We start from the raw sequence: 139,742 nt of genomic DNA, 5'->3' as shown, positions 1-139,742 counted from the left end.
CCTAGATTGTGATGTCTCAGGGGGCGGTGGGCTGGGTGACGCAACCGAGGGTCCCCGGGCCTGGTTCAGAAGGGCCGCCCCCTCCCACTCCAGCGCGGCCCCTCCAGCCCTGTCCCGGGGATGACCCCCAGGGACGACCCCCTCCTCCACCCCCCTTCAAGGCAGGTCCCCTGCCCCCGCGCAATTAGGAGAGGCAGCCCCTGCGGAGGTGAGGGCTGAGCCATGCCCACGGGCGCTGAGGGCACCAGGGGAGAGGCCAGGGCCTGGGTAGGGGGCGAATGCGTGTGGAAATGGAGTTAGGGGGAGGCTCTCCTCTATCTCCAAATAGAGGCGGGGGCGCGGAGGAGCATGGCAAAAGGACCTCTTTCCTGGGTTTGGATATTGGGGACATTTCTGCGGGGATCCGGCCTGGACGTGGCCTTGGGTTCTAGAGAGGAGGGAGAAACAGTGGCCTCCTCGGGAGCTAGGGCACCCCCTGCAGACCGGGGCGCTGAGTCTCCAAGCAACTGTCTTGGGCACTACAGAAAACGAGTGCTGGCCTTTCCCCTAGTGTGTACGTGTTTCTTTTAACTCTTGAGAGTTCCAGGATCTTATCTTGTTTGGGGCTCGGAGCATGCCTCAGGGGGAGTCCTTGACTGGCTGCACAGACGGGAAAAGTGACTGTCTGGAGTCGTGGAATTTGTCCAGGGTGAGGAGTGAGCTGGGGGCCTGAGGCTCCAGCCTCCAGCTCAGCACTGTGACATCTCCCCGAGCTCAGGCACGCATGTACACACGCACACAATGGCTTGTAGACCGGGCATTTAAACATGGGCTATTTTACTGACAGACTGGCTACCCGGATGGATGGCCCCCTCCCTCACTAACAGCTGTAAGGGAGCCCGCCCTGGTGTGGGGACCTGGGCCCTTGAGGCAGGACTGGAAGGTGAGCGGGGCCTACCCTCAGGTAGATTACTGGGGAGAGAGAATGGACAGCCCACAAACAAGGAAACAAGGTAATTAGTGGCAAGTAAGTTCCAGAAAGGAGAAAATGAACTTGGGGTGAGCAACTGGGCTTGGAGCTGAGAGGAGGGATGAAGGGAGCCACCACTGAGACCGCCATCTGGGCAAGGGTCAGTGGAAACAGGACCTGGGTGGCTCCCTGTGCACTACCTCTCGTAGGTACCAGGGCCACAGCCAGGGACAGGCCGGCACTGCCGTGGGAGCTGACCCTCTGGTGCGAGGTTTGTCCGCAGGACGGACAGGAATATAAGGTCAGGATGCAGAGCTCTGTCTCAATTGCTTTTTCTTTCTCTTTGTTCTCCATTTGCCACATTACCCGCCTTGAGCACATCTTTTTACAATCAGACAGAAACCAATAAGTTCTTGTTTAACCTCTTGAGGCCCTTTCCAGGAGTCGCCTGCCTGCCCCAGCTGTCCTCATCTGCCGGTCTGGAAGCCCAATGGAGACCCCATGGGGCTTATGGGTGCCAGGGCACATGCTCCCAGGCTTGAGGTGGGGGCTGCCTTCTCCCCAACTTGATTTGAAAGCGAGTGGTCATTTCACACTCCAAGGAGCAGGGTACTTGTAGCTAGGCGTCACCTGGTTTTGCCCCATCTGCTAGTAATCTCTGGTTTTTACACTTTAATTTATTTTCCGTGATTGCCATGGGGTAGAGTTGGGCTGAAAATCATTTTCCTCCCAGAGCAAAGAGCCTAAGAGAATCAGGCTTCCCCTCCATCAAGAGGCAGGTCCGAGGGAACAGAAGGCTTTGAACAGTTCAGTGTGGCTATTGGCTGCAGGGATAGGCCATTTTTCACAATACAAAGGTGGCCATTCCTGTGAATGGATCCCTGCATCTATGGGGAGCATTGCTTAGGCAGTAACAACTCCCTGGCAGCGAGAAGCCATGATCACCACTGACTGAGCACCAACTGTGTACCAGATGTTACATCAGCAGCCTAAAGAACTTCTTTTCTTTGCATAAACCTATTCCTGTAGCAAAAAAAAGCCACACACACACAACAAAGTACAAAGAGAATTTTAGGTGGTTTTTAAAATGGAATAGGAGGCTGAGCCAGCGCTGAACATGAGGCTGGCCTCTAGAAGGTACTTGAATATTCGCTGCCGTAACGTGTCAGTTTCACCCCTCTTCTCTTCGGTGTCTCTGAGCTCTGGTCCTCCCTGATTGGTCTCTGTGCCACCTCCTTGCCCATCCATCCTGGTTTTACACTTTTTGATCTAGTGATGATGCCCATCTTATACAATTCCCATAATAGTCAGACAATCTCATAATAGCCATGGACCCTGCTATCCCGTTTCTACATTGCATTGTAATCACACTTACTTGATGGCCCTCGCCCCTCATAAACTGGGAACCACTTGAGAACAAGGTCTGTGTGTAATTAATTTCTCTATCCATGCACTTAGCACAGCGCCTGGCATAGAGAGAGGCCTCGATATTGAGGGAATGGATGAATGGATGCCTCTCATTATAGGCCTGAACTCAGAAAGCAGGGACCAAACAACAAACAGTTGACCCCCATGTCCTGGGCCCAACTAGCCTTCTGAGGAAGCAATCAAAAAAGTGTTTGCATATTGGCGCTGGGCAAAGCACACCTACCTGGGCACAGGCAGGTACCAGGCTGTGATGTGCCTCTTCCTTGGGCGAGTACAGCCTCCTGGGACCAGAGGAGCTGGGACAGAGGGGCGTGTGACTTCGAGGGGGGGTTAGGTTATTTGCTCTCTTGCATGAATGGACAGTACTATTTTTCTTTTGCACTTTTATTTTGGGGAAGAAAAAGTACTCTGTCTGAAGGCTTGGCTTCCGGGAGTTTCCAGAGCTGATCCTTTTGAAGTTGCCCAATTCCGCTAGAATCCTTGTCTTTGTTTAAAACTGAGTTCTGCCAAGGGAAAGGAAGAAAATCACAGAATTCCTGGTCTGAATCTTAGAGATCATCGAATGAACATCCCTCCTCATTTATGGACTTCTAAAACTTTCTTCCTGCCTCTGCTTGTGGGGCCTGTAGGCGGAGAAACTGGACCGAAGGTTTGCATTTTACATCCCAGGCCCCCTCTGAAAAGAATAGGAACAAGGGTGACCCCAGTGTACTGTACCAGCCACCTCCAGGAGATGTGTGATGGGCTTCCCACGGTGGGAGGCTCCTCTCTCTGGACACTGCGTGGCCCCTTTGTGTGCCAGGCCCTGTAGGATTTGCACAGCCCTTCCCAGCCAGCGCTCATCTGGTCTTCACAGCAGCCTCCTTAGGCCAACTGGGCAGGGATCATTTTTAGATGGGGCTTAAAGCTGCTTAGTCAACTGCCCAAGGTCACAGAGTAAGGCCAGACCAGACCTTGTCCTGTAGTCCTTACTGCCCACCCGCTTCAATCCCCAGTATGGCTGGACTTATGCTATAGACAAGAATAACTGGCCATTTTGGTATCAGCCATCGCTACCCATTGTCATATTTATATAACATTTTTAAAAAGTCTTAACTCCATTGAAATCATAGCTCCCATCAGCATATAAACACTGTTAGAAATTTCATATTAAATCTAGTTAAGAGGTTATCCTTTGAATAGACCAAGATCATCTCCTGGACAGGGGTCTGCATTATGATGTCACAAGGCTGCACTGTAGTGTAAAGACCCCCCACCCTGGCCTCTCATATTCACTTATCAGACATTGGTTGGATGTCCGCCCATGGCCTGGCCCTGTGCCCAAGAGTGGTCATGACCCAGAATCGGCCTTTGAGGAGGGGCCCTGGCTCAAGAGTTTGGACTTTGTTGTAAGGACAGAGAGGAGCCTTTGGAAGACTAAATGGGTCAGATTGTCCCTTTAGTTGTGGCTCAGAGAAGGGGTCAGAGGTGTAGGCAGAACTCGGGAAACCTTGCTGGTCTTGGTGACACGGGTGTGAGATGGCGGTGGCCTACACCAGAGCGGTGGTCATGGACATGGATTCTCCAGTGGTTGAGACTGGAATTGACAGTGCCTGGTGGCTGGCTAAGGAACTCTGCAGCTCCAGGCCCTATGCTTCTGCTTCCGGTACTTGTGCATGTCTCTTACACTCACTTCACTGCAAACCCCTCAAGAATGCCTCTCAAGCAGGGCTGCCCAATTCATCTTCGTATCACCAGAGCCCAGTACCATGCTGGATATATAGTAGGTGCTCAATAAATGTTAGTTACATGTATGAATAAACAAATGATATTTAAACATCACTAAGCAGTGACTCTAAGAACTCTTTGAGCCCTGGCTCCTCTGGAATCTGAGTCTCTTCCATGCCTTAGGAATGCCAGGTATCTGCTTTTTTTCCCCATTGATTGCTACCTATCTCCAGGAATACTGCAGGACATGATGCAAAGGCTGGTGGCAGAGAGAGAGGCTAAGAGACAGAAGGAATCCAGGTTCAAGTAAAAAGGTGGAGAACATGCAGTGTACTGGATGGTGGGCAGACACTGGAGGTTAGAGCTGTGTGACCTTAAGCAACTTCTTAACCTCTCTGGGCCTTTGTGCTTTCATCTGTAAAATGAGGCCCAGAATCCCTACCTGTCAAGATTGCTGAGATCAAAGATAGGAGAGAGAAGAAATACTTCAGTAAGACTCTTAGGTAATATGCAGACCATGCCCATGGCATGAAATGAACCACACACAGAAGAAAAACTACCCCCTGAACTTGCGAGGTTACCTGTAATGTAAAATATTAATGTCTTCTCTGGGATTTCATTACTTTTTTTGGTGTGTGGAGGTGTTGATAGGTAGTTTTAAAAAATCTTGCTCTCCTAAGTAGACAGCACTGGATGTCCCAATTTCCATAAATAAAACCCTTCATTTCTTCCAGGTTCGTGTCCCCGGAGTCAGCCCTGCTAATTTATTTATTTTTTGCTGGCATTGGAACACTCAGGAGTGTACATTTTACAGTAAAGCAAGTGATAAAAACTTTTTCCCCCGAAAGTGAGAGGGATTGGCTCTGTGAAGATGTTGGGGGAGACAGGATGCTGCAGAGGGAGAGAAAATACCCTATCTGAGGGGTTTTCAACAACATTGCAGGAATATATACATATTTAATTTAAAAACATTTTGGAATCAAAAGTAAACTTTGCTGATGATAATCCCAGGAAGTGTAATTTAAAAGCTACAGCTTGGTGCAAAATAATTATGATAATAATAATAATAATATCCCTGGGCCAGCCCCTCGAGCTGACACTGACACACAGGTAAGTCAGTTTCAACAGATGTATTGTGTCTCGTGTCTGCTGGGCAGTAACAGTACCGAGAACTCACTATTTGCTGAGGGTTGTGCCCAGTGCTTTGCATTACCTCACTTAACCCCACCAACAGCCCTTCCAAGGTTATCATCCTGCTCTTACTTCTGAGGAAACAGGACAAGAAGTTCAATAACATCCCCAAGGTCACAAGGGTCACAGGTGAGCAGAGAAGGGACTGGACCCCAGATACTGTGCAGAAACCGAGCCTGGTCTTTCCGCTCTGTGGCACAGCCTTTCACCTTTTGGAGCTGGCCCAGGTTACTAGGTGGAACAGGTCCTGTTGAAGACTCACTGGGAAAGAATCCAGCCAAATAACCACCAGGGGCAAGTTTTCCCTTCTAGGTCAGGAACAAAAACCTCTCTCCATTTCCCTCTGCATGGAGGTTTCTTAGGTTTGTGTGAAATGCTGGGAGGTATTTCCACTTCCGACCCTCAGCATCTCAGATGGCATCATATATCTTTGTGAAGAACTCTGGAAACATATGTATGTTTCCTGCTGTTTAAATGGATTTTAACATGTAGATTCCAAGTCAGCAACAGGTCCTGTCCATTTGGTCTGACCTCCAAATCCATCCTGAGTAGCCAGTGCCCAAAGATGGCCATCATCAACAACCCTTCCCTCCTGGCACACGCGTGCTGCTCCTCACATGAAAGGCAGAGTCTAATTCCCCTTCCTTTGAACCCAGGCTGGATCTAATGGCTTGCTTGACCAAGAGAATATAGTGGAAGCAATGTTATGAGGTTGGGTCATCAGAGGCCTTGCAGGTTCTGTCCTGGCCTCTTAGATGCTTGACCTGGGGAGAGCCAGGTGTCACTGAATCGGAACAGCCATGCTGTGAAGGAAGCCAAGCTAGTCATGGGATGGGAGTTGAAGGTGGAAAAGGGAGAGAGCGAGAGCCCAGCTTCTCCAGCCAGCCCAGCCCAGGCACCAGGCACGTGAGTTAAAAAAGCCATCTTGAACAAGAGCTCATCTTCCATCCAGCTGAACTTGAATGACTCCAACCCCAACTACCATCTGACTGTAACTGCATGAGAGACCCCAAGTGAGAACCTCCCAGCAGAGCCCAATCAATCCCAAAATTGTGGGAGAAACTGCACTGCTGTTCTAAGCCGCAAAGTTGCATTTCTAGACAACCAGAATGTCACCTCGTCTCCATTTCTGCTGGCATCCTGGTCCGAGCCACCACCATCTCCATCCTGCCTGCCTGTTTCCTTGCTCCCCCTGGCAGTCTCCAGCCTCACGCCCCATCCTGTTCCCCACAGAGCCCACAGAGTGAGCTTAAATGTCACCAGAGCCTGTCACTGCCTGGCTTGCCACTGCACTCTTCATGAAACCCAGCCTCCTTACAGATTGCATTCCACCCTAATGCACTGTCCCCCCACTTAGGACCCCGTTCCCTTCAGTTCCTCAAGAGCGCTGCTTTATATGCAAACCCCATAATCCAGCAATTCCATTGCTGGTCTGCCCTGGACAGAAACATGCATACCAATTCCTCAAATGATGTGTTCAAGTATTCATAGCGGCATTGTTCTTAATAGCCAAACAACCCAAATGTCCATCAAGCGCGGTACAGATAAATAATGGAACTCAGCAATGAGAATGAAAGGGCAACACGGTGCATGAACTTGGCCATGTGACTTGCAACCATAATGTGGAATAAAAGAAGCCAGACACAGGAGAGAGCGTACTGCAGGATGCTGCTGGTAAAAGCTTCAAAATCTAATCTATGCAGCTCCAAACTAAGAGTCTCAAAGACACTTCTCTCTATGGTGATAGAAATCAGGATAGTGGTCAGCCTTGGAAGGAGGTGTGGATGGGAAGAGACCCAAGGGGGTTCTCCTGGGTGCTGGTCACGATTTGTTTCTTAAATGGGCCTGGTTACACAAGTGTTTATTCACTATGTTATAGTTCACCAATTTGTGCATTAAATAAAGTGTTAAAACAAAAGTGCTTCTCTGCCTCCTGCCAAATGGCTTTTGCACCCATTCTTTGCTCCACCTGGAATTCTCCATCCTTTCTTAGTCTTTCCCTGGTAATTCCTACCAGTTGTTCAGATCTAACTCAGACCTTCCTTCATTAGGGAACCCTTTGTTGTATCAGTCAGTCTTGGCTGTGTAACAAACCACCCAAAAATGTAGTGACTTACAGCAACAGTCACTAGTTAGCTCATGAGTCTGTGGCTGCTGATTTGTGTGGGTCTTGAGCTGGTCTCACCTGGGATCATTCATGTATGTGCAGTTAGCTGGCACCTTGGCTGGCTGGATACTTGAGGATGGCTTTCTGTGTGTGCCAGTTGGCACACTGTTGGTGGGCACCTCAGTGCTATTCCAGGTGACCTCTCCAGCATCCTAGCTTGGGCTCATCACATCATGGTCTCAGGATTCCAGGGACCACAGAAGAGGGCAAGCCTCAGTGCACAAGTGCTTCTTAAACCTCTGCTGGTGTCACCTTTGCTAATGTTCATTGGCCAAAGCAAGTCACACGGCCAAGTTCAGGTCCAAGAGGTGAAGAAATGAACTCCACCTCTGGATGGGAGGAATCTATGGCCCTGTCTTCTACCACCTTGCCTGCCCCACCCACGCGGAGAAAAGCTTCCCTGTTACCCGTGCTCACAGCTCCCTGAACTTTCCCTCCGTGGCACGCAGCCTGCGGTAGGTAATAGGCTATTTGTGCAGTGAGCTGTCCCTTTTCTTCTGCTCCCACTTCCCTGTAACTCTGTACCGCAGGGGCTGGTGCATTCACCGAGCCCAGCACAGTGGCTGGGACTAATACTACTGCTAGGTATTCGGAGAAGAAAGTAGAAAGAAGAGAAAGGAAAAAAGAGAGGGAGGGAGGAGGGAGGGAGGGAGGGAGGGAGGGAAAAACCCTGGGAAATAGGAGGCCCTTCTTTGGCAGAGGACAGGCTGGGCTGCCTCTGGGGGCTGGGTGCCCCCTGTCCCCCCCACTCACTCTTCTCATTGCAGCCTCTGCATCTTGGCTCACCCTGTTCCTGGCCACCTGGCTGCCCCCACCTTCTCTCTTCTGCTTGCTCAGCTCTTGGCTCCTTCAATGGGTAGCTTGAGGTCCCCCCCCCCACCCCAATCAACCTTCGCCTCCATCCCTTCCTCTTAAATATTTACATGGCTCAAGCAATCCCCAGCATTCACTGGCCCCATTGTCGTGAACATATGTCCCCTCACAATCTGGAACACCGCACCAGCCCCGTGAGAAATCTAGGTTGGATGTATCGATATTTCTATTGAATGGATGGGAACACAGGGCTCAGGGAAGCTCTGTGTCCCTGATCACCCACCAGCAAGATGTGGTGCTGGGGTCAGTCTGGCTAAAGAGTCCCCAGACTGCGATGACGGCAGTGGAATCATGTGCCCCTAAAGGAGGGGCCTCCTCCTCTCTGTCCAGTGGAAGTGGGTGCTTTGTGGGGAGCGGGAGCTGAAGAGGCCCTGGAGCTGGGGGCTGCCCTCATGGAGTCTGGAGCTGGAGGACCTGGGGTTCTGACCTCTGGGCAGAGGAGGAGCTTGCCTTCTCCTGGCCAGCAAGGGGCTGTCCCAGAATAACTGGGCCCTGGGGCAGACCTGCAGGGGCCTGAGTGACGCTCCCGCGGGCAGTGAGGACCATGTCTTCCATGGGATGTCAGGGTGAGCCCAGTCTGCTTGTTCAGAGAACAGATGAGCCTGATCCTCAAGAGGGGAAGGGACTTCCAAGGTCACACAGCAACTTAGGACAGCCTGGGACCCCCGATGGAGGCAGTGTCCTTTCTGTCACACCCCTGTCCTTCCTGACTGCCTCCCCACCCCTCCCTTCCCACCTCTACACCCAGCTTCCTGGGGCTAGTGACCAGCTCAAGGGATGAGATCAATGATCATGATGGCCTGTTCCCCAGGACCAGGAGGGAGGGGACATAGCATGAGATCCAGCCCGTAATAAGCCTGTCGCATGTCTGTGCCTGTCTTTAGAAACTATTAGAAGTGTGTGGGTCGGTGTTTGAAGTAACACAATCGGGGATCATAGGGAGCCTCAAATATGGCTCTGCTAAGCCGCCATCAGAGGGTTTGGCGAACTAGCACAGGAGCTGCTGCAAATACGTTCTCACTGGTAACATGAGCCATGCATGTGAGATGTGGTCAGCAGCTGAGGCCTCGCGGGCCCTTCCCGTCTGCCTGAACCAAGTCCAAGCATCCTGTGAACGCAGGGGCCTCACACCTTCAGAGGGGTGCTCAGGCCACAGCCTCAACTGGGCCCGTGTCACCTACGGCCTTCAGACCCTGCCCCCACTCAGGGTCCTGCCCCCACTCAGGGTCCTGCCCCCACTCAGGTCCTGCCCCCACTCAGGGTCCTGCCCCCACTCAGGTCCTGCCCTCACTCAGGGTCCTGCCCCCACTCAGGTCCTGCCCTCACTCAGGGTCCTGCCCTCACTCAGGTCCTGCCCTCACTCAGGGTCCTGCCCTCACTCAGGGTCCTGCCCCCACTCAGGGCGCTGCCCTCACTCAGGGTCCTGCCCCCACTCAGGGTCCTGCCCCCACTCAGGGTCCTGCCCCCACTCAGGGCCCTGCCCTCACTCAGGGTCCTGCCCCCACTCAGGGTCCTGCCCCCACTCAGGGCCCTGCCCTCACTCAGGGTCCTGCCCCCACTCAGGGTCCTGCCCTCACTCAGGTCCTGCCCTCACTCAAGGTCCTGCCCCCACTCAGGGTCCTGCCCCCACTCAGGGCCCTGCCCTCACTTAGGGTCCTGCCCCCACTCAGGTCCTGCCCCCACTCAGGTCCTGCCCCCATTCAGGTCCTGCCCTCACTCAGTCTGAGAAAGGGCAACCTTTTCCAGCAAGGCCATGTGGCCAAACTTCGGTGACACCTTTCCTTTAAAATTGATGTTCCTCTTAAGCAGCAGTGATGGGGGGTCGTTTCTCAAAAGCCGCGGAGCCCAGCGCCGGGTCCCAGGTGAGGAGGCCGAGTTCCCACTAATTCTCCGCCGGATGCTCCGAGCCCGGCGTCGAGGAGGCCGCTTCCTGAGGCCGCTTCCTGAGGCCGCTGGACGGGCATCTGGAAGCCGGGAGTTGTCTGCGATGCCTATAATTTCCTTTTGATTTCACGTGTCCTCCCGCCCCCACAACCATTATTATGTAAGAAAAGCCCAAATTAAAGCTCCTTACCTTTCAGGAAGGGGGAGGGGGAGGCCGCGTGCCAGCATCTGGTAACTCGTTCATCCCCAAAACGACTCCAGGGGAATCCACGGAACACTCTCAGAGCAAAAGTAGAACCATCTGTAGGGCCCGGGAGGGGAGGCTCGTCGAGGAATTCCACGCGGCCCCCCGGGGGGTTGCGGTGTCCCTGGGGGACGCCCGTGAATTAGGACGCGCCCTTTGGAGGTGCAGCACGGCCCCGACCTGTGACGGCCACCGTGACTGGGCGCCACATAGACCTCAGCTGGAGCCAGCAGTGCCCAGGACGAGGGAGAGCCGTTTAGATTCTCTGAGGCTCAGTTCCCACCTGAAAAATGGGCCGGCTGTGAGCATTAATGAGCATGAACGCTGGTAGGACCCACCCCTTCCTCGTGAAAGCAAACACCTTCTGGAAGCAAATGAGCTGCCATCAACATCTAGTCCTTCCCTGGTTCCAACCGCATGGTGTGGATGTCATCAACATGAGGGTTGGTCTCCGTATCTTGTGCCTTCTGGTGGGCCTGGCACCAACAGCTGCTGTTTGCCCTGTGCCAGGCCCACACAGGTGCAGTGAATCAGCACCACCTCTGGTAGATGGATGTCACTGTCCCCATTTTACAGAAGGGGAAACTGAGCCTCCAGAAGGGGGCAGGGCAGGAGACACTTCATTTTTCCTGTCCAACATTGATTCCACTGCTCCTGATAACACTACCCTGACTTCATTGGGGAAATTGCAGTCTCCCCACGACGGGCTGGCTGGTGGGATTATCGATCAAGGTGCCCACATCCTCTGACCAAGGAGTGGGGCTGGAACCCAGCTTAGCCCACCAGAGGCTCTATCTCTCAATCCCTGGAGTTTCTATCTCAAGCAAAGGGTCAAAAGCACTAAAAATGGCTGAGGCTGATCTGCCCAGGAGGCAGGAGGGGCAGGAGTAATGTGCTAAGGGGACGGAGACTGACGCTCTCATTGGTTCCTGGTGACTGGACCACCCCCCACCCCCCCAGCCCCATCACACCCTCAGTAGCCTTATCCTGTCTGGTCCTTCACTTTCCTTGCAATTCTGAGACCCTCTTGGGCCTGCCCAACCTGGCTGGGAGTCTGCCCCCTAGAACCCCAGTGGGGCAGTGACCCAAACTGTCCCGTCCTCAGCTTGCACTGGACCAGATGAGGGCTGCGGCCCAGGCTTCGGAGTTAGACAGCTCAGGTTCACTTAACTCACTGTGTGACGCGGGACAATTACCTAAAACTGGGAGACTCAGTTTCCCAATCTGCAAAAAGTGGGACACCCTCTTACCCTCCGTAGACTGGGTGAGAATGAAACACAGTGTGTCCAAGACCCTGACGCCTAGTGAGTGTTTCCTTGGCATCCATTGAATTTCCCGTGCCCATCCCTTAGCAGGTCAATGGATTAAACCCCTTACCATTGCTGACCCATCGGCCTAAGCAGATCTGGGTCACAGGAGCCCGCTTCGAGGAACAATTCCCATCCTAGCCTGCGGCTCCACTGTTGATTGTCTACACCAGCGATTCTCAACCAGTGAGCCACAAGATTTTTAAAAACACGCTTTACCTGACTGTTCAGTCAGGGACACTGACCTCTTTTCCCTTAGACTTTCAAATAAAAACAATGACAACAGCCAACACAGCAATAGCCGTCTGGTGTGACTGAATCAAAATTATGCCCTTTTTTTTGGTCACATCTGCTAAAATATATTTTTTGGTGTGCTGCAGAATTTTAGTAATTAGTTGTGTTCCGTGAGATAAAAAGGTTGAAAAACCACTGGTCTCGGCAGTAGCTATTGCCAGGCGCTTTATTCCATGCCTACCTCTTCCTACAGAAGCTCAAAATTCTAGATACTCACGTTCCCAGACTCCTTTGCAGCTATCAGCAGCCACATGACCCCATTGGACCGATGACAGTAAAAATATCTCTTCCATCCCATTGGCCCCTGGGGGTGAGAGGCTGTGGGTAAAACCTCCTTTCTTCCTACCTGTGGGTGTCAGCCCATGAAGACACTACGTGCAGAGAGGAGGCCCTGTGGGGGGTGGGCTTGCTTCATGGATGTGTAAGCAGTGCAGTTGCTCTGAAGGGTCTTATGCTTGGGGCTTAATGTTCTGTGGTCACTGTCTTAAAATTCTATATAATTTTTTCTTTGAATTTGTGTTTTGTAAGTGAAGTCTGATGGGACAATGGAGTGTGTGCTGGAGACTTGTAGCCCGGGAGCCTCAGTTCACACGTGCTCCTGCCTTCCACTACCTCCCCCTCTCTGGGAAGGGTCTCAGCCACCTGCTCTCCAGCCACTGGTGCTCCAGTCCCCAGCCTGGTCACCGGATGGCAGTCCCGTGATTGGGGGGAGAGGAGCCCAGCAGCCAGCATGCTCAGTTGCAGGGTGGGGACCCTGGCCACCTGCGGGACCTTGTGAGGAAGCATGACATGAAATTAAAAAGCATTTTATATTTTAGTACCTTTTCTAGCACTTTATTCCTGTTTTTGAAACAAGGACTCTGCGTTTTCATCGCACTGGGCCCCAGCGGAGACAACAGGTTGGAGGTGGCAGAGACTAAGAATAGAAAGTAAACTGGGTTCTTGATTTGTTGAGTTGTTAAACCAACCCTGGAAGAAGAGTCCCTGCCAGTCTCCCTCACCTATTTGCTGAGACAATTGTTATCTTCATTGTTTAAACCACTGTCAATTAGGCATCTTTTTACTTGCAGCCAAAAGCACCCTACCAGCAGGCCATTTTATTGTTTCCTCTCGGGATGATGCAAGATGGAAGGAATGCCTGCTCCCTTACCATTCCCTCCCCTCGCCCCTGGTACCTGCTGGCATTCTGATATGTCGCTCTGAGGGTCACTCCCTGGCTGTGCATCTTCCTCAGAACCCCCTCCCCAAAGTTGCTGCCAGGACAAAAAGGCAGTGAGTGGGCATGAGACCCCAGTGGGGCCTCATAGCTTGGCTCCGGGTGCTTCGTCCTGTTGAGGTTCTATATGCTTTGTCCTCAGGCCCGAAGTGAGGCCTTCCTGTGTCACACTGTCTACAGCTGTGTCCCCAGGGCAGGACCCAGAGGGCTGACGTCCACCTCCTACCAAGGCCCAGCTGCACCCAATGGCAGACAGAGCCCCGAGTCCACTGTCATTTTCCTTGCTGGTGCCTAGAGTTCAATTTCTCTCCCCACATATTTTTCCAGGACCCCTGCCTCCTACTCCCCTTGCTCGCTTCTGGGCCAGTCATCCGTGTGGAAGCCCGAGCTGTGGTGGGTGGAGACCCTCCGAATTCTCCGCCCTCCCACCGTCCTGCAGGGGGGCGCTGTCAGAAATGCGCCTCGGCAGCCCTTGGAAGAAGCCAGGCCGCCCTTCATGGTAATGGCCGTAACTGCAGCCAATTTTCGGTAATTGGTGGCATTTGCCAGGGAATTCCTGCCTGTCGCAGCAGCTCCTTCGTGGTGCCTTTGATCTCCACCAGTCTCCCTGAGACACAAAATACCATTGTCATCTTCAATTACTTTCCAGGGCAGCGTGGCCTTGACCTTGCCACCAGACGTCCCAAGCCCACCCGAGGCAGCACCAGCCATGGGGGAAGGCAGGGCAGCAGGCAAGGGGACACCCCAGGCCCATTCCGGGAAGCGCAACTGATATTATGTACGAAGATGGGGTTCCAGCGCTGCGGGCTTGGGGGATCGTGCTAGCAAATAACACACAGTGCATGTTGCTGAGCACCTGTGTGTGCCGAGCACGCCTTTTCTCTAAAGCTCTCAGCATCTTCTCCACCCGGATGTATAATTATCCCCATTTCACAGATGAGGAAACTGAGGCTCAGAGGTAGTCGTACAACAGGGGAAAGGCATGGGGGTGGGTGGGGGTGGGAGGGCATGTGGTGGTGGTGTGGGGGTCCAGCCCAGGCTTGCCTGGTTTGGGGTCAGAGTCCTTCCTGTTGCCCAGCTCCTAGGATCTGTCTTCCCTGCCAGTCTCTGAGCTGCGTGAAGACAGAATTGGGTCTCATTCAAATCTGTGCCCTCCCACAGCTCCTAGTGCGAGCTGCGAACAGGGCAAGTGCTCAGCTGGGTGTCATCCAGCCCCAGGGACTAGCTCCTTGGTCTTCCTTTATCACACTCAATCCCCAGCCCCTACCTCGCCCCCAGGCTTCCAGATCTCAGTATTTGGGTACTCTGTCCTTGCCTAGGACATCCTGTCCATTTTACAAAAATAAAAAAATTTGAAAAATCTGTAACCAACTGTTTCTTCCCACCTCCCTGCCACCAGCATCTCTTGCCCAGATTATTGCAGTTGCTTATTGACTAGTCTCCTCTGGTCTGCCCTCAATTCCTGCTGCAGTTTAGGCTCAGCCCAGCAGCTGGATGCATCCTGTTAGCACTTAATTCAGATGCCATTGCTTTTCTGCTGCAACTGTCCAGTCATTGAGACAGTGCCTGGCATCTGGGAAAGGGACAGCCACAATCAGGGGGATGATAAAGGCTTATAGCATGGAAGCACAGGGCAGGGGCATAGGAAGGCTTCCAGGAGGAGGTGTCATCGGTGCTCAGCTTGCTGCTGTCAGGAGCTTGAGACTTGCAAACAGCAGTGCCTGTAGCCCTGCAGGCTGATCCCGCCCCTGACCAGGCTTCTGGGGGTACACACGTTCATGCCGCCAAACCTTGGCTACGCTCCCCCTGTGAGCCGGCTCTGGGCGGGTTCTCAGGACCCAGCTCAGTCCTTAACCTCCTCGCTCCCCAGCACCCCGAGGCATATATTGCAGCGGGGCAGACAGACAATGAACAACGATGCCAACGAGAAGGCCCCGGGAGCGGCGCAGGGTCACTGGTTAGGGTTACGGTGACAAGCACGCCAGCGCCTTCCTCCCCACTGGTGCAAGCTCAGCATGCAAGTGATTTCGAATATTCGCTCGGACTGAGGAAGGTCCACACTCGGCTCTCAGAGTCCAGATCAACAGCGATGCAGCTCCCCCCAGCAGCCACTCTTCCAGCTCTGGGGCCCCATCACGCTTGGACATGGTAGAAACTATTGTCTGCATCTGCGCTCTCCAGACCCAGGGAGGCAGAGCCCCTGGCTCGGGGTCACAGCCAGTTAAGGACAGAGCCAGGGTTTGAACCAAGCCTGTCTCCAAAGTGCCTGCTCTCAGCCTCTACACTGTGCCACAGCTGGGAGGCTTGCAGGGCCACCGAGATCACATTCAGATTTCCAATTTCAGGGCTGACTCAGGACCCACCGCCCCTCATTTTCCAGGCCGGTGAGCACTGACCTGAACTCCTTGTTCCCAGAGTGTGTCCTGACCCCCCCTCAATTCTGCTCCCCCTCCCCGCCGGGCTGAGGTGCGCTGGGCACACACCCAGAGACCTTTGTACTCAGTTGGGAAAGTTATTTAATGAGAAACTTCTGCATCTCCCTTTTCCTCTTGCCAGAGGCTTCTGTGTGCATAACTCCCCAAACTGCTGTGCAAGACGCCAAGGTGATTTTATTGTCTCCCTTCCTTCTGTGTTCATCCCCTCTAAATAGCTCTATGGCCACCTCCTCCTTTCCTTCTTACAATTATATATCTTTACAACTGTCTACGCCTGTATTTATAGTTCATGCGGGGTGCCATTCCCTGCCTTTATTTAGGCGTTTCAAGAGGAGGCTGGGATCCGAGGCTGCAAGTGAGAACTGTGTATTTATCCACCGAGGACCTCGGAAACAACTCACAGTGAGCAGGTCAGCTCCCATGGGATGCTTCCCAGAACCAAATTCCAGCCCCAGGAACATATATGCTGGGAAGCAAAGTGCTGACTCTAAGGCTTTAGGGGCTCGGAGCGGGCCCTGGGGCTCATCAGCTCTCTCGTGCTCTAGGCAGAGGCACTTACAATGTGCTGGAAACCACATAGGCTTCGGCATCAGCAGGACTGATCAGGGTTCAAATCCTGATCTGCCAATCGCCTTGGGCAAGTTTCCAGGTCTCTTTAGCCACCCTGGCTACCGTTTCCTTGGTAAATAGAGATGATGATGGTGTTTACCTGCCAAGGTGTGGGAGGACTGATGTCATAAAGCCCACAGAGGGCCAACCCAGAGCCGGTGAGTTGGCACTCACCCCCTCCATGGACCACGGCAGGTTTCTGGAAAGCTCAGCGTGTGGGTGGTGTTTGGCAAACCCACAGCACCGCACTGATGGGCTGCTGCCTGGGGCATGTTCTCTGCCGTGAGGGCCCAGGAAGGACTCGGAGGGATGAAATGGGAACGTGTGCTTTTATGGGCACACACTGACTCACACCCAATCCCATCGGGACGGAAGAGTTTCCTAAGGGCTGAAGCGACAGGATTTTGCAGATTCTTTACTTCAGATTTTTTTTTTCTTCCAATAGCTCTTATATGATTACACCTTAATTTATTTATCCATTTTATTGTCAACAGACATTTGGGGAGTTTCCAGGTTGGGGTTATTAATAATTCGGCTAATATTTTTGTTCCTGTTTTTTCCACACACGCGTGTAAGCATTTCTGTTAGGTATATATGTTAGGTGCATACCTAGGAGCATGTATGTGTGTGTTCATAGCATATATGTAAGTGGATTCCCTTCATAAACTGTCGAGGGCAGGGCACGGTCAGTGTCAGACTCGGCGCTCATAATCACGGTTACAGTGCTCCGCAGGGAATAGGTCCCTTGTACCTCCTGAATCACAGGAATGGTGACTCCAGTGAACAGCAAAGGAACAACCTCGTCACTCAAAGCACTGGCTGCAACGGCCTCACAACCCTGGGGTTTGGAGAGCCAGGGCACTTGGATGCTTTGCTATAAGGCCTGAGTGAGCCACACTCTACCACTCCCTGGTTTATACTTGCAGGTGAATAGAGCAGAAAAATCTAGATACTTTTTTTATGCAGTGAAGAACCTGAGATAAATTTTATTTTATCTATTTCTTTTTGTTGGTAAGGATTTTTTTAAATTATTTTTCAATTATAGTTGACATACAATACTATCTTAATTTCAGGTGCACAATATAGTAATTAGACATTTCTATAACTTACAAAGTGACCACCCCAATAAGTCTAGTACCCACCAGCACCATGTGTAGCTATTGCAGTATTCTTGGCTATAGTCCCTGGGCTGTATTTTAGCCACTGAAGGCTCATTGAAATGCTCAGCTGAGGTGGTAACTTTGGGCAAGATTCACTGAGGAGGATTTCACTTCTTTTTCTAGCACATTGATTGATTGATTGATTGATTGATTGATTGATTGATTTTTCAGTTCCCTGATGCTTACATTCACTCATTCACTCATCAGCTATTCACTCACCCATCCTTGCTGAGTACAGGCACTCTTGACTAGGGCTATGTGCAAGCACAAGACCTGGTTCAAAGTTGCATCTGTGCGCGCACATGTACAAGGACTTGACAGCAGGCGAGGGCTATGCCACAGCGGTGGGTGGTTAGTGCCAGGATGGAGGCAGAATAGATTAGGTGCTGCGGGGACCATCAGGGTAAGAGGGCGTCAGCTTCACCTGGAGAGGCTGGAGCAGCCTGCTGCTGGCCATGGGTCGATGGGGCTCAAAGGAACTGGTGAAGTCCCCAGACGGGGATGGGAAGGCATCCAGGGCCGATGAAACAGCGTGGACGAAGGCAGGGAGCCACAAGGCACTGGGAGAGTTTCAACCATAAACGCCGAGCAGATCTTCAAGAGCTGAGCCTGCGCAGTAACATAAGGTGCTTAGCAGCAGTGATAACAGCGTGGCTAGCGTGTGTTCGGGTTGCTGAATAGTGCCGTTTATTGCATGGTTGCTGTGTGCTGGGCCCTTTTAGATGAAGAGGACATTATATTCTGTAGTGTTTAGGTGGAACTATTTTACTCCCTGTTTTATGCTCAAGAATAGACACCCAACATTCTGGAGAGGATACCAGGCCAGCAGATGGAACTTGCAAAGTAGTTGGCTGACAGCTGATTTTGTGAGCTCTGCCTGCTCACCCAGCAGAACTCCAAGGAGAGGCCAGGGAACTGGAGGGTGTGGTCCCTGCATGCTGAGCCCCTCCCCACACCCCCATCCCCAACCCTTCCTCCAGTCATGGGAGGTGGGCAGTGCTTTTCTCTTATCTAAGGCTAGTTGGGAGAGGCTTCGAGGGGACCTGGAGGGAGACCTGAGGCAGTGCAACAGTCCTGGGGTGGAACTGGGTACTTAGACCTTGTGCTTGGGATGGAGGTACCAGGAGGAATTCAGGAGACGCAAAGGGTCAGAAATATACCCCAGAGTGGGGCTGGGGAGAAGAGATTGCAGAAAGGTGCCCGGTTTCTGCTTCTGAAAACAAGTAAGTTCATGTGTGCTTTGTCTTCATTCAAAGTTAAACAGGGGAGCAAAAGCCCAGAGAAACAGAGCAGGAGAAAACATCTGAAACATGAGCCCCTGGAAAGTGCAGCCTGGTGCCTTTGTCACCTGCATGATCTCAGGGAGCAGGGGCAGGAGCTGGGGGAGACGGCGCATAGTGTGAAAACCCTGGCCCAGAGCAGCTGCTCAGCACCCCCTTCTCATGATACAAGCTGCCTTCCAGCTCCTCCTCCGTCTGTGTCACCCTAGGAGACATACCTTAGCCTGTGGACACCCTCCTGATGTTTACATAGGTTTGGGGAGGAAACCAGAGGCTGGTCCCTAAAATCTCACCACCCTGGGCTGCTCTGGGCTCCTTTACAGCGAAGGGGCAACCCCTCCCCGCCATCTCGCCTGCTTGGCCTGGGTTCCAGGAAACGGCCTATAGAAACGACCTATGTAAAAGATAGCTCTTATTTGATTAACATTTTCCTGGCCCCACCCGGCTCCAGTGCTATTTACAAATGGCTGTCATGTGGCAAGAGAGCCCCAGCTAAGCCTCCAGCTTCTACAGCAATTTTCCACATCAGCCTCCCCAACTAGAATCACTGGTGGGGAGGCCACAGACCGGGCAGGTCTGAGCCCCAGCTGTGCTGACTAATGTGGACCCCAGGCAAGTCACACTTCCCTTTGAGAACAGTTTTCCCTTCTGTGAAATGGTCACATGCGATTCTTACCCTTCTAAGGCCCTTAGAAGGTGGTTGTGAAGATCAAATGGGATAAGAAGTGGGGTTTTACAGATGGTTAATTGATGCACAGGTAAAGACATGGGTATTACTCTAAACCTACAAATAGCGCCTCCTTTAATATTTTACAGGGGTCCTTGGGTCAGTGGGAATGGGTCATGCACCGTGTGTGGGTGTGGGATCAGAGCACAGTAGGGAGGTGTTCTTGGGACCCTCTTGGTTCGCTGTGCTGGTCCCCAGGGGCCAGGTAAGAGAAGGGGCCTGGGCCAACATAAGCCTCACTCAGGGCAGGTCTGACCGCAAGCTCTGCATCAATCCTCAAACACCCTGAGGGGGGCTGTTATTGTGAAATGCCTCATCCAGCAGAGCTGGGATTTAAAGCTGCTCACCTGAGGACAAGCTCCTCCCTCCATCTGCCCTCCACCCTTCCAGCATCAACTGCATCCCCACTCCCCAGTCACGGGCTGAACGACAGCACTACAGCAGGCGGACCGCGTGACCCTGGCACTCCAGAAGCACGTTGTTCCAGAGTCAGCATCCAAGGGTATTTTTTTTCTCAGATAGCTGACAGTTCTTTAAAAAATAATAATAATAAAATAAAATAATAAAATAAAATAAATAAAATAAAATAAAATAAAATAATCTCAACCACCTTTTAAGTCTTTTTGGTAAAAAATAAAAAATAAAAACAAAAGAACACTCTAAATCATATCACCCATGCCTCTAGTGCCTCAACAGAATACAGGCAACCCTCAAGTCTAGAATAAACTTGATCTCCAATGCAAAGGTACTGCGTAGGAATAACATCAGCCAAGTCTGATTTCTCCATGGAAAAAATGTCACAATAGACCACATCCCTCACCAAGAGTCCAAGGCCCACATTTTAATAAGAATAAACAAATGATCAGTGCTCTTCTTTCTTTCCTTAGATCTGTATTTCCATCTGTTAGTTCCCTTTAGCTTGAAGGATTTCTTATAATATTTCCATAGGGCGGATCTGCTGGCAGTAAATTTTCTCGGTGTCTGTTTATCTGAAAATGTCATTATTCCCCTGCATTTTTGGAGAAAACTGACTGGGTATAGAATTCTAGGTTGGCGGTTCTTTTCTTTCAGCAGTTTTAAAGATGTGATTCCGTTGTCTTCTGTCCTCCTGTTCCTATTGAGAAGGCAACTGTGGCTTCTATTATTGCTCCCCTGTAAATGTACCTTTTAACAATATCTGGATGTTTTTAAGAATTTTTTCTTTATTTTTGGTCATCAGACATTTGATGGTGACGTGGATTTCTTCATAGTTTTTCTGCTTGGGATTTGTTGATCTTTTTCGGCATGCACAGTTTGTTGGAAATTTTAAAAGAAAAGATGTGGCCATTCTCTCTTTCTGTATTTTTTCTGTCCACTTTTCTCTCTCCTCTTCTTATGAGATCCCAGTTGAACATATGTTAACCTGCTGGCTCTGTCCCTCTGATCCTTTGGCCTCTCTTCATTGTGGTTTTTTTTTTCAATTATTATTTTCTCAGTTGGGATAATTTCTGTTGTGTTTTCTTCCAGTTCACTGTCATTTCTTCTGCCATGTCCAATCTGATTTAAGCCAATCCAATACATTTTTACAGTTTATTGATGTATAAATTACGTATTTAAAGTGTAGACTTGGAAGAATTTTGACATATGTATGTAACCATAAAAAACACCACAATTAACATAATGGATTTACTCATGGCTCCCAGAAGCTTCTTTGTGCTACTTTGAAATCCATGCTCCACTCTCACCCTCCAGCCCCATCTGCTTTCTGTCACTATAGAGTAATCTGCGTATTCTAGAATTTTATATAATTGGAATTGTACAGGACATGCTTTTTGTTTCTTTCTAGCTCTTTTCTGACAGCAGAACTATTTCAGACTTCATCTATATTGTCTCAGGTGTCAATAATGCATTCCTATGTATTGCCAAGTACTATTCTGTTGCATAGATGTACCACCGTTTGTTTATCCATTCACCTACTGATGGACATCTGGGACATGTCGGGCTATTACAAACAAAACTGCTATGAGCATTCATGTATTGGTCTTTGTGTGGAAAATAGGCTTAGGTCTGTTCTGCATATAGTCTTAGGAATAAAATGGTTGGATCATATGTAGGTGTAGTTTTAGCTTGAAGCCACCAAACTGTTTCCCAGAATGGTTATACTATCTTATATTCCCACCAACAGTGCATGAGATTTCTAATTGCTCCACATCCTTGGCAATACCTGACATAGTCTTTTTATTTTTATTTATTTAGTTTTATTTTTTATAGGACTGGAGGGCACCCTCGCAAGCAAGAGTGGTTGGCAAGCGAAGGCTTGACTCGAAGGAACCACTGAGCTAAAGCCAGCCCAATAGTCTTTTTAAATGAATGAAGAGCACTGGAAATGACAGATATGTGGGTAAATATAAAATATGTTTTCTTTTTTTTTTTAAATACCTTTAAGAGATAATTAAATATTTAAAGTAAAAATACTAACACTATATTGTGAGATTTATAACATATATAGAAGTAAAAATCTATGACAAATTAACAAAAAGGCCAGGAGAGAGGAAATGGAAGTATCCTGTTATAAGGTTCTTATACAATATGGACTTGATATGAATCTCCAGATTGTTGTAGGGACAAGGGGGCAGATGCAGTGACAATGCCTTTTGCAGCCTTGCACATAGTAGGTGCTCAGCACAAATGACCTTCCCTCCTCTACATACCTTTTCCCTCCCTTCTGGGGAGCAGCGGTTGACTTCAGGTACTTCCTGATAATTAAATTAGGATACTTCTATTAATTCATACTAATACAATTTGCTTTTAATTTTTCTTCCATTGTGCATGTTTTACCAAATCGTAAAGGCATCAAATATTCTATTTAATATTGCAGACACTATCCTGAGCATTCAGTTTGTATTGCACAGCCAGGAGGCGTGTCTGAAAGCACAGCTCACAACAGAAACAGCAGGAGCTTGCTGAGGGGTTGGTAACATCCACCCGCTGACTCTCAGGAGACCAGGTAGACACACCATGGCCCGATGTTCCTTATGGGCAGCTTGGGGGCAGATGTGCGTAGACTCACTTGCCTTAGGTGAAAGGTGGCCTCCAGCAGACCAAGCATCTTCCAGCCGCCTTCTGCTAAACAGCTGTCCCAGCTTCTAACTTCTGAGGGATTCGCCCTCCCTTCTGTCTCCTTCACCACCCTGCCCCTGAAAACTTAATTTAAAATCAAGCAGGACTAGGGAGCTGTTGCTCCTGGAGTGATTTTAAGAATTGTTATGGATTCTGTTCAAAGTGTATGGTGTTCTTAAACTGACAGGATCAGGGGATTAAAATTCTCTACATTCTAGAATCCAGGCTTGCAAACCCTCTGAAGAGAAAAGCCTGGCTGGGTGCAGGAGAGTTCAAGTGTTATAACATCCTGCAGGTGTCTTCAAAGCCAGCACCCTGCCCATTCATTGTCCAATCACCCACTTACTCATTTGTCCATTCATTCATTCATGCACATTTATTCCTTTGATTACTCACTCATTAAACAAATATTTCTTGAGCACCTACTATGTGCCAGCTATGGAGCTAGGTACTGGGATTGCTAAGGGAAATGTGGTAACCCAGCTTTGCCTGCTCAGTACCCGCTCCCCATCCCTGTGGCGTCACTACTCTGATTTTGTGTAGGAGACAGTCCCACCCAATGCATACAGCGTGGGTGGAGCTGTCACCCAGGTGGGCCTGTCCTTCTGTGGCCCAAGCCCACCCATGGCTTACTCCCAGCCGTCCCCAGTACCTTGAACTGTGTCTGACTGACCCACAGGACAGTGGCCAGTGTTTCTTAGATGAGTAAACAGATGCACAAATGTTCCTAGTGAATGATTTTGGAAAGCACACAAGTGTTCCGGTTGGGTGAAAAACGAACATTTGGCTTCAGCCTGGAGCTCATTCCGCCGTGGCTTCCTGGATCATTGCAGTTCAGGTCTGTTGGACCATGTGGGGTTTCGCCTGAGCGGGCTGGGCCGCCCTCTGACGTCTGAGAGCTGTCAGCCCGGGATGATGGGTGCCTTTATCAAGGGCAGAGAGCTGCCGGGAAGGCTTCCTTTTGGGAAGTCCCCGTGGCCTAGGCCCTGGGAAAAATCCAGAGTAGCTGAGGCCTCGGCGGAGGCAGCCTGCATGCCCTGCGCACACCACCCGCCCCAGCCTCCCGGCCCCGACCTTGATCTAAGGGCCTTTGCCAGCCGCTGTGCTGGCCTCACACAATGCACAATGTGCGAGCTCGTGGCGCCACAAGCCTCCATTGAGCCAGAGGTGGGCCCGGGGGGCAGGGTGCTGGGGGAGGGCTGTGAGGACTCTTTGTTCAGGGGCTCACGCGGGGGCGGCTCCTTAGCTACCCACACAAATATGCAAAGCCTCCCTAACCCTGGCCGTGGAAAAAGAGCCACAACCAGAGTCGGTGCTACAAAGAAGATGTCTGGGGAGAGGGGTCAGACCTGGGCTAATCCTCTGCTGGGGGAGGGACCGTGCACTGTGACCTCATTGCATGCCTGCTGTTCGGCTAGCTTAGCCTCAAAGTCTCTGTTTTCAAGTGGGGACATTGAGGCTCAGAGTGCCAGCGCGTGTGGCCAAGGCCATGAGAGTGTGGCGATCCTGAGACGGACTGGAAAGCCCTGAGCCAACAGGAGTGAGAACGCTGGCGATGGAATTCATAGGAGGATACTTCTGTTTGTTTTGGCAACAAGATTGCATGTGTTTCTGATGGGAGCTCTGCCAGAGCCGGGCCAGGTAATGAAAGGAGTGTGGGCTTTGGGTTCCAACAGTCCCAGGCTCAAATCCCGGCTCTGTGTGGCCCTCGACAGGTGGTCTACCCTTTCTGTGCTTGGTTCCAATAGCACCCACCTCACAAGCTGCTTGTGAGGATTAAATAAGATCCTACACGCCCATCCCATGCACAGAGCCGGCCCCTGCCTCCCACCTTTTGTCATTGCTGTTGCCCAGGTCACATGGAACTCACACAGGGGTCCTCAGAACTGTGACATATGTGGGTCTCAGTGCATCTGGGTCAGCGTCTCCCTCTGGGCTTCAGTTTCCCCATCTGCAAAATGTTAGGAGACGGGAGAGTTGGCCTCAAACAGGCTTCTCACCCTCAGCACAGTTGACATTGGGGTCATATAGTTTTTCATGGTGGGGACTATCCTGGGCATTGGAGGCTGCTCAGCAGCAGCCCTGGCCTGGACTCACTAGATCAGGAGCACTCCCTGCCAGCTATGACAACCAAAAATGTGCCTGGACATTGTCACGTGTTCCTGGAGCAGGTGCTGCTATAGTCTTTGCCTGGCAGAGCCAGTGAGGGGAAAGCAGCATCTATTTGTGCTCAGTGCTCTGCTGAGGGCTGCAGGTGGCTTGACCCTCCTCACAGGACCTCACCTGCAGACTGGAAACACTCAGTAAGTGTTCACACAGGACACACATTCTGCAAGCACCTCCCAAGTGCCTTCTGCATGCCAGACCCATGTGAGTCCTGAGGTCCAAGCTGAGGTATCACCCCTTCCAGGAAGCCGTCCAGATTCTCCCAGGCTAGGTGAAGGAAATGACTTGCCCAAGGTCATGCTGCAACTTAGAACCAGGTCTCTTCCCACTGGGGCCTGGAGTCTGGGTGACTCCGTTTGGGGGTGCTGTTGATGGCATGTTAGCTGCACTAGGCAGTTGAGGAAACCCTGGGTCCCAGGGGAGAAGTGGCCCTGCTGGAATGGCAGGATCTAGGTCGTGTGGTGCAGTGGAAGGAGCTGGGACCTGGGATATAGAAAACCCAGCTCTGATGCTTATTGACTATGGGGCCTCTGAGCCTTGTCTTTCATATCTGTAAAATGGGGGTAATTACACCAAACCCAGAGGGCTCCTGGTGCATAGTAGGTGCTCCGTAAAAGCAGCTGTGATGACGATTGCTGCTATCATCCCTATGGACGCAGGAAGTAGTTGTTACACAGGGTTGCCAGGTGGCCTGCAAACACCAGCACCCTGAGCCTGCTGCAGGGCTAAGAGCTGGCCTCCAGCCTTGGGCAGGGCCTGGGGCAGGTGTTAGAACTCTGCAGTGTGCAGGTGACAGCGCCCCTCCCAGACAGTGTGAAGAACTGGGGTGGAGGCAGCCACCTGAGTGTCACTGCTCTCCCTGCAGGAGAGGCCCAAGTCTGGCCGGCACTTCCACTGGCTGGTTTGACAGATCCGGCTAAGGAGCTGCTCACAAAGATTGTCCCGAGCTGGCCCCTTTCCCAGGTGAATCCTTTTGTGTCGGCCAGAGGAGCCAGAGCCTGCCAAGCACTGCCTTGCTTGGTTCAACCCGGTTCATTCTTCCGTTTCTCTGTCTTAACTCCAGCATCCCTCCTGTCGGGGAGCAAAGGCAGAGAGAACTCAGCACAAATTAGCTGAGTCAGTATCAGAAACATGCCTACTGACTTTCTGGTCCAGGAGAGTAAAAGGGGGCTCCATGAGGCAGACAGAGCGATGACCCCACAGCCGCCACCCTCCTGGCAGAGTTGGGGCACTTGGAGGGGGGTCTGTGCACATGGACAGGCTTCTCAGCTGAGAAGCTCTTCAGTCGCAAAGAGGGGCAGTGCTCACCTCTCTCCAGGTCCCTTTCAGCCAGTATTTAAATCACCTGCCACGGAGCAGATGGGAGCCTGGGCGTCTGGCACACAGAGAAGCTTCTAGAAGGGCACATGTCCACCTGGGGAGAATATCCATTGGAAACAATGAACCCTTCTAGTCTGCTGGGCATTTCTGCAGAATCGAAGGCAGTCCTGGGCTCCTTGTCCACTGGCTGTGAGGTCAGGATAGCCAGTTGGGAAGCAGACTTGGCTCCTCTCGTGACGTTTAGTGAAACGAGCAGTGTGGTCCTCACCCTGAGAGCCGGACTTGATCTCCTGAGGATGGCTGCTCAGAGGTACTTAGATTGGTTACCGTGACCCAACAGGTGACTTGTGTGCAATCTTGGGTTCTCCAGGTGCAGGGGATGGTCTATCAGACATCAACTTCTGTCTGCAATCAAGCAGTGAGTTGCTCAGTTGGAGGGAGAGAAGACAGGGATCCAGGGGTCTCAGTGGACCTCATTCCAGGACTGAAGTACCTCCCACGGGGACCCTGTCACCTACATCTGATATCTCCCTTGCTAGGCTGACACTCTTAGGCCACCTTGTCTGTGTATAAATGAGGAGGGTCCTCTGACTGAGCCAGAGCACGGGGCAGGGGGTGCAGAGAGACCGGGTAGAAGCCCCTCCCAGCGCTGTGACCAGCTCAGGGTGCATCCTGACTTCCCCTTCCCTGAACCTGGGTGGGAGAATGTCTGCCCCGTGGGGTTGCTGTGAGGCTTCAAGGAGACGCAGGCATTCGCCGGGTGTTCCTCTCTGCCCTCTTCTTAATGACAGGCTGGTGGCCTCCAAGTCCTGTCACTGCTCTGCGCTTGGAGAGGATGGACCAGCCGGGTTCCAGAACCCATGCCCGCCCCCCTCTCCTCCACCAGAAAGGGAACACGGGCCAGGGGGGAGCTCGTGGAGGGAATCCCAGCTCTGCCCCTCGCCTGCCGCGCCACCTTTCCACGCTGGCCTTCTCAGCGTCCCTGGTGGCGTTCACGCCACCAAGGAGATAGTGTGTCCAGGTTCTGCCCCCAGTGGATGCTCCATAAACAGCCCTTTCTCTCCCTCCCTCCTAATTCCCTCTCCCTCTGTCTCCTGACCTCTGGTCCCTTAACTTAGCTTCAGTTTGCCTCACGTGACATAAATAATAAATAACCTTTCCCCTCAGTGCTTATCAGTCTTTAAGCAGATTATTTCAGGTGCTAATAATAATAAATATTACTTGCAAATTGGTCATCCTTTCTCCGAAAAGGCGGTTTTTGTTTTTTTTTAAACAGAACAAAACACTAAACTTAGAATTTTCCCCAGGGACTAAAAACCACATTCATTCAATCCAACACAGTATTTTCAAATGGGGCAGGGGTGTTTGCCCCCCAGGAGACATTCATGGTTGTCACCCCTGGAGGAGTGCTACCGGCATCTGGTGAACAGAGGCTGGGGAGGCTGCTAAACATCCTACAAAGCCCAGGACAGCCTTCGGGCAACAACAATGATGGCGCAGCAAGTGTCAACAGTGCCGGTGAGAAACGCTGGTCTCAGACCCAAGCCCCCAGCGCTTGCAGCACCTGTCTTCTGGGACCATCTGCGGGGGAAGGTTTATGTCTGCTGAGTCTGGGAAACAGGAGTTCTGAGCAGGACATGCCCTCAGCAAGCGGAGACCATTTTCAAAGGGCAAACAAGTCTTTGTATTAGACGTTCAGTCCTCTGGAGTCCAGAAGGCACAAATCAGTTTTTCCCATCACCCTCCAAACAGATGTCTGTGTCTGGGGTAAGCCCCAGATGAAGGAGCTGGCTTATGTTTCACGGTTAAGGGCAGGAAAATGGATGTCATTAAGCCCCAGAGAACCCCAATGGTCGGTGCTGCCCCTGGAAGGGGTGTCTGGACTCAGATGGTGGAGGAGCACAGACTCCAGCCTCCCAGCTGAACTCACTTCCTCACTGGGTGAAACAGCAGGAAATGCAAACGTGCTCTTTGCATGGGTTACTTTCTCTGCCAGGCCTGCAGATGAATTTGCAGGTGAAATGCATGGAGGCAAACCACCTTCCTCTCACTACAGGTGACCAGCCACCTGCTAGGAGAACTTTTGAGGACTATCATACTAACTAATATAATATAATAATATACTGTAATGTAATATTATAGTGTATTATATATTATATGATTAACATAATGTAATTAATATAAATATTGTTTCTCATTACCAAAGACCCCCTTCTATAACCTCAAATATTTGTGCCACTCTAAATTTGGACACTTGTGCACCCATAGGGTCACCAGATAAAATATGGGACACACTTATATCTGAATTTCAGATCAACAATGAATCATTTTTTTGTCTAACTACATCCCACGCAATATTTGGGAATATTTATACTAAAAACTTTCTTCTTGGTCTAAAATTCAAATGCCACTGGGCATGCTATATATTTACCAAATCTGGCAGCCCCGTGTACACGTGTCTGCACACATTTGCGCACGTGCTTGCGTACACACAGACACCCATGCACACAAATATGCTCATGCACACGAAGGGCTGGCATGTCCAGCCCGTGGATACAGGTACCTGTGTGGGCACATGTGACATTTCCTCCTCCCCTGTCGCTGAGCACAGTTGGGTCCCCAAGCGCCTCAGGGTTGTGTTGACAGCCGCAGGGCCTGGGTGCTTCCCGAGGCCGTTCCCCAGCCCTCCTGGGACCCGCCTTTGCTGGCCGTTGCTGCTCTCTCCTGGGGCTCCCGTGCATTTTGCAGCCCGGCCTGGCTGGGAGCAGGCCCAGGCCAGCGGCTCCCCCTCCAGCCCCAGCCTCCCTCGCCTGGGCCCCGGGCCTCCGCCTCCCCGACGGCGGCTCTGTCACTCGCTGGCCTGCTGGCCGGCTGGCTGGTGGCCTCTCTCCCGAGCAGGCCTCTTCCCTCCCGCCCCCCAGATGCTCGTATCCTGCTTTACGGGCCCCGGGCAGCGCAGAGGGGCCTGCAGGCTGGATGTTCTGAGGTTTTTATTGGCACCTCCGTCAAGATGAGGGCCGTGGGGGTCCTTCGGGCCTTCCGGAGCCGCTTTATTGGAGCGGGCCCTCCAGACGGCCCGGGCGGCGGGGTCCAGGGGAATCTGGTTTCTCCGCGGGCCCCGCGTTCCCTCCGTGTTTGGCTTGGCAGCGCCTCCCTGGCCTGTTTCGATCCGCACCTCGCATCAGGCGTCAGTGGCCTGCGGGTGGATGAGGTGATGGGGTAGCCGTTTCCCCACAGCCAAGGGGACACAAACAGAGCTTTGTGTCTGCGGGCAGCAGGTGGACGGGAAAGAGCTCAGGCCCCTCCGTCGCTCGGGGGAAATGCTCTGGAGCTTGAGGACATTAAAATGCAGATGAAAACCGCTCCACATGGGCTACACCTTGGGAACCCACCCTCGTTGGCTCAGGAGAAGATTGAATGACTGGGTCTCAATTACCGCCGACTCCTCTGGGATCTGGAATAGGAAAGAGGCAGGTGGGATTAATATTCTGCAAGGGGATTTAAACTTAAAAACCCCAGTGGGGGTTAAGTTCACTCTCAGCTGGAAGCAGCAGATGGCAGGAGTGCCCCTGGCGCCTGAGGCAGGAAAGGAAGTGGCAGCCCCAGAGGGTCCCTGCAGCGTGTGTGGCCCTTTCTCCATTGGGTTGGCCCCCAAACCACATGAACTTCCTTCCAACCTATTCTTTTTTTTAAAAAAATAAGTTTTTATCAAATTTTTTTATAGAAAGAGGAAGGGAAAAGGAGAGAGAGAAACATCAATGAGAGAAAGACATTGATCGGCTGCCTCCTATGTGGCCCACACTGGGGACTGAGTGTGCAACCCAGGCATGTGCTCAACCAGGAATCGAACCAGTGACCTCTTGGTGTATGGGACAACGCTCAACCAACTGAGCCACATGGGCCAGGGCCAATCTATTCTTAATAAAAGACTCAAGGTTAGTATTATGGACTGGATTACTCAAATTTATATGTTGGAACTCTGACCTCCCCTGGTACTTCAGAATATGGCTGCATTTGGAGTCAGGGTCTTACAGAGGTGACTAAGTTGAAATGAGGTCACTAGGGCGGGCTCTAAGTCGGAATGACTGGTGTCCTTATAAGTAGAGGAGATTAGGGCACACACAGGTACAGAAGGAAGACCGGGTGAGGAAACAGGAAGGAGGCGGCTGTCTACAAGCCAAGGAGAGAGGCCTCAGAAGGAGCCAGCCCTGCCTACACCCTGATTTTGGACTTCCAGCCTCCAGAGCTGTGAAGAAAAGAAATTTCTGCTGTTTAAGTGCCCTGGTCCGTGGAACTTTGTTATTAGCCCCAGCAGACTGATATAGTTAACAACAAGAAGGAAGCTACCAGGTAGAACTTTTATTTTATTTTTTATACATAATAGATTTGAAGGGTGGCCTCATGCTAGAGTGTGAGAGTGGACTCCTGTCCATTCGGTGCTCAGGTTGTTAATTTTCCCATAGTTTCACAGTTCATCCTAGCTCTCCTTTGCTTTCATCATTCATTCACTAGGGGTTTGGGTCCCCTGAGAAGTGGACCCCAAGACTTGGGTGTAATCGGCTTATTGGGGGGTGGTTTGGGAAGCAGGTAAGGGAATGGGGAAGGGAGAAATGCCAAAAAAAGGTGTTAATGAGCGAGTTATTGCTGTGGGTTATGGAAGCTCAATCCTGTTGGGGACCCTCTGAGAGACTATTTGGAGCACCCCTCAGAATTGTCCCACCAAGGGGCAGGAAGCTGGAGTATTTTTCTAGCCACCCCATTACTCATTATTGAGTGTTACTCCTGTGTGTTCACTCCAGCTGCCGGAGAGGGTGGCCAGGCCAGAAACACAGGAGATGGCCTATAGGGGCAGGAAAGGTCTTCCAGGGGTGGCCTGATGGTGAGGGCCAGCTTTGCCCGGGTTCCTCTGCAAATATGGGCCATCCTAGCACAGACCAGTCTGCCTTTGGAAAGTCTAGAGCTGCCCTGTCACATGTGGGGTGAGAGCAAGTGGGTGAATGTCCCCACATTGCTTCCTGCAGGCAGAGCTCTGTGGGGTATTATGTATGGATGCCTCTCAGGAGGCCCCGTGGAATTGGGCCCCAGCCTGTGGCAACAACCGCGGTAGGTCTCCCCTGAATCATCTCCTCCCTGCGCCTCACTCCTGCTTCCTGGATCACCTCCTGAATAAACTACCTTCACCCCAGCCTGTGTGGTAGGCTCTGCTCTGAGAATCCATTGAAAACCCCATCTCTGCCCTGTGCTGGGTGTGGCAGGTGTGTGGCCTGGTTCTGAGGGCACCCACTGTGCCATCTTTGTAGGAGAGGGGAAGAACCAGAGACCCCAGCTGTGGTCACGTGGTCATTTCAATCTGGCTATTTCAATCTGGCTATTTCAGTAATAAACCTGATTTTTAAAAAATCTCCATCTGTCTGGATCCTAGATCTGCTTCTCAATTGCTTTTGAACACAAAGAAAAAGAGAAGAGATGTGGCTAAATATCAGCCTCCCAAACTCCAATATTTGTACATATGTACATAGGACTCTCTTTTTTACTTTATTATTTTTCATCAGCTGTATTATATGTCCTTTCCATGCAATAAAGGCTACCATTGGATGAATTTTCACCCGAGTGACCTGAGACTATTTCCATCATCTCAGAAAGTTTCCTTCTGCCCGATCCCAGTCATGCACCCACACCACCCCCAGCCAGGCAACTTCCAATTGATTTCAGTCACTGCAGAATCGTTTTGTCTATACTGTGATTCCGTGTGCGTGGAAGCATGTAGAATGTTCTCTTCTGTGCCTGACTTCTTTCCCAAATGTTCCCTTTTTATGACCAAGTCATATTCTATTGCACAGTTATATTCAATTCTATCGACAAATTTTCATTTGTCCTGGGTAAGTACCTAGGAGTCGAATTGCTGAGACATATGGCAGGGTTATGTGTAACTTTGTAAGAAACTGTGAAACTACCTTGCAAAAGGGTTGCTCCCCCGTGTGCTGTGCATTCCCAGCAACCTGTGAGTTTCAGTTACACCCCATCACTCCCAGCACCTGGTCCTCTCGGTATTTTAGCTGTTCTGGTGGACACACTTTGTTATCTCACCTCTGTGGCACATTCGTGCCTCTTTTGTGAAGTGTCTATTCAAGTCTTTTGTCCATTTTTATTTAAGTTGGGTTGTTTGTTTTCTTATTGAACTGTAGGCATCCTCTGTGGATTCTGGATACCAGTCTCTTATCAGGTAGATGTACTGCAGATATTTTCTCCTAGTCTATGGCTTCCCTTATCAATTTCTTCATGTTTACAATTAAGAAAAAAAGTACAGAACTCCTTCTTCTGTTCTTTCTTTCCTTTTAAAAAATATATCTTTATTGATTTCAGAGAGAGGAAGGGAGAGGGGGAGAGAGAGAGAAACATTAATGATGAGAGAGTCATTGATCGGCTGCCTCCTGCACGACCCCGACTGGGGATCGAGCCCGAAACTCAGGCATGTGCCCTGACCGGGAATCGAACCATGACCTCCTGGTTCATAGGTCCACACTCAACCACTGTGCTATGCTGGCCGGGCTCTTCTGTTGTTTTCATGTAATATTTAAAAATATGGTGTCCAGCTGTCTGAGTTTTGTGACTCTGTTCCTCCCCCCGCTCTCGTCTGCCTTTCTTTCTCCCTCACTTGGTTTCGATATTACTCAGTTTTGATTCCCTTCCTAGCAGTTTCTTCTCAGTGTGGGGTCCAGCCCTGTGCTCTGATACACAGCTGGAAATGTGTAGACCCCTGACTTTAAATTCTTCCTAGAAATTTCAGAGTATTTCTGCAGGTGAGGTGCCTGCACATAACTGACAAGCAATAAATTGAAGGCAGCAGCTTTCCTGCGTGTGTGATGTTCCTCAAATGAGAAATGAGAAGACGATTGACCCAGAAGAGGGAGGCAGGTTCAACCCAGACACAGGGCTAGCCAGACTTGGACTTGAATTGAAATGGAGGTGACTAAGTGCATTGCTTCAGGTGACTGTCGGTTCTGGAGCCCAGGCATGCTTGACTTGAGTTGTTTAGCGCTTTCCATCAACATGGGGATGACAGTGCAGGGTGTCGCTCAAATGGTTGATGAACTTATTATGATTGTGGCTTAACTTGCCTGTCAGGCAAATATTGGGTGAGCATCTGCTCCAGGCAGGCCTTGGGCTAATGGCAGGGACCCAGGGACAGACAAGACAGACAGTGTCTGCTCAGGGGAATTCCAGTCCTCTCCTGTTGGTAAACTTGAAACTTCCTGCACATCCAGAAAATATTTCCAAGCCCCTAAAGTCAACATATTTGCTGTTGGGAACCATGACTCAGTGTGTTTAACCTCGTTGAAAGTAGAATCCTAACAAAAAAATATTTGCATTTCTCTCTTTTAAAATGCACATACACAAAAACAAACAAAACGAAACAAAATATGGCATTTGAGTCTCAGTTTCTGGTTTTCGTTCTCTCTTTTGGGGCCCAATCGGATTTAGTTTCTAAGGCGGTTTATCAGGTGGAGGCGGAGTCAGGATTTCACTTTGCGTGGACCGCTCCCCTTTGAAGCCCTTGTCTGGAGTGGACGCTATCTCCCGCTTTTGAGCAGATGTTTCTATGATCTCCAGACTGGCCATCACTGTGGCCCGACTCTGTCATGAAATGCGATAAGTGAGGCCAAGGGGTCCCTCTATTGTTCAGGGGAGGGCTAAAGCTTCACAAGAAAAGCGTTTATTATCTGAGAACTCGTTGGCAGGAATGACAGCCCTCCGGGAAAGACGAGAGGGTCATCGGAGTTCAATCTCTTGGTTTCCCTACAATTAGGGAAGCAGAAGACTCCAAAATAGGATTCGTTTATCAAATTGCGTCCTCTGGGCGGTTTGTGTCCGTGAAACTCACTCTCTGTCAGGCTCCAGGTTGCAGTCTCCTGAGCCAAGACAGCCCGTCTTTGAGCAGCAGGTGGAGGCGGAAGGGGAAACTCACATCTACTGACGGGGGGCTTCGAGTCCCGGCAGCAACCCCAGGACAGTCACGGTGAGGGGATGGAGGAGGCTCCCAGGGATTGTCCGGGGTAAAAGCAAGACTCAGGCCAGGTCTGTCTGAGGTCCGTGGCTCCTACCTAGAAAAGGCCTGGGCAGGGAGAGCAGAAGTGCCATCTTCAGTCTCAGCTGCCCCTGAAAGTGCTGGGGACAAGTGACAGTCTCCAGGGCCCAGCTGAGATCTGCTCTAATCCACTGAGTAAAAAGGTTTCCAGTGTGTTTATCCGGTTGCCATGGGTTTGCTTTCTGCGTCAGGCTCTGTCAGACTCGACAATTGGGTAACATTTTATTTTTAGGCGTGGGTCACCGGCTCCTTTCATTCTGCTCCCGGGGTTGCCCCCGCTCCAGAACTCCGGGGGGTTGGCCTGGATGCCCAGGAAATGAATGGCTCCAGCAGGAAGCAGGGTGGGCGGTGTTCTGAGCGGGACACTGTGTCCTGGAGCGAGCAGCGTGTTCCAGTGCGGCTCCGTTCGTGTCTTGGCGAGCATGGGGACTGCAGTTGATATTGGCCAAGCCCCGGGTGCAGCCATGCCCATGTGGCAAGGTTGGCACTATGGGAGGGTGGGTGGGTCGGGGGACCCACTGCAGGTGGTGGGAGGATGTCCACAGTGGCATGTGGCAAGGGTGACAGGGAGCAGGTGGCCACTCGAGCAAGAAGTCAGGGTCAGCAGAGAACCACGGGATGCCCAGAGGTGGGCAACAGACATTAAGTGGAGGCAGGAAGGAGCTCTCACGGGTCTAATCAAAGGCGGGATTCAGATGTGAGACCCTTGTGTTAGGGATGAGATACATGGCAGGGGGAACAAAGCTGGACCCCAGGCTTAGAGCAGAGTCCCACCACTCCCAGCACTGTTGGCATTTCGAGCTGGATCGTTATTTGTCGTGGGGGCTGGGATACCCATAATGCTCCCCCCGAGTTGTGACAACTAAAAATGTCTCCAGACATTGCCATATGTCCCCCGGGCAAGAGGGCAGAATTGTCCCTGGTTGAGGCTCAGAGGGGTCCGGAGCCTGAATCGGTGGGATTTAGGTGGCAGACTCAGGTGCTGCAGACTAAACCAAGATCCAGTTACTGGAACCACTGGCTGCTCCTCAGCCAGCCTTCGGTGGCAAACAACAGGACTCAATTCTGGCTGCCGTGCCCAAAAGGAAGGCATGGGAAGAGTACAGGAGAGGAAGGACAGCATTCCTCAAAAACAGCAAGAGGCTGGAAGATTTGGCTTAGAAGTGGGCAGGACCAAGGCAGCCTCAGTTTCCTGATCTGTGTAATGGGAATAGTAACAGTGCCTGCTTTATGGAGGTACTCTGGGATTCAGTGAGTTATACATACACCCGCCCCGTGGGAAACGCAGTGTAAGAACCAGCTATTATAACTGCCTGTTGTTTTGTTTCAGTGACTAGCCTATCTGTGACCTGGCTGCTGTCTTTCTTTCCATCTCCACATCTGTCCCCCTCCCCCTGGCCCCCACACTCGCGCCTCTCAAAGGCTAAGCAAGTTCACAGCTCCACCAGCTGGAGAAACTCGCACAGACTCTGTCGATGTTGTCTGTCGGGTGAGCCTGGCAAGGGCCGTAGCAGGTCCCCCGGGCTATTTCTCAAAGGAGGTGTGAAAAGTTAGAGAGCTTTCCTGAGAAGCTGGCCCCCGCCACCGACCATCTGATGGGCAAGGGGAGACCTCGGAGAGGAGCACAGGCTGGGCCCACGCCAGAGAAAGCGTCACGGGTGGGCACACGCAGCCCCCCTCCACCAGAGACCGTGCGTGCAGGGAGGCTGCCTCGTTTCTGCTCCGAACTTGGAAGAGGGGAACCTAGGCCAAGGGCTAGTGGCGGACAGAGCAGTTCAAGGTCTTCCCTGAAGCTCGCTGTTTGGGGAGCGACAAGGAGCCGGCAGTGTGAGGAAATCATGTCATGGCCACGTCTCACCTTAGACAGTGGGGCCTGTGCTCCAAAGAGATTTTTAATGTGGGGCCATTCGTGGCGTCCCAGGCTGTGGACAGGTCCCTGGCACTCCTTTCTGATCACCTGGAAACACCGCGGGGGCGGATGAAATAAAAGGCCTCTCGGAGGGGCAGATGAGAGTAGGCACCGAGTGACAGCCACCTCAGTGCCAGGGCCTGGGGCCTCAGGCCTGTACCTGGCTGTCGTGCTTATTTTAAACTTGCTTCCTGTTGAATCTGGACTCGAAATTGTTATGCAAAGAGTCGTCACCGTGGGCGATTAAATATTTATGCCCTTATTTAACAACAATTTCCATTTCAGGAACAAGGCTGACTTCATCAATCTCCTGACACTTCTCACCTCTGCCTGCAGCAGCCCGGCTTCAGGTGGGCCCAGAACAATACTCACTCATCACTGGTCGCCAGGGGTGGCCCCCAGAATGTCAGGCAGAGGTGGAGCCAGCCCTTGACCGCAGCTTATTTCATGCTCACGTGAGATTGGGTATTAGGTTACTATTGCTGTTGTAAAAACTAGCACCTGTTTGGTGGCTTAAAATAACACGGATTTATTATCTTACAGTTTTGGAGGTTAGAAGTCCAAAAATGGGGCTAAAATCAAGATATCAGAAGAGGTGTGTTCCTTCTGGAGGCTCTGGGGGAAAAGCCATTCCTGGTCTTTTCTAGCTTCTAGAGCCATGTGTGTCCCTTGGTTTGTGGCCCCCTTCCAGCAATGGGGATAAAGGGATGGGTGGATGAGGGAGGGAGGGAGGGAGGGAGGGAGGGAGGGAGGGAGGGAGGGAGGGAGGGAGGGAGGGAGGGAGGGAGGGAGGGAGGGAGGGATGATGTACTGATGGATGGAAGGATGGATGGATGGATGGATGGATGGATGGATGGATGGATGGATGGATGACGGATGGATAGATGAGTGGATGGGTGGATGGATGGATGAATAGGTTGGATGGGTGGGTGGATAGATGGATAAGTGAATGGATGGATGATGGATCAATGGATGGAAGGATGGGTAGGTGGGTGGATAGATTGATGGATGGATGGAAATCCAGAAATAATTCTGTCTCCTCTAGGTTCGCATCTCCGTGGCTGAGACTCCTGTGAAGCATCTCTCTTTCCTACCCCCATTCCCTAGAGCTGTTATTTTTTTCTGCCTCCAGCAGCATTGGGCTGCTCGGCTTCAAGGGGAAGAGCCTATTCTCTTTGCAAACCTCCTGCAGAACCAGCCTCCTCCAGTTATGAGAAAATAAGTATGTCGTTTAAGCACCAGTGATGCCATTAATTAACCTTAAACAAAGAGATTAGTTCTGCTTTTATTTGTTGGTACAGTGGAGAGCATGAAATATTTAACAGCGCTGAAATGCGGACCAGATGGAGAAGATGCCGCCTTTCAGGGCCTCTCCCTCTCTCCCACCTTCCACCAACGGCCAAAACCAGGTGGCCATCTAGGACAATTTATGGGCTGGAAGGCAGCCAAGGGACGGCTCGCCCAGAGGCCTCGGCTACCACCCGGACCTGATAACCCTTCTGGATCGAGTTACAACCCTCGTGAACACTGGACGTGCCACAGCAGATCTAGGCACGACGTTGGGTGGGTTCGGGCCCTCACTAGCGTCATGCTATTGTCTGTGTTTAGAGGGTGTTTTTCTACTAGTGCCGATTAGGTCATGGAATTTCCGCCTACAAAGCCCAGAAGCTTGAAAAATCACTAAGGAGTAAATTTTGATTTGATTATGTGCTGTGCAACCTTGGGCAAGTCTGTAAACTCTCTGAGCCAGCTGGAAGAGTCATTGTGAAACCTGAATGAGATAAGCGTTGGCAGGTACATAGTAGGTGTTCAAGCTGATCTCAGGCCAAGTGGGTAAGTGATCAGGTTTAGAATAATGGGTCCACTGAGAAAGCGATGGCATGCCCATGGTGTGTGGGTCTGCCTCTCACATAGAATTTTAGAAATTTTGAACCAAAAGGCATCCTGGGGACTATTTAGACCAAAGGATGCAAAGTGAAGGCCTGTGGGCCACATCCAGCCTACGCACACACACACACACGCATACACACACGGTTCACACAGGTATCCTCCACGATATTTTTTATGTTTAGAGGGGTCTCTCATTTGGGATATAGCCACCCAATAGTGTGTTTCCTGTCTGGGTTCTGGAAGCATGTGGGTTTAGGGGCCCACGCTGAGAGCATCCCTTTACTTTTATCGATAAAGAAACTAAAGCTAAAGGAATCCGAATACGCCCCTCCCACCGCATGCAGACATCAGCAGCAGATCTTGGAGCTCAGTGCTTCACCGCAGCCTCAGAGTCCTTAACACAGTGCTCCAGGCAGTCACTCAGGGAACCTCTCAGGCACCTCTGGGCTGACCGCTTTTGTTCAAGATTCCCCAGCTCTGCTCTGTTAACCTTGAGACCATGACTTTCTTCCCCACCTAATAGTCACGGGAATTAGACATAATATTACCTTTGCTGCCTGTTATAAGAACCAAATGAAAGAATGTGTGGAAGTGGGAATATTGCACCATTAAGTCTGTATGCGTTGCCCTTAAAATAAAGGGCTCCCTCCCTGACTTCCCCCAACTCCTGGATAAATTCGGGTTTTGATACCTGTTAAAATGCAGCTTGTGGGAGGTGTTCTGGCAACCCCGACTACACATTTTGCGTTTGGGCCCTGAGCCTCTGGTCAGGGACCGACAGGCCTGTCAGCAAAAACCTGATTGTAAGAAGACGTTTCTTTCATTAAGTGCAGCCTCTTTCTTTACAGCCCCTGCATTACTGACGCCCCCCCCCGACCCCCAAAGGCAAGGCTTGCTGCTCACTCAGATGCTGGCTCTGACTGCTCGGGCCCCGCCGCCTCCTGACTGGGCCCCCAGAATGCTCGCTAACCCACACAGCAGTGTTTTTCTTCTCAAGCCCAGCTTTTCAAAAAGAGAAAATAGTCCATTCTCTCTTCCTCGCCCAGAGTAATCCTCAAGTTATGCACAATATCCGGAACCGAGAAATGGCCCCAAATTTAATTTTCTGGTTTCTGAAGAGCTGACTTAATCAGTCTGAGAGTCAATGGGGGATCCCCCGGGGATGTGCTCAAAACTCTGCCGAGCTCCCAGTCTAATGACCCCATGCGACACGGTCAGGAAGGCTGGACAGAGAGCCACGCGTGTGTCCACGTGGGTCTGTGCGCCCGTGTGTGGCGTGTGTCTGTATCTGTATGTGTCTCTGCAGTGTCTGGGCATCTTTGCTGCCACGTTCTGGATGAGACCTCGGTCTCGCCCACCCAGGGTCTCCTGCACGATCCTTGGCATGGAGGCAGGCACACGAGGGGGAAGCCTGGCGTGGGGCACCGTCCTGCTGCTGGGGTGGACGTCGGTAGCGGTGGCGGTTTCCAGCTTGGGCAGCTCCTTGTAGGGGCGACTCTCGTTGTCCCTCGTGGGAAAGGCGGTGTCCTGGGGCTGGAGTTCCTCCTGGATCCTCAGACTGGAATCTACTCCCTCGGCCCTTCCAACCATTTCCTGAGCCACCTCGCAATAAAGTCTCCTCTCCTCGGACTAGGAGAGTGGGCTCTGCTGTCTGCAACTGAACCCTGGCTGGTTCTAGAATTTTCCCTCGACAAGCATCCCCAGGATACTTGTACGCCCGCAGAGTGTACCCCGAGCCCTAGCAGCAGTTGCAGGGCAGAACTCTGGGCCACGCTAAGTGTCCTGGAACTTGAGGCTCGGAGTCTAAACCGAGATGCTTCCTCTGGACCTGCAGATGGAGGCAGCGGGCACGGGAGCTGGATCACTAGCCCCCAGTTACTGCGTATTTACTATGTGCCCAGCACCATGCAAGCCCTGCACACACACTGCCCCATGTGTCCTCACCACCACGCCCTTGGAGGTAAGTGTCTTTCAGGAGGGTTGTCATTCCCAAGCTCCAATACCTTGGAGATGCAAGGTTGCTGGGAGCGAGACACAGAGGCCGACTCCATGCCTGCTCCTAGGACAGATTCATCCCCATTTTTAAGGGATCAAGTTAAGGGCAAAAGAGAACCCTTACTTTTTTCCAAGGCCATAAAAATCCCTCTTCAAAAAAGTAAAATTTTAATTGGGAGCATGTTAGAAAAGTGCAGAAATAGCACCATTCCCATATGCCCTTGACCCGGTCTCCTCTAATACTAACATCTACATGACCATGGGCCACTTGTCCAGACCGAGAGGAGAGTACAGAAGGGCACAGTGTTACTACCGGACTACAGACCTCCTGGGGGCGTCATTGGGTTTTCGCTGACGTCTTGGATGCGACCCAGGGTACCAAAGGCCTTCGGTTTTCCTTTTTTTAAATTTTACTTTTCCTTCTGTCATCCCATCTCCTCCTTCCAAGGCAAAAGAGGCCTCAATTATTTGCACATGCCTGGGACTGGAAACGTGTGCTCACCATGCAAGCAAGGACGTTGTGGAACAGTTTCCCTCGATGCCCATTGGTAGAGGAGCCTCCTGTTGGAAATGGGCAGCAGACGGCAGCCACAAGGACCAGCTAAAGGGAGCTGGGAGCAGGGAGCAGGGAGCTGGGAGCTGGGAGCAGGGCCACTCTGTGAGCAGTGCAGGGGAGACCCCAGCAAAGGGAGCCTGAGAAGGTCAGAGTGGCCCCTCTTGAAGCTTAATCGAGGGAAGCAGGGGGAGAAAGGCCACTGCAGGGGCGGTGGGAGCCTGGGCTGGCCAGACAGTGACAGAAGAGGCTGACAGGCCCAAGTAGCTGAACAAAGTTCGCACCAAGGGGTTTCCCCGAGAAATGATGAATCTCTCCAATTAAACATGTCACGGCTGGGCTTGGAAGCCGCAGATGAAAACAGAGGTAAGATAACTGCTTCCATAACACGCCCAGCTGCGAAAAAATCACAGCAGCATAAAAATAAGGCAGCGAGAGGGCCGGCGAGGGTTTGCACACTGTGTGTGTGTGTGTGTGTGTGTGTGTGTGTGTGTGTGTGATGTCACAACAGGTTGTGTTCCCAAAAGGTGTGAAATTAAAACCAGGGAGGCTGAATCTGGTTCTCCCCCCGAAACCAGGTCTTAACCCCGAAGGCCCTGAGCCGGGTGTGGTGCCTCTGCTGTGGAAAGAGCACGTGCGGGTGCTTGGCGTCTCTGCGTGATGTGCACACGCTCTCACACTCTGCAGGTGAACGCTTTTAAAAATCAGCTACAGAGGGCAACGCTGTGCCCAAGCCCAGTACACCTGAAGGGCAGAGAGCCCCAGAGGGCAGAGTTTTTTGTCTTCCTTCACAGAATTCGCTCTGTTCTTTGGACAACGCACGGAAGGCCAGGGGCCTCTGTGTCCCAGGCCGCGAGACTCACGGGGGTTACTTTGGGGGCGTTTGGCACTGCTCCAAGACTTTAGACTGGGGGTCCCCAGAAGCCTGGTGGACACTCTTCCAGTTGCAGATTCCTTGCTGCGAACCAAGGTTTTCTGGTTGTCCTTCTGTCCTCCGACAGCAGTAGCTATGTGAGCAGAGTGCAGATGATGTCATCATGTCACTTGTTGTGAAACAGGGCCCCGGTGGAAACAAAGTCCCCGCTTCCCCAGACAGCAGGCTTTCCGCCCTTTGCTCTCCATCTGCAGAGCTGCTCCACTAAGCCAGCAACTCGGAGCAACTGGACTTGGCCCGTGTTGACCTCCAGGGCCTGTGCCGAGGAATCGGATCCCGAATCGAGAATCCAGAGGGTTCAGGGTCTTCCTCACCTCGATGAAGGCAGAGCCTGAAACTTCCTGACTTTTACCTGCTGCTGAAGGATTACAGATACATTACCTCTCACCTGAGGGGCCCCTCTCCTCCCAAAGGTGAGGAGGGTTTCCTAAGATGACAGATTAGGAAACGGATTTCATGCATTGTTAAAATAATGGCAGGTTTTTTCAATTTGGGGGGGAAATCCTACTCGTAGAGGGTTCTGAATGGAAGTGTACACTTCGTGCCTCTGTTTCAGATCCTGGACATACATTGTCCTTTTCTTGGCCAGTGGGGACCTTTGTTAGGAACCTACTATCATGAGTGGTGGGCCCTGGTTCTGAGAAACCAGATCTCCAGGGCTAAGAATTGTTAGACAAACCATCCTGGTGGGCCTTTCATCCGAGGGGTGGGAGCCAAGGGCTGGAGGGGCCTCCTGTTATCTGCCCAGCACCTGGATCTGTTTGGGGCCATCTCCCTACTCAGAGTGTATTTGGAATTTTCAAAATCCACTTGGCCTGCCCCTCCTCTCTGAGACTGTGACCCAGGAGGCTGGGAGAGGCTGGCAATGTTGTTGAAGATGCTTCCCAGGTGATGCTGATGTTGATGTTGGGTCGAGGGACACCGTTGCCTTGAGTTCCACCTTCCCATAAACTGGGCAGTAGTTCTGCCTCGGAATTCAGCATTTAAAAATCAATCGGCCTTATTGTGCAAATCAAAGCAATCTCATTGAGCTTTTGTATTTTTATATGTTTAAGATGATAAAAAATACATTTGTCAAGGTGATTTAATTAAATTATCATTAATCAATAATAAATATCAATATATGCATTTAAAAAACCAGCCGGCCTTAGTCACATGTCATTTTTCTCCTCCTAACCTCTTGGGACAAAACCCTTTCTTTACTTCAGAAGAAGAATTTCCAAACCACACAATCTTTCATAGACCAAAATAGAGATTTTTATTTCCAAACACAAAGCAGAGACGTCTTTAAAAACATGAAGCAACAATGGAAACATGAAGCCGGACTTGAAAACACCGACTTCCAACTTGAACAGCAGGGAGGGGTGACAGCTCCACTGTGCCTTTAACATGCAGCTCGAAGGAGAAACTCGGGTCCCTCCCGAGCGGGGAGCGGGGCGGCGGGCGGCCGGCGCAGGGTGGACTCGATGTGAACCGAGATAGCACACGCGTCCCAGGACGGCCCTTTGGCTCTGACGCTGCTCGCCTTCCCAGAAAGCTTCATTTATTGCAAATGCACGTTTTACAACCACAAATGGTATGGTGGGCGTGGATATGGTCCTTGTGTATACCGTTTACATAACAGGACATTTTAAACAATGAAGTTAATTTGCTTTTGACACCAAAACCTACTTACCACACACACGCACACGCACACACACACGCACACACCCATGCCACTGCCTGGCTCATTGACCAGACCAGTCCAGCCACGTGGACAGCTGGTCTTGGGGCTTGAAGCAGAGGGGAAAGTGCTCACTCCTCCCCAGCTGGTCCTGGAAACTCGCTATTTTCCTGCTTTTAGCACCTCAAGTGCTCAGCAAATTGAACAAACATCACCGGTCTCTAAAACGCAAAGACGTACAGACAGACACAGGGCAAGAGAGCCACAGGCAAGTTTAGGACCCATCGAGCGAGCTGAGTCCTCACTTACAAGCAGGTTACATGAAACACAAGGAGACGGCATTGTCTCCAGACCAGCCGAGGAAGTTTCCAGAAGGCAGAGATCTCGGGGGTCAATCCCATACGAGGTATAAAATGCTGGAATCAGGGGGAACACCCTGAGGTTCCCAGAGACCATGCGGCTGGTGGCGTCTGTTGTCTGGAAGCCCAGGGCTGGAAACAAGGGCTGCCTGCCTGTGCTTCTAGATAGAGATGTGCGTATAGTGTACACACACACACACACTCACACACACACACACCCCTTCCTCTGTCCATTCTTCCCTGCCAATGAAACTTCTAGAACATGCATGGGCACTGCCCCTAGAGAGAAAGTGCCTCTTTTTCCCTCCAGTGGAAGGAATCAGAGCTGCTCCACAGGCGGCCCCGTCACAAAGCCGACACTCTCCTCCACCTGCCCTGCAAGAGGTGGCCCGTCTCTGTCACCCAGGGGCAGGCAAGCACCAGCCTCCATCCCCTGGCCCTTCACCCAGGTGTTGCCAGCCCCCGATGCCCATGGGAGTTGAAGAACTCACTGCAGAAACCTGGGCCCTGCCATCCTTGAGCTGAGGAAACGATGCCCCGTGCTCTGCTCTGGACTCCCAGAGGGAAGAGCAAAGTGCGGTGTTTGAGGGCCTCCCGCCAGCTGCCTGAGAGAAAGAGTTGCAGAGATGGAAGTGGGTCCCCTCATCCAGGACCCATTTTCTCTGTATCCAGGAGGGGAGCCGGGTGTCAGGAAACACACCTCTGGGGTTGGTCATGAAATTCGGCAAACCACAGCTGAAGTTTCTGCCCCGCGCTGGATGCTGGGGTTACAGGTACAGCGACCAGGCCCTGGGACCTCACAGGAGGACAGGGCTGCTCGGCTCCCAGCTGAGCACATGAAGTAACTGGCGCTGACTGTACACTGGTGGTGACACTTCCCAGAGCCCAGGGCCAGCCCTGAGGGCAGCTGACCTCAGGGATGCCTCCGGCCCCATCGACACCAAGCAGGACAGAGATACCCGCTCACCAAACTCATCCCAGAGGCTGCACCCTGGGAAATGTGGAGAACCTGGGGAACCCTCCTCCCAGCATGGGCTTGGGGGGCAGACAAACCTGGGTGCAAATCCCACTTCTGCAGGGGCGTCTTTATATCTTTGAGCCTCAGCTTTCTCATCTCCAATGGAGTAAACTAACACCCAACCCCGAGAGCTGTTGCGGGAATTCAACCCAATGTGGAGCGTGAACCTGTAGCACCCACGGAAGGCTTTGTTTCTGAGGTCGTCGCTCCCTCTGCCCCCTGAATCCCAGCGCCTGGCAGTCCCCTGGCCTTGTCTGCTGCCCACACCTCCCGTGTTTTCTTCATAGACACCCTTCGGTTCCCACACGTGTCTTTCTGCACTCAGGGAGCCAAGAAAACCGGACAGGGGAGTGGGCAGGGGCTAAGCAGGGTAACCAGCAGCTTCGGCAATGCTCACTTGTGCTTCTCTCCCCCCTCTCCTCTGCCCCCTACCCTCCTCTTTCTCTCCCTCCCTCTCTCCTCTCTCCCTCCCTCTCTCCCTCCCTCTCTCTCCCTTCTCTTTCTCTCTCTCTCTCTCTCTCTCTCTCTCTCTCTCTCTCTCTCTCTTTCTCTCTCTCTCTCACACACACACACAGCTGGGCTGAGCCGTGATGTTCACCTTTCTCCCCAAACCTCACACTCTGGGGACAGAGGAAAACCAAGCACACGCGGGTCCCGGGGCCCCTCTCTCACACCGCACGCCAAGGCTCTTCAGGGCTCTCGTTCAGGGAGCCAGAAAGTCATAAAAATCATGATCGTCTGCACGCACTGGAAGCAAAGAGAATACACTTGAAAAGCACGAGTAAATGGGCTGTGAGATCGTATTACAACTGCATTTATATAAAGTAATGAAAATATCAGTTCTCTTCTTAAAAAAACAGTTATGCAAACACACAGACTATGGCATCATTATTAACATTTAAAAAATACACAGACACTCCCACCTGCCAGCCCACATACTGCAGCTTGTCCCTCCCCACATGGGACACAGCCACATTCCTGCTCAACGCTTTTCCTTTCTCTCCCCCCCTCCTCTGCTCCCTCCCCTCCTCCTCTCCCCCCTCCTCTGCTTTCTCTGTTACAAAATCAGTTTGAAGTTACTGACTGGGAAGTTGGGAAACCTGCTATGCGCTGTCTTGAGCAGGGCGCCCCCTGGCGGGGTGCCCCTGCCACCTCCCTGTGTGCCCCTGGGCAAGTTCCTCTCCCTCTCTGGGACTCAGCCTTCTGGCCTGTGGAGTGGGAGAGTGGGAATGGAAACATTCGAAGGCCCCTGTCACAGCTCTGACTCAGGGTGGGACCCACATGACCCAGTGAGCACCTGGGCTCGGTTGCTTGGGCCTGGGATCTTGGGTCATGCAGCCCCTGGTTTTCCAGTAAGGTGGTCACCTGAGGGTGTGGCCTTGTGGCTGGTTTCTAAAACAGCTGGAGAAAACCGTGCTCTCTCCGCAACACCGTTTTCCCGCTGCGTGAATGTCCAGTTCCTTCTGGTTCCTGGGAGGCCAGGGTCCTGGCCGTGAGAGCTGTGCCCAGCCTGGCCTGCGCTAGAAGGGGAGGGGTCGGTGTATGCGAGGGCAGGGGGGAGGGGAATGGGTCCTCAGTTTCCCCTCTGCTTACAGGGCCTTCCTGCTTCTATAACACCTTATGGTTCCAAAGGCCTGAGGAACTGCTCTTGGTCTCTTTGTAACTGAGCAGACAAAATCGATTTGTAAAGAGGGGGCCCTAAGCATTTTTTAAAAGGAAAACTTAGTGTTGGTTTAATGAAAACACGATCCAGTTATACAGTGCTTAGGAATCACTCGAGTTCCCAGGGGAGGAAGGGCATGTTTCTGGCCTCGGGACCCAGCACAGAGTCCCCTGCCCGGATGGTACATGGAGCCCAGATGCCTAGCTCTGGCGGAGAGGGAGAGGGCCAGGTTTGGGGCACCTGGGGCCTGGCTCCCCTGTGGGAGCACGTGTGGGACATTCTTGGTCCAGAGGACCTGCCTCTGTCCAAAGTCCCTTCTGGGAGCAGGAGGGAGAGCCCTTCAGATGGGCCGAGTTCCAAGGCCGAGCTCTCGTCTCTGTCTTGGACACTCAATCCCTCTTCCCTAGTGTGACAGGGGCTCCCCTTCTGTCCCTTCAGCTTGAGTTGGAGAAGTTGACAAGCTCAGACCAAGAGTGGCTGGGAGGTAACACAGCCTCCCCGTGACTGTCACTGTCAGGCGGCTGCTGCACACGGAGCGTGCTCCCCTCGCTCCACGGAGATCTTAGCGGTGACGTCTCTCTCCTTGATTTTCTCCCTGAACAGAACACGGGGCGCCATCTAACCGTTTCCCGGAGACTCCGAGCGTGGTCACGGACACACGTCACGGTCCCTGCTGCCGGGGCTCCTGCACGCGGTGCCCCCGTTCTGCGGCGCCTCTTAGTCCTTCCTGGGTCTGCTCTCTGTAGGTCTCCCCTCTCCTTCATGTCACTCTATCACTTGTCACTTTTCACTGCTGTCACTGGGCCTGCCACTGGTCATCACCATTTCTGCTTCTAACCCATAGCACCGAACCTGCTGTCATTTTTAAAACTACACAAGCCGGTTTGTTCTCCTTGTGCCTAAAACAAGAGTCACTGGGCGGTGAGGGAGGGCCTGGGCTGTTCATCCGTGTGACGGCTCAGGGGCCTTCGCAGTAACATCTGGGTTGGGGTTGGCCTCTGGATAAGAGGTGGCCATCCAAGGGGCACGTTTGGGTTTCCAGGGCTGACAGCAGACCAAGGCCAAAATGCCTCAGCTTTCCCCCAACCACGAATAGATGCCATCTATGAGACTGTACACGCTGAGCATTTACACAGAGTATATAAAAATTCTGTACATCATTCCTGGCCACGCAGTATACATTCCGTATAAACAGACTGAGAGGACACTGTATAAAAAGGAGCTCTACGCTGGAAACGTGGATACGGTGTCTACACCGGGCGGCTCTGCCACCTGGCCGGCCCGTCTCCAGCGACCCCGGCACCCTCGGGGAGCTCGGGGCGATGGGAGGTTGGAGGAGAGTCACCGGGCGCCCCCGGGGGCTAGGTGGGCGGGGGGCCGCTGTAGCGGAGCACGAGCGTGAAGGAGCGGGCGAAGTTGTTGGCCAGCGTGCAGCTGCGGTCGTCTTCGCCCACGGGGAGCAGGAGCAGCAGCAGCAGGAGCAGCAGCAGCAGCAGCTGCAGGGGCAATGCCACGCAGCACACCCTGCGGAGGAGGGCGCGGGGCCCCTGGCGCCACCACCGGGGCTGCAGGGCAGAGAGAGGCGTGAGTGGGCGGGCGCCCAGCGGGGGTGGCGGGGAGGGCCCAGGGGCCGCGCGGCTCTGGGCTAACTGACCGCGCGGGTCTCAGTCTCCCCATCTGCAAAGTGGGCCTAATGCCAATTTTGCCAGAAACAAAGATCTCTAGTTTCCATTCTAGGCACGAAAGGAAGACCAAATATCTAAAGTTACGGGCTCTGCCTGATATTACGCAAGCCTTTGCCTGGTTCTGAGTCCTAGGTGAAGGACTTGAGAAGGTCACTCAACTTCTCTAAACTTCACATTTCTCATCTATGGAAAGGGGTAATGATGATGATACCTACCCAACAGGTACCCCAAGCGAGGTACCCCAAACTGCTGTCATTATTATGATGCATCATTAATACCATCATCATCTAAACCACAGTCACCACCACCATCACCGTCATCTTCATGTCATCGTCACCGCCGCCACCATGTCCAACATCACGTTCGTCACCATCGCTCTCTCTCCAGCTTCATCGCCAACACCGTCAATACCACGTGAAGATCAGTCTCACAAGTCCAAATGCCCCATGAACGTCTTTGCTTCAATGCCCATGAAAGTGGCCAAAGGACACACTCTAAATTCTAGAAGGACTGGCCGGGCTGTGCCTTCATGGGAGGGCCGAGAGCTGGCTGCTCAGAAAAGTGGAGGGCCCCCCCCCCCCCCCCGTCACAGTGCAGTGTGGTGCAGGCAGGGCCCAGCCCTCGAGCCTGGCTGACCACGTTGCCATGCAGACTCCGTCACACACTAGCTACGTGGCCTTGGCAAGTTAATAACGTCTGAGCATCTGTTTCCTTCTCTGCAAAACTGGGATAAAACAACTACCCCCAATCTGTGGGTTGTGGTGAGGACTCAAAGCCAAGTGTATTTATGCAGCAATTAAAAAGTAAATAGCTCTTATTAGTAGGACTGTTATTGTAGAATAAATCTGCTAGCTCCCTACAGGACCAAAGGTTCCCTCTCCGAGACACCAGAAGTTATAATCAAGTGATGATGATGATGATGACAGTGGTAGGAGTGATGGTGCTGGTGCTGGTGATGGTAGTGATCGTGATGGTAGTGATGATGGAGATGGTGAGAATCTTGATGATGGTGGTGCCAGGAAACAAAACTCTTCCCTGAAAATTTGAGCCACAGGCTGGAGCTCCCAGAGGTTGGCATCTAAATTTACACAGTGTGGTCCAAAGGGAAACAAGAGGAAACACACCCCACCAGCAGAGATTTTAATGTAACGAAACCTCAGGTGGCTAGTGTCCTGGGGTGGAGAGAAGCCAATCCACATCCTCACTGGAAAAACTCAATTGAAATAAGACACCCCAATCCGAGAGATGTGAAAATGCGAAAAATTAGGAGCCTTAAAACATATAAAATATGATGAAATAAATAAAATGCCACCCCCGGGCTGCTCTGCATCTGAATCTACATCCCAGGGTCACAGAACCAAACGCTCTCCACGCCTGCCGACTGGCACCCAGGCCCTGCCCTGCTCCACCCAGGCAAACAACATGCTGGCAAAGCTGCTCCCGGGCTAACGGTCTGTCCCAGGTGGGACGGCCCCCTCCCTGGGCCAGTGCGGGAACTGAGCTGGCTCACGGTCCAGCTGTAACCTGAAAAGCAATTACATTTCACATGTCTGAGCGCTGCAGGCAAACATATCTCGTGGCACTGATCTGGCAAGTGTGTGGGCAGCTGCGAATTTAATAAATCTTAATTACTCTGTTTATACAAACAAGCAGGCTGGAGCCCTTGACGCAGTCAGAGCCTGGCGCGTGGAGAGAAAAAAGCAAAAAGCAACTGCTCATAAATAACTAGCTTTGGGGCAGGTTTCCCCCTTCCCTTTGGGATAAAAATAATATATGAAATGTTTCTAAGTTGGCAAGATCACAACCTCTGAAGACGGTGTCTACGTTCTACCTGTCAGGCCTGTGTGTGTGTGTGTGTGTGTGTGCATGTGTGTGTACGTGCATGTGCACAACCCCCCCTGCACATGCATGCGCACACCCGGACCAGCAGAATGAACGCCAGAGCCAGGCTAAAGGGAGGATCCCCCAACAGAAGTGTCACTGATCCCTGTGTTTTCAGAAAGAGAAGCAGGGGCAGTGTCTGCGGAAGTCGCCAGGGCCTACCTTTACATGGCAATTAAGAACCTACTGTGTGCCGGTTGTTGCAAGAAACCTGCCCACCTCCTTTTATTCACTGTTAAACTGGGGCTAAGTGACTCACCAACAATCATACGCGCTAATGGTTGGTCCTGATTCCAATACAGAGCACAAAGCAGCAGTTCTCAAAAAGGCCAGCAGCCTGTGTGCCACCTGGCAACGAGCTAGAAGTGCCGACTCTTGGGCCACCCCAGACCTATGGAATCCAAAGCTCTGGGGGAGGGACAGAAACTGTGCACAAACGAGCTGTCACATAAATGAGCCCAAGGTGGCTTCTGTACAGCGGCCTCCAGGTGCTGACTTCTTCATAGTGGGCTCAGACCTGTTAGCTCAAAAGCCAGCTAGCACTAGACTCAAATCTTCACACACCCACTTTTTTAAACATAACCCAAAGCAGCAGATTTTTTGGCCATTTAGAGCCTGTCTGCTTTGCATACCCCGTGAAACTGTGCCTGACAGCTGCCAGCCATCTGATAAGAGAAACCTGCAGCTATAAAGGCCCCAAGTCGCTGCTGCCTTTCGAGGCTCCCTGCTCCAGGGCCTTGCCACTGTGCTGAGCAGCCCAGCTCGCTGCGTGCGCCCTCTCGCCATCCCCCGCCCCACCCGGCTAGGATGCGGTCTGCCAGGCAGGGCTTTGCCCTGTGTTCACTGATGGATCTCAAGTGCCAAAGCAGTGCTTGGGACAAAGTCAGCACTCAGCAAATATTTGTGAAATGAACAAATGAATGAATAAATAAATGAAGAGACAGCAGATAAATACAGGGCTGTGAACATTTCCAAGTTAACCCAATTACAGATTGCCAGGAACCTGAGCCTGCGCTGTAGGGCTGGTGTCAGCCAGCCAAGAGCCCCCTACTCAGAAATATTTAGTAAGCACTTACTATGTGCTAGATACCAGGGGGCCCAGACACAGCTCCCCCTGGACTCCAGCCTGGGAGCTGTATACATGAGGACTCCCAACCAGTGAGGGGCTCAGTGTGAGAGCCAGAGGCAGCCTAGACATCTGGCCCCGTGTCCCCCATGTCCCATCAGGAGCCACCAGGCTGGACTGTGTGGGCCACCTGGTCCTTCCCAAGCTCCTCCCTGTTTCACAAGGAGTCTCTTTGTTATTCTAAATTTGGGATGGGGGGACAAGGGCCTTGGGCTCTCTAAAGAACTTCTACAGAAAGCAGTTCACATGATCTTCAAAACTAGTTCATGAAGTAAATGAAGTCAGCATTAATAGTCCCATTTCACAGATGGGGAAAATGAACGCCAGAGGCAAAGCAACTTGTTCCAGGCCACAGAGCTAACTGGCAAGGGGCCCAGAGCACAGCCTTCGTTTCTCAACTGCCTGCCTAGTCCAGGGGACATCCTCTTTTCCAAAAATGCGAGACTTGCAACACCAGCAGGAGACCAAGGAGACATCTGGTGAGCAAAGCATCTGGAAACAGACTGCATGACAGAGACCTCGAGGAACCCAGAGCGCTCTGGAGCAGAGCAGGCTACAGGTTCATTTCTCATGGGCAACGCTTGGCAGGAAAACAAATGTGCTCCCTTGGAAAAGGGGGACACTGGGGACACAAATTTACACTGGGCTTTTCCAGAAGCCGGGAGAAAGCTGGGCCCCAGGGGTGCTTTCTCCAAGGCGTATGTGAAAGGCAAACACATGGGCTTTGGCGACAAGGCCAGAGAGCACTCAGGAGCCTTTGCTGAACAAGTCACTCCAACCTGGCTTCCCCCTGCTTAGAATGGAGGTGACAAGCTCTGGGGTGTGGCCAGGACTGTTCAATGACACACCCGAACCACGATTCAGCACAGCTCCCAGCACATAGTGGCTGGTCGGTAGGTAGCATCTGCAGGGGCAGGGAACCTTTTTTCTGCCGAGGGCCATTTGGATACTTATAACATCATTCACAGGCCATACAAAATTATCAACTTAAAAATTAGCTATGAAAAACGCTCCTAGATTTACTGAATTCCGAGTTCCACCTGCGGTTACTTTGCCAGGGCCAGGCCAAGTGATTTCTCAGGCCATATACTGCCCGAGGGCTGGATGCTCCCCACCCCTGCCCTGGAGTAATGATATTTATTACTCATTATAATCACCACCATTATTGTTATTGCCTTGACCTGTGAGCCCCACGGGCGTGGCCCTGAGCACGTCCCAGGGGGCATAAGTGGCAACACCTGCCTGGGAACCTAGAAGGCGCCCGCCCCTTCCTCCTCTGTCCCCCACTGAGGTGGCCGCACAGCCCAGCTCAGAATGGTCCAGGCTGACACCTGTTGTCACGGCATAATTATTCAGAGCATCCTTGTTGCCTCTTCACCTGGTCCTGGTTTCCGATGAAAAACGCTAGGGTCCCCTGCTACCGCGTGCCTGTCACAGCTCAGTCCACTCTGCACACGCCTGGGGCTTCCTGGGAGCGAGGGCCTGGGGCCCAGCCCAGAGCTGACCCAGCAGGAACGTTCCTCAGACCTCAAGGAACCTTCCAGAAATCCCAGGAGTCCCACCCCAGCGTCCCCGGCCCAGCGAGCCTCCAGACGCCCTGCCCTCGGCCCCGCGGAGCAGATGGCAGGCTCCATACCTTCTGGAATCCAGTCGGCTGCCCTGGAGAGCTCTGCGTCTGTTATTTTAGGGAAGGGGAGGAAAAGGGAAAAAAAAGTTAAGTGAGTGAAACTTAAATCCCAGCAGAGCCCGTAATGGAATATTCATTTTGTCAGGGGAGCGTTTCTTTAAAACTCTGGTCATCTGGACAGGCTGAGCCAGCAGGTGATTCGATTTAATGAGCTTTTTAACGCACTTCAGGCCCAGGTGGGACCCCGTCTGGGAAGGCGGGGCCCAGGCCCTGGCCAGCAGGCCACCGGCTGGGGCTGCGCTGACACCTAGTGGCCGGTTCGGTCATTGTGGGGCCGGAGCTCATTGTCTGGGGTCTGCAGGCCGCCAGGACCCTCTCAACCACCCCCCAGGCCTAACCTCCGAGCCTGTTTCCGCATCGCTTCTCGGGGAATAATAGCAGGACCTCCTTTATAGGGTTGCTACGAGGACATGGCACTTAATAAAGGCTCTTATTAGTTCAGCTGTTATTGTTCCCTGTAAGGAGACGGGCCCGCAGGGGAGGATGCTTGCTCAGTCCCAGGGCAGGGCAGTGCAGGAGCAGGGCAGGCCCCAGGGCGCCGGCTACCCCGCCTCCAGGAGCAGGGTGCGTTGTTGGTGTGGCTCTGCGCTCACTAGCTCTGGGACCCGGGGCCAGTTTAACTTCTCAGAGTCTCCGTCCCCCTCTGGGGACTGGAGATACAATGACTCGGGCAGAGGGCCCCTGTGAGGACTGAACGGAATGACAAGCACAGAGCTGCAGCTTAGGAGGCAGTGAAGCGCTGCTCAGACAGCAACTATGATGGTCACAGTCACTGCTGCTGTTGCTGGAGCCCCGGCCTCAGAGGGCGGCAGGATGGATGAATGGCACCTGGGACATGGGAGTCTCCCTCTCCCCCCTCTGAGTGGTCCCCTCAGCCTGGTCCTTGGGGACACAGGGTAGAGAGGATGTGGGCCCATTCAGGTTTCCCAGGCGAGCTTGGGCTCAGCCATAGTCCCATCCCCCGGGCCCGGGACCGCGAGTCCTTAGCACCTACCAGCAGCTGGCTGGAGTCCTTGAGCTTGGACTTGTACAGCATCCACCGGTAGCGCAGGTCCTCCAGCTCCTCCGGGGTCCCCCTTGCTGGCCCGAGACGAAGGAGGTTCTCAAAGAGATGCTGGCCTTCTGGTACCCGAGCCTCCAGTTCCTGTGGGGGAAGGACAATGTCAAGCGCACCTCCCAAATGACCCAGGCAGCCCCACCCGGCAGGTAAGGGGCAGCCAGTCAAATTCCACTTGAGAGGAGCGCACAGAAGCTGCTACGTGAGAATCCCATCCGTGCAAATTTAAGACAAGGCCGGGCGACTGCTCTCAGCAATGTCGCCGAATGGCTGCCTGCGGGACAGAGCGGCACCGCTGCCCTCCGCGGACGCGTCCAACTCTGACGTGCTAGAACCGAGTCCTCCGGAGGGCTTGGCATCAGAGGTGCCATCCTCAGAGCTTCCTATGCTGAACGTCTCCCGGTTGGCGTGTTTACGCCTGGCGGAGTCATGTTGGGGCTGGGATTTTTCTCCCGAAATACAGCAATGTGTCCCCCAAGGTGGCACCTTTTACCCTCAGGATTCCTGAGAAGTGGTGTGATGTGGGGCTTTGAGCAGGGCTCTGAATCCAAGATCCTGCGCTTACAGTCTGGCTTTGGATCCTGGCTCTGCCCCATCCTACCAGCTGTGTGATGACAGTAAGTTGCTTAGCTTCTCAGAGCCCCCTAGAATGTGAGCTCTACAAAGACAAGGAGGGCTCACCTGGGGAGCCGCGGGTTGACTCTGATCTGGCTGGAATTGGGGGGTGGTGGCAGGAAGGGAGAGGAGGGACTGAGCAGGCCCAAGGAGGTGGGCAGGAAGGACTTCCCGGTCATGGTCAGCCAGGTAATTGGACCAAACCTCTTACAGAAGCCAAAATATTAAAGACATCTAAAAGGCATTACAGATGCAGAACTAGGTAGTAAAAAGAAAAATAGAAATATAAGGTTTGACAACACCAACAAAAATAAAAGGCAGTAAAGAGTCAGCAAGAGAGCGAGGCACATCAGGATAAAACCAGAGCAAGGATGAAACCCAGGGAAGTGAGCCCAGCGTGCAGGCCAACAGGACACTGGCCAGTCTGGAGGACATCGTGGTGAAACAGCATGCCTTTGGCAGCCCCTCAGGGCTCTGCAGGCAAAGGTAAAAGTCTGGGCCCTGCAGAGGTGCAGACTCTGAAAACCATTCCCCTGCAGCTGAGCCTTCTCAGGCTCTATAATGAAGGTCGGCAGTGGTACCTACCTAGATTAGACGGGGGTAGTGAGAGGGGACAGAAACAAAAATATCCAGGAGGTGGAATCAAGGAGGGCTTGGTGGCTAATTCCACATGGGAGCAAAAGAGCAAGATCTGTGGTAGACACATTGCCCAGCGGAGCCCCGCCCACACTGCCCACCTTGAGAGTCACGAGTGAAATGAAGCTGCTGTTTGAAGCCACCAACTGCTGGGTGGCCTGTTACACAGCAACAGCTAAGCGATACAACAGTGGTGACTGGTGGTGCTATCTTCCAAGCTGGGGAACCCAGAAGCAGGCCGAATGAATGAATGAATGAATGAATGAATGAATGAATGAATGAATGAATGGTTCTTCTAAAATGTTTGAACCAGACAAATTTAAAAACCGTTATTTATACACAAGCAAGAACAGCTCACACGCGAGGTGTGTGCTCCCTGGTGGCAAACGCATCGATGGTGCAAACCCCACGGCAAGGGGCCTGTCCCTGGGAACGAACCTGCAGCTTCGTTTCTCTGGTCCTCGTGTCCTTGGCCGTGGCAGCTCTCATTGCGATGATTCTCACCAGCTTAGCGTTTTCCACCTGCAGCCACTGCTCGAAGCGCCTCCGGAGCTGGGGGAAGCCTTCCCCGCTGCCTTCTGCGTCCTGGAGCGGCTCTGCCTGCGGGAATGCACAGTGGGGCCAAAGCATCAGAGGGGAACACAGCCTCCGGGCCACGTGTCCCGGGGATCCCATGAGGCAGAGGCTGGGGGCGAGGGTGCCCAAAAAGCGATGAGGGAGGCCTGGCGGGACAAAGAACGTCTCTACTGGATGTGTGCCCCAGTGTTTAGGGGTCAGGGACACTCCTCACCGTCACCTGCCTGGCCTCCCTGGGGCGGCCCCATCCCCCCCGACCAGGATAGCTGTAATCGTGGCCGTCCTCTAGCCACGCTGTCCCCTCCAGCCCTGCAGCCCGAGTGGTCTGTCCAGCTTGCCGTCCATCCAGCTGAGCCCTCACGCATGCCCCTCAGTGGCTTCTCACGCGCCTCAATGTGGCCCGAGAGCCTCAGGTTCCGGCTCTGCCCGACTCTGCAGCTCGTCCCCCCCCCATTCTCTGAGCCCGAGCGCACAGCCACGTCTCGGCCCCTGCCGGGGGTCTTTGCACACCCCGTCTCCTCTGCATGGAACGCACCCCCTCCACTCCTCTCCCGGATGCCCACTCAGCCTGAGGGCTCCCCTCGCATTGCCTTTCTCCCGGGAGGGCTTCCCTACCCCAGAACTGGGTCATGGTCACTCTGCAGCAGGATCCCATAGCATGTGGCCCCTCTGCCATCCCGAACCGCGCTTTCTGGAACCTTTCATTGCCTGTGGTTCCCATGTCCTTGCCTCTCAAACTGTGCTCTGAGGCCCAGCAGGGAGCGGGCCTTGGAGAAACGCAGACTCATGCCCAGCCGGTGTGGCGCAGTGGTTGAGCGTTGACCCATGCGCCAAGAGGTCACCGGGTCCATTCCCAATCAGGGCACATGCCCGGGTTTCGGGCTTGATCCCCGGTAGGGGGTGTACAGGAGGTAGCCGATCAATGTTGATTCTCTCCCATTGATGTTACTATCTCTCTCCCTCTCCTCTCCCTCTAAAAATCAATAAAAACATTTTTTTTTTTAAAAAAGAAAAAAGAGATGCAGACTCGTGGGCCCCCCAGACCCACCGACCTAGAACCTGCACTTTAATGGGAGTGGGGTACATGTCACACTACGAGGGGCCCTGCGCCGGGTCCTGGCTCTGGCTCTGGCTGGGGAAGCGTCTGTCTCACCCACAGCTGTGCCCCAGCCCAGGCCCGGCTCCGAGCCGGGCGGCATCCGTAAGTGCCTCCTGGGTGGGAGCGGGAGGATGGATGGAGTGGCACGCGGGCTTTGAAGGAGTTTCTTTTCCATGTGCTTTCTCTTTAAAGGCGGTCAGGGGAGAGGATGGATGATACAGTGCAGTTAGCTTAGTTCCTTCCACAAAATACAACTTAGAGCACAAAAAAATGCCCATCTTCTCTGATTTCAGTTTGCCACCTGGAGCCAGCTGGAAGCGTTTAACCCTCACCCTCTCCCCTCTGCAGGGGGCGGTGTTTCTGAGGCTCGAGGGCCTGTCCGTCCAAGGGGTGCCCAGGACCTTCCCCAGGGGCCTGGGCCTGGGGTCCTCTGAGTCCCTCTGTCCAGTGGCACAGGGAATGCTCATGGCACAGCAGGGCCGGCCCACCAGAGACAGGATGAGGCCAAGTTCTGAGCTGAGCGTGTGGCCCCCGGTTCGGGGGTGGGTTGCTGGAGACTCTCACCCTCGATTTGGGATCTGGAAGCCCCACCAGACACTCACCTGACGGTGCCGCCTGGGGATGGGGTCCGTGGGGTTGATGAGGAACCCGCTCTTCGGGATGTTATTGGTGAAAATCATTTTCTTCCCTGAGTCTACTTCTGTCCCCTGCAGCTGCCGGTTCCTTATGAGGCTGGGACGACAAATTTGGCCGTCAGTGTGGGGAAGGATGTGACTGGAACTCACCAAGTCACGAGAGAAGTAACAGAATTGGGGCATCTTTCGGCAGGTATCCAGTGATGTAGGTGCTGCCCAATCCCCAGGGGGCTGGAGGCTAACTCCTGAGCGGGGACATCTCCCTGTTCCCACCACCCCTTCTAGAAGCCACCTGGGCCAGACGGGAGATGCCCACAGGCCCCTGGACCACATCCACCACACAGTAGAACCCCAGCCCTGCTCCATGGCACCACTGAGCCCTCCCCTGGATGGGAAGGGGCGATGTCCCCGACCAGGCTAGGGCCCGGAGGCCCCCTCACCTCAGCAGGCTTTCCTCCAGCAGCCGCAGGGCCCGCCACGACTCCGCCAGCGCCCCCAGCTCCTCCTGGACCACAGCGGCCCCGTCCAGGGAGGACTTCTCCATCACCAGACAGCCGTGCGCTTCGGTCAGGGACAGCTGGGCCTCCTTCTCGGGGAATTCAGCCAGCAGCCGCTGAAGGACACACACACGCACACGCACACACAGTGAGGTCCTTGGGGGGTTCTCTGCTCCCCAGTGTGGGAGCTTTGGCCTCTCGAGCCTGCTTTTGGGGATGCACCGTCTCTGCAGGGAAAGCCATCTTACCTGGACTTCAGCCTCTCGGGACTGGGCATCCCACGGGCCCGTGTCCCCCAGGTACGACTCCAGCTTCTGAGTGACCACAGCTATCCACTGTTGCAGCTCCAGCAGCTCGTGGCTGAAGGTGCAGTGTTCCCGCATGCTCCGCTGGCACCCATCCACGAGGTCCTGCGGCACAGCCCCAGGGGGCCCAGACACCCTGAGTGCTGGCCAAGGCTGAGACCCTGGGTCCCCCCCCTGCAGGGCTGCCAGACCTGCCTGGGCACTGGGGTGTGATGGCCCCCGGGGCTCCCAATCAGGCTCCCCCCAGCAGGAACGGGAGCGCTGCTCTGTGAGAGGTGCCTTCCCCGTTCCCTGGCAGGACAGGCTCTGGTGGGAGGGGCCTCTGAGCCTGTCTTGCTTTCATGCCTGAGTCTGGAGCAACCGGATCTCTCATCCACCACTGGTGTGGGTGTGAACTGGCACAGCCACTTGTGAAAACAGTAGGTGCCTATCACCTAACACTGAACACGGGCCGCCCTGTGACCCAACCCTTCCACCCTGGGTGTAAGCCCGACAATGCGAACACGTCTTCACCAAAAGACAGGTGTGTGGTGTTGCCTGTAACAGCCCCAAACTGGAAACCACCCGAGTGCCCATCGATAGCAGAAGCGAGAAATGCGTTGAGGTGCAGCCATCCAACAATATTTTACAGCAGTGAGAAGGAGCGCCCTTCACCACCATCTAAGCAGCGTCACGGATGAATCTACAGCCATCACGAGCGCTAGAAGCCATAACCTAAGAAACCATTCTGTCTGATTCAACTTGAGCAGCCATCAGGCAAACGCAGCCTACCCTGTTCCAAGTCCCAAGTCAGGGTTACCTCCAGCCATCAAGGGTGGTGGGCAGTGACTACAGGGGCAGGAGGAGCTTGGGGGGGCGGGGCTGGTATTATTCCATGTCGTCATCCAGGTGCTGGTAACATGGATATGTTCCATTTTTTTAAAATTATCAAGCTTCATACTTAGATGTTCACTTTTCTGTATATGCTTATACTTTGGTAAAAAGTTTTAGAAAAATAGTCTTGCTTTTATTGCCCTCCCTGGGTCAGTCATGGATCAGTTCTCGCCTTGCTCTTCTCTGTCTCCACGAGAGGTGGGCTCTGTATCCAACAGAGCAGACATTCTCTGTCCTCTTGGTCACCCAGCCTGGGACCCTCCCTGTCAGTCCACCACAGGCCAATCAGACCCCAGGGTCTGTCACCTCTTCTCATGCTCTGATCCCTGGCTCAGGTCCTCGTGACTCTCTGCTGGGTAACCACAGGCCCTGCCTTCCTGCATCCTACAGACACTGGCTGACGCCAGCGAGTGCCAGGCCCACCAGGAGCTGGGACAGAGAGGGTGACTGTGTGTACCTTCAACAAACCACTGACGAGGGCCTGAAAAATGATCTAAAACTCCACTTCCCTGCACTCTGCCTAACACCGTCCCCTCCTGAGCCCTGTGCACCCATGTCAGACCCAATGTCTTCAATGGCTCCATTGCTTAGTGGGGTACATGCCCCCCATGGGGCCAGGCAAATCACCTGGGCTGCAGGGGAAAGGCTGACTAGAATGTCTTAGACTTAAAAAGCACTGTTCAATTCCCGGTCAGGGCACATGCCCGGGTTGCGGGCTCAATCCCCAGCACAGGGTGTGCAGGAGGCAGCCGATCAATGACTCTCTCACCATCGATGTTTCTATCTCTCTCTCCCTCTCCCTTCCTCTCTCTGAAATCAATAAAAACATTTGAAAAACAAAAAAAAAAAGCACTGAGTACCAAAATGATAAAAGAGGGGCAATGGACTTCTGTAGGGAAGTATTTAAACAATAAAGAAGTCTGGCAGAATTGCAGCCCCGACTGGTGCTCGGTGAACGCTTGCTCGGAATATTCTAATGATCAGTCCAGGTCCTCATAGGCGGTCGGCATTAAAGCTTAAGTTTGCTGCATCTATGGGCTCCGTGGTCCTCAAGGGCAGGGACAGAGATTCCTATTTCTCTACTCCCCCTGCCTCAACAGGACCACTAGCTGCTAATTTATTAAACTGAATGAATGAATTCATATAGACCTTGGCCCTCACTCAGACCAATGGGTCTTGACGGGTAGAGCTGTGTTTCCTGAAAATTCATGGGGGTTTCAGGTACTGTGCTAATGATAGGATGGGGGTGATGCCAGCACATGTAGTGAGAGTGTGGGGTACACCCATCCTGCTCGGGGGAGGACAGGGTTTTCTTATGCCCCACCCATATCTACATGTTTATTGGGGCCTAAGCTTAGAATCTGACTCATTAACACACAAACACAGAAATGTTGGCAGTTTTCATAAACACATTAACTTCCCAGGAATGCAGCTATTTTGTAAACTGAGGGAGGGCTGCACTCCGGGTTGTTCACATTTGAGGCTGTCCCGCAGAGAGGGGGCATTGTCACCACCTCCTCCTGCCTTTGGGTAGCCACCATGGAGCACTGATAGTTTGAAAGGCATTATTTTTTATAATTACTTTCCTTTCATTTATCTTTTCTGCTATAGAAAGGGCATTATATTAAAATTTTAAAGGGTGTGGCTACTTATACTATCTATGAATTGCAGGACCGCGAAGAGAATGTTAGGAATGCTTGTTATTAAATAGAGGGGGCCGGGGGCCGTGGGGGGGGGAACTGCCTTAGACCGAGTTTCCTTGAAGAGAGGCAGCCTGAGAGCTGGCTTTGCGCTCCTGGGGCACCTGTGACAGATGCAGGCCCAGGAATCCATCTGAGTCTGCGTCTGGGTGGTGGCTGAAGCCTGCCTCGGAACTTGTCCTCAGGGGAACTTTGAAGGACCCTCAGTTTCCATTCCCACTGCTCAAAAGGGAGTCAAGCCTATGTGAACACCAGGAAGGTCCAGGCGGCCACTAGAGGGCACTGCAGGCGAGGCTCAGGGCCACCAGGATGCACCTTCCAACCTCCCAAAGGTGGCAAAGGCAAAGGTGATGGGCCTGCTGCCTGCTGGGCTTTTGTTCGGATCTGAGCAGCCTGCCCAGCTCTTTGGCCCTTGAGCCCAGGGGTAACTGTATATTTACTTGTTGGCTGCTGACTAATGGTTCATCTACCCACCCGAGCGCAACCCCAGGGAGAACAGGGCCCTTGGTTCATGCTGCCCCATCCTTAGGGCTCGGACACAGCCTGGCATACAGGAGGCGCTCAGTAACCATCTGCTAAGTAAACGAGGGAGGGAAAGAAGCGAGAGAGAAAGGAGAGTTGGCAGGAATGAAGGGAGAAAGAGGGGAAAGGCCCCGGAGGGTCAGGTTCCAGGGTCCAGTGTCTGCCGGGCATGGGTCCCTGTTGGCCCCTTACCTCCAGAGACCTCTGCAGGGCCTGGTAGTTGGTGGAAAGCTGGTCCATTTTGTGCTGGTGGTTGGGGTTCCCCTGGATGAAAGGCCTGGTGGCCTCCATCTGCACCCCCAGGTCCAGCCCCTCTTCCTGCAGCCCCTGTAGTGGAGGAAGCGATGAGTGGGACTGTCCTTCCTGCCCCTCATCGTGGGTGCTGATCGTGGCGGGGAGACTCTGAGTGGGAGACACTGGAGGGTCCCGGATGGTGGGGCTCCCCAACCCCAGCGGCTGCACCACATGGCTGTCTGACGGGTGCACTCTCAGGACTGGTGAGAGGTTTTTTTAAGGAGACGACAATACTCTGAGACACCATGAGATTAAACCGGGGGAGACACTCCCATCTAAACTCTTACTTGATGACCACCTCTCGTTATGAGGAATCTCATCCCAGCTTTAGTTTTAAAGCCCCACATGCACCATTTTTAACATCTTCCAAAGAACACTCTCAACTTACATGTGAGCTACCCTTGGGCCTTAAAAGATCATTGTTAAAAGCCAGCCAGCTCCTCATCCAGCCGACAAGGACCCACGCGCAGCTGAAGCACCGTCCACGTGTGCCCTAAAGCATTTCTTCTCAGGGACCAGATAGGTTTACTTCACTGAGGGCCTCCGGACTCATTAGAAACACTTAGCAAACTGACTTTCAACACAAGATCAATGTCGGACTTTGGAGCCATGGAGTAAGCAAAAAGAGCTTAGCATGTTTTTAAGCTTGAGAACCAGCAGTCTGGAGGTGCTGAGGCCCTGCTGAGGCCCTGAACCATCAGCAAATCTAGAGATTCAGCCGAGATGAAAGGTCAGGTCTCCAGGGAGGGTCCAAGGGTCTGGCTGGGGCCGGCTGCTGCCTTGGCTTATGCCTGTTACTGGTAGGGAGGGGGGCTGCTTCCAGGTGCAGCTGAGCACCTGAGAAGAAGCGACTCGGCCCCACAGACCCCTTACCTGCAACCTTGAAAGCTGGGCCTGTTTCCCAGGAAGGTCCCGCTGAAGCTCATTCTCGGCTTGGACCCTGATCTGGAGGTCCGAGAGCGTCCTCTGCAGGGGCTCGAAAGCAGCCCCGAAGTCTTTGTGCTGAGCAAGCAAGCTCTGGAGAGGCACAGAAGGGGAGGCACACAAATGAAGAGCTTTCCTCACAACACAGCTGCTTTCCTCCAGCTTTCAGCTGGCCCGGTCATGCTCGTCCAGGCGTCACTGCCTCCAGGAAGCCTTCCCAGAGCTCTTGAGAGGGTTCAACACCCCCCTTGGAGTCACCATAGTATCCTCACATACAGCTGCTCTGCCCACTAGAACAGGGGTTGGCAGACCACACACCCCAAATTCCCCTAGAGGCCCATTTTTGTTAATAAAGTTTTAATGGAACACAGCCACGCCCACTTCTTTGCAGCTGCTCTCTTGCCACCGTGGCAGAGGTGAGGGGCTGCAGCAGAGAACATCTGTCCTGCAAACCCTAGAGTGTCCGCTAATTGGATCAGTGAGATCACAGATGTGCGGCTCTCAGCAAGTGCCCAGCCCGTCAGTGCCCCACAGACCACAGCTATCACCATCATCACCATCAGAGGCTCAACAAACACTTATAACATAAAGAATAAACTGTCTGCCGCATAGTGTAATCATTTGGAAATGTGTCCCTGATAACAGCTTCCAGTTAACCGGTTGTTAAATGTTTACATTTCTTTCTCTGCATTTTCTTATTGGACACCCCCCAGCCCTCTGCAGAATATAGTTCAGTGACTGCAGTGTAGAGAGGGGACGTGAGGACAGGGGCAGGGGCAGATAGGTGGCCTAATTAAAAGGATCACACGATAATCCCTCCCAGTGTATAGACGAGGAGCCTTAGATCGTGGGGCAAAGGGATGGCCCAGGGCCACACAGTGGCACGTGGTGGAGCTCAGATCAGAATGCAGGGCTGCCCGCCCAGGAAGGTGCCCCGTCCGCCGGCTGAGTCCAGGCCGGGCTGACAGTGGGGGGCTCACCTGCAGCTTGCTCTTCCTCTGCAGGAGGCTGTTGTGTAGCAGGTCTCTGTCCCTCACGGAACTCGCCACCTGCTCCAGGAGGGCAGTGGACCTCTCCTGGCCGAAGACACTGCCCAGCAGGTCTTTCTTCAGCGGCAGCATGGTCAGCTGCTGCTTCAGGCGGGAGCTTTCTGCCAGGGCCGCCTGCGGAGACAAGCCCCTGTTAACCACAGTGCAGGCCGGGGCAGGCCAGAGCTCGAACCCATGCCACGAGGACACCTGTTCTGCTGTGATTGCCCGGCAGCTGCGCCTCTGGGCTGGGTTCTGAGGCCGCGGCCAACATGAGAAACAGGCTGGCAGGAGTGCACTAGGGAGGCCCTGGATTTCAGGGTCCACTTGATTCCTCGCTCACCTCCCACATTATCTTATTACCAACGTCCGAGTAAGAATTCTACCACCTACATGTCTCAGAAATTCGTCTCCTCTCAATTCCCACTGCCAGTGACCGTGGGCACCCTCAGCCTCTCCCACCTGGAGCACAACAGCTCCCAACTGCCTGCTGGCCTCAGCCTCCCCCAGAATCAACCATCCCCACTGCAGCTGAGCCCAAACCAAACCAGTCTCATCCGCTATGCAGTGACTCAGCGACAGCAGTGGGCTACATCCCAGGTGGTATTTGGGACATTTTCAGGGGGCTAAGGGTCTATGGGAGCACAATCAGGGAGAATTCCTTTCTTGAGTAAGAGACCATCGCCCTAGGCCCAAATAATTTCCCAGAAGAGGTGGCGCCTGAATGGAGTCATGATATGTAGGAGCTCACCAGGCAAAGAGGGGACCTAAAGGGGACTCAGAAGTCTCCTTGTAATGGGCAGCTGCTCTCACACAGCCTGAACTCTGCACAGCCTAGGCCCGCCTCCCCCAGGAAGCCTGCCATGACCACATTCCCAGCCTACCCTCACTCTTTCTGCAGTTGGATCCTGAAGGGAAAGGGTGTGGAAGGGTCAGTGCAGGGTCCTAGGGTCACACCAGGCACCAGGCTTTGCCTTTGAGGAGGACCTTTGCCTCCAATAACAGGTGTTGATATTTCCTGGGCACAGGACTCCCATGCCTGACACGGTGCAATGAGCTCTACCTGGATATCAGAGGCCCCAGGGCCACGCCTTGCCCTGTGACAATGACTGAAATGCCAGTGGGCTGGTGGCCTCCCCCAGCCTCCTGGGTCAGCCCTCTCGGTTACCTCAATCTGGGGCAGGAACGTGTGAATGGAGGGCAGGTCTGGCAGGCTGGCGGTGACATCCAGGAGCCTCTGGGCCAGCGCCCTCCACAGCTGCAGGTCCTGCAGCGGCCGCTGGAAACGCTGCCACAGCTCCACGCCCGCGGCATTGCGCAGCCTGGAACTCTTTCCTTTCATGCTGCGGGGCCAAGAGGGGGAGAACCGGAGAGTGGGGGAGAACGGGAGAGGAGAGAGTGGGTCAGTCCAGGGTGTGGCCTCTGCCCAGACCCCCAGGGAGCCCAGCATGTGTTGCTCCCAGGATGGTCCCTCTCCTATCGCACGGGCTTCTGGGAGTGGCTGGAACCTCAGAGGTCTATAAGTGCACCAAAAATAAGCCAGTCCCCAAACAGACTTGCAGCCCAGTGTCACAACCAGGGAGCATCTAGCTCTAAAGAGGATTAGAGTCCCTCGACAGGCACTGCTTGCCCCGGGCACCTCGCAGAAGCAAACAAAATCCTTTCTTGAGTAAGAGACCATTGTCCTAGGCCCAAAAAATTTATATGAATAATTTTTCAAATACGATGTCCAGCACCCAGTCATAGATAAGCAGCACCAGGTACCTCAGCAAGAGCAGCTGGAGGGCCACCCTGTCCCCTGGCTGGCTTTGTGACAAGATGTCAGCATCCACCCCCACCCCCACCCCCAATGCTGGCATTCAGGGGGCATCCAGGCCACTGCTCTAAATGTGCAGAGGCGGGGCTGGGCACACTGTGTCTAGTTCCACAGAGCGGGGATGTTTGATCTGCTGGACCGCGCTGAACAGGGAAAGTGGAGAGCCCTGTGCCAAGACTGTGGGCCACGGGCAGGCTGAGGCTGGCGTGGAGACGGGCTCGGAGGCTTCCCGCAGCACCACCAGCAGGCAGGGCCGTGAGGTTTGTCTATGGGAAAGTCCTCCCCTTGGGAAATCACACGTGGACCAGCTCCAGTGTTAAGCTGCAATGGAGACTGATGGGAATGGGTGAATGAGCCACATAACATGGAAAAAACCAAAGCTTAGGCCTCTTTTGGGGAATGAAATATAAAATACTGTCAAAAGGGATAGTCACTAAACCGAGTAAGACCCTGTGACAGCCAGTCACTGAGAGGTGCAAGAATTATTTAAGTTACCAGGTTGCAAGAGAAAGCAAGCCGCCTCCTGCAGATGGCGTTAGATGGGGAGAGAAGGCCGCGGGGTCCCGCCCTCACCCCCATACCTCTGGAACTCCTGGATGGCAGCGATGACGCTGTCCGGGAGCTGCTGCAGGTCATGGGGGAGGACAATGAGCTCCTTCAGCTGGGCCTGCAGCCGGTCCACCCGGGGCTCCTCCGTGGCCAGTGCCACCCGCGTGGCCTGCGGCACAAATGACCCCCCAGGGGGGTGGTGAGGTTCTGGGACGGGACAGCGTGTGTGTTCAGGGGGATAAGCATGGCTGGTGGGAGTGGGCCAGCCAGGGAGAAAGCCGTCACCTAGGGCAGGGACTCGGCCCCTGCTCCCCCACCTCCCTGGCCAAGCTGGTTTTTCCCTTGCCACCACCTGCCTCACGGTGTTGTCGTGAACACTAGCACCTAGTAATATAAATGACGAATATCTAGGAACACTGACAGCATGCTCAGGGCTCTGTGTGTCCTACTTGTTTAGCCTCTCAAGGATTCTGGAAGGTAAGTCTCTGTGTCCCCGTTTCACATGCAAGGAAACTCCGTCTAAGTGTTTTCTGACATTGCAGGGCCCGTAAAAGGTCGACCTGACATTGGAGCCGGGCCCTCTGGCCCTGTCCCTGCCTCTTCAGCGCCCAAGGGAACAGTGACCTATAGTTGTCATTGGCAGGCCGGAGGAGATTTGCATGGAGCACTCCAGGACAGTGCCCCTCGACTGCACTCTGATACATTGGACCCGGCCCTGCCCTGCTGCCCTGGGCATGCTGTGGAACCTCTCAGGGCCTGTCTGCAGGTCTATAAAAGGGGATCCTGGTAGTGCCCCCCAGCACAGGGCTGTGCAGCACTCAGAACGCACATGCTGGGGAGGTGATGACCTCGTTGTGACCTTCTGAAGGTGAGCCTGTCCCTCAAGGATGTTTTCTTTACAGGTGGCTCTTTACACCAAGGCCCTGACACACCTGCTGCCATCAAGTTTCTCTAAGATGGGCAGCGGTCCGCACTTCTTTCTCAGTGTGAGGTGGGATTAGTGCCCTCAACCTTCCCCTGCTCCACTGGGGGGGGGGTGGTCCAGTCCACACCAGGTCGGCTGTCTTGCAGCCACACACCCAGCCTGGTCCCCGCGCACACCTGGGCTGAGCTGGTCAGGTGTGGCTGCTCCTTGCTACAGAACATATCATAAGAAGTGCAAACAGTAAGTATGTGAGTGCTGGTCTAAGGACAAAAGTCTCTAGTATTACATTCTGGAATTTCCTTTTATTGATTTCCGGTTAGTCATGACTTGATTGGAGTTGAGGTGACACCTGAATCAGGTGTGGCAGGGAGCCTGAGGGATGTGGTCAGCCTCTCGCTTCAGGAGAGGCACCTGGCTGTGGTGACAGGGGCATGGCAGGGCTTTCCACACTCTCCCTCCCACGATATACCCTTTGACCTCTCCTTCTCTGGAACTCACGGTAAAAGCTTTGATCGCTGACCTTCTGGCCTGTGCTATTCTAAGCATGTTTTGTTTTCACATGTTCATAAAGAATTGTGAGAGGGGGGTCCTATTATCAATACCCCCATCTCACATTTAATTGAGATGCAAGTAATTCTCCCAATGACATCCAGTTGGCAAGGAGAGGAACCAGGACTTGCACCCAGCAGAGTGATCCCCAAGTCCCCGCCCTGAACCACTGCACCGCACCTGCACCGCACCTGCACCACTGCCAAGGCCGACGGTGCTGAAGGGAGAGTGGCTCCCTGGGCACAAAGGTCATCAGGGCAGGGGATCTGCCTCACAGGCCAGGGGGAGTGGGCCCTAAAGGGTACGCGTGTGCCTTGCTCCTACCTACACAAAAAAAGTTTTGCATGTGGGCAAACATTCGAAGAGAAAAAATAGAACCACCATGCAGAGCGGACGTGGGTCTGGGTGGTTTCTTTCCAATATTTCCCCTCCTGGAACTGACACTGAGTGAGCCCATTGAGTTAATAAATAATGATAGGCGTGGGGGGGTGTTAACCTTTGTTTTAAAAATCTCTCTGTCCACAAGTCAAACCTCCTGTGTGTGTGCAAATGGGGGTGGGGGGAGGGAGGGTGCTCTGACTGGCAGTCATGTCTGGGTTGGAACCCACCCCACCCTCTCCAGGATGGGCATGTCTGCTTGGCCTCCCCAGAGGTCCCAGTGTGTTTGTTGGGCATCGTCTTCACACTAAGAGCTTTCCCTCTGATGTAACACTCTCTGCTCTGTGCTCAGGAAGCCCATCCCACATCCCACCACCAGGCAAGCGGGAGACCTGGAGACAATCCACCTCTGGCCTTATTTACCCACTGACTCATCATGTGATCCTAGGGATGTTGTAAAAAAAAAAAAAATCTCTCCAGGCCTCAGTCTCCTTGTCTGGAAAATGGGTGCAAACACTCAACTAAGGCAACACCCGAAGATCCAGGAAAAGCAGAGTAAGTGTGCTTAAGGCTCACCAGATACTCCCACCACACAGAGGAGCTCCAGGTGGCAACACCCCAAGGGGCATATGCCACCTACACTGCTGTGGCTTGGCCAAACGTTGCTTACCGAGTGGAGTCTCCAGCGGGCCACCAGCTCGTCCTCAGTGCCTGCCTTCGCAGCGGGCTCCAGGCCCTCCTCGGCCAGCCTCTGCAGGCCCTTCCTGAACTCTCCCAGCTCGGCCTCCAGCTGCTTCCTCTGCCGCTCAAAGGCTCCCTTGGACTTGAGCAGGCCCCGGAGCCGCCCCTCTTCTTCCTCCCAGAGGGCTCGAAGTTTCTCCAGAACTTTCCGCATCTCTTCCAGTTCTTCAGTGATCTTCTCTGCACCCAAAGGAGAGGTATTTTGGATGACCCCCATAGCCTCTTCCTCCAGTCTCTTCAAAGACTCCTCACCCCTGGGGAACTCTTTGGCGATGTCCTACAGGGAAGAGTGGAAGGAAAACAAATGAGGGGAACGTCCTGCTCAGCACTGATTCCTAGATCCTGGGGTGAGAGCCAGAGGCCCCTTTCCAAGGGGTGGACTGTCTGCCTTAATCACCCTGACTCACAACATGGGGAGGTAATTCCCCGCCTACAGCTTTCACTGGTCATTGCACTGAGTCAAGGAGCAGGACTCTGGGGGGTGATCCTCTGCCTAACACTCTGACATTTGTTATTCTGCCTTTTAAACAAAGACCGAGGCGGCCTCAGGCACAGTCTTCTGCAGCCACAGTGGGGAGCCAGATAGAACCCAAGGCCCCCATTTTGTTTCGTGATATTACTTTGTATGGTTACCTCCTAATTATGAATGAAGACTGATTATCCATTTATGACAATGAGATCAAGTTTCTTCTTTAAATCAACAGTCATCGGCTTTTAATTTTTCAAAAATTGTTATATAAACACCTTTAAACCTATTTTATTTGAAAATGCCTTAAATATTTTTTTAACATTTTCATTGAAGTGTAATTTACATGGAGTAAAGTATACAGACCTTAGGTGTTACTGTTTATATTTTTGAGAAATATGCATGCTCATGTAGTCCACCCTGTTACCAAAACAGAGCATTTCTAACATCCTGGAAGATTCTAGAACTTATTTGAAATCACAGAATATATTACCCTTTGAAACTGGCTTCTTTCACTCAGTATAATGTTTTTCTAGAGTCTTCCATACTGTCATGGATGTCATTTCATCTCTTTTTATGGTGAAGATTATCCCTTCATATATAAACAGTCCAATAGAACATTTATCTATTGATAAATGTTCTATTGGACTGTTTATCCAATAGTCAGCTGACAAAATCTGAGTTGTTTTCTGTACGGGGCTATTATGAAAAAGGTTGCTATGAACATCCTTATATAAGTCACATAAGAATTGTCTGATCATAGTTCATTGATTTTTTTTAAAAGTGAGTCCATTTAAATACAAATATTAAATAAATGGTGCAGGTGCTGTAGAGCTGCAGCAAACATTATAAAGTGGTTCTTGAATTACTAAAAACAATCCGCCCACTCACTTTACAGAGGGAGTCAGGAGTTCGTTCAAGGTCACGGCCAGTGAGGAAGGTGAGAGAGGACCCAGCTTTGCCCCCTGCAGGCCTGATGCCTGTACCAGGCTTTCCTACCCTCAGCTCTGTTGGCATCTGAGGCCGGACAGTTCTCGGTTGTGCGGGCTGTGCTGTGGGCATTGTAGGATGCTTAGCAGCATCTCTGGTCCCTGCCCACTAGATGCCAGTAGCACCTTCATCCCCAGTCGTGACAATCAAAGATGTCTCCAGGCATTGCCAAATGTCCCCCATTTGAGGCCCACTGTCTAGACCATGCTGCTGTGGCCTTGGGTTTCCATAAGGCAGCCGAGGCCCCCAACATGGTGCATTCACTACATTCCACACTTCTCACGTGGGATCTGAGGGCCGTGGGTGTCTGTATGTCCTTTGGCCCAGCAGGACCCTATTAAATAAACTCTACCATAGAACCCGCCACATGTGCGGGCTCCCGGGGGCTCCTCGGTGGAGACACAGCGGGTTACCTGCAGCGCAGAGAGACGGCGCTTGGTGGTGAGCTTGCAGCTCCGCCCCATGCAGCCGTTCACCTTCTCCACCACCGCCTGCAGCCACAGCTGGAACTCGTCCACGTGGGCCTGGAAATGCTCGTGCTCCCGGGCCACCTGCTCCAGCAGGTGCACCCTGTCCTGTGGGAGGGGAGGAGAGGCAAGGCCATAAGGGTGTCTGTGTGTGTGAGCACCCACACACATAGGGGTACAGGATACAACCAACCCTCAGCCCTTCGCTGGAAATAAAGAGATCCCAGTCCTGGCCGGCTTGGCTCAGTGGTTAGAGCATCAGCCTGAGGACTGCAGGCTCCCGGGTTTGATTCTGGCCAAGGGCACGTGCCTCGGTTGCAGGCTCGATCCCCAGCCCTGGCTGCGTGCAGGAGGCAACCAATTGATGTGTCTCTCTCACATCGATGTTTCTCTCTCTTTCTTTCTCTCTCTCTCTTTTCCACTCTCTCTGAAAAAGCAATGGAAAAAATATCCTCAGGTGAGGATTTAAAAAAAGAGAGAGAGCCCGGCCAGGCGTGGCTCAGCGGTTGAACATCGACCTAGGATCCAGGAGATCGGGGTTTGATTCCCGGTCAGGGCACATGCCCGGGTTGTGGGCTCGATCAATGACTCTCTCATCATTGATGTTTCTGTCTCTCTCTCTCCCTTTCCTTTCCTCTCTTTGAAATCAATAAAGATATATTTAAAAAAAAAAAAAGAGAGAGATTCTGAACCGTCTTCTCCACCTTATTAGCAACAAGCCAAGAGATTCTTGGCTTTGGAGACCAAACGGTGTCGGTGCCGGGCCTGTCAACTACACAGCTGGCTTTCTTTCCTACCCTGTCCTGAGAACGGCACTCACGACGGGCCTGGTAACACCTCCTGCTACCTGACGTTATAGTCCGAGAGCTCACCACAGTGCCAGAGCTGCCTCAACAGCTGTATGGACGTTATCATCTCACTGAACTCTCCCAGCCACCCCGTCACATGCAATATCATTAATCCAGTTTGACAGACAAGGATACTGAGGCCCGGAGAGGTCAAATGACTTGCCCAAGGTCATCACCTGCCTGGGAAAGCACCAAGATTCAAACCCAGGAGGTAAGACTGGGCCCATGGGTTTCTGCCCCATTACAATGGTGTCTATGGGCATAAGAATAAATGGGAAGCTGCCCCATCTCCTCATGAGTGTGGTGATGTCACCTGTGTGGGCTGGAGTCATCTCTGTTTTCAGACAATCCCACTGAAGTTCCAACCACACAGGGACAAGATGGTACTATGAGGGTGACTGACCTTCGGGAAAGTAACAGCGTTCCTGATATAAGACCTAATATAAGTGCCTAGGGACTCATGTTTTTCCAAATACACCCCTGATCACAGCACCATCTCTTTAAAGCCCTCCATGGCTCCCCACTGACCCCAGGCTCAGGTCCAAGGGCCACAGCCTGGAGGTCAAGGGCAGACCCCATGATTGGGCCCTGAGGCCCAGCGATCCAGACCCTGGGCTTAGGAGCCTACTGCCTGGGACTTGAACCCTGGCCCACCTTGGGCACATAACTGACCCCTCTGTGCCCGTGTCTCCCCATCTCTACGGTGTGTTAATAACAGTACCTGCCTCACTGGGGTGCAGTGGACTAAATAAGTCAGAGCTCGCATAACCCAGGAACAGCCCCAGGCAGCCTAGTGAGTGCTAAATAACCTTGAGCCACTGTTTAATGTCACCTCTGCGCTCCGCAGTGCTACCCTCCAGCACCGCCTTTCCTGAGGACTCGCCCGCTGCCCCAGGCTGAACGAACGGCCTTCCCTCTGCTGTGGCTCCCGCGGGGGAACCGAGAGCTCCCCCCAGACAGGCTGCCTGAGCTGGTTTCGTCTCCGGTCCAGCTCAGGGCAGGCTCTGTGGACGTTCCTGAACGGCAGGAAGGACACACATGGAGTGTCTGCCAGCAGGATTTTCCAAGGAGAGTCAGGGAAAGGGACAGGGAGGACTTCCATTTAATGCGCATGTAATAAACTCTTAGGCACCAACGGGCCTGGACAAGCACTATCTTATGTAACCTTCGCCACAACCACAAAACCTTCCCATTATGCAAATGTCCAATCGATGCTGGGAGGTGACACAACTCTCTCAGGGCCTTAGAGACGGGATTTGAACCGGCCCGTGTTGGACTCCAAGTCATGGCTCTAGGCCCGGGGCTGGCCAACTGACGGTCCTGCTTTGCCGCCCTGTGGCTTCTGTTGCAGCGGCTCCGCCTCCCATGCGCTGCTCCTGCTGTAGCAGCTGAGACAGCAGCCCCAGGCGGACCCACCAAGGTCGGGCGCACTCCAATAAAGCTGATATTTTCATTTCATATTTTCACACGTCATGGAATAGTCTGGTTGTATCTTCCCCACAATCAGTCAAATATATAGAAACCATTTTTAGCTCACAGGCCATGTAAAATCAAGAGGTGGCAGGATTTGGCCCGTGGGCCGCAGTTTGCCGACTTCGCCTCTCAGCGTGGAGCTGGCCATGTCCAGGAGCACGTAGGAAACAAAGTCGGACGTTCTCAACTGGAAAACGTGGGCAGACCCAGGCTCAAACACTTCCGTGCTATTTGCATACGCCTGCCCCACTGTTGGAGAAGCTCCTCGCCAAATCTAGAAACACTCATTCATTAATTTACGCCTTTGCTACAACCACTGTGGGTAGGAGAAAATATCCCCATTTTAGAGACTGGGAAACTGAGGTCCAGGACCAAGTCCTTCAGGAAGAGCCAAGGACCCTCTCACTGGTGGAAGTGAAGCTCGGGACTTCAACAGGAGCACACAGCGGACGAAAACACGCCTGTTTCAATTCCAAAAGTGGACCAAGGGACAGTGGCCACTCCTCCATGCTGCCCTGGCTGGCGCCCCCTTTCTACGGGATTATCTGCATCCATCCACGGCTTCCTCCACCCACAGGAAAGGCTCATTTATGAAACAAAGTGGGTCAGGAGCACCGAGCAGAGAGTAAGTGCTCCGGAGGGCAGCTCTGATGGTTACAGATGTTGTAGTAAAGCAACCTCTCCAATGAGCGGGCCGGCCGGTGGCTCCGTGTGTGTGAGCGATGAGGTGCTGGCACCAGGGACACCCAGAGTAAATAAAGCTCGGTGATAGGGAGCAGGCGCCGGACAGGCCCGTGGCCAAGCAGGGCAGCCATCCAGGCAAGCTCCGTGCCAGGCATAGCGATCACAGAGCATGGTCCAGCCACTGCCGGGCTGTGGCTGCAGCCGCGGGTGACAGGGGTGACAAATGGGAGAGTGCACAACCTCCCTCCTTAGACCAAACAATTAAACCATCTGTGGCTGGCGGAGCTGTTGGGAATGTCAAAACCCGACCGACTCACAGGGGTGGCGAGGATATGCCCTGGCCCGGGCTGCAGGGCGGCTTTGACGCATGCCCAGATGCGGGACATGCGCCCCCTTCGAGGGGAAGCGGGGCAAAGAGGGCGCTCCTATCCCCCGCCCTTCAGGGAACGGGATCGCTGGACTGAAACCGCTCAAGCAAAGTAAGCAAGGCTGCCAGCCCGCTCCGTCTCTTCTTGGCTTTCAAATGCTTTGGTTCCACGGTGAGCTCTTGCTCGCACCCCGCTCCCCCACCGGCTGGGCCAGGTGTCCTGCTCCAGAATCTCCCTCTGGGGTGTCAACCACACAGGCATTAAGCGCCCACTGTGTACACAGCACTGAGGGACCTGGGTGTATGGATAGTATGTAAAGGGTGGGTGGTGGAGGGGTAGGTCGATGGGTAGATGGAAAATTGGTGGGTGGGTAGTTAGGTAGTGAGTCGCTAGAGGCGGGCTGGTTGATGGGTAGGTGGACGAGTAGATGGGGGCTGGGTGGGTGATTAAGTGGTGGCTGTCTAGATGGACAGGAGGTTAGTTAGGCTGTGGGAAGGCGGATGGGCCAGCAGGGGGTAGACAGATGTAAGGGAGGGTGGGTAGTTGGACAGATGGCGGGGTAGGTAAGCGGATGACTGCGGCGGTGAATGGATGGAGAGGCGGGAGATTTGGTAGTTTAGTGGGGGCATAAATGGGTGAGCGGGTAGGGAGGCAGGTAGACGGATGAATGTTGGTGGGTGCGTGTTGGGTGGGTGGACAGCAGACGGATGGATAGGTGATTAGTTAGCAAACGGGTGGCTGGATGGGGAGACGAGGCGGGAAAACGGATGGGTGGATGGGTGAAAGCAGCCCGCCGCGGCTCACGCACCCGGGCTCTGGCCTTCACGGCGTCGTACTCGGCCTTCATCCTCTTCTGGGCATCTTCATCCACGCTGGGGTCCCCGATCCTGTTGAACAGGGAGGCCGCCTCCTCCAGCAGCCGGTCCAGGAGCACGGCCTGGTTGTCCACGTTCTGCAGCAGCACCTGGGCATGGCTCAGCTGCCACTGCTTCTCCTTCAGGCCCAGCTGCAGCTCCGCGGGGGGCTCCAGCACCACCATCATCTTCTGGAACCAGCGGTAGAACTCATCTCGGGCCAGCAGGTATTCGCTCCAGTGCAGCCACACCCACTCGATGCGGCTGTGGGCACAGAGACCACGGGGCAGTGAACGAGCCACCCGTCTGGCTCCTGGGACCACGGGGCTGTGGGAGGGCAAGACCATCCCGTCCTCTCTGGGCCTGAGTCACCTGGGCAGCTGCTGACACTTGGATTCTGGGCCCTACCTCAGACCTGCCGGATGAGACCCATGGGTGGGGCTAAGGATCAGGGTGGCTCAGACCCCAGACCTGCTCTGAGAACCACCAGCCTTGCTGATGTAGCTTGTGGAGACTTAGCTACCAGCACCCCCAGTTCTCGCCCTAAATGGCCTTTGTCAATATACAGGGAACCCAGTCATTTCTCGCTAGTGGTGGGACAGGCACAGTCACTCAGACTCTTGCCACATGCATGCCCACTAATAGCCTCCAAAAGTGTCACTGGAGTGTGTCTAATAATTTGCCAAGAACAGTAGTGTCTGTGGATTTGCACTGCGCAGTGGGCACAGAAGGCTGAGGGCCTGTGTGTGGGATCCAGGGGTGCCATAAATTCGCTGCATAACCCTGCCTCCTCACTCGCCTCAGTTTCCCCATCTGTAACGTGGACACGCCCTCTCTGTCCAGCCACATCAGCTGCTTTGGAATTCCAAGCGAAAAGGTTTGAAAAGCCCTGTGCAAAGTGCGCCCAGCCCATTCAACATGCTGGTTCTGTCAAGATGGAGAGGAGGCGGGCAGCTGCTGTTTACTGAGGGCCTACTGTGTGCCTTGCTCTTGACATTGGCGATCTCCCCCTCCCGGCCTCCTAAGAGCCTTCAAGGAACATTTGATTATACTCACTGTCGAGATGAGAAGCCCGAGGCTTAGCGAGGTCAAGTAACTTTCTCAAGGCCACATGGCAAGTAGCCATCAGAGCAAGAGGCACCCCTCTGTCTAATGCCCATCCCTCTGCGTGGCTCCCCAGTGCCGGCAGGGAATCTGGGCTAACATGCAGGAAAGAGGCCTTCTTCCTCCCACCCTCCCATCCTGCTGGCGGATGTGCGCGGGGCAAGTCTACCAAGAATTAATTGTTGGCAAAACAAGATGGGCTCCCACTGTCTATTATCATCATTAAGCTTGATTATAATTAGAAAGAGGCAGGCAGGGCTGGCTGAGAGGCCAAGAGAACACGCTGTTCCCAGCAATCCCAGCACTGGAGAAGTGGCCCTTGGGTGGAGGCTCCAGGCCAGCTCGGTGGTGGGCAAGCAGGGTCAGGGGTAACTGCGGACAAAGCCCTGGCAAGGTGCCCAGCAGCCCTACCTGTGACAGTGAGTCATGTAGGTGACTGTCTCCTCCCACTGGGCCTTGATGTCCCTGAGCTGGGCCAGGATGGCAGGCTTCTGGGCTTCGTCGCAGCATGCCAGGAGCGTCTCGGCTGCCTGCAACACCAGGTCCACCTTCATGCGCCCCTCTGGCTCTAGCTGGCATATTTTCTGTAGTGGGCACAAAAGCCGGTTTCTGGGAGTTAGACAAAGTGAGAATGGGCAGAGCCACAGACAGTGCGTGATGGACAGAGCCAGGATTTTGAGAGCAGAGGTGCTGGGGTTCAAAGAGTGGCCACCACACCCTTCTCCGGTGACCTCAGCAGCCTGCTATGGCTCTGAGGGTGGGCATGGAGTGACGGACCAGCGCAAAAGGACCAGAGCTGTCTGATGACTTTAGTTCCCTCCCTTCCCCATGTAGCCCATTTCTCGATGTGTGAGCTCAGGCAAGTTTCATGATCTCCCTGGACTTGGTTTTTATCATCTGTAAAATGAGGATGTTAATAGTACTTAGCTCTCAAGTTCCTTTTTCAGAATTAAATGAGAAAATGCACATAAAGTACATGTCACAGTGTGGGGCCATCAGAATCTGCCTCTCGGGTCTATGCAGGGAGCAGGATTGACCCGGGAACCCAGCCAAAGCTCCAGAATTATCTCTGAGTTTGCAGTTTGCACCAAGGCCTTGCCCCCTCAGCTGCTCCCACCAGTGACCAAGCAGGAACGCTAAGGCAGGCCCGTTCCTGGGGGACACTGGGCTCCAGTGAGGGGTGACTGGTCCAGGCTGACCCATGGCCTTGCCAAACTCCCTCAGAACTGTAAGCAGTCTGAGATGCTCTCTGCTCCCCTGGACTCGGGGTTGGGCCTCCATTGGACGAACCTCCTCCCTCCCAGCCTCTCCAGGCTCCGGCCCCATTCTCTCATAGGTGTTTCCCTAATAAACATCTTGCACAGTTAATCTCCCCTTGGCTTTGGCTGCTTGAAGGACCAAGACTCATAGACAATGTGTTAGCTGTTGTCATTATTAACTGTGATTATTCCAGTTCTCTGGCAACAAAAGCTTGGTCCAAGTCCAAGGCCACTCCCTGCTAGCTGTCATGGTTCAGATTCTCCAGGCCTGTGAGCAAGGGGAAATAACAGTTATGCCCTCGGGGGCCCCGTGAGCAATGAGAGGTGCAGGGAGAGCCATCCCCCTGGGCCTGGCTCACAGGGCATTCTCAAGGCTAACTGTTCACTCTCATTATCTCCTTACCTTCTAATCTGCATTTACTGACAGCACAGCATTTGCCTACAGCTCCCGCGCCCTCCCAGCCTGTGTGTGTGAAGGGGGTGGCAGTCACATTCACAGACTGATGTCCCCAGTGGGTTGGCTGTCTCTGACCCTTCTCTGTGTGTGGGATAGGACAGGGGTCCCTGCCATGTCAAATGCTGTCCCATGGACAGCTGTGTGACCCCAGGAAGGTCACTCGACCACTCTGGGCCTCCCTTTCTCACCCTGAGATAGTGACAACACTCCCTGCTTTGTCTACCTCATAGGGATATAATATTAATTTTTATAAATACTGTTAATTAAAACATTGATATCAGTTAATACAGCTTGGAAATGAGCAATTATGTAGACTCTCCCCCCAAAAGTGCAAATGGCAGCGGCCCCAAGCCCCGTCGTTACTTCATGTGAGAATAGTTAACACCGATGATGACAGACAGGACAGGGGGGCTTCCCCGGAACAGGCTCCTCTCGAAGGCCGTCTCTGAGCTGTGGGTGGGTGGGGGGGCGGGAGAGGGTAGGGTGAAGATCGGGGAGATTCCCCAGACAGGGGAAGAGGCTCCGTTTGGGTTTCGGGGTGGGCCAGGCAGCAGGATGTGGCAGGGCCACCCAGGTCACGGCTGCAGCAGGGACCCCGCGTCCTGTTCAGCAGCCAGAGGCAATGTAGACAACAACGGTACTGCAGTGACGAGTGTGGACTGAAGATGGGAGGGCCCCCGCGGAACGTTCGAGACAGAACTATCACCCGCCCCCGGCCCAGGACACTTCACGCCACTCAGGAGCAGGGGTCCCACCACGTGTCCAAGGATGAATTTCTTGCCGTCAAGTGAGATTTCACTGGATTAGAAATCAGAATAATAAGGACCTGCTATTCCTGACAGTGAGTTGTGGAGTGCATGTCCACCGCCAGCTAATGAGATGGGCACCACGGTAATTCCGTTTTACAAATGAGGGTGCTGCGGACCCCCGGAAACCCTGAGCTTCACAGAATGATTCTCTGCAGCAGCCAGCCAGCCTCCTCGCACCTGCGGCCCCAATGAAGCTCAGGTGGAATCCAGTTCCATAAAGTAAACAGATTCCAAAAAGTTCAGTCTCTCTCTGCCACACCCAGAAAGAGCCCGCCAGGCCTGGAAAGTCCCCGGGGGGTGGGGGGTGGCCCCTCCCCAGAGCCCAGTGTCCCAATCGTGTGGCCCCCTCCAGGCTTCTAGGTTTTGCCCCCCTGACTGCAGGTCAGGGAGAGTCGGGCTGAACTGAGAGGCACAGAAGACCCAAGACCTGACCTGAGCATGTGCCTGGAAACACCAGCCAGTGTGAGCGTGGGCACGGGCCCAGGGCACAGAGGCTGTGACTGGGCTGGCAGAGTCACCCTTTCAGAAGCAGATCCCATCCTTCCTCGTTGCCCTGGTGACTGCACCCTTCGGCTGGTGCGAGGCTCTTTTACGGCACATCACTGGCAAGGACGCCAGCCAGCTGGGAGGGAGCTGGAACCGCAGCTACGATACGATTCCTTCTGTGAAGGAGCCGACGATAGCAACAGTAGGAACCTCTGCAGGGAGCAACAGGGGCCGGGATAGCTGGGGGAATGGGCTAGTCAGGGCTTCCCTCAACACAGCCAGACCTGGCGGGCACTGTGCTGGGCATTGTGCTGGGCACTGTGCTGAGTACAGTTCTGGGTACTGTACTGGGTACAGGTCAGGGCACTGTGCTGGGTACAGGTCTGGGCACTGTGCTGGGTACAGGTCTGGGCACTGACTCCAGGATGAACAAACATGGCCAGGTGTTCGCAGGCTGTGGGGGGGTCAGCAGACAAGAGCACCGATGACTGCAGAAGAGCCACAAGGCCACAGAGTATTGTAGGAGCTCCAAGGAGGGATGTGGGGAAACCCAAGAAGGCTTCCTGAGTAGGCAGACTGGCCCCGAGCCTCGGTGATGGGCAGGTTTGAGAGGAGGTGTGAACAAAGGCGAGGCTCAGCGTACTTAGGGACAGTGAGTCAGCTTCCAGGAAACGCTGCCAGTCCCCTGACCACGAGGGGCTGGAAGCCAGTTAGGAGGCAGCCCAGCTGCGGCCGGGCCCCGTGTGCGGGGCCAAGGAGGCTGGGAAGCAGAGGACCAAGAGCTGGGACGCTGCACTCAGGAGAGCAGCTCCCGAGGCCCCGGGCATGGGCAGGACAGCGGGCACGCCCGTATCCCTGCATCAAAGCCACAGGCAACCCCCTCCGCTGGGCCAGCTCTGCCAGCGGTGCCTGCGCTGTGCCAAGCACGCCAGTAAATTCTTCTCCGAGATCCTCCCTCCTTCTTGCAAGGCGGCAACTCTCTCCTTTCCCGGAGCCGGCTGAAGCTCTGGAGGTCAGGAAGCTCCTCCAAAGTGCCAGGGCCATAGTGGGGAATTGACCAAACCCAGGCCTGTGGCCCAGGCCTGAGCTCTCACCCTCTGTGAGTCCTGCTTCCCAGGGGCAGCGCCCTCTCCAGTCTCCCTTCACAGACACTTCCACCTACATGAGGGTCCTTGAACCTCGGCATAGGAGGGGTGAGGGGGTCCTTCTCCCATTTTACTGATGAAAATGAGGTCTTGAGAGGGCGTGGATGGAAACTCATCTCCCGGTCACCCAGCAAGCAGGCATCTGGGATGTGAGCCACCGAGCTGGTGGAGAGACCACAAGGGAGACGCCAGACCCCAGGGTGAGTCCCCAAAAGGCACCAGCCCCTCCCTTACACCAGACAGGAGTGAAATTTTTCTAATTGTGAAATCGGTTTTGAAATGTGAAAGCACATAGAAAACAAGCGTGCCTGAGCCCCGTGGGAGAGCACAGCGGTGGAGCACCCAGGCCATGAGTCCCCTCTCTGAGGCTCCAGGTCAAGTTCCTGAGGGTTCACCTGTTGGATGTGCTCCCTCCGGCTTCCAGGGCCCACTCCCCCTGGCCTCATCAATGGCTCTTCCTAAGGACCACCCTTGCCTTCGCTTAAACCAGACCCACCAGCCAAGGGTAAAGACCTGCCAGCAAACGGTGCAAGTTCCAAAGGGATTCGAGCCCTGAGACAGCAAAGACACGAGCAGGGTGGAGGTGTTGCCAGGCAGAGAATGCCAGGAGCTGTGGCTGGGATGGGTCGGCAGAGACTCAGGGACAAGGCAGTGTTTCATTTCAGTCACACCCCCAGACCGAAACAAAAGGGCATTCCAAGTAGAGGCAATGGCACTGACAAAGGCCTAGTGATAGAAAATCTAGGCAGGTTCTGCCAATAGGAAGAATATGCACTGGGAAGGTGGGATTACAGGGGTGGGGCTGGGGAATGAGCCTGGAACACAGGGCTGTGCAGATAATGAATGCCTTCTGATGCCAGGTGAAGTTTGGCATTCCTTTGCTGGGCAATAGGGAGTCATGCAAACTTTTAGATGAGAATGACATCGTGAGGTCCACGCTACAGATGAGCCTCAATACATGCTTGTGGGCCACCTGGTCTATGTGCAGACCTGTGTCCCGTTACCCTGTGAACCCGAAAGCAGGGTTCATCTACCTCCACTGCCCAGGTCCCCTCACGGGGATGGCCAGGGGCCTTCTGAACTCAGCCCGGGATTCAAGCCTTAAGCAGATCGATTACTTGAATTTTGGCCCGTCACTGTGTCTAGGAATGCATTTCACTGTTGAAAAGCGGGGACAATAAGACCACACTCATAGGGCTTCTGTGAAAGGAACCATGAAAGCCGATAGTGCAGCCCTGAGCACACAATGGGTGTGGAATGAATGCCAGTCCCCTCTCCCAGGGACCTGGGTGGAATAATCTTTTGATCGATAATGACGCTACGTGTCTGACAAGGGAACGGGCTTTGGGCTGCCAACTCCTTTCTACCTCCAGGCTTGCCCAGCCCCTTCAATGCCCAACCTTCCACATTTCCAGCCCATGACCCCTCTGTTGCAGAAGAGAGTTCCAAGCTCTTCGGCTCAGTGCTCCAGGCTGTCACCCTCTGACCCCCGCCCGCCTCTCTGGCCAGGTCAGCATAGTTCCATATGCACTGAGCCCTGCTTTGTGCCAGGCGGAGGGTAAAGCTGGATCCCAGCCCTGGAGGAGCCAAAGGAGTCACTCCTCACTGGGCACATCCCCTCCCCATTCCCCTGAAGGCCAACCTGGGACCTCCCAGGCCTGGGAGGGAAGCGGGGAGACAGGCCTGGGCCAGCTGGGCCGAGGACCTACCTACCTGGCTGCACAGTGGCCCTACCAGGACAGGAGGGCCAGTGGGGGCTCTAGACCCTTACTATGAAAGTGGTCCAAGGGCTGGAAGCAACAGTATAACCTGGAGAGTGTCAGAAATGCCACATCTCGGGCCTATCCTGACCTTCAGGATTAGAATCTGCACTTAGCCCAAAAATCCCTGGGAGATTAAAGACACGGGAGTTTGAGAAACACTGGTCCAGTCCACCCCTGCCATTTAACAGTCCAGAAACCCGAGGCCTGAGCCGGAGAGACCCGACTCAGGCCACAGGGCACTGAGGCCATGGCCTCTGCATACCTCGGTCTCCCGAAGCCTGGCCTCCAGGGCGGCACGGGGCCCCTGGGTGTTGTCGTTGATCTGCAGCTGATCCTGCACGGCCTTCATCCACTCCCAGGCGTCCTCCACGCTCCTGTCGAAGCCCTCCTGGGGCTGCTGAGTCATGGCACCTGCAGGGGCTGAAGGCAGGGCACGTGAGATCAGGCGGGTGGGAGAGAATGCAGGGGGGCCCGGGGGCAGGTTGATGGGGGGCCAGGAGGTGCGGACTGGACTGACACTGCGGACAGGTCCCTCCTCCGCGTCTGTGCTCAGACTGGGCGACAGTCGGGGTGATCGTGTTTGCCAAAGAGCACTGAGGACCCGCTTTAGGCTGCGCCCGCCCGCTGGTAGGTCTCCCGCCTAAACCAGCCCCTCCGCTGCGCTGCCCACCCCTCCTTACCCTTACTTGCCAGCTGTGCAGGCAGAGTCTCAGATTTTCTCCCGTAACGTTCTCAAAACCCCTTTAAGCACAGGCAAAACTCTTCTGTACGCCAGGCCTTGCTGTCTGTTCATGGGAACGCTAAGCTACTTTGGATTAGAGTTATTTATATCTGCATCTTGCGTGAAGGACTGTGTCTAGCTCACCCTCCAGTTTCCCGCAACGCTTTGCACAGAGCAAGCAAATGTCGCTGAAACAGCCCAAAACTGGCGTGAAGTTTAATGCATCCCAAACCGACCACAGTGTTAGTTAAAATGGCAAAACCAAACCAAACCAGAAACTATCCAAATGCCCGATAATAGGGGATTACTTAAATAAAGTACGCTACACTTACTCTCCAGAATATTATGCAGCCAACAAAAAGATCCTTCAGACGAATTTGTGATGGAGAATTCTTAGACTATAATGATAATGCCAAAAAAAAAATGAGACAAAATTGTATATTTAGTAGTCACAACTTTACAACCAATAAAAGCAAAACCAAACAACCAACACAGAAAGCTATGCTCGTAGAAAAAGGCTGGGAGGCGTTGTCATTACAGTGTTCACATGGTAACCGGAGTGAGGGGCTGTGGGCAGGATGCCACGCCCCACGTGACCTCAGCCTCTCTCCCTGGCACGGTGTCCCGGGAGGCCACTTGGCTGAGGACAGTTGTCTGTGGTTGGTGGATGTGGGCAGAATGCCACACGCCACGTGACCTCAGCCTCTCTTTCCCTGGCAGGCCACTTGGTTGAGGACAATTGTCTGTGGTTGGTGGAACCACACGTGGAACTTTTTCTGTTTCCTCATTTCTCCTCTTAGGAACTTTGTGAATTTTCCAGAAAGGGCAATCATCACTTCAAACAAACAAACAGCTCTTAACACTGGCTGCCTTGTTCGCCAGCCCTTTCTTTTCAATCACCGGTGGGTTGTCCAACAAGCGCTGACGGGAGCCTGGGCACCCTCCCGGGGCCTGCTCTGGGCGGGTTCTGCCACTGGCCCTGCGAGGAGGGATGCCCGCAGCTCGTGGGCTTCGCTCTGGGACCAGGCCTGCCCCCCCTGGGCCCAGCCACCCTTCGGGGCCCAGTCTCCCAACGTGTTGTTTTCCTTTCTGAGCTGTTTTAATTTCTTCTAACAATTTAATATGCTCCCCGCAGCCACTCCCAGGCTTTGAATGCTTTGTTTGAAAAGCGCATTAGAATGTGCAGGCGTCTAAATTGGTTCATTGTGGCTTTAATCTTTTGTCCAGTGTGTGACTTGATTGGCTTCCAAAAACTCGGCTTTTATTTTTATAAAGCACGAAATGGGAGTGGAGGGAACAAGGCTCGCAGAGCTTCAGAAGGCACTGCAGTGGGGGAGCTCTATTCCCAAAGGCAGTGAGGGTTTGGACAGCCCTCCCAGCGGGACGGGCCAGGGCCTGGGAGGCGGGGGAGACTGTGGGCCTCGAGAAGTGCATCACAGGATCCGGCGGGTGCAGGGGCTTGGGTGGGCCTCGGACCCACGGATCCACCCCAGCTGACATGCCCACTAACTGTGGGCTTGGTGAGGCTACGGGCAGAGTTCAAGAGATCGGGTTTCCTGTCCTTTCCTGACAACACATTTCCTCCCAGCTCAACACAGGAATTAAGCACGTGCTCCCAGCTCCGCTTGATGCTACGGCCATGACAGCAAATGCGGGCGCCACCCCTGCGCTGAGAAGCTCCCAGGGGAGAAAGTGCGCCCTGAACACACCTGGGGGCTGCAGGTGAATGGGCTCCACGCCAGTGGGGGCTCTGAGGGGGGCGGGATGGGCTCTGCACTCTTTCTGCTTCTTCAAGCCTCGGATTAAAGGCTTGAAATGCAAAGGGTTACAGAGGAAACTGACGACCTGAAAATCAAAATACTGGGGGGAAAATTAGGTCATTAGGTTTGAAAATGTTAAGGTTACCTCCAAAGATAAAAACAGTTGTCAATTAGTGTTTATAAAGTAAATCATACTTGAAAAATGAAAAAAAAAAATACTGAAAACCAAATTCATGAGAACCCCCCCCCACACACACATACACACTCATTTATTAACACATAAATCACGAGGTCTAACAGTGGGTCTACTAATTTTGAAAGAGTGATGGGCATCAATGACATTTCAGGAAACCTACAACTGCAAGGTGACATAAAAATACACGTGAAGGAGCCAAAGCACTGATGAGGCCGGAGCGCGCTTTGTTTTGGTCTTGTCTGGTGCACAAGTGAAGGAATTGCTAACAATTAAATGTTAGAAGCTGGAAGGACATAGTTAGTTTCCTGCCCAAGTTCATGGGCCCCTAACCCTATCCATGGCTCCCTGTCCGTCCAGGGGCCCCAGCAGGAACCTTGCTCTCAGCCTCCTACCAGCCAGTAAAAGGAGAGCCCGTTTCCTTACACACAGAGGAAGATACCTCCCAGGGTCCCTTCAGGAAACTCGCCAGGGAACTTGGGAGCTTTGTGGGAGCCGGGTGGTGGGGCAGAGAAGGCCTCAGGGAGACAGATGACCACGTGGCCACGTGAGCTGGGTGGTGCCAGGCCCTCCCTCAGAGGGAGGCAGCCAGCACCTTCTCTGATGAAAGGAGCTCGGTCCTCAATGAACTGCCGCCAGCTTCTGGCCCTGTTCCCACGCCTCTTCCTGGCAGCAGCCAGCCGGGGCTTTCTAAAATGCAAACCAGCCGGCCGGGGCCCTAACGCAGTGGTCCGTGGCAGTGTGGCCTGTCCACTGGCCCCAAGCCCCCAGAGTGACCGTTTCCAGCCTCTCACAACCAAGCCCATGGCAGACGTGTGGATCTTAGTGAGCAGCATCCTCGCCTGCACAGCCAGCACCATGCATGACCTCTGTCCCCTCTGCTAGAAGCATGCTCCCTCCCCAAAGCATTGCCATCCGATGAGGGTCCCCAGAGCACCTGGGACCACCAGCACCCTTTTCTGTGCCCTGATGTGCCTTCCTCGCTCGGCACCCAGAGCTAGTGGACAAAGTGACCAGCCCTTCGTGAACATCGACTAAAGAAACAAATGAGCAAAGCAAACTACATGCAGTGCTGGGGTGAGGGAGGCCGAGGGGCCTTCCAAAATCAGACAGGGTGAGAGGAGGGCGCCCTGGACTTGGAGCAAGTGCCTCTGCCTCTCTGGGCCTCAGTTTCCCCATCTGTACCCTCTGAGTGTTGCACAGAGCATATCCGAGGGAACTCTGAGGTTGTGAGCTGAGATCTGTGAGCCAGGCCCTGAGCTGGGCCTAGGGAGTGGCCCTCAGACTGTCAGCCTGATCTGGCTCTGGCCCTTCTCTCCCCAGGGAGCCCCTCCTCAGCCAGCTCAGATCACTGCTTCCAGCTCCGAGGCCCTTCTAAGGCAGGTCCAGGGGCCTTCCGAGGGTGATGGTGGCCCAAGGGACCTTCACATCAGCAGGGGGCTGCAATGCTTTTGTTAAGAGTGAGATAGAAGCTATTTTTAGACTTTGCAGGTCACATACAGTCTCTGTTGTGATTCTTCTTTGGTTTTACAACCCTTTAAAAATGCAAAAACCATTCTATATTCACAGGCTGTAGTAAAATAGACTGCTAGCCGAGCGTGGCCAGTGGGCTATAGTTTGCTGCCCTGGCTTTAGATCTGGGGTGGGGAACATATAGCTCATGGACTGTATGGGGCCCAAGAAATCATTTGGTCTGGCTCTGCCAAGGCCTCACCAAAGAGAAGCAGTTCCAGCCATCACATTAGGGGTGAGTTCATTAAATGCTGGACCAAATATAGCAGGCTAATTTTTAAATTGATAATTCTGAATGGCCCTCGAATGGTATTACAAATATCCAAATGGCCCTTGGCAGGAAAAAGGTTCCCCACCCCTGCTTTAGATGGTCCAAGGCCATAACCAGCAGCTTCAGGGAGCTGCAGCGGCCAGCAGGCAGAGCTAGCTGGCTCAGTGACTCACAGGCGTGTGTCCCAGGAAAGGGCAAGCGTTGAGGCCAGAAGGACCTGGAATTGGTCCTGGTGGTCCCAGCCCAACCATTTTGGCAAAAAGAAAAAAATGTGCTCGCAAGTTGGATTTGGTTTTGACGCCAGTGTGGTCAGTGAGACAAACACAGGCTTTGGAATCTGACAGAACCAGGTTCAGATCATAATGCTGCCACGATGTCACTGTGTCCCCTGGCCTGTTACTCCGCACCCGGCAGACCTGGGAAGACATGGTCAGAGTCTGACCAGGCTGAGTGAATCCTCTCTGAGTCCGGCTGGGAACCAGAGGGACTGAGAAGCTGCCAGGAGGGGGAAAAAGGGACCCAGAGGTTGGCCCCTTCCCTAGGCTGGAGGGATGACAGGAGGAGGTGTTATTACCAGACCCGGGCTGGGAGCTGCTGAGCAGCTCGACCTGGGGCGCCAAAGAAGACACAGCCCCAGCCAGGGTGGAGAGGCTGTGGCTGGGAGCCTAGGCTCTGCAGCCCACAGGGGCTGACCCTCCTGCGACCTGGAGCAGAGCGAAGGACAGGAGGAGTGGATGTGAGGCCCCTGCGCATCTGGAAATTTCAAAGGACGCAGCTCCTTTTGCCCTGATTCCCGGCCCCCTGAGCACCTGGCTGAGCTGCAGTTCAGTCTCTGGGGAACCAGCCTTGCTGGAAAAACAACAGGGACTGGCACCAACAGAAATCTCCTGCCACTGACCGCCAGCCGGATCAGCCACGATTGCCAACCGGGGCTCAAAACCCTGTGTCCTGGGGGTCAGCCTGCATGGACCCCTCTCCCTGCCTTCTCCATCTGAGCCTATGAAGCTGAGGCTGCAGGTGGAGGTCCCTACCAGCTCTGCGGTGCCGCCGGGAAGGGGCAGACACCCCGTAGGGGCCAGCAAGGGCCCACAGCAATCCCTCCAACATGTTCTCAGGGAGTATGGAAATATCGGGACACCACTGCCATCCAGTGAGCCAGACTCTCCAAGAATCCTGTGTAGGACCTAACCAAACCCCATGAGGGAACGCCCCTAAAACATGACACCAAAAACCCTTCTAAGCAGAGAGAGGGTCAAAGTCAGGTTCACAGAGTGGCTGTTAAGTGGCTAGTATTGTCGGTACCACGTCATAAAGGTGGAAACAGACTCAGCTAAGCCAACATCCAGCCAGAAGTGGTAGATCCAGAATTAACCGTAATTCTTGTAACAGCCACCGTGCATCCAGCATCCTGTGTGCGCCTGACTCTATGATAAAGGCTTAACTGATTTATCCTGCAAAGACCCAGCGAGACTTGAATTCTTACCCCTACTTTAGAGCTGAGGAAGCTGAGGATCAATGACACAAGAACACTGCAGCCACAGGGATGCTGAGTGGCAAGGGCAGGACTTGAACTCAGGGTAGTCCGAGTCCAGAGGCTTAGCTTTTACTTATTTATTTTTAGCTTTTAAATATCATAGCAGGATCTGGCTTCCACACCCCTGCCTGCACCCCCCAGAGCCCACTGAGAGCTGCTCACGAGTGCAGGGAGCCTGGAGCAGCCAGCCCTCCAGGGGTCATCTCCCATCCATGAGCATCGAAGTTCCAGCAAGCTGTCTCCAGGGCATAAATCTGGGGCCTTAGCTCACGAATCTAGAGTTGGAGACAAGAACTGAGGCCCCAGCTGCCAGGCAGCCTCAGTCACACGAGGCCTGGCCACTCCGGCCCTGTGACAACCCTGCTGCCCAATGGTATTTTGCTCTGGGACCCAGAACACTTCAGGATTCAGACCTGAGTAAACTCCAGCTCCCACAGTAGGCTTACAGGCAGTGACAGCCTGGCAAGCCTGCTCTGCCAACCTGGCCAGGGGCCCTCACCACAAACTGAGCCCAAGGCCAGGCCCAGGGTGACTCACTCGGCTTTCCCGTGACTCCCTCCTGCCCTGCCACACACAGTTTCCACCCACACCAGTTCCAACGGCTCGTATACACGAGGATGGAATTCCAGGAACCCAGCACGCAGCTGGATTTAATCCTGGCGCTTGATCCAAGTGTGTTCTGGGACCACTCGCCGCTGTTTACTTATAACAACGTTTGGGAGAGGCAACCACTCAGAGCATCGCTCAGACCACAGGACGGTCCTGGGTGAGTCTCTGTTACACGGTGTTTACAGAAGGGGATTCTGAGAGCAAAGTGTGTAAAAAGAAAAGGCAGGAACTCTTGGCAGCAGCATCCAAGTTGGCCACTGGACCAGGATCTCACACCATCGCATTAAATCTGACAACATCCCTCCAAGGTAGCTGAATCCAGACTTGGGAACAGTTTCGGGGCTGCATCCCATCTGAGGTAACCACAGGCTGCACCAAAGCCACACCAACTGCAGGGCGCCACAGCCCACCCTCTGTCCACTGGCTTGCAAACGGTTACGCAAGAGACCTGCTTAGTAACAGGACTGTAAGGGCCACTCTACAATCCAGCCACAAAGGGGACAGGCCAGCAACTGCCTTCGAGTGTCTGAGAGTGAATTGCAGTCAGCTCTCCATCACCGATAAATGGTATCTGGCGGTGAAAACCAGCTGCTCTCTGGCCCAGTGACTTCCCCGGGTACCTTGGCTATAAAACAGCATTTCCAGTTGGTCTGAAATCTGCTAAACCCAAGCTCTCCATCAAAAGGCAGAGTCTGGAAGACAAGATTTCTACCCTGGAAATGCCGTCCTTGGCAATGCATGCTCAAATATGAAAGTCTGGGAGGGCAGAGGGGGCACAGTACAACTAAGAGAGAAGGGGGTGAGACCCTGGGGGAGCAGAAGGCTAGACTGCCCAGAAAAGACAGGCAACCAAAGGGTGAGGCCTTAGCTCTAGGGCTCCTGGCTGCGGTTCTGACGGGGGCCCTGGCCACAGTCACAACCGGCTGCTGGCAGTGTGGGTGGGGGCGATCAGAGTCTGGGAGGCAGGGGCTGGCCGTCATGTGCAGGTCAGAGAGCACTGGGCAGGACATCAGGGAACTAGTCTGGGCCTGGGGGACACTGAGAGCCTCAGACCACAGGCATGAGGCTGGGCAGGCCAGTCAGCCCCCCCCCCCCGGCCCTCCCCCTCCCCGCCAGAAAAGCAAGCATTGGGACAATGTTGGGCTCTCACACTGTGGGTTGTGGACCAACCCCACCTGCACTCTCAGGTGCCTGTGCTGACTGCTCCATGTGGCCTGTGACAAGGCCCATCTCAGTCCTACTCCAGCTCCCAAGGCCCCTCCCTAGACAATCTGGCCCCATGTGGTTGAGCCTCCAGGATGTTATCACTTTGTCCCTGCACCTGTCCTCACCTTCCTTCCCAGGTGTCCACAACAGCAAGTGCCTCTCACTGGCCCCAAGTATCAGAGCCACATGCCAGGCCTCGTGCCTCACACCTTGGCTCAGGTAGGAATTGCCCCCACAGGCACAGTCAGCTATCCCTGAAAGGCAGCCATCCCTGAACCCACCAGACCTGCCTGGCCACCGGCCTCACCTCCATCAGCATCTCCCGGGAACCAGCACCCCCTCCCTGCACTGACTGGGCCACAGCCCAGGGGAGCAGGTTTGACCACACACACCTCACCACACTCCTCCTGTGGCCCCTGGATCCAAATAACGTGTGAACAGACCTTTGAAAAGGAATCATATTCTCAGAACCCACTCTTCTTGAGGACCTCAGAAATGAGAGCTGTCTACTGGATGTCACGGCTTTCCTTCCAAAAGCACAGCACCAAAATATAGTGCGTGTAATGTTTGGTTGGTTTTTATTAGACAAAAATTTCAAAACTTCTCACAGAACTCGTGTTCTCCGGAGAAATCTTCCTCAGGCCCCAACTGGAGAAACCCTGGCCCGGGGGATGAAGCCGGAGCTCCCGGGACCCTCGAGGACAGGGCCACCTAATCCTACAGCCCTAGCTCGCCAGGTGCTCCTGGTCCCCACGCCCCAGCGGCACCACACTGCCGATGTTTCTAGAAGCTTGGGGCCTGGGTGCCGCCCCCCAGCTTAGGTCAGCCTGCTAAGCCCTCCCCCACCCCACCCCTCCACCCCTCCTTCCAGAAGATGCTTCCCTGCTCCCCTTTCAAGAGTCAGCTCACAGCCACTCAAGGGGGAAGCTTCCAGCTCCCACCACCAGTAGAAACAGCCCCTCCGTCCCTTGGGTCCCCGCGGGCCCCGCGTAGCTGCCAGTGGTTTAGTATGCCCCGCACGCTTCCTCAGTGTTTCACGTGGATTCCCCCACCTTCTCTCCACAGCCACAGGAGGCAGGTAAATCACTGGTCCCACCTCACAGTGAAAAAACGGGCGTTAGGGAGGCAGTGGGGTGGGCCCAGCACCTTGACTGCACTGCCTGGACTGCACCCTCTGATCTGCTGGCACAGACAAGCGAGTTCCCTGAGAGGGGGCACAGTCGGGTCATCTCGGGGACCGGAGCACCAGAGACGGGGTTGCCTGCACTCTTAACAGCTGTATTGGGGGTAAACTGAGGAACAAGCAGCACACTTAAACTGTACAAGTTGTCAGGTTTCACATATATATACACACCCCTGAAAGCATCACCCCAATCAAGACGAAGAACACATCCATCACCCCAATAGCTCCCTCATCCCATTTCGATCCCTCCCGCCTGCCCACGCCCCGTCCCAGGCACCTGCGACGGCTCACTGTCGCTAGAGACGAGTCTGAATTTTCTGGAGGTTTGAGCGTGAATGGGATGGTACAGTTTGTACCCATGTTGGTCTGGCTTCATTCATTCATCAAGGTGACTTTGAGACGTGGCCATGCTATTGCCTGTATCGCGGCTCTTTCCTTTCTGTTGCCAAGGGATACCCACAGCCTGTCACTCACCCACTGACAGCTCTTGGAGGTACCAAGGAGAGCTGCTCTGAACACTGTGTGCGGACACGTGCTTTCACTTCTCTCACAGAAGCATCTAGGGGCGGCGTGGCCGGATCAGCCGGAGGAGTCTGTTTACATTTTTAAGAAGCTGCCAGACTGTCTTCCAAAGCGGTCACACCGCTTACATTCCCACCAGCAGCGTGGGAGCTCCACCCCCGCACACCCTCCTGTGGTCAGTCTGCTTATCTCAGCCCTTCGAACCAGCGGGCGGCGATACCTCGCGGTGGTTTTAACTGGCAGTCCCAGATGGTGACCGTCTGACTGACACTTGCAGGTGTACGGGCCACCCTGACTGGTGCCCAGGCTCTGCGACGGGCGCTTCCCAGGCCCCTCCCACTTTAAGGCTATGGGTGTGCTTGGCGCCAGCCTGCTGGCTGGTGGCGATGGGAGTGGGAGTTGAGCGACAAGGAGACGTGCCAGTGACAAGAACCTGCCCCAAATCCAAGGGAGCTGCCAGAGAATGCCTTGGTTCTCTGAGGACAAAACCAGGCACCCTGAACCAAAAGCCAAGAGCCTGTAAAAACAGGTAAATGAATGGAGTCCCTCCTGGGGGGGGGCTGTTGGCAAGAAAAACGTACTCTGCCAAGGAGCCCTGCTCCATCACATGTACAGGGCTGTAATGATCACCCTCTGGCCTGGCAACTTAAAGGCAAATGTGCCGTGTTACCATGTTACAACATGTAAGAGCCCTGGGCTATAATAACCAACAGTGGGCACACGGCATGCTGGAGTAAATGCTATAATAACCAACAGTGGGCACACGGCATGCTGGAATAAATGCTATAATAACCAACAGTGGGCACACGGCATGCTGGAGTAAATGCTACATTGTTCTGAGCTATAATTCCAGCATCCTAGTACTTTGGAAACAACTGTCCTACAAGGTAGGTGCCATTATCAAGTGGGTATTATAAATATGGAAGCAAAGCACAGGGACGTTAAATACCTTTCCCCAAAGCGTGCAGAGCTGGGAGCGAAACTCGGGCAGCCTGACTCCAGAGGCCTCCCCTTGACCACAGCGCCCTCCCGGTGAGCGTGTTGGGGCTGGTTGAGGGGCTAAAGGAGTGAGTGAGGTCATGGCCACTGCCGGGGGACAGATGCAGGAGCTGGAAGAGCTCTCTTCAGTGGCTGTCCCCCACAGCTCAACCTGACAGTCTTCAGATACTGCTCAGAGCAAATGCTGACATTCGGGACAGTGGGCCCTGTCCGCACAGCTGTGTTTTGCCATCCGCCCACTCGCACCTGCAGCCCTGGGCACCCAGCACCAGCCAGCACGCCCCACTCAGCTCCATGACTATTGTTGATGTGTTTGTTTTCCATTACACTGTTGCCCGCAGGGCGGAGGCCGCGTCTCATCTGTCAGGAAACCCCGGCCTGGAGCACAGCTCGCTGGGGGACAGTGCTGCTCACTAAATGAGCACAGCACTGATGTTCTTGGAGCGGCAGGGCTGGCTCTCACGGGGCCAGGCCAGGGTAGGGAGTTGCCAGAACTGCCCCCAGCTTTGAGACTGGCTCCCGGTCTTGGGCTGCCGGGCGAGGCCTCACGGATGATGGGACACCCCAAGGAACCAACGAAAGGTTTTGCAGAAACCTCCCTGAGTCGAGTCTCAGCACGTCACAATTGGACCACTTCTTAGGAATCCTTTTATCTAGCTGTGCCATTTTATAGATGGGGAGACTGGGGCTTAGAGAAGGAAAGAGGCCCCCCCAGGGCCTTGCAGCAGCTCAGTGCCAGGCCTGTGGCCAAGACTCATCTTGGTATAAAGACATTCAGGGCCTCTAATGGGGAGCAATATATTTCTTCAAAATGTCCCATAGATAAAAAAACGATGAGCTCTCTTATTTACAGACAATTCATTTTCAACAAGGGTGCCAAGACAGTTTAATGGGAAAAGAACAGTCTTTTCAACAAGCGGTGCTGGGACAATAGGACACCCACATGCGCAAGAATGAGGGTGGACCCCCTACCTCACACCAAACAAACAAATTCACTCAAAATAGACCAAGCCGAATCGTAAGAGCCAAAACTATAAAACTCTTAGAAGAACACAGAGGTATAAATCTTCCTGACCTGGGGTTAGGCAATGACTTCTTAGCTGTGACGCCAAAAGCATAAGCAACCAAAGAAACAACAGAGGAAATGGACCTCATCAAATTTAAGATATTTGTGTTTCTAAGGACACAGGAAAGTGAATAGACAACCCATAGAATGGAAGAAAAGTTTTGAAAAATGATATAATAAAGCACTTGTGTCTAGAAAGATAAATAACCCAGTTATAAAGTGAGAGCCTGGGAGCAAGGGAGTGGTGTGCTCTGGTCAGTGACAGACCCACAGGCAGCCGGGCAGCAACCGATCAACCTTCTGGGAACAAGGTTGGACCAGCAGGCTCCTGGCAACCGGACACCTTAGGTCACATGCTAGGAAATGCCTCAAAAAGTGCCATTGATCCCAAAGGCATCCTTCTTCTTGGAAACCTGCTCTTCAAAAAGAGGCCAGGGGGTCAAAAAGAAGGATCTTTTCTCATCAGCTGATTGAACGTGCAGACACTTGATGAGCTGTGCAGAGCAGACCATCCTCCCACGGGCGTCTGCCCTTGAAGCCTGTCCTCAGGGGCCCTCTCCCAGCAAACACCCAGCCAGCACCGGGGTCAGTGCTGTTCGGTGGGTAACAAGTGTCCTGCCTGCTCCTACTCTGTCCCCACCCCAGGCTCATCTGACCCCAGATGGGTGTGAAGGTCACTATGGGTCTTGACCTTCGGACACCAAAGGAGACTCCTGTGGTTTGAAGAAAATGTCACCAAAACTCTTACACGTGAGGTCCCACGTGCCAGGCACCAGGCAGGTGCTGTGCATCCCTGACCCACCACCCACCAAGGCAGAGGTGATGGCACCACCTTGCAGGTGGGGAAACTGAGGCTTGGGGGGGCCCACTCCCCTGCCCAGGTCAGACAGCTGCTGAGGCGCAGGGTCAGGAACAAGCTCGGGCCCATGGGGCTCCAGCCCTGAGCCAGACTGCAGAATGGCCAGTAAAATGAGGAAGTGAGTCAGGAAGGCGAAGGAAGGGGGGTTCCTTTCTGAGTCAGAACAGGATTTCCCATCACACACCCGGCTGCCTGCAGAGGTGGGGGAGTGAACCCCAGTGGCTCAGACTGACAGGAGCCGGGCCCAGGCAGCCCCTCCAGGGTGAGCATGCCCGAGATGGGGACAAGCCCAAGAGGCAGGCGTGGCTTGGGGTTTCTGCTGATGGGCCTGGTGACGCCTCCCCAGTAGGTCTCTCCGGTGTGTGGCTCAGAATGAATTAGGCCGGACAGTGGCCTCCAGCCCAGCTGCAGGGGGGGCCCTGGGCCTGGGGTTCTAGAAACCAACTGCTGAGAAAAACCCAGCTGCCTTGGATTTATCCCCTTTGTGTCCACTCTATCCGCCCAGATGAAGGGTGTGTCCTCCAAAGACAGAGTGAACAGGCGGAGAGTCAGGATGGCCTCCTCTCATCTTCTCACTGAGAACCACACCAGGCCCGGTTTCCTTCCAGACCAGAGCGTGGGAGACGCTTAATTCCTTTCTTACAAATACTGTTTCGACACCTACTCTACACCAGATGCTGTGGTCAGAGCTGGAGATCATAGCAATGAATGAACACGGGCCAGGTCCCGAGCTCTTGGGTGACTTGGCACCTCAGTCTCCCTGCCCCTTTCTGGGGGATGGGCCCAGCGTTCCAAGCATGCTCAACAAGAGCTGTCTCCCTGCCGCCCCCAATCTCCGCAATACGGCACTTCTCACCTGAGACCTCCTAGAACGCACCAGTTCACAATGTCCCGTGGGCAGCACTCACTAAATTCACTTTTCAAAATGTGTCTATGGACTGGGGATTTCGACCTGTCTCCTCTGACAACATGTGCATGGCCTAAATGGGCATGAGGGCCCCACGAACCCCAGAAATCTGTGTGTGCTCGGTCTCCTGGGCAGGCCTGTGGGTCTCATCAGCTTCCCAGGGGCCCCTGACTTGGGGAAGACTGAACACAAACCCGCCACGGGCGAGCCATGGTGTGAATCATTAACATTGCTCATTGTAAATGACCCAGAATATTCCATGGGGTGGATGTTACAAGCTTTCCTTAGCTACTTCCAGTTTGCTGGACAGTAATGTTGCATTTTTATCACTGTTGTTTTCTTGGCCCAACTAGAACACTGGCGAATGTATCATTTATTTACAAGCTTGGACCCCTCTGGCCCTGATCCACTCTTGTATTATTACGCCCAAATGGTATCTTCTGACCAGGAGACGTCATTTTCTTAGGCCTCTCGTGTTCCCTTCAGTATCAGCAGCCGGCCTTCCTCTCCGGGCCATTTCCCACAAAGAAATCAAGTTTGTGGTCATCTGGCCCTCACTGCCTGGCTTGTACTAAGGAAGATCAGAGAATGAACCAGATCTGAGGAACGTGGGGCGGCTCGGCTGGGCTGGGCTGGGCCAGGCAAGGCAGGGCTCACTCCTTGGGGGGTCACTACCCCAGACCCCGACCCTCACCCAGAGTCACAGAGGCCTGACTCTGGCTAAGAGCTGCTGAGACTCCGGAGCCAGCCTGCTGAGCAGGCTCAGAGCAACTCCACTGCTGAATATCTCTGAGGCCTTAGCCACGTGGATATGACTCCTCTGACTTCACTTTCTCATCTGTAAAATGGGGTCGTAATAACATGACCTCCTTACCGCTGATCTGAGCGTTAAGTGAGGTCTATCAGTCAAGTGTTCAAAGTAGGCGTCACTGAGTGTTTTAAATAAATAACAAACTTGCAAATGTGACAGTTCTGAGAAAATGAAGATGTGGTATGACATCCAGCAAGAAAGAAACGTTAAGAAAAGCTGGTGATGGCCAGTCCACGAAATATTCTGGGCCTTTTACCATGAGAAATGTGACATTTAACACCACAGACTAATGCTGTGGCTACGAGAAAAAAATAAAAACATGTAAAAGTCCACGCGCAGACTTTTCCTGGAAAGGACTGGAGAGTGTTTTAGGCTGTGCAAGCCATATGGTCTCTGTCACAGCTACTCGGATCCGCAGATGTGGTGTGAAAACAGAGACAATATGTAAATGAGCATGGCTGTGCGCCAAAAGCTTTATTTACAAAAACATGGGGCGTTTGGCCATAGGGCTCTAGTTTGCCAAACCCTCCTGTACAAATTATATAAAAACTGTCAAAAAGATAATGATTGAAAGGAATTTGGGAAACAGTTCTCTTAGAGCAGTAGCATCATAGGTACATTTTTAACATTTCAATTTCCTTAAGGTGGTAGTAACAGTTCTTTAAAAATTAAAGGACTTTAACATTACATACATTCTAATAACAAATTAAGAGATTTCTCAGTTCTATTAGACTTTCAAAATAAGTTAAAATGAGTATAATTAGTATTAATAACGTCCAGTGCTCATAGTACGCTGTATAGAAAAAGTAAAGAATTTGAAGTATGGCTCGTCTGGAACTAAATCTGGCTTCTCCATCTACTAGCTGTGCAACCTGGTGACAGTTTATTACCCTCTCTGTTCCTCAGTTTCCTTGTTTGTAAAATGAGAATAGCAATGGCTCCAACAAGCACACGAAGGCCGGACACTGAGCCTGGGGCACAGCAGGCCCTCAGTGCAAAGAAGCGGCCTCTCAGGCCCACATGAACCCACATAGGCCGGATCCTGCTGACACCAGTCCAACATCACCACCAGGAACCCGACAGACTAGAAAACCCAGCATGCTTTACTTTACAGCTAAGAACAGTGCCCTCGCGAGGTTTTCAGGGTTTTCAGGTTTGGTTTATAAAATGACACAGAACAATTCGAACCTGGCTCTTCAATTAATAAAGGCACTCCAGCCCAAGGAAGACAAGGTGCATTCCACGCAGGAGTCCTCGGACGCAGTGAGTCCTTGTGGCTGGACTCGCTGAACTCTTGGGGCGACCCACAGCCCTGCAGAGCCACATCCATGCCCGGCTCCGAGGCCCAGGAACCAGGGCTCTTCGGCTCCTTCCCCAGGAAATCTGCCAACCTTGCAGGAGCCAGAGGGACCAAAATCCTCTTGGCAGAAAGGGGCATTTAAGAGATGAGGGCCAAGAGCCTTCTGACGGAAACCCTCCAGTGTCCCACAGCCCCCACCCAAGAAAGCCCACGATGCTTACTGGGATCTCTGAAGTCCCCCATCTATCTCTGCAGCTCCGCCCCCCAACATTTCCCACCTCCTCTCCCTGCAGCAGGAGCTCCCCGGGGCTCTTCCCCCTACATGCTCTTCTTTGCCTGGCTACATTCTCCATCAGCTTTGGCATCACTGCCTCCAGGAAGCCCCTCAGGATTTTTCAGGGGGTAACCCCTGGGGACTAACGTTGCTGAGTACCTACAGGTGTCAGGCATTGTGTTAGGAGTTTACACACACCAGCTAATTGAGGTCTGCAGCCACTGTGAAGTAGGAATGATTGTCTTCTGTTTACAGATAAAGACATCAAGGTTCAGAGTGGTTAAGTAAATTGCCCAAGGTCACACAGCAAGCAATCCCAGCAGAGCCCAGGATGAGCCCAGAATGATTTTATTTAAAATCATCCCCATTTTGCTGGAGTGCAAGGTGACATTCCCCGAGGGATCTAGAAAGTCTGTGCTCTGGATCACTGACCCTGCTTTACATCCATGTGCCTGGAAGCCGTAGAGCACCCCCGGGACCTTCCCTCCGGGAACTTTCGCCTCCCTGGAGTCCAAGGCCTCGCGTCAGCAGGCTGTGCGGATTATAATTAGCACATGCCCGCTCCTGCCAGGGCTTGGCAACGCCAGCTTTACGAGGTATCTGTGTGGAGACAAGGGCACCCGGCCTGGGGCTGACTTTTGCCCTCTGCTCTCCGGGGTGGAAACAGGAGGGTGTTGCCGGCACAGGTGAGTGATATCTTTGTAGACTCAGAGGTGGTGCCCTAACCTCCCAGCCGCAGGGCCAGCGGCAGCAGGCGGGCGGCCGGCCCCAGTGGCACCAGGCGGCAGGGTGAAGCAGCCCTGGGGCTCTGGGGTGTGTTTCCCAGGCACAAGGTGCTTCCTCCCTGCAGGAGGGGCCTGTGTGCGGGGCTGAGCTCCCCGTCAGTCCCCGTGGACAATACTCCACTGTTGTGTGCAGCGCTTGAAGGCTGACCAAGCACTGTCACCCTCATTAACCCCCTGGACCCTCTCGGTGACAGCGCCCCTGCCAGGGCCAGGAGAGAGCTTAAGCCCATTCCCACTGGGGGACTCTGGGTTCCCGGGTCTCCCCACCAGTCTGTTAGCAGGGCCCATGTCCCTTACTGCGGCTCCCCTGGAGCGGTCGCCCACCAGCTGGGAAGAGGGGCGGCCGGCACGTGAGTCTGTCCTTTGTACCCGGGGGGGAGGGGCGGCGTGGGAGGCAGACACGCACTCGGCTTCCCACACCAGGCACGGAACACGCTGGACTCTCTAACACGTGTTTTCTCCTCGCACACAATGCTGGCTTTGATGGGTGTCCCCGAAGGGACCGATGGCTCACAGGCTGGGCATGGGAGGCAAAGGCCCCGTCCCTGTGCTGATCACACTCCAGCGGGGCTGCCACCGCCCAGGGGAGGTGCCTCTTCTCAGACGCCATAGGAGGTGCCTGAGCCATGTCCCCCCCACGGGGGGCAGCCCTCCCTCACCCCCACCCCCACCCCCAGCCTGCAAGCAACGGAGCCACTGCCTTCTTTACATTCTCTTCAGAGCACAGGAGACCTTCTGATAAGGTCTGGTTTACTTTTCACTTTCTTATTGACTTTAGATGATTCTAGATCCTTCCAGAATGTAAGTTCCCCCAGAGCAAAGACTTTGCCAGGCGCGGTCACTGCTCCCATCCCACGGCCTGGAGCGCAGTAGGGCCTCGGCTACGAGCTGGTCAGTGAATGAATGAGTGAATCTCTCCTCTGTGGGTTCAGTCATTCATTCCTTCAAGAACCTTTGTGGGGACTCCAGGGGCCACATGCAGCAGAGAAAATACTGAGCTGACGACCTCCCTTGGGGAGCTCACAGCGTGTGGGGGAGAAAGATACATGAACAAAGAAGCCCCGTCAGGGAGCTGAGTGCCATCACCTCAGAGGGACACAGCAGGGTGGGAGCCCTCTGCTTGTCTGGAGGGACAGTCAAGGGAAGAGTCACCTTGGAGGTGACCATGGGAGGGAAGGGCATTTATGAGAAGGAACAGCATGTGCAAAGTGGCAAAGCACAACCAGAATCTGGGTAATTTGCTCCAGGATGGAGATGAAGGTACCCCCCCCCCAAACCCTCATCCGCTCCTCCAACAGCGTTCATTAAATGCTCTGTGCTCTGGGACAGGGGGAGGTTGGCCCAAGGACAAGCACGGCTTCTGCCTCGGGGTGCTCACGGACTTGGGGGACAGCAGTCAGTGTCTGCACACAGGGGCTCTGGGAGGAAGGAGGAGAGGCAGTCAGGTCTGAAGGAGCTGCAGACAGCGGACCCGTTACACTGCCCACCCATGACCCAGACCACCCAAGGCCATGGTCGCAGGGGTATGACTGACTGATCTACGGTGACCAACTTGTCCTGGTTTGCCCAGGACTTTACTGGTTTTAGCCCCGAAAGCCCCATGTTCCAGGAAATCCCTCAGTCGAGAGCAAACTGGGGACAGGTGGCCACACCCACTTCCACCTGCATGTCCTCTGCCCCCCACTCCTGACACTCCCAGACCCAGCCCCAACCTCTCAGCTACTCACAGGTAGGGGCTGGGAGCCCAGCAGCCTGTGTCGAGAGCAGCTTTTCCCCAGGTGACCGAGGGAGACACTGCAGGTCATAGACGGGACAGCAGACCGGTGAGTCCAAAGCCTGCGTGTCTTCCCTGCTCTGCTTGAGTCTCCACACAAGTGCAGGGGCGCAGGACACGCTGGCTCGGCCCACCTTCCCTGCTTGCTCCCGATCACAGTGGCTGCAGGCTCTGGTCCCTCCTCTGTGTCCCTGGTCTGGGCTTTATCTCCTGGGGCCTCCACGGTCCAAGGTCAGCCTTCCTCCCCAGCCTCGCTTTGTACATTCACAGGGAGGCCCATCGAAGGCACCAAACTAGCATGGGCTGGGCTCAAGCAACAGGCGACGAATTATGACATTTCATTCCTGTTTTACCGAAGGGAAAACCGAGGCATAAAACTGGTCAGGAACTCGCCTGCAGTATTTGTTGGCCAAGACCCTGAGGATTTCATTCCTCAAAAGCAGCTAACCTGAACCCTATTTTCTAGAACCATCTAGAGCCTTCCCCAGTAGCTCTGCAGACACCGATACCACAGACATTCTCCCCCAAAGGGACTCTGGAAAAGTCTTCCCCAGGTGGCTGTTTCTAGGTTGGGGTTTCTAACCACAGTTCTATGTGGAGCAACAAAGTTTCCACTAAGCTGTTCACAGAAAACCCTCAGCCCAGACTCCCCAAGCTGTTAGAGATCTGTGAGGTCCCCCCAACGATGCTGGTCTCCCCAAGAATTTGAGGCAAATTATGGAGTAATTTCAAGAAGCTGGATCCAACGGGAAAGATGCTGATGATTAAATTAACACCCCCCACTCCCAGCCCTGCAAACACCGAGATAAACCAGGTACCATCTCCCCTCAGGTCCCCTGCAAGGGCACCACATAGAAAGAGCTGGGTCCTTCGAGTCAGACAGTCTCCCAGCTCTGCCATTTATCATTAACTTGTAACCTTGGACAAGCTCCACAACTTCTGGGGCTCCTTGTCTAAAATGCCAAATAAGATCTGTGCAGGGGCCTCAGATAAGGGGATAACCCATTGCCCTCTGTCTTCACTCTAGAACTCTCTGCACGCAGAGGGGAGAGGAAACAGCTAACCTTCGTGGAGCGCATGCTAATGCCAGGACTGGGCTAAGTGCCGCATTGATGTGGTAGGTGCCAGGCTTACTGCCTCTACAGATGAAAGAACTGGGGCTCAGAGAGGGTGAACCACCTGCCCGAGGTTCCCCAGCCGGCATGGGACAAGATTTCTCCCTCCCGTTTCCTCCCCTCTTTGCCTCTAGACTGTTACTGTTTGTTGAACGAATGAACTAATTAACTCTAGGTTCTAATGTAACCAGCAGCCACAGGCTGAGACCTTTCAGAACTGAGTTTTTAAAAACTGAAATGGTAAGAACAGTGACCTGCTGGAATCCGCAAGGCCCGCCCTCCACCGCAGAGGGTGCTTCTAGAACAGGGGCCACAAACCACTTACGAAAATGTCATGAAATTCAAATTGCAATGTCCACTGGAACAAGCCACACCCACTCATTTCCATAGTGTCCCTGGCTGCCTGCTACACACCATGGAAGAACCGAATTATTGCAGCACAGACCATACCATCTGTAAAGCCAAAAATATTTACTTTCTCTTTATAGAAAAAAAATTGCTGACCTCTGTTCTAGAGGTGCTAGGGACCAAAGAGACATACCTCGCCCCAACCCTGCCTATCAGCACAGCACTCCTCCAGGTCTGGGAATCCAGAAGATTCCATGCTATTCCTTCTGCAAATAGTACACAATCCCTGATATGCAGAATGGGCTGAGCAGGCAGTTTTCCGAATGCTGAGAGCTGTGTCTTCCTTCATCCATCTGGTTTGCCCCCTGGAGTGTGCCTTACTTACAAACATTTAGGTGGCGTTGGCCTGAAAGTGAGGTCTTCTGCACACTGTCAGGACTCTCAGAGCCACCTACCCATGGCCTCCGAGACAGTATCTGGATCCTGGGTTGGGTTCCGCCCTCCCCAGTGGGCCGTGGTGTGAATCCTGAGTGAAAAGACATCTCCAGGGAAAAAGTAATAGGAATCTCCAACAACCACTCAGAAAGCAGGCACCCGGGCCATCTCTCCAGTGATGCCAGGTCAGTGCTGACGGACACAAGCAGAAAATGCCAGCCTGGACCAGGCAGGGTCTGATCACCTGAAACTGTGTTTCCACTTCCCTTCTGGAGAGTTAAGGTCTGGGGCAGGGGATGGGGGCCCTTCTCAATCTGAGATGGCAATGCTCGGAGCCAGCACCCTCGACAGCAGGCTCCTCACTCCCCTCTGCGGCCCGGTTTGTCATGTGCCAGTGGGGGTGCTGGGGCCCTGGATGCTGAGATCCTGTGACTTTGCATTCCATGAGTTTCTGCAGCAATGTCTCCAGAAAAATAGCCCTGAATACTGGACAGGGCGCCTCCTGGGCTGCCGCTTGATGTGATCAGAAGGATGGAAACAGGCAGGTGCCTCGCGTCAGAGAACCAGCTGAGGAAAGCAAGTCTGGGAAACCTCTGCCATGCACAGTCCTGACCAGCCCTGGCTCACCCCGGGGGATCCTTGGTCGGTATGAACAGTCCTGGGTTATTTGTCCATCCTGTTAGGCAGCCCATGGTGAGTGCCCCTTGGGTCCACCAGGAAGGATGTGGGGCCTGGAGGGGCCCTTAGAGGTCATCTAGTTCCATGCTTTCAACACGCTTAGGCCATTTGTGTATCCCTGTGATTTTGGCCACATGTGTGGACACCTGCACTATTACTTTTTCTCATTAGTTTTACTTTTTTAAATCGATCATTTAAGCTTGAATCTATTTTAAAAGAAAATTTTTTATCTTTACCTTACACAGAAAACCAGGGTAAGGCTCAATGGCCATGTGCAGAGCATCACCAGAAATAAACACAATACCATTCACTGAACGCTACCTGGTGCTGCTGCTGGCTCGCACCCGAGGCCTCTCATCGTTAAAGACGGGAAGTGGCCGAGAGCTGTCAGAACCGGACGGGGCCGCACAGAGCCGCGCTCCTGGAAGAACCCAGTGGTCCCCAGCCAGCCCTGTGCATGACCCCAGGGAAGCTTTAAAAGCTGCAGCTAAGCAGCCCCAGGTGCAGGCCCTAGGGTGAAGCCCAGCGGCTATGAGAACATCGCCTAATCGGAAGGATTAGAAGGAAAATGAAAAAGACAACGGAGAGGAAGACAGAGGGAAGGAGTCCCTGTCCCTCCAGACCTTGAGCTTGTGCTGGCACATTCATCCTGTCAATTACTAGTAGCCCCGGTCCGAACGCAGGGATGCGACCTTGCTCAGGCCCCGCACTGTATGGAGGAGGGCCCCGTGGGTCAGGGCTGGGAGTAAGACAAAAGGGCCTGGTGGGATGACAGGGACTTTCCATAGTCGCCTGTAAAAGAAGAAAGTCGCATTAGTCACTAGGGATGGCTGGGCCAGGGAAATGAGTAATCTAGGTGTGTGGTCTGTACCCTGTGCACCCCAATAGAAGAGTCCTCTAAAGGGGACCGGCCTGACCCTGGCCAGCGTGGCTCAGTTGGTTGAGCACCATCCCACGCACTGAGAGGCTGCTGCTTCGATTCCCGGTCAGTGCACATGCCCCGGTTATGGGCCTGAACCCTGGTAAGGGACGTGCAGGAGGCAGCCGATCGATATTTCTCTCTCTCTCTCTCTCCCTTTCTGTCTGAAATCAATAAAGACATATTTTAAAGGGGACAGGCCTGGCTGGGTTGACTCTGGCCCATCACCCCTGGACCTGCCGGAGCATAGGCCTCCACCAAGAACACCTGAGCCAAGGCTGACTCACCCACAGCTGTGCCGGATTCAGCTCCTGGGAGCACTGAGGGCAGAGGCAGGCGGAAATGCCAAGAGCTCCAAGTGACCCACACTGTCACCAAACTCACCTCCCCAGCTGGGGGGGGGGGGGAACCCAGGAAAATGGGGAGTGCTCAGAGAAGCTGGGAATGGAGGAGCCAGACTTCTAGGCCAAGCACCCGCTGGGAGCTCCTTGTACACCTGCTCCTCACAGTGACTGCAGGGAAGCCGTGACCAGCCCCACTGAACAGGTCAGGTGGCCGGGCACACGGAGGTTATGTGACTGCCCAGATCGCAGCACAGGTGACAGAACCAGGGTCCCAGCCACATCTGTGTGATCCCACCACTCGAGGCTGGCGGCCCCACACCGGGAGCAGAGAGGAACTCAGCCTAACTAGACGGTCTAACCGTCCTTTGCAAGGAAAACAGGTGACACCTGCTCTGTGGGCTGACCTAGCAATACCAGTGACCCCTTAGCTCCCGGTGGGTGTGTAGTGTGCATGCTCCCATGGCTTGGCGAGGGGTGCAGCACAGTCCCCGCACCTTACAGAAGGGGCTGAGGCCCAGAAAAACTGCCCGCTGACAAAACTCAAGAGTCCTTCCTGGGTCCCCTCCCAGCCCCCCCCCCCGCCCCCCGAGCTCCCCTCTTTGTCCCCAGGATGGATCAGTCTGTTGAAAGGCCCACCTTGCCCACCAGGCTCCTCCCACCTGCCGGGCAGGGACGAGCCTCTGATGTCCTCCTTCCTGTCTATCTCGGTCACTGCCAGCTGGGGAAGGAATGTGGTTGCCCAAGGCTGGCAGCTTCTAAGGCGGAAGGGCCCAGGTCCCGGCTGCAAACATGAGCCTCCCTGGCTCCCAAACCAAAGTCGGCTCCAGCCAGGAGCTGTGTGACTGACCCCACTGCTTCCTGTAGGGGACAAATGTAGGAACTTACGGGGCCGCCCCCCAGCCTCCTCTAAGGAGCTCATCGACCGGCAAAGCCTGCGCCGGGGGCACCTGGCGCACCACCCTCACCCCCAGGCATTCGCGTGGTTTTACCCAGAAGGAAGTGGGGACGAGAGACACCACGAGATGGGAATTATTTTTAAATCGATTTTCTGAAGTTATTTCTGAGCAAAGTTGAGTTTGAAATCAGCAAACAGATACATAGGCAAATTAAGCAGGCCAGGTCCCATCTGCCTGGTGCTGAGGAAAGGAATTTAACCTGGCAACCCCACCTGGCTCACTTCCAACCTGCAACCGCCGGCCTGTGGTCACCACGCTCTCCACAGCCAGTGAGCAAGCCACAGGCGGGGCTCTTGGGGACCCAGGGAGAAACGGTGTGGACGGGGTGGGGTGCTCCAGGGTGGGCCTGGCTCTAAAAACCGGTGGCATTCCTGAGCCCATGTGACACTGGCCACACAGAAAGAATTTCCTTTGAGGAATGGCCACTGGGGGTTGCAAAGAAAGAACTAGATGCCTGGTGAGGGGGCGGAGTTTCTAGGTCTGACTCACCACATCCTGCCCAGCGCACGCCCAGCTTGGAAAGGCTGGTGTAAGCTGGTACTACTGGCATGGGCTCCGGGTCAGACATCTGAGCGCAGTTCCTAACTCCACTGCTAAGCAGCCGAGGGCAGGTTACCCAAGCTGTCAAATGGGAATATCAGCACGTACCTCACTGAGCAGTTGGGAGAACAGAGAAAACGCAAGGAGCTCTTAAGAGTGATGCTGGCGTTTGGTAAATGCCAAACAGATGCCAGCTGTTAAGATACACTGGGCAAGAAATCTTAGGTGGCGCCTTGCCCGCCCCATCTGTTTATACGCTCATTCACCTGCTCACTCATTCATTCTTTCATTCTATAAATATGTATTGAGTGAGTAGTGACTATGGCTAGGCTCTGGGGACAGAAAAAAATCCCTGCCCTCATGGAGTTTATGTTCTAGTAGAGAAGACAGACTATACACTCAATTGAAAATAAATAATATAATTTCAGGTAGTGATGAAGGCTAGACAGACAATGAAGCTGGGGGATGGGACAGGGCACAGTGGCAGGGATGGGATCGGGGCCGCTCTGTGGGCAGGAAGGTTCCCTGGAGGCTGACTGTGAGCTGAGATCTGGGTAATGGAAGGAGCGGCTGTGGGCAGGCCTGGGGTTGGGGCACTCTCTAGGCAGAGAGGAGAGCCACGAGGAACACCCGAGTGGGGAAAACAAGGGAGGCGCTCTGGAAAGAGAAGGAATGGCAGACACAAGTCCCCGAGAAGGCTGAGAGGTGTGTTCCAGGTTCCAGGGCCAGCCCCAGGAGAGCCCCGGAAAATGGACAGTTCTCCGGAAGGCCACAGAGGGAGGTGACGTGTGTCCCACCTTCTCTCTCAGCCCCTGGAGCCCACCTCTCTCCTCTGTGCCCTGGGATCTGCTCTGTCCACTACCTTCGGGGTGCTGTGAGCACAGCGACCCTAAAGTTCATAAAATCCTACTTTACAGTGTAAAGCCTCTGAATGAAACAATAACGATGGTGGTAATAATAACCACTGCTCTCGGCTGGGGTGGGAGAATGCATAACCCTGTATCTCCACCCTCAAGGTCTCAGTCTCATGGGAACTCAAACACTGAAAGTGGAAATTAAATATCATGTGCCAAGTGCAGCGGGAACGTGAAAACACTAATCACCAACCCGAGGAAGGCTTCCAGGAGGAGGTGCTGTGCAGCCAGGTGTAGGGGGGAGCAACAGGGAGGACCTGGCAGAGGTAAGAGCTGGAGCGCAGGTCTGGATGTGGCAAAGATCAGGATGAGTTTGGGGCCAGGGGATGGGGAACCAGGAGGTAGACCAGGTGGTAAAAAGCATGAGATGCCCACTGGGCAGGCAGGCGGCTTGGGACTGAATCCTCAAAGCAAGGGGGAGCCGCTGGGGACAGACAGGCAGGGAGTCACCTGCTTAAGTGACCTGGCTCCTCCTGGGGGCCTGGGCGGGTTGCACCTATTTCGAGGCTGTTGTCCTGGGGCTAGAGGACATCAGACTTCAAGGCACCTTGGAGATCTCATTTCAACCCCCCGATTTTAAAGGGCAGGAAACAGAGACCAGCCCAGGTGAAGGTCAGAGGCGGCAGTGAAACTGCGAGCTCCTCCCATCACCGCAGAAGGAAACAATAAGGAAAGAGGCTACCCAGTGAGTCAGCTGCTGTATTATTTCCAGCAAATGCCACTTGGGAGGGGCTCATCCCTTCTCAGATCTCAATAAAACGCTTGGCTTCATTAGAGTTTAACCAGCGACGGTGGCCCACCCTGCCCCATCCATGCCCTGGTGCAGACAGGTGGGCCTGAGCCTGGATCAACCTCCCTGTAGTCACCGGGTGACCATCCCGAGCAGTGCAATACCATCAATGCTGATGGCAGACTTTTAGGGAGGTGGCTGTAAGGGAAAAGATGCTGGCACAGGGACCAGAAGGCATGGTCTCAAATCCCAGGGTGGCCCAGAGACACCCGAGAGACTGCGGCCAGTCATTTCTGCTTGTGGAGACTGTCTCCCCACAGGGGAAGCTATAGGCTCGGGCAAGATCATCGCGAAGGTTCCGAATGGCTCCAGCATGCCTATCTGCCACGGCAGCTACTGCTCCTAAACACCTCTCCAACACGGCCCACGCAAGCCCCGCCAGGCGCTCGCAGTCCCCCCCCCCACACGCAGTGAAAGTTTGATTCCTAGTCTCTGGAAGCTCCCTACTTGTGGAAAGTTCTCTCAGCCACGGCCCTGTCGTAGGTATCACAGCCCCATCAGACAGATGGGAGACGGTTCACAGTGCTGTGACCGGCCACAGGACACAGAGCAGGGCTGGGACCTGGCCCCAGGGCTCCACTGCCCAGGTGAGCACGTGCGCCAGGGACCACGGCTGCCTCCGTGCCCACCTCCCATCAGCAAAACCGCCACCTGAAGTGTCAGTCCTGGGACACCCACGGTCTGAGCCCGGTGACAGGCGCCTCTGCGGAGAGAAGGCCTGAAGGACACTTCAAATTTGGGCAACGAGAAGGCAGATTTGGGCAAAGAGAAGGGGGCCAGAAATCAAACAGAGCCCTGAAAGCACCAGAGCCCCAAATGGGATAGATTTCTGCCCCCACTCCACCCCCCCTCGCCGGCCCCTTCTCCATGCACCCCTGCCCTTGTCACAGAGCAAGTTCGGTCACGGTCAGGAGGGAAGCATGGCCCTTGGAGCCATCAGCCATAAGGGCCTCCTAGGATCTGACAGCTGGGAGGACCCCACCCTATTACCCTCAACTTCGGCAGGTCCCCATGGCCCCAATGCTGGGCCGGGAAGGATGTGTTCCCAGCACAGCTCGCTTAAAAAACAGCTGCTCATTTTCCGGTTCCTGCTCTGGGTAAAAGTCCTGCTCTATCACTTACCTGCTGTGTGACCTGGGGCAAGGCATTGAACCTCTCTGAACCTGTTTCCCCAACTAAAAAACAGGTATAACCATCCCCAGGGCACTGCATCCCTTGGATGACTTATAAATGCATCGAGCCTGCCCAGCAAAGAGTAGGAGGAGTGCCCGTCACTGTCCTGGGGGCTCCGTGTAGGAAAGGGAATCCTAGGCACTGTCCTACGCTTCCCTTCACGGTGTTTCTGCTCAAGTACATTCCAGACTGTAGCTCTCTTCTGACTTTTTAAAATGATCACATCAGTCTAATCTCCGGTAGCTCACCCACAGGCTGTAGCTCTCTTCTGACTTTTTAAAATGATCACATTAGTCTAATCTCCGGTATCTCACCCATTTCCCTGCCTGTCCCAAGGAGGAGGCCGTGGCCCTCGTCACAGCGGTGGCGCAGGTGTGGTGGGCAGTGTCCTGACGAGAATCACGCAGGTGTGGCAGCCAGAAGACACTGTCCTCCCTACTGTTGGCCTTGGTCAGGGCACTTCCTCGCCCTGAAACCACCAGATTGGTCCAGGAGACCTGAGTCCCTCCCAACTCAAACATGCCATAATTTTCTGTTCCAGAAGCATAAATCATTAGGCTAGAACTTTAAACAATCCTGTTGGGCACCAGCGCTCTCGAGTGTTCCTATCTTCTCTTTGTATGACTTCGGAAGAGGGAGATTATGTCTCCTGAATGAAAAATCGGGTGTCTGTCATACAACAGGATTTGTTTGAGTTTTTAAATCCAGCCAGATTAACACTTGAATCTGTGGATAGAGTCTGATTTCCTAAGAGAGCTTTGTGAAAATGGTCCCTATTATCTTTTAATTTTATTTGTATGTAAGATTTGACATATATAATGGAGTATATACAATGTGTATATATTACATATAATAGAATATATACAATGTTTATATATAGTATATAATGTGTATATATATTTCCTATTTTTAAATGATGAAGCATAGACATTTTAAAATAAGGTCCACAAGCCCACCACTCAAAGAAACAGAGCATAATGGAGCCCACTGACGGGGGCCAGGCCTCCCCCCAGGCTTGCACCCTCCCACCCACCAAAGATAACCGTGCTGATTTTGCATAATCACTCCCTTGCGCTTTTTTTAACCTGCTTAAATTTGTGAAACAGTATCTATCTGTAGGGTTGTGCACAGAACATAGCTGTACTTATGAATAATTACAAGGTGAATTCCTTAGTAACCACCCCCCATGACCCTCCCAATCCCAATCTCCTCCCCCCACCACAGTGAAATTTGACTTTTATTTAACACAACCCCCTCCTTGCTTTTTGCCATCACTTTACTCCTCATGTACGTCTCACTAAGCAGCTCAGTAGTGATGCTCTGAGCTTCATCATTTCCTTAGCAGCTCTGTGCTGTGTCTCTTCCCAAGCATCTGGGAGATGCTGGGACTCCCTTGGACAACCTGGAGCCTGGCAGTGCAGGCCAGAGGCTCGGGCTGCACCACGTGTTACAGGTCCACTAGGACTGGTGTTGATAAAAACCACGATGACGCCTTCTACAGCGTGTCCCCGCCACGCTGGGCATTCTGCTGGGCGCTGTCCCCAATTGTCTCACTTATCCTCCCAACACACAGGGAGGTGTTGGGGCCTCTTATCTCTATTTTAGAGATGACAAAATCGAGGCTTCAGCTGCCAGGACCGTCCCTAGCTGCTTCCTAGCTGCTCACCCCCAGGAACATCATCTCTAGGTCCTGAAGCAAAGATCCTCAGGACAGGGGCGGGGGGAGGGGCCCGCAGACACCTCCCCAACTTCCATCGGCTCCACCCAGGTCTTCCTCTTGGTGAATCCTCAGCTACTTTCAGATGTTACAGGAAGAAAACTGTTTGGAACCCATGTTTTCCAGCAAATGTCAATGTGTTAATGATGACCGGGACCCTGCCTCCTCCGTACTCTTCTCCCGATGATTAACGTATAACACCGTCCTTGCACTGTTTGGGGCGGCCTGTGTTGTGCAATGAAGAGGGGAGTTCAAATCCTGCTTCCACCACTCCTGCCTCTGAACTGTTCTATCTGTAAATGGGCTGAGATGGCAGCCCTGCCTGCTGTCGGAATCACAGGAGGCGAGACGGGAAACGCTGCGAAGGAGCCCGCAGACGCACGGAGGCCGTCTGCAGCCCCTCAGGTCTCTCTGCCTGGGTCAGGGACCAGCCTTCAGTGCTAGAAGGGCTCTGAGGGAGGTGACTCAAGGCCACCCACCTTTTTTTAAAAAAAAATTTATATTGATTTTTAGAGAGAGGAAAGGAGAGGGAGAGAGAGAAACATCAATGTGAGAGAGAAACATCAATTGGCTGCCTCCCCCATGTGCCCCGACCAGGATGGAACCCACAACCTGGGCGTGTGCCCTGACTGGGAATTGATCCCACCACTCCTCAGTGCCCTGAAGGACACTCCAGCCAACTGAGCCACACTGACCAGGATAAGCCACAACCTTTTTGTTTGTTTGTTTTGTTAATCCTGGCCTGAGGATATGTTTTCCATTGATTTTTAGACAGTGGAAGGAAGAGAGGAAAGGGGAGAGAGGGAAAGAGAGCAGAGAGAGGGAGATGGATTGATTGCCTCCCACCCACACCCTGACCGGGGCTGGGGATCAGACCTGCAACCCAGGTACATGCCCTTGACAGGGAATCGAACCCGAGACCCTTTAGTGTTCGGGCTGACCCTCTAACCACTGAGACACACCGGCGAGGCGAGGCCACCACCTTTTGACAGACAGGGGAACATCAAGGCAGAGAGGGAAAGGGAGGGAACTCAGGTGTCCCCACCAGACTCCATCACCCCAAACTGTGACAACTGCTTGCACGTGCTGTGTCTGACACCATACACACGCTGTTGGTGGAACATCCCATTTAATGTGCCCTATGAAGCAGGTGCCACGGTTTTTCCCCCTGGGGGCGGGGAGACTGAAGCTCTGACAGGTGAAGCCACTTGCCCAGGGTCACACAGCTGGGAAAGGGCTACTGCAGGACTGGACCAGGTATTCTTCCCTGGCCATCTCCACCCAATAGCTGGTGGCTAGGGAGGCCTGCTGCCCTCGGGGCTCCCAGGGGCTCCCAGGTGCTTTGGACATTGGGCTGACCCTCCCAGTCTTGCCTCCCCAGAGGGGAGGTCACCCTGCAGCCAAGCCAGGATCCCCAACAACCCCGCCCCAGGTTTCTGCGTCAGGAGGTGGAGGGACTGCCCAGGCAGGGACAAGTCCACAGCTTGGGGAGAACATGCAAAGCACCTGGGCTAGAGAGATGTTCCCATGGAGACGGAAGGTGCTCTAACTCACCCTGAGGGATGCCTGCAGGGGCCCAGGCCAGCCTGCACCCTGAGGCAGAAACCTGCACTGGGATTCTCACCACTTCCCCTCATCGGTCCCCTCGGTGCCACCAGTAAATCCTCAGGACTTCTCCTTAGGACCTCCAGCAAGACACGAGTCCCTGAAATAAGCCTTCCCAGCCCACTCCCTGCTCCAGCTGCCCTTAGGGGGGCCTCTTGGGCTGAGAGCAAGCAGCTCCGGGGCCAGCAGGCTTGGCACAGCTGTGGCTGTTGGCTGCCCCGTCAGTCCCGCCAGAGGAATGCACAGACCCACGCTGTCAGAGAGCCCCGTGGGGCACAGTTACAGGAAACGGAGCAAAACAGCCTGTTGGCACCATCACGCCCCTCCCGCCTGCCAGCTCCTGAACCCTGGGGCCTGTTGGCTGCGTAGGAGGCAGGGCCCGGCCCCTCAAGAGAGTCGGGTTTCTTTCTTGGCTGTGTGGCTCTGGGCAAATCACATCCCCTCTCTGGGCCAGTCTCCTCTCCTCCCAGCGATTTGTGGAGACTGTCCCGCCAAGTCTAGAAGTCCAGGGATTTTGTGGCATGCTCCCTTTTTCTGGGAGGACAGTCACTTTTCCCCACTGCCTCCTCTTGCCCTCATTCAGGTGGGACTGGGGCATGTCCCCTGGGCACTTCAGGCTCCCCCACTGGCTGCCCTAACTGTGCCTGAAGTAAGTTAACCCTTCAGAGGCGAAAGAGACCAGGAGCCTGGGAGAGGGTCCCCAGGCAGCCTTGGGCCAGAGCTCCAGGGCCAACGTGATAAAATAACAACGTTCATTATCACTCAAGTCCCCCGGTTGGAGTTCTGAAGCAGAGGTAAGCTGGGCCGCCCGGGGTGCCCTCCCTGCTCCTGGACTGAGGGCTGGGCCACATCCACCAGGTCCACCGTTTGGAGTCAAGATGTGAAGACCCTAAGGGCGTCAGCATCCACTCGGGGCTCCTTCGGCCGCACGGGAGGTCTCTGGCCTCGCCACCCCATCCGTTAGAGCTGTGGGATGAGGCTCGGAGAAGGTGAGCGGCTTGCCCAAAGCTGCACAGCCAGGAGCGTGTGAATGAAACCGAGCCTGCCGATGCCACTTCCCCTCCCGACGGCGCGGCTCCGGGCGCGGGCCGCGGTGACAGGTCCGACCGCCCCGGCGGAGGCAGAGCGCGCGCTGGAGGCGGCGCCCGGCCAGCCTCGGGCGCGCAGCCGGGGGTTCAGGGGCTTTTTCTTGGGGGCCAAGCCTCCAGGGTTGGGGAGCGGAAGACCCGGGGATTTCGCAGGCGGCAGAGAACCGCGGGGTTTAAACTAAAAATATCCGCCCGCCCGCAGCTGTCACGCCCGGGCCCCCGCCCCCGCGCCCGGCGCGCTTCCCCAGGTCCCCTCGACTTTCAGCGGCCTGATCCCTGGGGGACGCGTCCCGGCTGGGACGGGGGCTGGGGCCCCGACCGCCGGCCCCCCGCCGGGCCTCCCGGCCGCCCCACTTACCGGGCGCCGAGCGCGCAGGAGCCGGGAGCCGGGCGCCGGGCGCCGCGGGCAGTTCGCGCGGAGCCGCCGCCTCCTCCCTGCGTCCCGGGCGTCTCCGGCGCGGGCCGGGCCGGGGCGGGGCCGGGGCGGGGCGGGGCGCGCGCTGTCGCCCGGCCCCGCCCAGTCCCGTGGAGAACAGGCGCGGGAGCCGCCCCGGGGCCCCGCCAGCCGCGCTGGCGCGAGGGGACGCGCGCGACGCCCTGCGCCCCGCGGAGACCCGGGGGCGCGGGCCCGGCCGGGCGGGCGCCCTCAGGCTCTCGGGGCGCGGGGAGCGCGGGGGCCGCTCATGCCAGCCTCGCCCCGGCCCGGGTCTCACCCTCGCGCTGGCGCGGAGCTGCCTCCCTCCCTCCCTCCCTGCCTCCCGGGGACGTTGAGCCTGGGGAGGGCGCTCCTCCGCGCCTCCGGACTTGGGGAGGAGGCTGGGGGCTGGCAGGGTCGCCCTCTCGGAGCCCGGGGGAGGCAAAGGCAGGGGGCACCCCTCCCGGGGGCGCGAAATCCAAGAAGGAAGCGACACCTATCAGCCAGCCTGGCCGTGGGGGCGCGCCCTCCGGCCCCTCTCGCCCCACAGTCCTCGGTGCCACCACGCGCGGGATCTCTGGGCCCCAGGCTCGGGTGGGAGTCCCCAGGATGCCGAGGAACGGGGGCGACTGGGAATGAGCCACAAGGAATGTGAACACTACGCTTGATCCGAACCTCCCACAAACCTGAGGCCCACGGGAGCGCCTCCCCGCGCCTCCCCGCGCGCCCCCGCGCGCCTCCCCGCAGCAGACACAGGCTCCCATCAGGCCGCCAGCTCCGACCAGTGACCCAGGCTCCGCCAGCTCCCAGCCTCGTCGCAGGAGATCTAAACCTTATCTGCCCTGGGCCTTGGCGCGCCCAGCCCGGTCAAGCCCTTTGCACTGCCCTCTGCCCCGGCCCCATCTTCATCCCCGCAAGGACGCCTTTGCGGGATTTGCCCCGCCTCCTTTGGACCGGCTGGCAGCCGCCAAGGAGAGAAACTGCGCGTCGAACTATGTACCAGGTGGACTTGTCATCACACTGCAGGTGTGGCTGCGCCCATCCTGCAGGCGGGGAGAAGGGGACTTGAGTTCAGCCGCTGGCCCAGATCTGATGCTTCCCAGAGGCTGTTAGCGAGGCTGGCTGGCCCTCTACCAAGGCGTGTTGAATCAATCAGAGTAGAAATCAGTGTCCTAAAAGAAAGGTTAAATTGTAAAACAAGACCAGATAGAGATGGGTGTGTGTGTGTGTGTGTGTGTGTGTGTGTGTGTGTGTGTGTGTTTTTCCACGCTGGGGGAAGGTAGAAGGATGCCAAAGCCCAGAGTTAACACTCGGTAGATCTAGCTTGAGTTAAAATGCCAGTGTCAGCCAGAACCCATTTATTTAAGTTATAATTGCTCACAGGGTCATAGGTGATATACACAAAGGGCCTCTCCCATCCTTGCTCTCAACGGGCTCTAGGTTCGGTGTCGTTGGGAGTAAAGAGCTCAAGCTCTGGTGTCAAACTGCTGGAGTTTACAACTTTGAGCTCATTTATTATCCTCAGTTTCCTCTTCTGTTAAATGGGTCTAATAGGAACCTCCCTTGAATGTTTTTGTTCCTGGTGTTGTGAGCTGTCCTGGGTACAGTGTGATCACCACAGATTCTGGCATACGGCTAGCTATTCGGTCTTCCATCGAACATTTCCTGAGCACCTACTATACAGAGGAGAATGTGGCATAGACTGCCATCCCCATGGAGGTCATAGTGCAATGATTCTGTGTCCAAGGGTAGTGTTGGCCCATGGAGATGAACCGTCACTCTCACTGCTCATGCCGCCCAGAGCAGCACCCGTTTCAGAGCTGAGAGACCCGAATTCCTGGCCCAGCTCTGCTACTTGACTGCATGAATCGAAGCCACGCGATCTCTTAGAACCTTTCTAAGAGGTTTTCTCATCCACTAAATGGCGATAGCAATAATATCTCATAGGTGAGAATATATGTGATAAAAATACTTTATAAACTGCAAAATGGCATGCAGATATTAAAAGCTTTATTGTTATTGTTATTTTTACTTTTACAAGGCTTGATGCTTTTCAGAACTTTCCTGTTGTTTTTCTTAAGCCTGACATAAAAATAGGACCTTATTATTTTCTCAATTACATGGCGGCCTTTTGCCACTCGAAAATAGTCCATTCAGAAGGGATAAAAGCTAAGGAAGCAATGCAGAACGGGGGAGTTCGCAACTAGCAAGACCATAAAAACTTCAGCTCGTCTTCAGCGTTACCCACTGCTGCAGAAAGAAGGGGAAATGAAAACTTATCTAGAAGAAAATTCTGGCAAAGGGTGGGGGGAGAGCCCCTTTATCATCTCTGGAATTGAGAACAGGAAACCCCACCCCAAGGCCTCCCTTTCAGAAGTGGCCCAGAGAGGGAACCACAAGAAGCCCTAAAATTATGCTATTTGGAAATTCTGACTCATTTGGCAGTGGGAGATGTTTGTGCAGTGTACAAAGGTCTCCCAAAAAGCAGAATTTTTACTGCGCTTTCCCCACGTTTTTCCCTGCAGCCAGCATCTCCACCACCACTCACGGGGAAGCACGGGCCAATTTAATAAGCCCGGGGAAATTATTCAGGTCTGTTTCACATTTGCAGTTGGTTAACTGGCTTCAACGGTGGTTTCGTAGAAATTGTATTTTGTAAGCCTGATTTTAGTCGTTTGTGTGCTCAGTCTCTACAGAAAGATGAGAGCAAAAACTGGATTGGCTCAACTGGAATCCAACCTCATGCTGTGTGAATGGGTAAACTGAGGCAAGAGGGCAGGAAGGAGGGACCCTGCCCAGAGCCCCAGGGTAGTAATTGGTGTTCTGGGAAGTTATGCTCCCACTTCTCTCTCTTAGACTGACTTTCCCCTAGTGATGAAATAAGTGCCATTGGCTAGCCGGAAATGAAAATCTCACCCTGTGGTGGCCGTTTCTGGGGTGCCCCGTCAGAGAAGTCCTGGTTTGAGCTGGAGAGCTGGTTCGCACCCTGGCTCCGCTCTGGGCTTCTTTGTTTTCTTTTTTGCCAATTCTCCAAGTGTTAGTCTGTCCTTTCCCACTCGGGTCCTGTGATGTGCTTGTAGGATGAACCCATGAGCCAGCCTGGCTCATGAGCCTCTCTGGATGGGTCGCCTTCCCCGCCAGCATCTGCCACCCAGTAACTGAGCCGGGCCACCCCTGCTGGATGGCGATGAGTCAGCTCAAGCACTCAGCTTGGGAACCAGAGGAATTCAGGATATTCCTCCGGATACACTTATGATGCTGCTTTTAAAAATAAGAGTATAAAGTGTGTCAGAGGCACAGGACTGGGTCCTGGGGTGACCGGGTCCCAGCGTTTGTTAACGCTATTTGTTAGCTGTGTAACTTCGGGTAACCTCTGGGTTCCTGGATCTGTAAAATCAGATAACTGGAAAAAATCGCCTCTGAGTTACTTCTCCCAATTTAAAAAAAAACAATGTGAATCTTAATGCATTGGACGATGATGTCATTTAGTATGACTAAACACTGCAATCGTTATATGCCAAGGAATAAGTACAATAAACCCCAAAATGTTAAAGCACAATGGAAAACTTTATTCCTAAAAAGCAAAGCCCTTGTAAAAGGGGCATGCCCTATTTCTCCTGCAGGCGGGCAGCCCAGTCTCCTTTCTGTTTCTGCCGGGAACACCTTACGTGGCTTCTTTTTAACCAAACATTTGATTTTGAGATAACTGTAGATTGTGCAGGTGTAACCAATGATACAGAGAGATCCTCTGTACCCTTTACCCAGTTTTCTCCAATCTTGTAAAACTATATAAACAAAGTCCCAGTGAGGACAGGGACACGGACACCATCAGGATACAGAGCACCTCCATCACTCCGAATCCCTCAGGCTGTTCCTCCCTCCTGCCCTCATCCCTTCCTGAACCATTAATTTGTTCTCATTTCTATACTTTTGCCATTTCAAGAAAGTTATATAATTGGGATCATAAGTATGTACTCTTTGGGGACTGGCTGTTTCTACCCAGCATAATTCACTGGAGATTCCACCACATTATTTTATCAAGAGTTCACAGTATGGACCAATCACAGTTTCACGCGTAGAAGGACACCTGGGTTGTCCCCAGCTCGGGGCTACTTTGAATCAAGCTGCTATAAACATTCGGTACAGGCTTTTGTGTCGATGCGAGTTTTCGCACTGTAAGTGTTAACTGTTAGCTCGAGTACACATATACAATACCACACCGCCAGATCTTTACCTACTTACTCACAGTGATGAACACATCCCAGGGATATGTAAGTGTCCAGTGACTGCCCAGGATATCGGGCCATGAGCTCGGAAGTCCAACAAAAGCAAAGTATGTGGTTCCTACCATCAGGAACCTGCAATCTAAGGGGAAGTAACATTAAGGCTGAAATGACCAGATAATACTGCAGGTCAGCGGATGCGAGACTGCATGGGACAGAGTGACTCCTAGAGGAGTCCAGAAATGGGGGGGTGAAGGGGGGGAAGGTTCAAGTGTTTGGGGAAAGGTGTTCTGGACAAGGCAAGATGTGAGCTACGTGTTGGATGATGGACCATAATAATGATATTTAGCTTTTATTAAAGGGTGACTAGTGCCAAGTACTGTCCTAAACCTTTACTTATATTAACTCATTCCATCCACCTTCAGGTTGAGTATAATTATCATCTAATTTTACAAATGATGAAAGGGAGAAGGTAATCACTGGCCCACTGTCACACAGCTATCACGTGACTGACCGAGGGTACAAATCCAGGCACTCTGGCCTCAGCCCACACTCTTAATCACTGTGCATCCTGTCTGGGAGCAACAGTGAAGGGCCATTTTCTGGTCACGATGAAAGTCCAGTCTGTTTCTTAGGTTATATTTTTACACAGAGCTACACTGAACCCAAAATGTTAGGCCCTGGCTTCATTCACGTGATGAGTTCTTTGTGGTCAAGGTTACGATGAAAAATAAGTTCTTTGCAAAGAACAGCCCCAGCTTTAGTGACGGGCGAGATGCCTGGTGTGTGTGTGTGTGCGTGTGTGCGCGCGCGTGTGTGTGTGTGCGTGTGCGTGTGTGTGTGCGCGCGCAGCAGGGCTCCAGCTATGCCTGTGCCCTGCGTCTGCTGCAGGCGGAGAGAGCGTCAGAGCTGCACAGCTGTAAGGGGCTAGGGCTGCTGGGCCACTTCAGAGGGTGAGTGCGGTTTCGTGTTCTCTGAACTGCTGTGCACTGTACCAGGGAAGTCGCATCAGCTATTTCCTTGGTTACCAAACACTCGAGCTGTGCGATTACCCTCCAGCCACAGCCTTGACTGCTGCTCGCCCTTCCAGCTTCACCATTTGGGTTTAAACAGTAGCATTTTAGGAACCTGGCTTATTTTTGTTCTGAAACCTAAATGCAGCCTTGATAATGTCAGTGTTGCCAGCCCTGCTGGGGGCTGGCAGAGCGAGAGGCTCACTGAACGGAAAGCTGGTGGTCTCTCTCTGTCCAGCGTGGGTTCCCCAGCTGGCTGAGCTGGGTGAGCCCTATCCCCTCCCCAGGTCTAGATGGGGCCACTTCCTGCCCTGTCTCCCCTGGAGGAGCTGCCATGAGGATCAGAGAAGGGCAACATGCCAGACAAGCTTGCAGTTCTGTGCTGATGTGAGCTGCCGTGGGAAGAGAAAGCCTCCGATTACTACTTCCGAACAAAACTCCGCAGCAGACACCCCCTCAGCCCGAGGCTGAGTAAGGAAGGCTTGCTTCCCTGGGAGGAGAGAAACCCTGCCTCGCTGTGCTCCATGGAGACGTGGTTTGAAATCCACAGGAGTGTTCTCGCCTGCTCTGAGCGGACGCGCCGTCCTGCCCATGTGATAATATTAGCAGCGCTGTGATAGGCAGTGCGCCCAGAAAGCCGGGGGAGGCCAGGCCCCTGCCTGGCAGGCTGGCAGAGGCCGGGCCTTGCCACCCAGGCTGGGGCAGCAGGACGCAGGCCGGCCATGAGTGTCACCCCCACCATCGCCCTGCAGGCGGGCAGGCTCTGCTCTTTGGGGAAGCCCACACTTGGGGTACGGCTGACCCCTTTATTGGAGGGGCAGGGGCTTGTGTCCAGTAGGTCCCTGCGTCTGTATGCACCATTGCTCTAGGTGACAAGTCTTGATGGTGAAGACGCTTCTGGAGCAGAGAAGGACCCTTCACTGCGGGAGCCTCATGGACAAAACCGTAGACTCTCGCTGCAAACAGCGGGCCCCAGACACACGCAGACCAAATGCTTTCCAGAGTGCCTGCTAGGTCCTTGCTGGAGCCACAGCCCCTGGACTGAGATTTTAAAGAACGTGAATCCTAGGTGTCTTTTTGGATATTGCAGAGTTGGTGTGCCCAGAAAAACGGCAGGCAGGTGCCATGGAGGCACCTTGTGGCTAATTAGAGAGCCAGGTTCAGCAGACAGACGCAGCCCCCAGGCAGGCAGGAGGGAGGCAGCACACAGCCTGTGCCCTCGGTGTCTGGAAGGTCCTTGCCGGTACTGTGCCCGGGGGTTAGTTCTCCACTTCCCGATCCAGGCTGCTTCATCACCCAAACGGAAACGTTTGTCACTGGTGAACCTGGGCAAGAGGACTGGGCCCTGTCTACTCAGTTTAAAACTCGATGACGCCCTAAAGCAAAGGTACACACACACACACGCATGCACACACACACACCTACACACCCATGCACACATGCACACACACCTACACGCCCATGCACACATGCACACGCGCCAGCCAGAACACACTTTACAAATTCACTGCGCTGCTCCTCCCCGCTCCAGAGACCCTGAGAGGTTCCGGGAGCCCTGACTGGGTCACCCCCCAGCCGTGTTCACCTGCACGGCCAAATCCAGGAGACACTCGGGCCTTTCCCGGCCCGTGTGGCTCCTGCCGCCGTGGCCAGGCCCTCTCCTGGGAGCTCGTGCTTCTGCCCCCCGCCCTGCCCCTTCAGTCTTCTGGCCAGTCCTCCCCCAGCTGTGCACATTCCCGGGGGGCTTCCCTGTTGTCTTCTTTTCCTTGCTCTTCCTGCCCAAACCTCTCTCATTAGGTCCAGATCTGTAGATGCAATTATCTGAATACAACCCCCCTATGTTTCAGATACCACCTGGTCACTTAGATGCCACCAATTCCTCAAAACTCAGAATGTCCAAAAGTAACTGACTCACCCCTTCCAGCCTCCTTCCCGCCTGCCCTGCCTCAGCATGTAGGAGCCACCAGCGGCTAGGCTGGGCACCTGGGACCCACCCGAACCCCTCCCTCTTCTTCCTGGGCCCCTCCCCACATCCAGCCAGTTGCCAAATGCCGTCAATCCTACCTCCGAGGTCTGGAACACCTGCACCCCGCCAGCCAGACCTGCCTGTTGGTCTCATTGCCCCCAGTCCATCTTCAACCATCCTCCCAGGCTCCTCTCTCAAGGACTTGCAGCTTACACGCTTTCTGTGACCTCCTCTCATCCCACGGGAGAAATCCTAGGGCCCCCAGCACTGTCCATGCGTCTGAGTCCTCACGGGCCTCTGCCTCGCTGTTTCCTCCTGCTCCAAGTACTCCCCTTTTAAGCAGCAGCTCTGCCCTTTTTGCAACATCCAGTTAAAGCGCCGCCCCCTCTACTGTGCTTTCCCTGCCGGGTGGTGCTGACTGCTGTACTGGCCCCACCCCCACCCTACTCCAGTGCTCTGACAGTCTCCCATTTGTCAGTCTCAGTCATGACTGGAGGGTCCATGGGGGGCGCTGGCTTACTCACTGGGCCCAGAGCTGGTGGGTGCCCCATGGGCGAATGTTTCCTCCCCGCCACGGCACAGGCCTATGAGTTTCACCCATTTTGGGATTTCTGAGCTGTCGCCTGCACTGTCACCATGCTATGTGATCTCCATTCAAGAATTAATAACACATCAAGCCCCGGCGGGGTGGCTCAGTTAGTTGGAGCTTCGTCCCCATACACCAAAAGGTTGCAGGTTCCATCCCTGGTAGGGACCCGTATGGAAGGCAACCGATCGATGTTTCTCTCTCTCTCTCAACTCAGTAAACATACCCTCAGGTGTGGATTAAAAAAGGAATTATGCATTGAGTACATACAAAGTGCTGGGTATAGCGCTAAGGACCAGCGGCAAAAAAGAATTCAGTTGGGCTACTGGCTGCCGGTCTAGCAGTGGGGGAGGGGGAACATAAAAAATGAAACTATGATACATACAGGCCCCTGAAAGGTTTGGTCCCCAACAGCCGTGAAACAGGCTGGCTCTATTCTTCAGTGCCTCTGACTGCCCGTCCCGGGTGAGCAGGACGTCAGCACTCAGAGGGCAGCTTTCTGGGCGGCCATCTCTTGCCTGACGTCAGCCACGCTCTCTCAAGCCCAACATTTAGCTCATGCAGCTTGGAAAAAAATGAACTTCATGCCAATGTTGTCCAGTCCCTCACCATGGACTGATATGAAGTCCATAACAAGCAGAAAAAAACTGCTTATCAGGCATAATGAGGAAGAGTGTGTCCCTCAGGATTACTTTTTGTGACATAACCTCTTTGAGCCATGCATGTGTGTAATTTTTGTTGGCAATGTGATATATACGACATTTCCCTTACTTCTTAGCCAGGGCACGTGGAATGTAATTTCCTTTCCTGGTGACTTGATATTATGATACAAGGCTCTAAGCTCACAGAATAGTGTCTTGTGAGGGCTGGTGGCCCCTGCTTATTACAAATGCTCCCAGAATGCTGCTTTCCAAACAAACAAACAAAAATCCCCAGAATGTCTTAATTTTTAAAATCTCCCCTTAATCTGTTAGCCATTGCTTCCTCCTGCTTTTAGTGTTAAACTGTTTAACACTAATGACTGTAACATTAGAAAACTAAGCCTTGGCCATTCCCTAAAGTAAGAACAGGACTTGGATGAGAACTGAGTGTCTTGCTCCCAGACACTGTGCCATGACGGGGACAGCATGTGCTGGCTGTCCCTGACCCTGCTTCTTAAGTAAAAGAGACTAGTGCCCCCTACCTGCCTTGCAGAGTAAGGCAGAGGCTCATGAGGAAATGCTCCAAGATCCTCAGGACAGAATGATTTTGAAATATGACGTGTTGATTTTTAACATAAGCAAAATCCCTTCAAGTAAGAGGATGTTACTGGCCAGGGCCAGCCAGCAGGACGTGTGAACCGTCAGAGCTGCAGCCGCGGGATGCAGACGAACCAATGGGAAGGTGGGGCCGACTGGGCTGACGCACTCGGGCGGCCCGCGTGGCATCGGTGGCATCGGCCCCTCCTCGAGGACTGCCACTGCACTATCCGCAGGGGGGGCCTGCCAAGGCGGCACCTTCTCTTCGAGGCTCTCAATACCGAATTCTCTTGGTCACCTAATTTAGCAAGTGAGGTTATGCAAATGACCCCCCTTACTTTTGCTTTTTAATCAGAGGATAGTTTATAACGGTCTTTTACTAAAGCTTTGAAACTCTGGCTCATTGAAATTTGGTAACAGTTAACTAAAATATCTCAGTGGGCTACACTTTCAAAAAGTTTCAAGTTAGAATTAACAAATGGAATTTTTCAGGCCATAAAAGCAGAAAACTATTAAAAATCCTCCAGTGAACACTTATGTCTCATCCCAGTTCCAGCCTCCCTCGCCTCCATGAAATCGGTGGATTTCACTTCCTTTCCCAGGTGGATCGTTGAACAATGTGGAGCAATGGGTCCCGACGCTAGCGAGGTTAATTCTGAAGGCAGTAAATTACTAAGGCTCAATGGTGGAGGCACCCAGTGGAATTCTGACTCATCATAAAGAGTATTTAGGGCCTTGGCAATACATCTTAGCACTCATTCACAGAAAATAATAAAACTGCCTAACTGTTCATCTGGCTGCAAAGCCAGTGATTATCAGAGGGAGCCATAAACTTCTGCTAACAGATAAATCTCCCTCACAGGTCTGACCCACAACAGCATTGGCTCCTGGCTTTTTATACTCTGTGGTCTAGGCACTTTCTCAACAGTTGTTGAACTATAATAAGTTTGAGTTACAGAAACTATCGCTGGTAGGAAAAAGAAACACATAATGCAAAACATTAAAACCTTTCATTAAACAGACAGTTTGGGGAAAGCCAACTATTCTCCTATCACCTATAACCAAGTCTGAGCATGTTTTATGATTACCACTTAATCCTTAATATCTAACCTTGTATGAAATGTGACCTGGGCTATTTTCCTCAGAATAAAATAAGGTTCTCAAACAGAACAGAGTCCAGCAGAAGTCTGGAGTTGGGCCTCAAAGCAAAAAAGGACACATGGGGACGAAGGAAAATAAAACTTCCAGAAATGGAATCTATGGTTTCCATTTTTCTCATTGGGTTTTAGATTTAAAGTGTCATTTTAGTTCCACAAAGCATAAACATCACATCTGTACCTAATATACTCACATGCAGAGCCAAAGAAAAGATTCAGGAATATTGAACTTTCTGTGGGACTTGCTGGCGATGTTATGACTCAGCAGTACAATTTCAAAGAGTGCTTGTGAAGGCAACAAAACTCCTGGAGGGACTCAACACGCTCAAGTCTGTCAAAAAGACCTTACACACAAACACTGGACAGAGAACCTAATTCGGGGACCGAAATATCTGAGAAGCATTACCTTAGACTTAGCGGTAAGGTCCAAATGAACGCGTGTACACAAAACCAAACACAAGACGCTATTGTTTGGGGGCAGATGTTCAGGAGCAGAGGAGAGTACAAATCAGTCCCTTAGGCTCTGCAGCCCCTGTATAGAGACTTCCTGAAATAACAATAACTGTTTGCAGACATCACACATTTTTCACAAACCCAGGAAGGCAGGAGGGGTGGAAAACTCCCCGGAGAATCAAGAACTCCCAAGTATTTAGGGATGCTCGGGACGAGAACCCAGGGCTCACACCACCCATCTACAATTCACCTCCCAGAACAGGCTCGGGTTCTGCTGTGGCCTCCGGGCCTTTCATAAATGCTTCTCACAGCCTCTCCCATAGCTGGGTCTAGACTGAGCTAACACACTTTACAGCGCACCACACCATTTCTCTTCACTTTACAGAGAGGCAAGCAGGACCTAGGATCCAGCAAGAGCAGCCCTAGCAAGGCCTTCCTTCCTGTCTCCAGGCTGAGCCCACTGGAAACCTCAACTAGCAAAACTGCGGCCACTCCCCTAGCCAGAGGAGTGCTTATAAAAACAGCTGTCTCTGTCAGATAGAGGTGGTAAAATCCAGAAGGCATTTCTATCTTTGCATTAGGGATTAGCAAAGATTCTCCTGGGGGGGCAGGGCACTGCCTTGGCTTCTCACACATTACATTATTTTTAGGGCAGTTGGGGAATCAAGTTCATTCTAGGGTCTCAGTGACACTCTAAAATTACCGGATAATAGCTAAATGCACCAGAGAGAGGTTTCAGCTTCCAGCCGGAACTCTGGGTCGCAAATGCTATTTTATTTTAACTCAGGAATGTTTGCTGGCTCAACCCCTTGTGCAACCCTGGCAGCCACTCTTCTCTTAAAATGACACTCACAGAATGCTCTGACCAGCCTGGACCTTGCCACTTCTATATCGCAAGCCCTGTGCACAGAAACACGCCCTCTGTCAGAACGCACCACTGACTCCAACATGGAAGTCAAGGCACAGAAACACAAAAGCTGAGTTCAAAGAAAGCATCATATTGGCTCCACAATCGACTCTTCATTTAGGGCTAATGCATCGGAAGGCCCGATCTCAAATTTGGAAGGTTTTTTGTTTTTATTGTTTTTTAAATAAATCTTTATTGATTTCAGAGAGAGGAAGGGAGGAGGGAGAGAGAGAAACATCAACAATGAGAGAATCATTGACCAGCTGCCTCCTGCAAGCCCCCGACTGGGGATTGAACCTGCAACCTGGGCATGTGCCCTGACTAAGAATTGAACTGCAATCTCCTGGATCCTAGGCTGATGCTCAACTGCTGAGCCATGCCCAGCCAGGCAAATTTGGAAGGTTTTTAACTATGTTTCCACATGAGTTTACTTTTGGAGCAGTGGATGGAAAGGAAAAATTTTCCAAATATAGTAAAGCCTTATCTATAAATAAGTGCAGGAAAGAAACATTGTCAGAATGCGAGTCAGCATGTTTATAGGGGTCTAATTATCTCTTGTGACCAAAATGCCAGGATTCTCGCAGGTTTCTGTGTACTTCCCTCCCTTACTTCTCCATTAATGTCCACAGGGGAAAGATCAGAAATTGATCAAGATTATTGACTTGGGTTCAAAACACCCAAACTTATTTGAGTATAAATGCAGATTTCCGACAAGTGTTTATTTAAAGAGTATGCTTGTGTCATGCTTTCGTTATAGAATTACTAAAGAGAAACCTCAAAACTAAAATGCCAAATCATATATAAGGGTTGGCTGCATGGGAAGAAATCTTTATTTTGAATACTATTTTCTCTGCTTCTTTAAATCACCGACATTTGGAGCCCATACTCCAAGCGTGGTTTTAACTCAAAGACAGAAATTACTATGTTCAACATATACAACATTTTATCATTTTGATTCATTAAAAACTTAAACTTAGGTGTATTGTCTCAATTTCTTCGGTTTAGATCTGTGATTTGTTTTCTTCCCTTGATCACGCTACCAAAGCCACCCGTTTAGCTCCCTGAAGAGCATGGACATGCTTTCCCACAGCGTACATTTCACTTGGGTTCTTATCTGACTCTGTGCACAGCAGTTCCACTTAATACGTTTGAGAAACACAGGCTTTGTATCTTCCTGCTCAAGGATTACTCCTAATCTTTAGTGACAGCTGTGTTCTCAACTTAACAAAACACCTCACGACTGGAAAAGCAAGTACATTTCCGAAGCCAACATTACTCTCGGTAAGAGGTGGCATTACTGTCCCCGTCTCCCATCCTCAGAACCCCAGTGTGCAAATTCTCCCTCTTCCACTCAACGCAGAGGCCCAATTAGACAGTTTGGAGTAGGCAATAAGCAACTTACATTTTCAAGAACAAATCACCAATATTTATTTTAAAAACACAACTTACTATAACATAAGCATGAGTAAAGGGTGATTTTGGAAATAATATATTCTCTGCTAAGTGCACCGCAGGCTGGACTTCTGGAACAGGTCTGCTTCTGCATCACAGCGCTTCCTGTCTATTTCTGAGGCTTGTTCCTCTGATTTACCTGGAATCAACGAATCTGGGGAGGAAAGAGATTCTTTCAGAAGCTTGTCAATTTTGGGTGCCACGTTAGAAAACTCCCAAACATCAGTACCATCGACTGGATGAAACACGTTTCTGGGGAGCACTTCTGAGTAACATCTTGAGTTCATTTTCAGTTTGTTCGGCTCAAGTTTTACCCCGAAGGATTACCTGGAAGATTCGCTTGCTGACAGGGCGTGTACTAATTTTCTCATTTTAAATTTGGGCACCTCCAAAGCACAAAACAGGTCATCCCCAGAAACCATTTCAAAAATACTTAAAAAAATAATAATAACATGTAGCAGTACTTAAGTGTCCAACAGAAACCGCTCCATCTGTTAAACAATATCTCGACTGCAAAGCTGCTCTTACTGTTGGTGGATAGAAAATGACACGGGGCAGTCATCATCACCGTGGCAACAGCACGCGGGAACTATCAGAGGAAAATTGCACACGGAAGGCTGGCCCTCGAGCAGTCATGCCTCAGCTCCCTCTGGAGTATGCTCTTTCTGCACGTCTGGTGTGCTCCAGGGTACGGCCAACCCGGCGCGGGTCCCAGACCACAGAGCAGGCGGCGATCCCACCGAGGCCCCCCCCTTCCCAAACCATTCGTGCGACCAACAGGAGCGCCGGCCCCGCTCCAAGCACAGTGAACGAAGCCGAGCGCCTGGGCGCGGGTGCGCATTCGATCAACATCTAATGACGCGCGTTAAGGTGGAGACTAGAGACAGCGACGGGCCCTTCGTTCTGAGCTCGGGCCCCCACGCGCTGCTCTGTACCTGCTTCTCGCTTCTCGCGCCGACCACCAGCCTCGGTCATCGGGTCCCCCGGGGCCCCCGCGCCCGCTCGGTGCCGAGCGCGCGGCGCCTGCACACCAAACGCTTGTCCAACGAACCAATTTACGTCTTAGTCGCCCAGGGGCTTAAGTGGGGGTGGAAAGCCAGCGAACCCCACACCCCGACGGGGTCACACAGTCGAGAGCGCTTTAAGAAACTTTTACAAGAAAAGGTGATTAGGAGAAAGACCCGCGCGCCAGAGGCCGGAGCCACAAGCCGGGCCCGGCGCTCTCCGCTCCCACGTGGGCGGCGCGGCCGACGCAGGGGCGGGATACGCGGCCCGGGCTCGATGGCGCAGCCCCGGGCAGGCCTGTGGGCCAGCGCCCGGCCCGCTTCCGCCGCGAACCGCCGCATTCGGCCGGGGCCTCAGGGAGGCACCGCAGCCGCTCACCTAAGCTGGGAAGGACGCACCCGCGCCTCCTCCAGCCCAGTTACCGCTCGCCACGCGGGGAACCAGGCGCCCGCCACCCGCGTTGCCACGGAAACTCTACCGCCACCTACACCGGAACCGGAACCTTCCTCTGGCCGTGACCCCTTCCCGGCGTTCCGCGGAGCGGCACAGGGGGCCCCGCCCAGTGCCTTTCCCAGTCCGCCGGATTATCCCGGCCGCCCGTCTTCCGCCGGAGGGAAGTCGCCTGCCCCGGCGTTTCGCCTCTCTAGGCGCTGGGGAGCGTGACCCCGATGGACATCCGCTCTCTCCAATCAACTGACAAAGCGGTTGCCGAGGGCCAATGGTAAGGCTGTAAGATGCGACTCCGGCGTAAGACCACCTTCAACCTGTTGGGGCGGGGCGAGTAACCGGATTGGAAGACTCGAGTAATTGTGAGCCAGCCTTCTCCAATGACGGGGAGCAGATTGGAGCCTGCCCAATGGGGGACCCCGGAAGGCGGGCCGGACGGCTGCGGGGCGGGGAAAGGCTCCCTGGGGCCGGCAGAGGCACCCGGCCGTCGAGGGTTCCGGCGAGCGTGCGGGATGAGTGGGTCCCTGGGCCGGGCGGCGGCGGCTCTGCTCCGCTGGGGGCGCGGTGCGGGCGGCGGCCTGCGGGGCCCGGGCGTGCGGGCGGCGGGCTCGGGCGGCGGCGGCGGCTCTGCGGAGCAGCTGGACGCGCTGGTGAAGAAGGATAAGGTGGTGGTCTTCCTCAAGGGCACGCCCGAGCAGCCCCAGTGCGGCTTCAGCAACGCGGTGGTGCAGATCCTGCGGCTGCACGGCGTCAGCGACTACGCGGCCTACAACGTGCTGGACGACCCCCAGCTGCGGCAAGGTCAGGCCCGCCGGGTGCGGGGCCGGGGCGGCGGGCCAGGCCGCTCGGCGGGGCCGGGGCTGTGTCTGGGGTTCGAGCCGGGGCAGGGCACGGGGTTCTGCCGCGTCAGAGGGCCTGGGACCGGGGACGTGGGTGACCTGAGCAGGGTCTGGGCTCTGGCACCCTTGTCAGCTCGGGCAGTGGGCGAGCCCCAGCGGCTGGCCGACCCTCGGGCTGAGCCGACACGGGCGTCTCGGGGCGAGCGAGCTCGGGCTGCGTCCGGGGTCAGCGGTCAGCAGCCCGGCTCCCCGCGCAGCGGGACTGGGGAAGTGGAGAGAGGTATCGTAAGAACCTAGGGGGTAGGCACCTTTGGGGGTACTTTGAGGGCGTTGGCCTGTCTCGAGGATCGATTAGGAGCTGGTGCTGAGAGCGGTGGGGCCGAGTTTGCTGCCTGAGGGTGGTGGAGTCGGAGGCTGGCCTGGAGCTTCAAGGCGCAGGGCGTCAGAGGCCATCCCCTGTTGTTGCTCCAGGGAGTGGTTGGCGCAGCTTTTGCATCGGTCTGAGTTGGGATCTGGTGGTGTGCAAGAAAAAGGCATGAAGTCAAGGGCGGGGGAGAACTTGTGGGGCTACGGCTTGGAGAGGCTTGTCCGGAGAGGGGCAGGGGACCGCTCCGGGTCCCTCGCTAACTCACGCTTGGAGCTTGAGGAGCCAGGCGCCAGGCAGGACCTGTGGCTTTTCAGTGGCCCAGGGGAATGGAGGGAGGCAGAGGCCCTGACTACCAATTAGCATTTTTTTTGCTGAGCACCAGGCTGGGAACCTTTCTAGGGGTGTCCATGGGTCTGCTCCTTGGCTAAGGTTGGTGGGGTTGGTGGAGAAGGGGGGAGGATGGCTTGGTGGAGAAGCAGGGAGGGTGGCTTAGGTCCCCTGCATTCCAGTTAGAAGTTTGTGATGACTGAGTTCTGGCGTCTCCCTGAGCCTAGTGCTGTTTGGTTACGGTGTTCTAAAGTAGTCTTAAAGCACCGGGTTCTGTTCATTGACACGTAGAATTCTTCATTCTGTTGTTCTGTGTTTATGACGTTGTCCTGCTTCTGAAATGATCGATCATGTCATTCTTACATTGATGAGACAGGCCAGTGTCATGGAAAAGCTTTGGGTTGGAATCCTTCTGTGGCCAACTCTTGGATCTGGTTTCTAAAAGTTTTGTTGTTAAAAACACAACTGGTATCATGCATATCTATAGGGTGTCCCCCAAAATGTATACACCCGCTTTGAGTAATTATAAAGTTTATTAAAATACATTTTATTCTCAGAATTGAGTTACCAGCTGTTAAAGTGTGTCTACCTTGGGGGGGGGGGGTACCTTGTAGATATACATAGTATTTTGCCCTCTTGAGAGACGGGAGCATGTCTTGTGCCACTGCCTGGTGCTGTGTATATTGCTTATGCAGAGCAAGATTTCAGTGACTGTCTTAATAAGTAAATGCTGCTTTTATTTATCATATCGTAAACCCTCTTCCATGTTCTTAAAAACATTATAAACACTTAAATTTCTGCCTGTTCAGGTCACTGTTGTATTTCTTGCTTTGGGAGCAGTGTCTTTTGAAGGAATTCTCAGTACCCCTATTGTCAAGTGTTCATTAAGCATTTGAAAATATGTTCACCCTTTTTGGTGTCAGGGAACTTAGGGCAAGAGAACAATACCTGTGACGCGCAAACTTTAGAAGGCGGATAACGAGTTGTTGGCATGTGTTTGTGTGGTGGACACGTTGTACACTGAAGATGAGAGTACAAAATAGTTTCCAGCACTTTGGAGGAATAGCTGTCAGTACCTAGGAGAGTTGAAGGTGAACATAGCGGAGGACCCAGCTGCTTCACTCCTGCGCAGTCTAGAGCAGGATTGACAAACTTCCATTGTAAAGGGCCGGAGAGTAAATACTTCAGTCTTTGTTGGCCACACAGTCTCTGTTGCAGCTATTCACATTGGCTGTTCTGGGTGAAGGTAGTCAGGGATAATTCATAAATGAGTAAGCGTGGCTAAGTTCCAGTGAGACTTTACCACAGCGGGAAGTGGACCCGATTTGGCCCAAAGGCCCTACGTAGTGTGTTGTTATTAAAAACACAACTGATATGTCACCTCGTGGTCTAGAGACAGACCCTGCATGTAAACTAGGAGACATATGTAAGGATGTTCTTTGCAGCATTGCCTATAATATTTATTAACTAGAAAAACCCAAACATAATATCATGCACATAAATGGTTCACATACATAAGTGTACTAGACATTTAAGAAAGTTAAGAATTAAAAAGAAGTTCATATTTACTTTAAACATTTCTTAATTCCCACAACCCACTCTGAGTCATCATAAAAGTGAAAAAAGATTTGTAACTGACATCGTTGTAAAAATAAGTTCTGATAGATAGTATTTGAGGATAGAGTTAAAAACAAAAACAAAAACACAGCTTGTCTGCTAAGTCATCGTGTAGCACCGGCGTCAGAATGTGGAAGAGCTAGACTCCATCAGGGTTTCCCAGTGTACCTGGATGCGGTACTGTATGGACACTCTCATGCCTGATGGAATTTGCCCCTTATTTGGTTACCCCCACACCACAGGTTTTTTGGTGTTTTTTTTTGGACACTCAGAGCGACTTAAAAATATACTTTACAGTTGCTAAGAGGGTAGATTATAGAATTTCTCATCACACACACACACACACACACACACACACACACACGCACAAAATTTGTAACTGTGGGTGACAGATGTTAGACTTGTGACCATTTTGCAGTATATGCAAACATCATGTGGTACACCTGAAATTAATATCTCATGTCAAATACACCTCTGAAAAGGGGTTAAGAAAAAGGAGAAGTGTGCTTTCAGAGAGAGGCTGTGACATCGTAACCATTTCTTCACGTGTGAGGTCTGGAGGAGAAAGATAAAGCCTTCAGCTCGCCCGCCCTGGGGCCTTCTCTAGTGCCGTCATTTAGAGCAACGTGGCTGTTTTTTAGAAGGGAGTGACTTATTTATTTATTTAAATATATCTTTATTGATTTCAGAGAGGCAGGGAGAGAGAGAGAAACATCAGTGATAAGAGAGTCTCTGATCGGCTGCCTCCTGCACGCCCCCCACTGGGGATCAAGCCCGCAACCTGGGCATGTGCCCTGACCGGGAATCGAACCGTGATCTCCTGGAGCATAGGTCGGTGCTCAACCGCTGAGCCACACTGGCCAGGCTAGAAGGCAGTGACTTTTAAATGAGAAACACATTGTGTCTTGGATGGTTATTTGTGATATAACTCAAATTAGTAATTTTGTTTGGAAAATAAATGTTTGATAATAAGTGATAGGGTATCAAGAGCCAGTTCTTATATTTTGTTTGTTTACATAAAAACCACCACTTTACCATCTTTGTAATTTGTATAATGTAGTTTGTTTGCAGAATCTGTAGACTTTTCTGTTTTATTTTGTGCTCATTTTGGCCATTTAAAAATAACTGCCTATCTATATAAGTATAAAAATATAATCTATAGCGATTTATTATAGGTCATGCTTTTGACCATCCTGTTTTAACATAACCAACCAATGTTTATTGGCTAGGTATGTTTTTAAAAGGATATTTCATCTCAGCATATGAGTAGAATGGTGAAGATGAAGGTTAGAAAAGAGCCATTTTTATGTCTTAGGATTGAAACTCTATTTCCTTTTTACTATTGTTATAACCATCATCCTATGGCTCAGAACAAAACAGAATAATTGCATGGCTGCACTGTCTCAAGCATGCTGGATGGTCTCTTGTATGCTGTGAGCTCTTGAGAGCAGGGGTGGGTCTCACTCACCCAGTGGTCCTGCGCCTGGACCTCCCTGCATTAACTCAGTCACTGTGAGCTCTGTGCTGATCCAGATCCCCCAACCCCTGGAGCGCCCATCGAGGGTGAACAGGATGAGGGCTCTCATCTGTAGACATAGGAAAGGGAGTTTTCTCTGGGTCAGAGAATTATTAAAGATAGAACCAATGCCTAACTTCTTGAGCATAAGTGACTGGTGACATTCATTACCCCAGACAGGCATGGGTGAGGATGGCCTCACTTGGCAGTGTCACCGTGATGGATCTCCGGTAAGTGATCCACTTGGAAATGCAGTTGTGGCATTTCTTTTAGGTTTTGTTTTACTGAAAACATGCCTGGCAGACACATGGAGAATGTGGCTCTGGTATCTTGTGTGATTTCCATAGCCGATCAGATTCTCTGCTCTTAATTCAGTGCCCAGTGTGTGCCCAGTGGAGCTTTACTCACCTGATTCTCATCAGAACCTTGTGAGAAGGGTGGACACAGGATGAGAGATTCAGTAGTAAACTTGTCTGAAGTTTGTAATTGGAAGAGTTGGGGTTTAAACAGCGGTCCATTTGGCTCTCAAGCTAATGCTCTTTGTAGCAAACACCTTGCTCCCTAAGGATGGGGGAAGCAAGGAAGGAACACTTGACCTTCTGCTAGGGGTGGGTAAAAAGCATTTTGCTGTGAAAAGCTCAGCTCTGACCATTTAAGTGATACTTAGGTGTTTTTTCCCCACAGGCATTAAAGACTACTCCAACTGGCCCACCATCCCGCAGGTGTACCTCAACGGCGAGTTTGTGGGGGGCTGTGACATTCTCCTGCAGATGCACCAGAACGGGGACCTGGTGGAAGAACTGAAAAAGCTGGGCATCCGCTCCGCCCTTTTAGACGAAACAAAAGACCAGGACTCAAAGTGAAGGTGTGGGTCCTCCCTGAGCAGAGACCCCACCATGATCCGTCCGATGGGAGAGGGAACCGCGGGGGTCGGACTCCCACTGCCAGAGAAGCCTTACTGAGTTTGGTGTTCGCTGCTCAGACAGCTGCTGGCACTGATCCTTCCAGTTTGTAAGCAGCCAGGTGATTTTAGTGTGTCTGGTGTTTGGGCTAAGAATTGTGAACTTAATTATAACCACTGCGCTGTCGTCATTGAGCGTCGCATTATCACATCACTGTAAACAGAATCTGTCGTAGATAGTCACTTGCCCTTTGCCTGATTCCGGAGGGAAAGTAGGAGCTTGTGAGTCATCACTACCATCCGTGAGTCCGCTGCCGGTGTGTCGGTCTGCAAACATAATATATCCCCCAACTTTTTGTACCTTGTTCTGTTAAGAAAAAAAGATGGGCAAGGAAGACAACATGAAAACTGGGGGGTGTTTTTAAATAAACTGCCAGGGATATGGGGTGTGTGCTGTTAATTTGAATAGCAAGAAGCCTGTTTTCAGTCTGTTCCTGCTGCTGTAACTAAATCTCATAGGCTGGGTGGCTTATAAACCACAGACGTTTATTTCTCACAGTTCTGGAGGCTGGAGTCCAAGATCAAGGCTCTGGCAGATTGAGTGTCTGGCAAGGACCCACTCCTGGTCCGCAGATGGCTGTCTTCTCCATGTCCTCACTAGGAAGCTCTCTGGGGTCCCTTTTGTTAGGGCGCTAATCCCACTCACAGGGGCTCCACCCTCATGCCCTGATCACCTCCCAAAGACCCCACATCCTAACAACCATCACTGGGGGTTAGCTGTCAACATAGGCATTCTGGGGGTACACAGACATTCAGTTTATAGCAGTCTAAGGATTTTTAGTTCCTGTGACGTTTTGATTTTAGACATTAAGATGATTTTCACCGTCTTCTATTAAATTTGCCACCAAAATTGCTATCAAGCTGTGCTCTGATCTTTCAGGGAAGGAAGAGTTGTAAATGCTGAGTGGTGTCGAAGGTCCTGGTGGAGGCTTGGGCGGCTGGCAAGAATTGAGGGGCGAGGCTGGAGGAGGCAGCCCGCCTGCCCACCTCTGAGACCCGTGCTGGGCAAGCTGACAGCGGTTAGATCAGGAGAAGGCATCAACAGTCCTTGAAGATGGGGTCCGCTGAGCATTTTATTTCTTAAAGAGGCCTTTCTAAAAGAAGGACTAGTTGGAGTCACAGCAGCGCCGCGTCAGTACCTTTTTCTAAGATGCCCAGTGCGTCTCCGTCCCTGTGCTACCGCTGGGACTGGACGCGAGGTTACCTGGGTCTGGGGCAGGGGGAGGGGAGCCCGCCTTAGTAGGGTGTGCCTTGGGATCCCCAGAAACCTTCTTCTCCAGGGGCTTAAGCTGGGCCTCTGTTTAGAATTGCGTCTTCACAGTGGCAGAGCTGGGAAGGGGGCGCATTTTTCCGTGGAAAGGGCAGATGATGCGAAAAGGCCAGCTCATGCCCCCAGAGCGCTTCTCCAGGCCTGTTCTGTCTGAGCCCACCTGAGTGCTGCTGGGAAGAGCTCTGAAAACAGCCTGATTACAGGTAGGATTGACCTGCTGGTCCTTTCCTACCTTGCTGCTCCTGCCACCATCCCTCCCCGGGAGGTTTTGGGATTCCCAAAAGAAAGGAAACTGGTAGCCCCACCCCCACTTCACTGGGGACATTCCTCTCAGATTAGAGGACTGCCCTTGGAATCCCAGAGCTCACCGCCTCAGGGCAAAGAAAAGCAGCTTATTCTCTCAAGAAGAATTTTCATTACATGAATTCATTGCACACCGCATCCCATCAGTACCTTCTGTGTCTGTTGTTAGCTAAGCGCTCACATGGACCTGGGGGAGGCGGGGACTCACCCGTCTGAGTCACTGTGTTTTACAAGGGAAAGTGGGCACTGGGAGGAAGGCCACGGGCTCAGGATCTCGCCTGTGCTGTTGCCACTTGGAGCCCAGACAAGATTGCAACCTTGCCCTTTGCAAAGAATACCGTTAATAAATCGCTCGCCACTGTCCCTGCGTAAATGCCAGGCCGGGGCACGCACACAGGGCTACAGAATCGTCCCTCGCCTTCCCGTACTTTTCCATAATTTTGCTGCTTTTGGCTTTTTCTTAGATCTACCTTTATACCCCTAGGGTTCATCTGAAAAATGAGACAGGAGGAGGTTACCAGCAGGGGAACATGAGTGTCAGAAACCCCCCTATAATGTCAGGACTCGGGCAGAATGGCCAAGTGACTCACTGGACTCAGAAGCTGGTGAGTCAGAGATCCTATCAGCCACAGAGAGCTAGAAGTTTAAGGAATCTCAGCCCTACAGGGAGTGGAGGTGCTCTTTCCACAAGTTAATTAATACTTTCATCCGTGTGCCTGACAAGTCCTCACCAAGCGGAATATCGTTGATGCTCTCAGATGTCAGTCTGGGCAATGATGTGCCTAATTGGGACTCACCCGGATAGCGAGAGCAGCCGCACCAGAGTCCCTTGTACAAACAGTGTCTCACACGGTCTGTTTAAAAATGCAGGGTCTGCCTCCCTGCCTCCCAGGACCCAACATTGTGACAGATCGGGCCTTCGTCACAACTTCAAAATGCTCTGTTGTTAGATCCTTAGAAATAGGTGAAGTTATTTTGGGAGATGAAACATCTGTATGATTTCAGAGAGTTTTTGTTTCACAAGCGATAGTTACATAAATGTCATCACATGTCACATAAGCTCTGAGTTGGGGAATACTCTAGAGCAGAGGTAACTTGTAGGAAGTCTCTTGGGTCTGTTATTGCCCCTGTCACATTCACTCATGTACAGTCTGGGACATCAAGCTTTCCAGTAATCATCAAAGCCACAACAGCTGGCTTGAGAGAGAATTCTTGTGAATTTAATAAATAGCTCCATTAGCCATTTAGAGAAGTTGTATCCTGAGGGTTGGATACCTTGTTACTTGTGACAGGAACGACCTTTGTGCCACAGGGTTTTGTTGAAGTGAATTTAAACCAGAGGTGACCAGTCTTCCAAGTTTGTCCTTGAGAGTCACTGACAGGGAAAAATAGATTTTGGTGGATCAACTACAGAAAAAGTAGTTGATTTGATAGGTTTAAAAAAATTGCATTTTCCACTTAAGAATTGGTTAATAAATCTCAAAAATGACTCGAAGTGATGCCCAAGAACTCTGGTGGCCAACTTGAGGGGGCCGGAAAGATGGTGAAAGAGGGAAGAGCTGTTTTAAGCCCAGGTACAAAGATAGGCAGGGTGACCGAGGGGGAACGTAGAGGAAGTCACGTCCCCATCCTGTGTCCTGAGAGTTGCACCCTTACTGTTCGTGGTGGCAGTTGTGGGCCAGGTGAGGTTGAACTGGGAGCAGATCCCGCCTGAGTCGGGAGACCGTACAGAACAGGCGCCTGGCTTCACAGACCTCTTCCCAACTCCGCAGAGTGGCCTCCGGCACACACCTCGCTGGCCATCACTCCCCACTCAAACCCCGGGGTGGCCACCCCTGACCTCCCCTTTGGCCATCACACAGGTTGCATTCGCCTTTTTCTTGGCTTCACTCGGGGACCCCTGTGGCTGGCACCCGTAGTGCTCACAGACAGATGCACAAAACGAGCGAGGAGTCCCCTGCCTTCATTCCTCTCGGGTAGGCCCCAGGTTAGCAGGCTAACAGCACAGGGCAGCGGCCGAGAGCGTGGACCTGGACCAGACTTCCTGGGGTCCAACCCGGCTTCCCGGCTGTGTGACCGGCCACAGACAACAGCCTCCTTTCCTACTGGATTGCCCGGGAAAGGCCAGCGTCACTGACCTGCATCAGGCTCATGACGCTCAGACGTGAGAGTCCGTCAGGATCCTGGCCCACGAGCTCTCGGGATAAGTTAACCTCTCGGTCACCTTGGACTTCACCCGGGCACTGTCGTGTGTCACTCACCATCACTCTAAAGCTCGCTGGAGTGGAGATAAGCCCGTAGTTACTGACAGACCATTGCTAGTGTTTGGTTGCCCCTGGAGCGCGGAGCCTCACCCCTGAGGGGAGGTGACAAGATGGGATACTCGTGATGGTCTCGGCGGAGTGCGTGTACCACTGCCCAGCCGCTCGGGCAGAAGTCCCCATGATTACTCTCCTAAGACTGCAGGTGACTTACTACCACTGAGTTCTATTTTTTAAGTATTACTTCAGTTTCGCCCAGTGGGAAGTCTTGACAGAACTGAGAAGTTAGGCTTTTACTGTGCGGAGTTACGTTTGAAAGAGCCCTGTTTAACTTTGGCTTAGTTCCCATTTATCAGGAGCAAGGACTGTGGTCCTGGGTTCCACTGTACCTCATTAACAAGTTCACAGGGAGGCATTTTGCCAGGGAAGAAGGTAGACGTGTCCCCCGATTGACAGGTTAGGTGATGAAATGTGGAATGAATTTCCAGGTCATTGGTGTGACTGTCGCCAGTCCTGAGCTGGCCATGAGTCCACACCAGGCCCTAGACCCTGTGATGGGACTTCTTCCTGCTCTGGACCCAGGCTGGTCTGGGCTGAGCCTTCCCCTGGGGGACGGGCTGGGGCTGGGTCAGAAACAGGCGTCAGGGTACTTGGAATCTGAAGGGAAACTTCAGCAGTTGTTCAATTCCGGTATCTGCAGGCTCTAATCCTGGGAGCCCAGCAGCACAAACCCATCATTCTGGTTTTTTGTGTTTTTAATTTTATCCACAATTCCTTAGTAAAGCCTCCACGTTCGGATGGGTCCAACTTCGGCGTGTGTATCTGCAGGGCTCCGCAGGCTGACCTCGGGGCTGGAGCACCGACTGGGTGTCGGCCACACTAACCAGCCCCTGGCCGGTAAGCAGTCACCAGCCACCGTCCTCTTGAGTTGAAAAGGGGAACCTCTGAGTTTGGCATGTGCAGTAAAAGCTTGGAGAGCTCAGACCCTACACGTTGCACAGAGAGGCCTGGCCTTTGGCCTTGTCCTGGGAGATGCCCTGAGCCTCTGGAATGTCCTGCCTGTCAGGCCTTGGTCACATTATAGCAGTTTGACCTCTGAGGGGCTGAGTAATAAGCACCCACACAACTGGCTTCCAATAACAGCCCTGCACTCCAAGGCTCAGATGAGTTCCCCTGGCTGGCGGTACTTGGCACATGTCACATTGTTCCTGGCAGAACCTGCCTTCCTCAAACCCCTGTCACCCCACCCCCGGATACCCACACCTGGGTCTACACTTCAGAGAGAGACAGCTGTAAGCCCCTCTCTCACCTACCTGGAGCCAACCTCTGAGCTGGGATTTGCTGGGATTTCCTGTCTGGATTCCACCCTCCTTCTGGCACTAATATCCCTGGGACAGACTCTGACCCCTGTACCATGGGGTCACCTCCTCTGTTACCCACACACAGGACAGGGCACTGCAGGGGCGGGGAGACCATGTAGAGTGAGGCTGGGCAAACCACTCCTCTTCAGGATCATATTTGTTTAACCAGATGTTTACATTTGAAGGCTTCACTGTGTTGACACTGAGGTTGCTCAATAGAAACTCTGCCGCAAAACAGGGACCTGGGCTGAATTCACCTAAGAACTGAGACCTGACATGAACCACATTGGCTGGTACAACCCTAGCTCAAACGGAGTCACTCGTGTTCCGAAGTGTGAGGCGAGCCACCTTTTTTCATGTTTCCCAATGAGAGGACTTTTGAAAAGTTTTAATTTTTAAGAAGTTTTGTACATATGGGACACTCAAATACAGTAACTATACAGTACAGCTATCTTAATTATATTTTATTGTTAATTTAAAATTTTACCAATGGGAGCACAGAGGCAGAGAGAAGTTGAGTGAGTTGTCCAGGGACACACAGCTAAAAAAAAAAGCAAAGGAATTGGAATACAAGCCCAGGCAGTGACTCCAAGGCTCACCACAATCTGAACTGCTACCTATTAATTTAGTTACATATATAGATTATAAAACATCTATTTAGGAGTACACCTAAAATGAGCGTGTGTGTGTGTGTGTGTGTGTGTGTAAGTACATATACGTCTGTATGTAGGTGTGTGAGAGAGAGAGAGGGAAGTGTTATAGGTACCCTTTGCCAAAAGCAACAGAAACTGTCTTAATAGGTGCTTAATACATATTTATTGCACAGTTAACAACCATTTAATTGTTTTAAATGCTAATTGGATAAAGCTTTTGCATATCTTCAGTATAACTCCAAGCAGTAAGACATCAGGTTAGGTTTTTCCGCGTCTCTGTGGTGCTGTGTTCCAGTTGCTTTGGTTTTGCTCACAGAGCGCGTCGCACCATGGCCGGCCAGCAGGTGGCGCTGTGTCTCTGGGACTGAGCCCCTCCCCTTGAGGGGGGCCTCGGACAGGCTCCCTCCCTGTTTCAGAACTTGGACTCCGCCACACTGAGACCTTCGGATCCTCCCTGATGTATCCTCTACGTGAAAAAGAAAATTAGGGAGGTTTATATGTCCCCAGGTAGAGCCCTGCTTCCCCCACATGCCACAGTTCCTCCCACTGAAGTGGGTCTCACCCTTCCCTGGCACGGCAGGGGTTCAGGGGAGTATTTGTCACCAGGCAGCAGTCATCAGAGTGTTTTAAGTCAAGCCCTTTTCTTCCCGCTGGAAACGCCTCCTGTAACGGGCTAGACTTGGGTGGTTCTGTCGGGGTCCGGGGGAGGTTGGAAAGGAGGGACTTGGGAGGCAGAAGCCCAGGACCAGGATCCTGGTTGCCACGTACCTTGGACAAGCCAGCTCTCTGAGCCTCAGTGTCTTTATCTGCCAAATGGGGTAGTCACAGGGTCTCCCGTCAAAGAAGGAGTCAGACACAGGTAGTAATTAGGTGTTGATTTGCTTCTCTAGGTGAGAAACCGGGAAACCAACAGTAGCAAAGGCAGATACAGGGTTTCTATCTGAGACAGGGGAGGGGGAGGGAGAGGCCCTGGGCATCTGGAGAGAGTCCGCTTTCTCCTTCCTGAGGTAAGGCTGCAGCCCTTGGTGCACAGATGGGCTGTCACAGAGAGCAGTTAGAGTTCATGGGTCTCCCAAAACAGGGGGGTCTCTCCACCATGT

The 139,742-nt window shown here is 53.2% G+C and overlaps 2 protein-coding genes and 1 non-coding gene across 3 annotated transcripts; 1 reads left to right on the top strand and 2 right to left on the bottom strand.

Annotated features, from left to right (window-relative positions):
- Positions 1–45,499: 45,499 nt before the first annotated feature.
- On the bottom strand, positions 45,500–112,732 carry SYNE3 (spectrin repeat containing nuclear envelope family member 3). The gene is made up of 18 exons (XM_087813765.1): positions 112,664–112,732; positions 81,660–81,817; positions 75,890–76,062; positions 74,329–74,638; positions 70,094–70,255; positions 68,154–68,501; positions 65,664–65,800; positions 64,435–64,609; positions 63,219–63,401; positions 62,188–62,331; positions 61,213–61,347; positions 57,869–58,030; positions 57,564–57,736; positions 57,091–57,220; positions 55,252–55,413; positions 53,500–53,649; positions 52,455–52,493; positions 45,500–47,691 (listed from the first exon to the last, which is right to left on the bottom strand). Exons 2-18 carry the CDS (start codon positions 81,801–81,803, stop codon positions 47,488–47,490), a joined length of 2,931 nt encoding a protein of 976 aa, XP_087669891.1. The 5' UTR covers positions 81,804–81,817; positions 112,664–112,732; the 3' UTR covers positions 45,500–47,487.
- A 13,433-nt stretch (positions 112,733–126,165) lies between these two features.
- Positions 126,166–126,440, bottom strand: LOC148094007 (small Cajal body-specific RNA 13). The gene has a single exon (XR_015716272.1).
- A 1,239-nt stretch (positions 126,441–127,679) lies between these two features.
- Positions 127,680–133,181, top strand: GLRX5 (glutaredoxin 5). The gene is made up of 2 exons (XM_087813761.1): positions 127,680–127,968; positions 132,518–133,181. Exons 1-2 carry the CDS (start codon positions 127,680–127,682, stop codon positions 132,694–132,696), a joined length of 468 nt encoding a protein of 155 aa, XP_087669887.1. The 3' UTR covers positions 132,697–133,181.
- The last annotated feature ends 6,561 nt before the right edge of the window (positions 133,182–139,742 follow it).

This window comes from Miniopterus natalensis, chromosome 1, assembly GCF_054644295.1.
Source record: "Miniopterus natalensis isolate mMinNat1 chromosome 1, mMinNat1.hap1, whole genome shotgun sequence".
Lineage (NCBI taxonomy): Eukaryota > Metazoa > Chordata > Mammalia > Chiroptera > Miniopteridae > Miniopterus > Miniopterus natalensis.
This window is presented reverse-complemented; position numbering and strand designations above follow the sequence as displayed.

Bases quoted from the DNA above. Each gene is read 5' to 3' on its own strand.
- GLRX5 (XM_087813761.1), top strand. From the start codon at position 127,680: ATGAGTGGGTCCCTGGGCCGGGCGGCGGCGGCTCTGCTCCGCTGGGGG. The intron at 127,969-132,517 runs GTCAGGCCCGCC...TTTTCCCCACAG, and splicing joins CGACCCCCAGCTGCGGCAAG to GCATTAAAGACTACTCCAAC.
- SYNE3 (XM_087813765.1), bottom strand. From the start codon at position 81,803: ATGACTCAGCAGCCCCAGGAGGGCTTCGACAGGAGCGTGGAGGACGCC. The intron at 68,502-70,093 runs GTAACCCGCTGT...TCTTCCCTGTAG, and splicing joins GCCGTCTCTCTGCGCTGCAG to GACATCGCCAAAGAGTTCCC. The intron at 58,031-61,212 runs GTAAGGGGCCAA...GCTGTGCCGCAG, and splicing joins CCCTGCAGAGGTCTCTGGAG to GACCTCGTGGATGGGTGCCA.